The sequence below is a fragment of the Salmo trutta genome, chromosome 34 (genome assembly GCF_901001165.1).
Source record: "Salmo trutta chromosome 34, fSalTru1.1, whole genome shotgun sequence".
Classification (NCBI taxonomy): domain Eukaryota; kingdom Metazoa; phylum Chordata; class Actinopteri; order Salmoniformes; family Salmonidae; genus Salmo; species Salmo trutta.
Window position 1 is genome coordinate 10,473,197 of NC_042990.1, and position 143,790 is coordinate 10,616,986.

General features: G+C 42.1%; 9 protein-coding genes, 1 long non-coding RNA gene and 1 pseudogene across 13 annotated transcripts; 7 read left to right on the forward strand and 4 right to left on the reverse strand.

Moving 5' to 3' along the window:
* The first annotated feature begins 1,260 nt into the window (after positions 1–1,260).
* On the forward strand, positions 1,261–7,501 carry LOC115173541 (zinc finger and BTB domain-containing protein 22). The gene is made up of 4 exons (XM_029731730.1): positions 1,261–1,629; positions 2,371–2,592; positions 2,816–3,706; positions 3,832–7,501. The coding sequence occupies exons 2-4, from the start codon at positions 2,371–2,373 to the stop codon at positions 4,777–4,779; spliced, it is 2,061 nt and encodes a 686-aa protein (XP_029587590.1). The 5' UTR covers positions 1,261–1,629; the 3' UTR covers positions 4,780–7,501.
* Positions 7,502–9,176: 1,675 nt separating this feature from the next.
* On the reverse strand, positions 9,177–21,705 carry LOC115173542 (death domain-associated protein 6). The gene is made up of 11 exons (XM_029731731.1): positions 21,603–21,705; positions 20,633–20,886; positions 19,839–20,222; positions 19,514–19,645; positions 19,231–19,347; positions 18,702–18,933; positions 17,467–17,636; positions 17,084–17,258; positions 16,364–16,934; positions 16,125–16,257; positions 9,177–10,349 (listed from the first exon to the last, which is right to left on the reverse strand). Exons 1-11 carry the CDS (start codon positions 21,688–21,690, stop codon positions 10,290–10,292), a joined length of 2,316 nt encoding a protein of 771 aa, XP_029587591.1. The 5' UTR covers positions 21,691–21,705; the 3' UTR covers positions 9,177–10,289.
* An 881-nt stretch (positions 21,706–22,586) lies between these two features.
* LOC115173543 (tapasin) lies at positions 22,587–27,415 on the reverse strand. Of its 2 annotated transcripts, XR_003871620.1 has the most exons (9): positions 27,238–27,415; positions 26,535–26,729; positions 26,018–26,266; positions 25,436–25,795; positions 24,852–25,175; positions 24,167–24,265; positions 24,001–24,029; positions 23,299–23,688; positions 22,587–23,262 (listed from the first exon to the last, which is right to left on the reverse strand). XR_003871620.1 is itself a non-coding variant. In XM_029731732.1 (8 exons), the coding sequence occupies exons 1-8, from the start codon at positions 27,296–27,298 to the stop codon at positions 23,677–23,679; spliced, it is 1,329 nt and encodes a 442-aa protein (XP_029587592.1). In that variant the 5' UTR covers positions 27,299–27,415; the 3' UTR covers positions 22,587–23,676. The 2 variants fall into 2 exon arrangements, 1 of the variants encoding a protein (XP_029587592.1); XM_029731732.1 differs by having other exon boundaries at positions 22,587–23,688.
* A 104-nt stretch (positions 27,416–27,519) lies between these two features.
* Positions 27,520–36,820, forward strand: LOC115173545 (uncharacterized). Its single transcript, XR_003871621.1, has 2 exons — positions 27,520–27,798; positions 36,301–36,820. It is a non-coding gene; the product is annotated as an uncharacterized LOC115173545 (long non-coding RNA).
* A 4,802-nt stretch (positions 36,821–41,622) lies between these two features.
* On the forward strand, positions 41,623–43,681 carry LOC115173544 (BOLA class I histocompatibility antigen, alpha chain BL3-7-like; annotated as a pseudogene).
* A 22,793-nt stretch (positions 43,682–66,474) lies between these two features.
* Positions 66,475–83,943, forward strand: LOC115173546 (BOLA class I histocompatibility antigen, alpha chain BL3-7). The gene is made up of 8 exons (XM_029731734.1): positions 66,475–66,605; positions 71,800–72,066; positions 80,461–80,739; positions 81,127–81,408; positions 81,643–81,747; positions 82,069–82,086; positions 82,368–82,445; positions 82,570–83,943. The coding sequence occupies exons 1-7, from the start codon at positions 66,548–66,550 to the stop codon at positions 82,415–82,417; spliced, it is 1,059 nt and encodes a 352-aa protein (XP_029587594.1). The 5' UTR covers positions 66,475–66,547; the 3' UTR covers positions 82,418–82,445; positions 82,570–83,943.
* An 8,729-nt stretch (positions 83,944–92,672) lies between these two features.
* On the reverse strand, positions 92,673–95,673 carry LOC115173547 (proteasome subunit beta type-8-like). Its single transcript, XM_029731735.1, has 6 exons — positions 95,396–95,673; positions 94,861–95,002; positions 94,119–94,230; positions 93,564–93,693; positions 93,146–93,350; positions 92,673–92,854 (listed from the first exon to the last, which is right to left on the reverse strand). The coding sequence occupies exons 1-6, from the start codon at positions 95,519–95,521 to the stop codon at positions 92,766–92,768; spliced, it is 804 nt and encodes a 267-aa protein (XP_029587595.1). The 5' UTR covers positions 95,522–95,673; the 3' UTR covers positions 92,673–92,765.
* A 451-nt stretch (positions 95,674–96,124) lies between these two features.
* On the reverse strand, positions 96,125–101,509 carry LOC115173549 (proteasome subunit beta type-7-like). The gene is made up of 8 exons (XM_029731737.1): positions 101,360–101,509; positions 100,921–101,014; positions 98,927–99,024; positions 98,594–98,734; positions 97,258–97,373; positions 97,037–97,095; positions 96,677–96,828; positions 96,125–96,517 (listed from the first exon to the last, which is right to left on the reverse strand). The coding sequence occupies exons 1-8, from the start codon at positions 101,419–101,421 to the stop codon at positions 96,406–96,408; spliced, it is 834 nt and encodes a 277-aa protein (XP_029587597.1). The 5' UTR covers positions 101,422–101,509; the 3' UTR covers positions 96,125–96,405.
* LOC115173551 (proteasome subunit beta type-6-A like protein) lies at positions 101,488–106,575 on the forward strand. Its single transcript, XM_029731742.1, has 6 exons — positions 101,488–101,625; positions 103,995–104,065; positions 104,888–105,019; positions 105,467–105,596; positions 105,695–105,839; positions 106,141–106,575. The coding sequence occupies exons 1-6, from the start codon at positions 101,578–101,580 to the stop codon at positions 106,266–106,268; spliced, it is 654 nt and encodes a 217-aa protein (XP_029587602.1). The 5' UTR covers positions 101,488–101,577; the 3' UTR covers positions 106,269–106,575.
* Positions 106,576–109,204: 2,629 nt separating this feature from the next.
* On the forward strand, positions 109,205–112,941 carry LOC115173550 (proteasome subunit beta type-9). 3 transcript variants are annotated; one of them, XM_029731740.1, is made up of 7 exons: positions 109,205–109,297; positions 109,457–109,596; positions 109,841–109,908; positions 110,032–110,163; positions 110,434–110,563; positions 112,221–112,362; positions 112,498–112,941. In XM_029731740.1, exons 2-7 carry the CDS (start codon positions 109,543–109,545, stop codon positions 112,623–112,625), a joined length of 654 nt encoding a protein of 217 aa, XP_029587600.1. In that variant the 5' UTR covers positions 109,205–109,297; positions 109,457–109,542; the 3' UTR covers positions 112,626–112,941. The 3 variants fall into 3 exon arrangements, with proteins under 3 accessions (XP_029587600.1, XP_029587601.1, XP_029587598.1); XM_029731741.1 differs by having other exon boundaries at positions 109,263–109,297; positions 109,450–109,596; XM_029731738.1 differs by lacking the exon at positions 109,205–109,297 and having other exon boundaries at positions 109,309–109,596.
* An 804-nt stretch (positions 112,942–113,745) lies between these two features.
* Positions 113,746–118,208, forward strand: LOC115173548 (antigen peptide transporter 2-like). The gene is made up of 11 exons (XM_029731736.1): positions 113,746–114,408; positions 114,495–114,609; positions 114,782–114,912; positions 115,195–115,400; positions 115,607–115,804; positions 115,953–116,081; positions 116,375–116,563; positions 116,674–116,847; positions 117,080–117,239; positions 117,347–117,483; positions 117,645–118,208. The coding sequence occupies exons 1-11, from the start codon at positions 113,874–113,876 to the stop codon at positions 117,849–117,851; spliced, it is 2,181 nt and encodes a 726-aa protein (XP_029587596.1). The 5' UTR covers positions 113,746–113,873; the 3' UTR covers positions 117,852–118,208.
* Positions 118,209–143,790: the final 25,582 nt, after the last annotated feature.

Genomic DNA, 143,790 nt, shown 5'->3' on the forward strand with positions numbered 1-143,790 from the left:
GTGAAAGTATTGTTTAGTGTTGTGTTGTGGCTTTGCTGGCATGCATAAACATTTATTGTTTGCCCCACCAAGATTTACATGCTAAAATCTCCCTCGCTAAGGAGAATGGTTATTTGGTCTGATAATGTTGCCTTCCAGATCTGTTGCAGAGGTTAAGCTGATATACAATTTAATCAGAGAGGATGAGGAGAGGCGAAAGCGCTCACTCTCCGCTAAATATGTTCAGAATAAGCCCAATGCGTTTCTATGGGCTTAATATGCAGACCTAAGCTTGCCGCCTGCCTTCCCGCCTAGGGTGGCGATATGAGCATCTCATTATATACACAACAAAAATATAAACGCAACATGTAAAGTGTTGGTCCCATGTTTCACAAGCTGAAATAAAAGATCCTAGAAATGTTCCATTTGCACAAAAAGCTGATTTCTCTCAAATGTTGGGCACAAATTTGTTTACATCCCTGTTAATGAGCATTTCTCCTTTGCCAAGATAATCCATCCACCTGACGGGTTTGGCATCTCAATAAACTGACTAAACAGCATGGTCATTACACAGGTGCACCTTGTACTGGGTACAATAAAAGATCCATCTAAAATGTGCAGTTTTGAAACAACACAATGCTACAGATGTCTCAAATTTTGATGGAGCGTGCAATTGGCATGTTGACTGTAGGAATGTCCACCAGAGCTGTTGGTTTGCTGATGTCAACGTTGTGAACAGAGCGACCCATGGTGGTTATGGTATGGGCAGGCATAAACTATGGACAACAAACATAATTGCATTTTATTGATGGCAATTTGAATGCACAGAGATACCATGACGAGATCCGGAGGCCCATTTTCGTGCCATTCATCTGTCGCCATCACATGTTTCAGCATGATAATGCACGGCCCCATGTCGCAAGGATCTGTACACAATTCCAGGACGCTAAAAATGTCCCAGTTCTTCCATGTCCTGCATAGTCACTAGACATAGAGCATGTTTGGGATTCTCTGGATTGACGTGTACAACAGTGTGTTCTAGTTCCCGCCAATATCCAGCAATTTCGCATAGCCATTGAAGAGGAATGGGATAACGTTCCACAAGCAACAGCCTGATCGAGTCTAGATGTGTCTTGCTGCATGAGGCAAATGGTCACACCAGATACTGACTGGTTTTCTGATCCACGCCTCTACAGTTTTTTTTAAGTATCTGTGACCAACAGATGCGTATCTGTATTCCCAGTCATGTGAAATCTATAGATTAGGGCCTAACGAATTTATTTGACTGATTTCCTTGAACTCAGTAAAGTCTTTGAAATTGTTGCGTTTATATTTTTTGTCCAGTATACATCCGTTTAATTAACTAACCTCTTCTTTGTTTTACCACTTTCACTAAACGCCACAAGAGGTCGAATTAGCTCGGTTGCTATGCTACCTCCAGTGTCTTGTCGGTAGTCGAGACCAACCCTGCTACTTTTTTAGTCGTCTGGCATTTCTTCAAAGGCGGCGCATCATGGGTTGTATGCAAAACATGATAGAAAATAAATCATACCATTGGAAATTTATATGTAAACAACGGAGAGAGGGTAGGTTGTCGGTATAGAGAGTCTGGCTTGACATAATTGTTTCAAAGGTGCACATTCTAAAACGGTAAGTTGTGTTTAGCTTGCTAGCTAGACACATTTTAGCAAGCTAACGTTAGCTAGCTACCAGTAGATAGACATTGAAGGCAGTTTTTAGTTGTAGCTAAATGATGCTCTCATGATTAAAAGCTTGAAAAGTACTATGCTTTGTAATGAGAGAAACTCCAAACACTGCCTTTTCAACGCATGTCCACCGGCGCAGACTGCTTACACACCAGCTTGCTTTGCTACTAGCTAGCTAGATTGGCTACAAATGCTAACTAATTGCATTGCTATCTGTTATTTTGCTATGCATGTGACAAAATAAAGACTACTGCTCATCACGTTTATTAACTGGCAACTGACCGTTTCTTTCTTTGATTTATTGAACCAATCTGTAGGCTGTAACATTTCCCCAACAAAATGTTAATAAATATTTTTGAGTCTCAAGTCTGTCATTCAGAGAAATTTGAGTCAATGCATTATAAGAAAGAATCGGTTGTGATTTGTAAAGCTTAGCTTACATTAAATTAGTTTTGATTGGTTGATTGACCACCTAGGTTAATTTCATATTACTGTTTCGGGAATGTGGTTGAACAATGTTTTGTGGTAGGCATTAATAAGCACTAATAAAGGGTCAATCTCAGGAAAACTGTTGCCTACTTGTAGGTAAATGAAAGGACATACAACATTCATTCACCACTTGATATAACGTGTCCTTTGAATTATTCTGTCTTAAACTTAACTTTCCATCTCTTGAAACACCTAGATGCATTCTCTGTCAATGGGGCAGGGCTGTAGCAGCTCAGGTGCCCCCTCTGGCTCGGTAGTTCAGGTGTTCTTCCCCAGCTCCCGGGCGTCTGTACTGGACAGCCTGAATCGGCAGCGCGAGGAGGGCCAGCTCTGTGACCTCTCCATCCAGGTCCAAGGGAAGGTGTTCAAGGCCCACCGCTGCGTGCTAGCTGCATCCTCACCCTACTTTCACGACCAGGTGTGTGTCTTGTTCTGCTTGCTGGCGAGTTGCAGAGCCAGACTGAACTTAGTTTAACTCTGTAACAGCCTCTGATAGTGTCTCATGTAGATGGTTTTCGTCCAAGGCCTATGGCGCTATGCAACTTGCTGCAGTGAAGTGAGAGCTTACGTCGATAACCTTGATTCTGTGCATTGGGATGTCGCCAGCCATCATTAACTGTCGTTGTCGTCCACCCCCCCAGGTGCTCTTGAAGAACATGTCCACCGTCTCCATCCCTGCCGTCATGGACCCGCTGGCGTTCGAGAGCGTCCTGAGCTGCGCTTACACGGGCCAGCTGCGCATGCTCCGCGAAGACATCGTCAACTACCTCACCGTGGGCAGCGTGCTGCAGATGTGGCACATCGTGGACAAGTGCACAGAGCTCCTCAAAGAGGGGCGGGTGGTGGGTAGCGCATCCCAGGGGATCATTGGGGGAGTGCAGGGGAACCCTGGATGTAGTAGCAGTGAAAGCTCCCTAGGGGCTGGGAGTGCCCAAGCAGGTGGAAGCAACACCCAGGCAGCCCCTCACCCTCCCAGCCGTCCGTCCCTGAGTGAGAGCCAGTCTCCCAGCAGCACCAACTACTTCAGCCCCAGAGACGTCAACTTCGGCGGGGGAGCAGCGGCAGCTGGAGCTGCAGGGCAGGAAGGCGTGAACGCCACTCCCAGCTACTGCACCCCTTCTGGGGCCGAGGAGGCCTTTCTGATCGAAGAGGAGGAGGAAGAAGAGCTCCCGTTCCAGAGGAAGCAAAGGAGCAGCAGGAGGAAACAGACAACCTCTGTCTCGGACCAAGAGGTTGGAGTCAGCGACAGCTTCGGAGTGTCGTCCTACCAAGACGGGGACGCCTCCCCTCTCCAGAAGCGACCCACCTACAGCCAGCCAAGCATCATGCCCCGGAAGCAGTGGGTGGTGGTGAAGACGGAGAGACCCCAGGACGATGACCTGATTGTGGTGTCGGGGGAGGAAGGGCCAGATGAGGAAGAGGAGAGAGAGTTGGAGATGTTGAGGGAGAGGGAGAGGACGTTCAACATATCCAACGTCAGAACTCTGTCTGGAGAGCTGAGGAGCAGAGCGGACCATGAGATGGAGACACAGGTTAGTCAAACCCTTGATGCGAAATGTTTGTCTGTGTATGTGGCTACTTACCATTCTAACTTATCAGAAACTGTCAGTTTCTGTATTTTTGGATCGTTACCAAACTTAATCACTTTTTGTCATAGATGGATTACTGCCAATCTTCTGAAGACTACCTCAAGTTTGACAGTGGTTTGATGGACCAGACTCCCCCACAGCACCTTCATGACAGCGCTGGTCAGAGTGGTGGCAGAGCTGTTTCTGCCCTACTCGGCCAAGTCCAGTCTGCTGCTGCTGCTAGAGCTCAGCTCTTTCCCATAGACATGCAAGGCAACCAGATCCTCATGTACAGCCAATCCTCTTTAGACTCCTCTCCACCCATAGGAATAGGCGGTGGTATGGCTGGGGCACCATTTAAAGGGCCAAACTTAGAGCATGGAGCGGTCCATTTGTCAGCACAGGGGGGTTTGGGCGGTGGCATAGATGGACTGGATGGGGGTGGTGGCGGGGGTTTAGGGAAGGTGTTCATGTGCCACTGTGGAAAGACCTTCACCCACAAGAGCATGCGCGACCGCCATATCAACATGCACCTGGACCTGCGGCCCTTCAACTGCCCCGTCTGCGCCAAGAAGTTCAAAATGAAGCACCACCTGACGGAGCACATGAAGACCCACACGGGGCTCAAGCCCTACGACTGCCACGGCTGCGGCAAGAAGTTCATGTGGCGCGACAGCTACATGCGGCACCGCTCCCACTGTGAGAGACGTGGCGGGGCAGCTGGCAGGAGCGAGGGTGGGGGAGGGTCCGACCGCACTGATGGCGTTTCCCCTCAGCATCTCCCTCATCTCCCCCTCTCGGCCAGCGAGGCCGGTCAAGATGCCGTTGGTGGCAGGACTGGGATCTCTGTCTTGTCGCCACATCATTCCAGTACAGGTAGCAGCAGCAATGCCGTCTCTTGCCTGACCATGGCCAGTGCAGGAGCGCGCTTAGGGGTCAACTCTCCGAGCGTGTTGCAGGGTCAAGGTTCTGTGTTTGGTCTGGGGGTCAGCCAAGGTGGGTGTGAGGTTGGTGATAATGATAGTAGTGTCACTTGACCAAACGGGTGAACACCATTTGAGTGTTTAAGACAAGGGGGCTTTGGAGAGGTATTCCAATGATCTCTGGAAAGTGCCCCTCTTGGAAAATGGCTAGGGGCCATTGTACAGTTCAGTGTACTCTTACATGTCAAGGTTATTCTCTGTATGACTGCTTTGTGGCACATGCTGTGTCTAAGAAAACCAAAAATCAAGAGACAATGACTCAGCAACAACACTTTTGGCAAGATCTAAACTAGAAATAAAGAGTAAAGTTGCTGTTGTAAGTGATGTTCTACAATATTCTAAGCTTTGTTCTGCCAGGGAATGAGTGCATTTCAAGTAAGTGTCTGAAGAAGAGCCTTGCAGTACTGCGGTCTTGTTTCACAGGATGCCCTTCCACACGGGTGATGTGTTCACTGTCCAATTCCAGTGCTATGGTACAGTATTACTGTAAATATATCCTATTATATCACTTACTAATCTGATACCATTATGATAGGTGCAAAACTATACAGTGTATAGTGTGTTTACAAGTCATCCTCATTAATATTGATCGTAGACAACAAAGCATTACAGTCTGACACTTGGGTTACTTACAGATCATTCCTTACTCAAACTGCCAAATTCCAATGCATGCCTTGAGACATTGAGCACTATTAACAGTAGGCTGGCTCAACAAAGCTGTATCCACCAGGATTCTGTATGTTTTTACCAGGGTTTTACCTTCTATGAAGGTTGTGGCTGTGATGTTTTTATTCAGGAGAAAAACTTGTCTGGAGTTAAGAGAAAGACTTGTTGCTTGTAGTCTTTGTGTGCTTATCTGTTAAATCATGTGATAGAATGTCATGATTGCAGCAGTTGAGGAAATTGCATTTGAAGTGAGCTTAAACTAAGTGTATATAATGAAATATTTATGTTTATATTTATCAAATAGGGAATATTGAACTATTTAACACTAATTTATATACTTAATTTGACTGCCTTACTAGAACATACAGTGGGTGTTGGGTCTGAAGATATTGACGCCCTTGATAAAAATGACTGTATAAATGTAAATACTGAGCTATATTGTACGCAAAAGAACATTGGGAAATATTATTTTATACTAATACGATTGCTCAGAGAAAGATTTTGTCTTACAAGTAAGTTTTTCTTCTCAGAAACATAGGGGTAAAATGATTGACACCCCTTTTTTCAATACCTCACCTTGTGAGGATAACTGCACGGAGCCTATTTCTAAAATGTTTTATGAGTTGTTGAACACTTTGGGAGGGATTTTTTAGAACATTCCTCCATACAAAACTCTTCCACATCATTGATATCCTTTGTCTGCGCTTATGGACTGCCCTCTTCAATTGGGTTTCAAATCCGGAGACTGAGAGTTGAGCTTGACCCAGTACCAGGACATTTTAGCCAATAACCTGGTTGCCTCTGCCAGGAGGAGGAAACTTCGCCGCAACTGGATCTTCCAGTGAGACAATAACCCCAAGCACACATCAAAATCCACAAAGAAATGCTTAATTGGCCAGTCAACATTTTGCAATGGCCATCTGTCTCCAGACAGAAAAGGGCAGTCCATAAGCGCAGACTACAGATCTGGAAAGATTCTATATGGAGGAATGGTCTAAGATCCCTCCCAATGTGTTCTCCAATATCATAAAACATGTTTAAAAAGGCTCAATGTCATTATCCTCACAAGGTGAGGTATCAAAAATAGGGGTGTCCATTTTTACCCCTACCTTTTGAGGGGGAAAAAATATTACTAAACAAAATGTATTTCTCTTAGCACTGTATTAGCATATAATATAGCTCAGTATTTGAAATATTTTATACAGTCATTTTTGATCATTATCAAGGTTGTCAATTTCAAACCACACTGTATATAGAGATAAAGTGCTTTTGGTCAATAGTGAGTTTTGTATTGACAGGCTCAATGTACTGACTCCCTCTAATACTCAAGTTGGCTGCTATTTGTGAGATTGAAAAGGAATTCCATGGACTGTTTCAAGACTTTACAGTATGGTTTCAATAGAGGACTGTTCAATAACTTGCCTGGCTTAATTTCATAGCATTTACATCACATAATCAAAGGATTCAACTTCATGTAACACCTTTTCATCTGTTGATCTTAAAGATTGTACTATTGTATGACACTTAACAGCCAGTATCAGTTGTCATCTTTATGGCAGGATAAATACCTTTTTTTCATAAAGGGAAAATTGTGAGGAAAAATGTAGAAAGCTTGTTGCTGCTGTACACTAGGTCTGAAATATGTTGGTTGTAACTTCTGAATAGTGCATATTTTGGGTTACATATAATTTGATATTGAACACATGATTGTTGTTGCACATGCGTGTGGAACCGGAGTTGTTGCCTAACGCTTCGATCACACCTACAGCGTCATTGCGCAGCATTGTCTGGATGTGTGCAACAAAAGTTCAACATTCACCTTCTATAATGTCTGTCAAGCCTTCTACGCATGCCATTTTATGCATACGTTCGATAAATCCAACGTATGCACCACACAGAACGCAATGCAACTGCCATGTTGCAAGGCAAACGCAGTGTTTCATTGGAAATGAATGTACTTCTGGTGTACCAAAACACAATGACGCAGTCGGTGTGAGCGAGGCGCAAGTCTTTCTTAGACATTGTTACTATAGGCCAAGTACATCAATGTGATCTTTACTAATCTGTATCAAAAGGCTAAATAAAATGCCTGGTGTAATTTAGCAAGCTGTGCCTTGTTCTAATGTGTGATCTATGTTACAAAAAAAAACTTTTCTTTAAGGCCTTCAGTTGTCTTTATACAGTCTTGTACTAAACTGGCCCCTCCACAGATTTTATGTTGAACGCTCTACAACAAAGCTTTTAGTGTCCAGCAAGCTTTCTCTGCCCTTAACCTTGTTCTGAACATCTCCAAAACAAAGGTCATGTGGTTCGGTAAGAAGAATGCCTCTCCCCCCACAGGTGTGATTACTACCTCTGAGGGTTTAGAGCTTGAGGTAGTCACCTCATACAAGTACTTGGGAGTATGGCTAGACATTACACTATCCTTCTCCCAGCACATGTCCAAGCTGCAGGCTAAGGTTCAATCTAGACTTGGTTTCCTCTATCGTAATCGCTCCTCTTTCACCCCAGCTGCCAAACTAACCCTGACTCAGATCACCATCCTACCCATGTTAGATTAGGAAGACGTCATTTATAGATCGTCAGGTAAAGGTGCTCCCGAGAGGCTAGATGTTCTTTACCATTTGGCCATCCAATTTTCCACCAAGACTCCTTATAGGACACATCACTGATGCTTATTTATAAAACCCTCAAGTCTCACTCCCCTCAGATACCTACTGCAACCCTCATCCTCCACTTACAGCACCTGTTCTGCCAGTCACATTCTGTTAACCTCTGCAGGATCGGTGTCCCCCTCGGGGGACAGTGGAGCCAACGTAGGCTAATGTGATTAGCATGAGGTTGTAAGTAACAAATTCCCAGGACATAGACATATCTGATATGGGCAGAAAGCTTAAATTATTGTTCATCTAACTGCACTGTCCAATTTACAGTAGCTATTACAGTGAAAGAATACCATGCTATTGTTTGAGGAGAGTGCACAATTATGAACTTGAAAATGTATTAAACCAATTAAAAAACACTTTCTTTGTATTATCTTTTACTAGATATGTGTTATTCTCCTACATTCATTTCACATTTCCACAAACTTCAATGTGTTTCCTTTCAAATGGTATCAAGAATATGCATATCCTTGCTTCAGGTCCTGAGCTACAGGCAGTTTGATTTGGGTGTCATAAACAGCTAGCAACTGCAACGAGATGCAAAAAACCCAAACTGGACAGTTTTATCTCAATCTCTACATTGACTGTCATGGACACGCTTACTGACTCTTGTGGCTGCTTTGCGTGATTTGTTGCCTCCACCTTATCCTTTGTGTTTGTACCAAGTGTTATGTCGCTACCACGTTGTGTTGTCATCTTAGGTCTCTCTTTATGTAGCGTTGTGGTGTCTCAATGTGTGTTTCGTCCTACATTTTTTTATTCACCATCCCCACAGGAGACCTTCTGCCTCTTGGTCGGCTGGCATTGTAAATAAGAATTTCTTCTTAATTGACTTGCCAAGTTAAATAAAAAGTATAAAGTTCATTTCTGTAATGTTTTCGCATTTCCAAATGTACAATTCATGTTTTTCTATGCCTTTACCCACAAAACACCCGTGGAACATTCAGATAGAAATATGGTATGTAGAACAAACACATCTCTGACATGTAGAATTAGTAATCACGTCGGCTTTATTCATGGAATATCTATCTGCAATGTTCAACAACGTTGGGCAACTGAATGTGGCGCTATGTTTGCAAGGACAACTTACCTAATCACTTTAAATGAGTTACCACAAAGCACTTTCATTTATTATCAAAGTTTATTTATTTAAAAGGAAATGTGATCTTTGCTTCTCAGTGTACTAAAAGAAAATGAGATAACATTAAGTGACCATCCCCGTAACCTTCTTGAATTGGTCAAAACAACAGAATCCAATCAAAGTGTCTTAGGGAGGTTTGAAAAAGAATGAGTCTGATTAAATCATTACCACCGTTTGCAGTCTCAAGCAAGAGGCGTCATGAACGTTCCTTTGATGCAAATCAACCTAAACACCTACCTGCTTACTACATGCTGAGATGGACTTCCCCTACAACACCACCCATCAGCATGAACACAGCTATTTCTGCAAAGTCAATGTGAACATTTCTTCGGGGGGGGGGGGGGTTATGCCTGCATAAAGTAGGACACTGCACTACAATTTCACGTTAACGCAAAGCTGTACCTGGCCGTTTACGTCAACGCATCTGCTCAATTGTGTTCGTTTGGCATCTTGAACACAAATGGCCAATCTGCCACGTAGTTGCTCTTGTAACTACTTGGGAGAAATAGTGCAACCTAATGGCCTGAACAACGCTATGTGGACACAGCAAATGATCCACGATTCCACTGACAGTTGGACGTGTAGATCGTGTATTGGCTTTGTATAAAATCTAAGATACAGTACTCCGGTGTTCCGCTGGCTCATCTTCTATTGCCGGCATTCTAGAATACGAACACAGACACCCATTCATTCACCCACCTAAAAGGATTGACAAAAAAAAAATATAAAATCGGGTAAAATAATATCTAATTGAACTCAGTTTTACAGCTAAAATACAAAAATAACCTGACGTGATACTGCTCCCTCCTCACACAATCCAGACGCTGGGCAAAAATTGGCATATAAATACAAAATGTAAACACTGGTGGCAAACTACCACGTCCATTGCCAGTTTCAATTTGTAATGAAAAGTTTGCTCTCTCCCGTCTGAAAATGTGTGCATTTTCAAGAGTTCACATTAGCAGGCACTGGTTTGGAAGTCAAGAGGCAGTAATGGGATGGCCTGGTCCCAGATCTGTTTGTGCAGCATAAACAGACCTGGTTCCAGGCTAGCAATGGGAAGCCTGAACACCCAGTAGGGTTGGGGGCAGAGGTCATTCCGAGTCCGATAGGACGATCACTTCATCCGGGTCACACTGAGTGGCCACGTTGACCTGAAAATGACACAAAGTGGAGATTGGTAAGAGGTTTGTATAGTGTACACAAGTGACTTCGCCACAAAAATGTTTGGTGATATGTCACAGCATTGGAGCTAGAGCATGACACACACACACACACACACTGCATTCAAAGTATTCAGATCCATTGACTTTTTCCACATTTTGTTACGTTACAGCCTTATTCTAAAATTGATTAAATTGTTCCCCCCTAATCGACACACAATACCCCATAATGAAAGAAAAACAAGTTTAGAAATGTTTGCAAATTTATAAAAAGTAAACTGAAATATTACATTTACAAAAGTATTCAGACCCTTTACTCAGTATTTTGAGTAACCTTTTTGAGAACCTATTTTGAGAACCTTTGGCAGCTATTACAGCCTCGAGTCTTCTTGGGTATGATGCTACAAGCTTGGCACACCTGTATTTGGGGAGTTTCTCCCATTCTTCTCTGCAGATTCTCTCAAGCTCTGTTAGGTTGGATGGGGAGAGTCGCTGCACAGCTATTTTCAGGCCTCGCCAGAGATGTTAGATAGGGTTCAAGTCCAGAGAAAATGACTTTACCCCAATCCTCAGCAGTCCAATCCCTGTACCCTTTGCAGAATATCAGTCTATCCCTGATGTTTTTCCTGGAGAGAAGTGGCTTCTTTGCTGCCCTTCTTGACACCAGGCCATCCTCCAAAAGTCTTCGCCTCACTGTGCGTGGAGATGCACTCACACCTGCCTGCTGCCATTCCCGAGCAAGCTCTGTACTGGTGGTGCCCCGATCCCGCAGCTGAATCAACTTTAGGAGACGATCCTGGCGCTTGCTGGACTTTCTTGGGCGCCCTGAAGCCTTCTTCACAACAATTGAACCGCTCTCCTTGAAGTTCTTGATTATCTGATAAATGGTTGATTTAGGTGCAATCTTACTGGCAGCAATATCCATGCCTGTGAAGCTCTTTTTGTGCAAAGCAACGATGACGGCACGTGTTTCCTTGCAGGTAACCATGGTTGACAGAGGAAGAACAATGATTCCAAGCACCACCCTCCTTTTGAAGCTTCCAGTCTGTTATTCAGTACAGGCCGTAAGCACCATGCTTTCTCTGCTGCAGTACCACTTCCATTCTATTTCTGAATATGTCTCCACTAAAAGCAGTAGGAAACCAGGTGCTGTTATTTGTGAAGGTGACATTAAATCTATACTTGAATACCACCCAATAAGGGTCTAACAGACGGGCGTTTAATGTCCTATCACAGCCTAATGATGACACTGATACACATTATTCTGTATGTTACTTTACCTGACCCCTCCCTGTGCCCGCTGAGGCCCAATCCTGTGTATGTTACTTTACCTGACCCTCCCTGTGTATGTTACTTTACCTGACCCTCCCTGTGTCCGCTGAGGCACAATCCTGTGTATGTTACCTGACCCTCCCTGTGTCCGCTGAGGCCCAATCCTGTGTATGTTACTTTACCCTCCCTGTGTCCGCTGAGGCCCAATCCTGTGTATGTTACCTGACCCTCCCTGTGTCCGCTGAGGCCCAATCCTGTGTATGTTACTTTACCTGACCCTCCCTGTGTCCGCTGAGGCCCAATCCTGTGTATGTTACTTCCCTGTAGCTCAGTTGGTAGAGCATGGTGTTTGCAACACCAGGGTTGTGGGTTCGATTCCCACGGGGGGCCAGCACAGAAAAAAAAGTATGATATGTATGAAATTGTATGAAATGTATGCATTCACTACTGTAAGTCGCTCTGGATAAGAGCGTCTGCTAAATGACTAAAATGTAAATGTATTCGAACTCAATCAGCATGACAGAGTGATCTCCAGCCTTGTCCTCGTCAACACTAACACCTGTGTTAACGAGATAACCACTGACATGATGACAGCTGGTCCTTTTGTGGCAGGGCTGAAATGCAGTGGAAATGTTTTTGGGGGATTCAATTCATTTGCACGGCAAAGAGGGACTTTGCAATTAATTGCAATTCATCTGATTACTTTTCATAACATTCTGGAGTATATGCAAATTGCCATCATACAAACTGAGGCAGCAGACTTTGTGAAAATTAATGTGTGTCATTCTCAAAACTTTTGGCCACGGCTGTACTTCTGGAAGGTTCTCCCATCTCCACAGAGGAACTCTGGAGCTCTGTCAGAGTGACCATCGGGTTCTTGGTCACCTCCCTGACCAAGATCCTTCTCCCCTTATCACCCGATTGCTCAGTTTGGCCAGGCGGACAGCTCTAGGAAGAGTCCTGGTGGTTCCAAACTGCTTCCATTTAAGAATGATGGAGGCCACTGTGTTCTTGGGGACCTTAATGCTGCAGAAATCTTTTGGTACCCGTCCCCAGATCTGTGCCTCGACACAATCCTGTTTCGGATGTCTCCGGACAATTCCTTCTACCTTATGGCTTGGTTTTTGCTCTGACATGCCAGTGTTCCCTCTGGAAAAATGTGTAGCAGTGGGGGGAAAAAGTTGGAGGGGGGGTTGAAGGGGTCCTTCCTATAATGTAGAAGGACTGAGGAACTCAGATCTGGTGACTTTTTAAAAAAGGACATTCTACTCCAAAATGAATGAAAATAAGTATGCTGACACCATCTAAAATAGAATTGCCACCTCCAGAAATTCACCCAATAACACATTGGTAAAATGATTAACATATTGGGCCATGTGCAGTATATAGCCTATGCATGGTCCATATTATCAGGTGTGCTATTAGCAATAAACATTATCAACTGTAGCCCAACTGATGCAGCAAAGTAGGCTGAAGCATGGTGTTGCCTACAGGCATTTACCCAACTGGGCTAATCGTTAGCCAGATCTCAAATGTGATCTTTTAACTAGTTATTATCATATTGATTAATTCCATGTCCCAAAAAAAACATGCATAAAACACAGAATATAAAATGTAGGTCTACCTGTTGGGGTAACTTGCCACCTGGGGTAATAAGCCCCCTGCCTGTACTTCTCACAGAAACCACTGTCACTATTTTTTCCCCCTGGTTTCCACTACTCTTGATCAACAAAAATATTTTGTCTCATTACAATTTAAGTAATCCCAAAGAAATAATTGACGTAAATAGGCGTTGTACCCCAAGTCACTCTACAATTGACCGGTGTTACATTTAACCCCACTCTCCCCTATTCACTCACTGAGAATTGCAGAGCGGTAACGTGCTTAACAATGCTTCTGCAAAAAAATAACGGGTTTAAAAGTTCAAGCATATTTAGGAGTTGAGAAATAAATAAAGTAAGAATGGAAAGCCCTCTTTTTAGCAAAAGCCATTAAACAACTTATTTTTGCGATTGCAAGAATTGTTGTGCATTGACTGTCAGAATGCATGTTTCCCTCCCTATAGCACTTATAACATGAATGCGCCACAAGAGGAATATTTAGGTGTGTGTGTGTGTATGTGTATGTGTATGTGTATGTGTATATATATATATATATATATATATATATATATATACATATATATATATATATATATATATACACACACACACACACATATATACACACACATAGCTCAAAAAAAATAAAGGGAACACTTAAACAACACAATGTAACTCCAAGTCAATCACACTTCTGTGAAATCAAACTGTCCACTTAGGAAGCAACACTGATTGACAATACATTTCACATGCTGTTGTGCAAATGGAATAGACAACAGGTGGAAATTATAGGCAATTAGCAAGACACCCCCAATAAAGGAGTGGTTCTGCAGGTGGGGACCACAGACCACTTCTCAGTTCCTATGCTTCCTGGATGATGTTTTGGTCACTTTTGAATGCTGGCGGTGCTTTCACTGAAGTGGTAGCATGACACGGAGTCTACAACCCACACAAGTGGCTCAGGTAGTGCAGCTCATCCAGGATGGCACATCAATGCGAGATGTGGCAAGAAGGTTTGCTGTGTCTGTCAGCGTAGTGTCCAGAGCATGGAGGCACTACCAGGAGACAGGCCAGTACATCAGGAGACGTGGAGGAGGCCGTAGGAGGGCAACAACCCAGCAGCAGGACCGCTACCTCCGCCTTTGTGAAAGGAGGAGCAGGGGAACAATGCCAGAGCCCTGCAAAATGACATCCAGCAGGCCACAAATGTGCATGTGTCTGCTCAAACGGTCAGAAAGACTCCATGAGGGTGGTATGAGGGCCCGACGTCCACAGGTGGGGGTTGTGCTTACAGCCCGACACCGTGCAGGACGTTTGGCATTTGCCAGAGAACACCAAGATTGGCAAATTCGCCACTGGCGCCCTGTGCTCTTCACAGATGAAAGCAGGTTCACACTGAGCACATGTGACAGACGTGACAGAGTCTGGAGACGCCGTGGAGAACGTTCTGCTGCCTGCAACATCCTCCAGCATGACCGGTTTGGCGGTGGGTCAGTCATGGTGTGGGGTGGCATTTCTTTGGGGGGCCGCACAGCCCTCCATGTGCTCACCAGAGGTAGCCTGACTGCCATTAGGTACCGAGATGAGATCCTCAGACCCCTTGTGAGACCATATGCTTGTGTGGTTGGCCCTAGGTTCCTCCTAATGCAAGACAACGCTAGACCTCATGTGGCTTGAGTGTGTCAGCAGTTCCTGCAAGAGGAAGGCATTGATGCTATGGACTGGCCCGCCCGTTCCCCAGACCTGAATCCAATTGAGCACATCTGGGACATCATGTCTCGCTCCATCCACCAACGCCACGTTGCACCACAGACTGTCCAGGAGTTGGCGGATGCTTTAGTCCAGGTCTGGGAGGAGATCCCTCAGGACACCATCCGCAACCTCATCAGGAGCATGCCCAGGCGTTGTAGGGAGGTCATACAGGCACGTGGAGGCCACACACACCACTGAGCCTCATTTTGACTTGTTTTAAGGACATTACATCAAAGTTGGATCAGCCTGTAGTGTGGTTTTCCACTTTAATTTTGAGTGTGACTCCAAATCCAGACCTCCATGGGTTGATAAATTGGATTTCCATTGATTATTTGTGTGATTTTGTTGTCAGCACATTCAACTATGTAAAGAAAAAAGTATTTAATAAGATTATTTCATTCATTCAGATCTAGGATGTGTTATTTTTGTGTTCCCTTTATTTTTTTGAGCAGTGTATATATATATATATATATATAGGTATGTGTGTGTGTGTGTGTATATAAGCTGTTGTACTATGGGGTTGTTTGATTTTCCTATGAATTACTCGTTTTGTTTGCAGAGGAAAAGCACGTGGACTGTTCTAGCATCCTCAAAATGGGCCTCAGCCGAAATATTTGTTCATGTTCAATATTTTTGTTGTTGTGTGGCGGAAATGATTTTGCTGCGGCGCAAGCACCACAGCAAAATGAGTGCAGCGGAAACACTGGACATGCACTGTCAACTGTGGGACCTTATATAGACAGGTGTGTGCCTTTTCAAATCATGTCCAATCAATTGAATTTACCACAGGTGGACTCCAATTAAGTTGTAGAAACATCTCAAGGATGACCAATGGAAACAGGATGCACCGGTGCTCTATTTCAAGTCTCATAGCAAAGGGTCTGAATACTTATGTAAATAGGGTATTTCTATTTAAATTAAACCTGTTTTAGCTTTGTCATTATGGGGTATTGTATGTAGATTGATGGGGGAAAAAATACATTAATCCGTTTTAGAATAAGGCTGTAATGTAACAAAATGTGGAAATAGTCAAGGGGTCTGAATACTTTCCGAATGAACTGTGTGTTTGATATGCTGAGCATACGTGGAAAAAAGGTAGTGTCATGATACTTAAACATCAGCAATCATCATTTACCCTCACCTTGTTTTTCTTGGGAGGTGGGGTGGACTGGGAGCTGGTGACCATCTCCTGGGTGGGAGTGTCTGCCCTGGTGGAGTCCGCCTGCAGGGGGCTACTGGTCACCACATCCATGTCCAGAGGGAGGTCACGGTCACTGCATACGGACAGAGAATTCATTAATTCAAGTCTCCATATTTGAAAATGGATAGGTATCTCCATGGATCCCCCCCCCATCATTAATTTGGGTGCTACAACCTTACCTCCCATTGTGGTGCCTTAGAACCCCGTTGTAAGACTTCCTGGATTTCACCTCTTCTTTCCTCTTTCTCTTCCTGCCTCTGGAGGTGTCTTTGGGACTGGGTGGCCTGGGGCTGCAATTCGCTGACCTCGTCTCAGTGATGACCGTGCAGGAGTCCTCATTCGTCGAAATCAGCACCGGTGACGGTGGCAAAGAGACCTGATTCGCCGCCATGGGGGAGGCTGAGGAGTCCTTCGTTTCCACACTAGTGCTTATGGACACAGCTGAAACGTGATTGGAGGAAACAATGTCCTCCTTTGTCAGGTTGGTATTGGATGATTCGTTCCCCTTGTCTACCTCCATCGCCTCTGATTGGCTGGGGCTGTCTGTGGGGGATTGGTCGACTAAGGAGGAGATCCGTGGGGTGTCACCCTGGGAAATGGGGCTGATTCCGCTCATCACGGAGTCTTTGTCAACCTCGGCGTTCTCGTCTTCCTCTCCTCCATCCTGGTCTCCGTCACTCCCACCATACACCTCGTTCTCACTCTTGTTTGCTGCCTCTACCTCGTTGTCCTCCTCCTCCTCATCATCCTCTGAAGAAAAAAAAGAAAACCCAAATCAGTTGAAACCAGATTTTTTTTATTTGATTTCTCCACGTTGTTGCCAAAACCCAGGATAAACCGGGTTAAAACACTGAATTTGAGAAAGGTGCTGTGTAAATGGAAATGATCATCCTCATCACCTGGCCCTGCTTGTGATTTGCTGGCCTGGATCTCCTCCTCGATGTCTGGATCAGACGACTCGTCGTCTTCATCATCCTCCTCCTCCTCCTCAGCTTGCTCCTCACCCTCACCATCCTCTCCCTTCTTCAGGGGATTGTCATCGGCTGTGGTGGCCTCCAGCGCCGATGACTGACCCTTCCGTTGACACACACAAAAAAGACAGACTGAGTGGTGACAGATATAGTAATTTATGTAAATAAATACCATGTATTTTCAAAGCAGATGTTGAAAAGCGTTGCCTGACTATAACAGGTCAGAATTACAGAACATTTATTTTTTAAATGTAATCTCCAGTCATTTCTAAAATGTAAATTGGTCTCCAACACCTTTCTCCTCCTCCTACCTCTTTCTTCTGCCTCTCTCTCTCTATCCGTTTAGTCCTCTCCTCCTCCTCTGTGTCATCCTGCTTCAGGGCGTATTTGGAGATGACCTGCTCCAGGCTGGAGAGAGCCACCTCCCGGTTAGAGCGCAACTTACGGGCCAACGTGGGGTCCAACAGGGCAGGGTCAGTGGCTGGTAAGGGTGGGCAAAATGAGAAGAAAAAAAAAAGGGGGGGGGGGTGAGAGAGTTAGTGATTTCGTAGTCCATCTTCCTAAATAGTTCCCATACATCCAACCTGATATCCACAAAGCAGCATACTGGTGTCACTCTTTCTGTAATTGTGTGTCAACTACCAAGTTCTCACAGCTTCACACACAATCTCTCTCATTTATGGCTCTCGTCTCTCTGCAGCAGACATATATGGGGTGTGTACACACACACACACACACACAGATAGGAGTAGGGTTGATCCGAGTGTACACATACACACATTATATATACTGGCCCAATGCTCTAACCACTACGCTACCTGCCGCCCTACTGGTGTGCCGCCCTGGGGGTGTGTTCGTCAATTCAATCTTGAGTGTCAGAGTGCCCTCAGGGCGTTCGTAAATTCAGAGCGTTTCGCTCTCGGAGCGTTCAGAGCGCACACTGGACACTCTGGCCGAGGCGTAGGGTTGATCTGAGCGTTCTGACCTCACAATGCCAGTCAAGCACCCACGCTAACTGGCTAACGTTCGCTAGCTTGTTAGCTACTTCCAGACACAAATGAGGGAACAGCTCACTGACCATTTTACTCACCCTAGCAGAGCTGGTTTGGCTGTTTTCATGTTATCCAGAGTGTTGGTGACTGTAACTGTGCTGCTTGCAACAATATAATTACGCGTTTTTGCCGACGTTCGTGAATTCATCAGCTATTCTGCGCTCTGGCACGCTCAGACGAGAGTGCTCAGAAATCTGAGTAGATAGCCAGAGCGAATTTACGAACACACCCATGGTGAGCAATATGTTTGGAAACAACGAATCGCAATAAAATCACAGTATCGAATCGCAATACATATAGAATCATGAGAATCCCAATACATATTTTAAATCGGCACCTAAGTATAGTGATAATATCGTATCGTAAGGTCCCTGGAAATTTCCAGCCCTAGTGTGTTATTCTCTTTATTCTAACACACAGAAAGATAGACATCGCAGACGGAAACACACAGCTCCAACCAGGAATGTAGAGGTGTGTGTATTACGCTCTCTTACCGGGCTTGTAGAGGTCTGTGAGGTGCGAGCCGAAGTTGTAGACCATGTCGAGGTGGCGTCTCTCCTGCAGGCGGTTGCCGGTCTCGCGGAAGGCGTCCTGAGCGATCTGGGTCAGCTGCTTCTTGCTGAGGTTGAGGCCGTGGCGCTCGTTGGCCCGGCGGATATGTTGCAGGATGTCTGTGTAGTCGGGGGGATTCAGCTGGGCCTCGGGACCGTTGATGAAACGCTCAATCTGCGGGTGGGGAGAGCAGGGTGAGGAGGGGTCAGAGTGTACTGTATCGCCATGAGCAAACACCAAGGACAGCCAAATCAATTGCTAGGAACACAAGCATTTCGCTACACCCGCAATAACATCTGCATGTGACCAATAAAATTTGAATGGTTATTGTTTTCATGCATTTATTCTTATTCCTTGATTTTATCTCATACTGGGGTTAGTTTTAAATCTCATTTTCATCCATAGTCTATATAACATAAATAAGCAGTGGTCAAAAAGCATTGAGTTGTCAACAAACAATGTGTTGGTTACCTTTCTGTTGACCTCAGGGTAGCGTGTCCCTTTGTATTGGATCCTCTGCTCGATCACTCTGCCTGTCAGACTGCTGCAGCCCTTCAGCTCACAGAGCTTATCATAGATCTTCATCATCTGAGAGGAGAGAGAGGACTTCAGTGGCTTCTATCTATCAAAGTCATGTACAGTTAACACATTTAGTATGTGGCTCAAGCAGGAATCAAACCCACAGCTCTGGCGTTACAAGCGTCACACTCCAACACCCTGAGCCATTGGAACCAATAAGCCTTGGTGATCTGACCTTGCGTTTGAGCTTGTGCTCCTGGATGTAGCTGGAGTCCTCCTCTTCTAGCTCGTTGACACTCAGCTCCTTCTCCTGCAGCCGCCGGATCTCATCATTGTACATCTTCAGCAGGTTCTCCAGGTACGCAATCTGAGAGAGCGAGATATGAAGATATGCCTGGCACATTGCTCCTTATGATGAACTATCAGATGCAAAACATTACAGTAATCTACACCAAATCAATGCTTTTAAACATTTGGGGTGACCAAGTGCACACTTTGGGCAGAAGAGGAATAAAGCTATAGAGAAGTCATGGACTCTGTCCATTCTTCGTGCTGCTGACCTGTCTCCGGGAAGCCTTCTTCGTCTTCTTCTCTTCCTCCTCCTCGTTCTTCTCTTCCTGCTGCCCCGAGGTAGACGGTAGCTCCTCTGTCTGTGCCTCCTCTTCCCTCTTCTCTTTCATCTCATTCTTCTCCCCGGCGGTAGGCTCCACCTTCACGACAGTCTGCCTCCTCTTGTCCGAGTGCTGTTTGAGGACGGTGCACAGCTCGTTGATGTAGACAAAGGTCTTGGTGCGGCTGGCCTGGGTGCGCGTCAGGCAGCGGCCCAGCGTGTTGCGGAACTCCACCGAGGCTAGGAAGTTCGGCGAGGCCTTGGAGTGCTTGGCGTGCAGGAAGGTCATGACCTCGGGGCAGTCCTGTGTGTGGGTCGAGCAGTACTCTACAAACTGAACAAAGCGAGGGAGGGGAGTGAACGAGGGAGAAGGGTTTAGAAGAATGTTCTTCAATCTTTCCACTGGGGGGGACACAGGGTTGGTGCACTTTTGTTCCTGCTCAATACATGGGTTTAAAGATTAATTATAATCAGGTGTGTTAGTGCTGGGATGCAGCAAAAGCCTGCAAAACTATGGGATTTGAAAAACACTGATTAAGAGTGATGTGGGAAGACCCAAATTCGAAAGGGTCACGCACAAATGCATTATGATTTCCGTGATCTGACATGATCGTGATGGACTAATTGCCTGCAAAGACTCAAAGCCACAGCCATAGTTGTGCTTTCCAGTGTTGCAGCTCCACTGACATATTTGTAATGTGACTGTACCAAACATCTCCACCATCCATCCATGTACCCTCTTACCTCAGTAAATAGCTTCTGGTTCTCTGCTTTAAGAACATGGCTTTCTTTCTTCACTGTGGCAAAAGGAGATTGGGTGATGTGAGTAGGAGCGGGCTGTTGGATTTTTGGGGGTGTACGATGATTTGCTGAGGGTTTAGAGGAGGTGGAGGAAGAGGGTTGAGGCCTCTCCTCTTCCTCATCATCGTCATCAAGGATTACAATGCTGTCCATCACTGCTGCTGAGGCAACCGCCATCAGATAGGGACTATTCTTTCCTGAGGGAAGGCAAAAACAACAGTGTCAAAATGATGCCTTGGGCAAATTCAAAAGTATCATACCACTGTCATACAATGATTACGCCTTTCAAAGTTTTGTTATATTTATGGTCAACCATTTTTACAAAACGAAAATTACACAGTATCAGGCACAAACACCACTGCTACCTATTATCCATTGTAAACTCCACCCTGTCCCTTTTCACCAGCACGATTTAAAACAAATATTATAACAACAAACAGGGTTTATATTTTGTAGGCTTATCTACAACGAAAACAGACACTGACCACCAGTTCAGACAGTAACGTGAGCTAGCATGCTAGGCTAACGTCTGGGACTCTTGCTAACTAGTTAATTACTAAGTCTTTTTTTTTTATTAAACAAGATTTGAGCTGGTCGAAACTTCTGTCAGGAAAAAAAACACATTTACTAGATTGTTTACTGCAAAAACACTCCAAACACCATTGTTGTGTTTGTTGTTTCCTTGTTGGCTGGCTAGCTAGCTAACCTCAGTTAGCAACAAGCTAATGTTAGCTGGTTGCTCAGGAAAGCGCCAATTTCTCCGGGTAAAATGGTAGGGGTATGACAAAGACAACATGTAAACAAATATTTTTACTAGCTTTATGTATGAAATGCAGATGTATATAATATAGCTACTGTCTTAAGACCGTGGTTAGACGGTTAGCTATGGACAAAACAATGATAGTCAACTTACCCGCTTGATACCGAAACGTCTCGCCCCGAAGAGCTCGGGAACATTCAAGCCTACCATTGGTTGTTGGTTGGTTGTCGCTCAGTAACATCGTCGATCATTGGCTATTCACTTTACTCTAGTTTCACATGTCAGGTGTTTTGTCCAAATTGCCTACATTTGCCCGTCAGCTTGTTTAAAGCTGTATATGTCACTTTTTGGTCGACCCGACCAAATTCACATATAAATATGTGTTATGGATCTGTCATTCTTCATTGAAAGCAAGTTTAAGAAGTGCTAGATCTGTTCTATGTGTGCTATTTCTATGCTTCTCGTTCTTACGTTTTTTTAGTCTTTTACTTTCGGTTTTGAACACCAGCTTCAAACAGCTGAAAATACAATATTTTTTGTTATGGTAAATATATTTCACAACGGTTTAAGAATATATGGTAAAATGATTTTCTACATTATACTTGCTTGTTTTATCACATAAACTGAAACTTCAGAATTTTTGCAACCGTGAAATGGCGGAGCGATATCTGCATAGTACGTTTACTTAAACCAATTCGTTATTTTGTTTTTCTGAGACTCGAACGAGAAATATTGATAGTATTAACATAACAAAAATAAAAATAATGTGTCTTTCATTTGGAGTGATTAGTTGAATACAGTTGCGCTCCTTGCAACTGACAATACAACCATATGGTTAAAACTAGGCCAATAACTAAACTCCAGCAGCGACGAGTTTGGGCTGAATACACTTGTCAGTCTATACTTGTAAAAATGTCCATTATTTAATGCCTACCTTGTGACTGTGTTCCTCCTGTGTATCTGCGTGTTTTTATTTTGGTGCTGAAAAAAAAGTGGTGTTTTACGCGACATATGCCAAGGATGCCATTGTTTTAACAGAGAAGGAGCAACCAGTCATTGAACCTGATTATTTTGTTTTGGCTGGGCTATAATGCATTTTTACAATCTATTACAATCATGAAAAGCACAGAAACACAGTAAGCGTTCGATAATATATATTTATAAGAGTATGAAGTGGTAGTGCATAAAGTAACTTCCAACTCCATTGAAAAACAGTGGATACGGTGCAGTTTGACAGACATCACATAAAACGGTACTTTTATCAAAAACGATGGATTACAGCACCCAAGAAAGAACACAATGACACAGGACAAACATGTACAGGGTAGGCATTAAAGAATGTACATTTTTACAAGAATCGACTGACTGAGACTTGATGCACACACTCGTCGCCGCTCAACTCCATTCTAAGTTGTGGAGTTGAGTTTAGTCAGCTAGGTTATGACCAAGGAAAACGTCAAGTAAGTATTCACATCCTTGAGTCAAGTTGTGTGGAAGCAGAAGCACCCCTAATCAAAAGATCCTAGGATTTTCATATGATAAGTACTTCTTATCTACTTATCACATGACCAATAACACAAATTCAACAAAGGGGAAACTGCTTTGAAGATGAAGAAATAGTCCTCATTTATCACAAATAGTCCTCATTTGCTCAAAGTTGTTGCTCATTCCTGGCAAATTCACTAATCTAACAATTTTGAAAAACAAAAAATCACTGTAGCCTATATACCGTCTATACAAGGCAAGATACAATTAAATATAACCCAAAACAAACAAAATGAAAACAATATATAAACACACTTCCAGGGAATTACTAATTCCAATTGAAAGGATTTTGTCTTATATTCACCTTCAGAATCAATAGAAAAGCAAATAATGTCAGGGTTCAATCTTTAATTCCAGGGTCAATTAACCACTAATAACACAACACACAATTATCTATATCCATATCTACATACGCTCATGTGTACAAGTCTCTTGAGTTCTTCTAGAGAGGAATTCACAGTTGTATGACCGTATTTAAATATGTCAATATTTAAATCAGCCACCTATTCAAATATTTTTATCCCCCGACCACTTGTTAGATCATTCATTTTCAACTACTGTCAGAAACTCAATATCTTCTTTCCATGTACCACCTTCCACAAACGGTGCACTTTTATTCCTGAAATTCCAGCTTTGTTAGTTCCATTACACACTCACCTGGGAATCCCAGGTGTTTCCACATTTACTTCACTTTCTGTAATTGAGAGAGGATAAGGATGAGCCCAAAGTGTGTAAACTAACAAAACAGACAATGGGAGAAATCCAAGGGCCTAATTCAAAATTCACTAACACATAACAGATAATGTCATCATATTACATAGTAATCCATAGTAAATACATTTGATTGATTGATAATCCAGGGGCTGGAGTTTTAACTAGAGGGATAACAGCTTGAGATAAAAACACATTTGGGCAAGACAGTGTTAGCTGGGAAATATACACAGATACATAGTAGTTACACTTAACTACAAAATATGTCTGACGACATTTACGAAAGTGCAATTACCTTCTCTTGTGAGTTAGTATCATCGGACCCTATAAAGGCAAGAAAAGGTCAAGCATTAGATTGACACACAAGATCCAAATGAATTCGAAAGATCCAAATTCACACTGTAGCTTTACGGCTTCAACATCTTTTTTTGTGTATCTTAGTTCAAACCGATTGTAGTTACCAGAGGTAAATGTCCAGGAGACGATCTTGATCAAACCATAGAGCCCCAGGGCCACGGCAACCATCGCCATGGAGTCTTCAATGGAGGGACCATTAATACCTGATTGGGATGAAGAGATACAGAGTAAATTTAAGACATACGCAGGATAAGTTGTGTCATGTTAAGTGAAATGTATTTGACTTTTCAGATCAAAGTAATTGCATATCAGAAATTATAACCTGGGCTGTTCAAGCCCTGAATGCTGATTGGCTGACAGCCGTGGTATATCAGTACCGTATACCACGGGTATGACAAAACATTTATTTTTATTGCTCTAATTACGTTGGTAACCAGTTTATATTAGCAATATGGCACATCTGGGGTTTGTGGTATATGGCCAATGTACTACGGCTAAGGGCTGTATCCAGGCACTCTGCATTGTGTCGTGCGTAAGAACAGCCCTTAGCCGTGGTATATTGGCCATACACCACACCCCCTAGGGCCTTGTTGCTTTATTATACTGGTAGGCCTAGAGACACTGCTATATGGACCCATGTATGGAATGTAAAGAACATTGCTTGAGGAAGAAATTGCCCCTAACCACAGATTCCCTTACCCCAATCCTAACCTTTACCTTTACTATGAATCAGTGGACCCAGGGGCAACATCCATCAACTCAATGCAGCTCGATTAAATGAACTCTCACCGATGACATTGAGGGTGACGCTGGCCCGCCGGGTGCCTCCAGGATGGACGGCCACACAGGTGACCTCCCCTCCACGGCCAAGGTCCAGCTTGGCTGAGTCTAACTCCAGACGGGAGGTCTGGCTGTAGGTGTTGTCTGGGCCCTGCCTGTGGCCTGTCACGCTGCCCTGACCCAGGGGCCTGACCTTACCGTCAGGCCCTGTTAACTCCCAGTGGAACTCCAGGGAGAGGGGGAAGAATCCTGACGCCTCGCATTGCACCTTCACCACCTGGCCGGGCATGGAGAGAGGGAGCGGGGAGGGGAAGATGGAGAGGGACGGAGGCTCTGGGAGAGATAGAGGGAGAAATAGGAGTGAGAGAATTATGTAAGAGAGGATGATACACATAAATGGCATGTTTTCTAATGCTATTTAGTAGACCATGACATACCATTATGAGAATGTACTGTATATGGAGTTACAGTAGTTATTTCAGTGAATATACTATACATGTAAATACATAGTGGTTGAGATTCTACAGTTCTAAAACAAAAATTGCAACACTTTAGTATTGGCAGACTAATCAAGTGTATTCATCTATCCTCACCTACAATCTCCAGCTCCACTGCCACCTGAGCCAGGAGATAGGGCAAGTACACCGTGCAGATGTAGGTTCCTGTGTGGCGCACTTGAGCTTCCTGCAGGATCAGTGATGCATTTCCTGTCTCGTGCAGAGCCGTGAAGTCTAGCCCCACTCCCTCTTCCTGGGTCTCGGCAAATCGGTCTGTCTTGCCGTCGTAGGCCAGGACCAGACGGCCATCACCCCTGAACTGGTAGCGCCACTCCACGGCGAAGCCAGAGCCAGAGAGAGGAGAAGAGGCATCCATCCAAAACCCACAGTCTAGAACCACCGGTTCCCCGAGTCTGGAACGGACCAAGGGGGTTCTACTGGACACACTGAGCACCACTGGGAGAGAGAGAGAGGGGTAGCAGAGAGACATTAAACTTTCACACTACTTTATCTGTGACGTTACGTAGTAATAAACATCACCGGATTCTATAGTTCTTCATGGCATATGACAAATTAATTTCAATTACTTTCTTTTTAATATTTTATAAGTCAGTTAAGAACAAATTCTTATTTACAATGACGGCCTACACCAGCCAAATCAATCATAGGGCTCTTTACCAGTGGGTTCCTTGGTTGCCGTGGGAGCACGCATGACACTGGACAGGCCCAGCTGTCCGTCAAGGCCCTGCAAGGCTGCAGAGTACCAGTCAGCTTGCAGGTAGATAGGACTGTGGGCAGAGTCAGTGAGCGGGACTACCCATTGAACGGTGGAGGGCTGGGGCATGAAGGGGTTTATCTCGCACTGTGGTTTATGGACTGAGCCCTCTGGTGGGTGCAGAGAGGAACTGCAGAGGATGGCTGCTGGGTCTGATGAGAGAGAGAGGGAGATTTGTCTATAGAAGTTATCCTTTCAATGAAATAACCTTTATTTTTCTGAAACGCTCTGCCTAAAACGACAACACTCTTGTAGTCTTGTATAATTTAAATTAGAGGCTTGGTGTTAGAGGATGGCGAATTGTTGAGCTGTAACACCAAATTGACTGAGTGCACCTTTAACAGCCACTGGCTTGTCATTCAAATCCGTCATCATTTCGAAAGAGATCGTCCTATATAGTGTATAATGATAAGTACTGACCAGTGACGTAGTAGACTCTATCATGGTTGATGTCTGCAGATGGTCCCTGCTGTGACTTGGTTTCTTCACTCTCTGGGTCTGTATTGATATACAGTAGTGACTTCTCCTGAATCATTGCAGCAGGGAATCCCCCACCTCGACCTGGTTTCTCCTGGACAAACCAGCACTCCAGAACTGGACAGCTTGTCCCATAGACTGGAAGAGAGAAGGATGAGAAAGTTGTGTGAATATGTGAGACCATCAATGTGGATAGGTGAGAAGATGTAAACTACTTTAGATTAGCTTCTTATTAAGAATAGTAATGAAAGGGCAATCAAAATAGCAAAAGATGCTTAGTATTCAGACAGTGGAAACAAAAATAGTGTAAATCTCTATTACTGTAAATCGCTTATTGAACTGTAATACATTTTTTTAATACAATTGCATTCGTATGAATACATAATTGCTGTAAGGCTGTTTATGTGTGCTTGTCATTTCACACAATGATTTAACCAACCAAGTGCAATGCATATACAAGCTACAAAGTAACACTGATCAATACAATATCACAGATCAATACAAATTAAGTAGATACAGAGCAGCAGTTGTTTCAAATTGTATCATATATGAAGTCATGTTCAATATCAATATATTTTGAAAAATCTACACCACAGATGCCGGAGAGTTGAAAGGAAATACAGTAAGAAAAGTCGACCATTTTTACCGTGTATGAAGTAAGTAAAGGCGAGAAACGATAGCTTGTAAATTGTTGAAATATTGGCCATGGTTGTCTTCGACAGTGTTATCGGCTGTTCTGGTGTAGTTTGAAGTAGTTAAAGCATGGAGAAATATGATGTTGTCTTCGGACTTCCCCTGTAACCTGCAGAAACTGCTTTCACTTTCATTTTTCAAAGACATGCGCATAGCTAGACGAGGCATGGATAATGGTAAACCACCGCGGCGTCCAATAAAAGTCAATACACTGATTTTATTAGGCACAAATTGCATAAAAGTGTTGTGAAAAAATAAACTGTTTTACAAACTCAGAGAGCTTCGTGCACAACATGATTTGCCGCGCAAAGAAATACGACGACGTCAACCCATTGCAGAATGCACACTCAACACAAGATGGTGCACCAACACTAACGTTACTTTCAAACGTGCCCCAGAGTGGTCAAGATCACTTGATTTCTTTGAAACTGGAATCTGGGAACATGCACACCATTGGAGTTTATACCTGGCTGGCTGCTTCTGTTCGAAAATTACGAATGTCACATGGATTTCGGTACAGTGGCATGAATTAATACATGATGGGTCATTATTTTATGAAAGAGTTAGCCCCTGCCTGTCTTGTATTTCCAGTCAACTGGTGAAATCTGCTACCTTTTAAATAGAAAATGAAATAGCTTGTTTTTCATTCTTCCTGAATTGGAACGTCACAGAGTTGCCTGATTGTTTGCAGAATGCAGAGAAACAAGATGGCAAGAAGGAAAGGGTAATCTGATCCAAGATTTGTGGTGAGGCAACTCTACTTTGACGTCGAGACGTTGGCGGGTGAAGTTGCCCTAAAACGCTGATCTTGGGTCAGATTTGCATTTTCCCTACTAATGGTTAAGGATTGGAATGGATGAGGGGAAGCTGATCCCATATCTGTTCCTAGAGGAATCTTTACCCCAGAGCGACAGATACCCAAAAGTCAAGTGACTCGTCAGGTGATTTCTCTGAAACAGAAGTGAGGAGAGATACAGTCTACCTATAGATGGCACTGTGGCATTGTTTATCCTTCACTGTAGCCTCTGTTACTGATGGTTTGTCCCTTTTATTGTTCATTTCAGGGACTTTCCATTCACAAACTGAACTTGCTTTGGTTTCTCCCGTCACGCACATACCAGAACACACTGTGGGAGTGGGCAAGAATTCCAGAACACATTTTCATTGTGGAGAGAAAATGTGAAAATATGATCAAAGATGACTTGGTTGGATGTGTAGGCTTGTTACTGTAGTTATGGTCAACGAGTTTTCAGCTCGTATCCACTGGCTCTGTTTTAGTTCTTTCAGTAGCCTAGTCATTGTGAGACAAAACACTTTTTAAATGAAAAGAATGCATAGTCCTACATCCGACTCAGCTGTATGGATATGAACAACCATGTATAGGCTACTAGAACTAGATGATGCTTCAGTGTCGGCCATCTTATGATTGAGGATATATAGACACAAGATGGCTGCATACTGACGCTCTTACTGGAAAGGGCGTGGGACTTACCTCAACACTGTTTGACTCCACTTTCCATTGCATTTCTATACTATATGATTTTCTTGCTGTGTTTTTCAATGTGATGATATTAAACAATTTCCTATCAAATGGAGCTAGATCCAACACAATGTACGTCCTTCAATGGGTCCCATCCAGTATGCCAAATAAAGCTCCATAGACCTTAGCCTGAGATAGCTTTATTGTGTCGTCCTCCCAAACCACAAGCCCTCTGAGAATACTATAGGAAGAATACATTGTTTCTCCTCTTTCACATCAAAGTGATCCTCCTCTCATGTTATTGATTTGAGTCAAGACCATTGTAAGAACTTAACCTACAGCAGCAGATTGCTGGAAGACCTCCCTGTATGTAGGCCTACCACAATACGCTTGCAGGTTACCTAGACTGTCTTAGATGAGAAACAGTTCATTCGGAAAGTATTCAGACCCCTTGACTTTTTCCAAATGTTGTTACGTTACAGCCTTATTTTAAAATGGATGAAAAAAAAAAAAATCCTCATCAATCTACACACAATACCCCATAATGACAAAGGGTAAACTGATTTTTTAAAACATTTTAGCAAATCTATTAAAACTAAAAAACAGAAATACCTTATTTACATATATATGCTATGAGACTCAAAATTGAGCTCAGGTGCATCCTGTTTCCATTGATCATCCTTGAGATGTTTCTACAACTTGATTCGTGTCCAAATTCAATTGGTTAGACATGATTTGTCTATATAAGGTCCACAGTTGACAGTGTATGTCTGAGGCAAAACCAAGCCATGAGGTCAAAGGAATTGTCTGTAGAGCTCTGAGACAGGATTGTGTCGAGGCACAGGTCTGGGGAAAGGTACCACAACATTTCTGCAGCATTGAAGGTCCCCAAGAACACCTTGGCCTCCATCATTCTTAAATGGAAGAAGTTTGGAAACAACAAGACTCTTCCTAGAGCGGGGCGCCCTGCCAAACTGAGCAATATGGGTGTCACGCTCGTCGTAAAGATGGGACCAAGGCGCAGCGGGAATGTGTATGCTCATCTTCCTTTATTATGAAGAAAAACCAAAACAAACACTAAATCAAAACAACGACGAGAAAAACAGTCCTGTGAGACAAACAGCTACACATGGAACAACTACCCACAAATCAATGAAAACACACCCCTCTTAAATAGGACCTTCAATTAGAGGCAACGAGGTACAGCTCCCTCCAATTGAAGGTCACCCAATAAACTACATAGAAATAGATAGACTAGAACAAACATAGAAATAGACTAACATAGAACATACCCCAACAAACCCCGAAACACTCTAAACAAACACCCCCTGCCACGCCCTGACCAAACTATAATAACAAACAACCCCTTTTACTGGTCAGGACGTGACAATGGGGAGAAGGATCTTGGTCAGGGAGGTGACCAAGAACCCGATGGTCACTCTGACAGAGCTCCAGAGTTCATCTGTGGAGATGGGAGAACCTTCCAGAAGGACAACCACCTCTACAGAACTCCACCAATCAAGCTTTTATGGCCACTCCTCAGTAAAAGGCACATGACACACATCTCTGGTCTGATTAAACCAAGATTGAACTCTTTGGCCTGAATGCCAAGCGTCACGTCTGGAGGAAACCTGTCACCATCCCTACGGGGGAAGCATGGTAGTGGTAGCATCATGCCGTGGGAATGTTTTTCAGTGGCAGGGACTGGGAGATTAGTCAGGATCGAGGGAAAGATGAACAGAGTATAGACAGATCCTTGATGAAAACCTGCTCCAGAGCACTCAGGACCTCAGACTGGGGCGAAGGTTCACCTTCTAACAGGACAAAGACCCCTTAGCACACAGCCAAGACAACGCAAGAGTAGCTTCGGGACAAGTCTCTGAATGTCTTTGTGTGGCACAGCCAGAGCCCAGACTTGAACCCGATTGATTTCTGGAGAAACCTGAAAATAGCTGTGCAGCGACGCTCCCCATCCAACCTGACAGAGTTTGTGAGGATTTGCAGAGAAGAATGGGAGAAACTCCCCAAATACAGGGGTGCCAAGCTTGTAGCGTCATACCCAAGAAGAGTCGAGTCTGTAATCGCTGCCAATGGTGCTTCAATAAAGTACTGTTGTAAAGGGTCTAAATACTTATGAAAATGTCATTATGGGGTATTATGGGTAGATTGATGAGGGGAATTTAAAAAAAATCTATTTTATGATAAGGGATTAATGTAACAAAATGTGGAAAAAGTAAACGGGTCTGAATACTTTCCGAATGCACTGTAAATGACTTTATTTTCAATTGTTACAAAGAGACTGATGTGTCTTTTTCCTTTATCCCAATACATCTGATATACAGTGCCTTCAGGAAGTATTCACACCCCTTGACTTTTTCCACATTTTGTTGTGTTACAGACTGAATTTTAAATGGATTAAATTTAGATTTTGTGTCACTGGCCTACACACAATACCCCATAATGTCAAAGTTGAATTAAGTTTTGGAAATTTCTACAAATGAATCAAAGATGAAAAGCTGGAATATCTTTGGTTAATAAGTATTCAACCCCTTAGTTTAAAAAAAAATGGGTTTTTACCCCTTTTTCTCCCCAATTTCGTGGTATCCAATTGGTAGTTACAGTCTTTTCCCATCGCTGCAACTCCCGTACGGACTCGGGAGAGGCGAAGGTCGGGGGCCATGCATCCTTCAAAACACAACCCCCCCAAGCCGCACTGCTTCTTGACACACTGCTCGCTTAACCCAGAAGCCAGCCGCACCAATGTGTTGGAGGAAACACCGTACAGCTGGCGTCCGAAGTCAGCATGCATGCACCCGGCCGCCACTAGGATTCGCTAGAGTGCGATGGGAGAAGGACATCCCAGCCGGCAAAACCCTCCCCTAACCCGGACGACGCTGGGCCAATTGTGTGCCGCCTCATGGGTTTCCCGGTCGGCTGTGACACAGCCTGGGATCGAAACCTGGATCTGTAGTGACGCCTCTAGCACTACAATGCAGTGCCTTAGACCGCTGCGCCACTCGGTAGGCCCAACCCCTTTGTTATGGCACGCCTAAATAAGTTCAGGAAGAAAACTGTTTTTAACAAGTCACATAAATTGCATGTGTAATTATAGTGTCTAACATGATTTTTTAATGACTAACTCATCTCTGTACCCCACACATACAATTATCTGTAAGGTCCCTCAGTCGAGCAGTGAATTTCAAACATAGATTCAACCACAAAGGCCAGGTTTTCCAATGCCTCGCAAAGAAGTGCATCTATTGGTAGATGGGTAAAATAAATAGCAGACATTGAGTATCCCTTTGAGAAGGGTGAAGTTATTAATTACACTTTTGATGGTGAATCAATAGACCCAGTCACTACAAAGATACAGACATCCTTCCTAACTCACTTGCCGGAGAGGAAGGAAACCGCTCAGGGATTTCACCATGAGGCCAATGGTGACTTTAAAACAGTTACAGAGTTTAATGGTTGTGATAGGAGAAAACTGAGGATGGCTCAACAACATTGTAGTTACTCCACAATACTAACCTAAATAACAGAGTGAAAAGTAGGAAGCCTGTACAGACTAAAATATTCCAAAACATGTGTAACCGATGTGAAATGGCTAGTTAGTTAGCGGTGGTGTGCGCTAATAGCATTTCAATCGGTGACGTCACTCGGTCTGAGACTTGAAGTAGGGATTCCCCTTGCTTTGCAAGGGCCGCGGCTTTTGTGGCGCGATGGGTAACGATGCTTCGTGGGGTGTCAGTTGTTGATGTGTGCAAGGGTCCCTGGTTCGAGCCCGGGTTGGGGCGAAGAGAGGGACGGAACCTACACTGTTACACATGCATCCTGTTTGTAATAAGGCACTAACGTAAAACTGCAAAAAATGTGTCAAAGAAATTAACTTTATGTCCTGAATACAATGTGTGGTTGTCTAGCAATGATCAACAACCAATTTTACAGAGCTTTAAGAATTAAAAAAAATATATATTGTACAATCCAGGTGTGCAAAACTCATAGAGACACACCCAGAAAGACTCACAGCTGTAATCGCTGCCAAAGATGATTCTAACAGGTATTGACTCAGGGGTGTGAATGCTTATGTAAATGAGATATTTCTGTATTTCATTTTCAATATATTTGCAAAGATGTCTGAAAACATTTCACCTTGTCATTATTGGGTAGAATTTGTAAAAAAAACAAAAACATATTTAACCCATTTTGAATTCAGGCTGCAACAACAAAATGTGGAATAAGTCAAGGGGTATGAATACTTTCTGAAGTCACTGTATGCCAAATAATGAACTGCCAACACTTTGTGGTGAATTTCAGTGATGGGAAAACTGCAACTACATGAACCTGGTAAAGATCTAGATATGGCTTCTCATTGAGGTGGTGGCCTTTTAGTGTATGTTTCTGCATTAAAGCCATATAAATATCACAGACTTAATTACATTATGACTGTCATCAGACATTCTCTTCTGTTTCAGACCAAATACAGTTTTACATTAGTTGGCTTGTCTGCTTGTCTCAATCTTATGGCTGTCTTTCTGTTTGTCCATATTTGCAAGAGTTGCAACTAAGCCATCCAAGTTAGTGAAAATATCCAGATCCCCTGCTCCAAGGAGAGCACTGTTTTAGACCTAATGGTTGATTGACATTTATATAACTTAGCTTCAATTTTGTAAAAAAATAAATAAAAAGTTCACCTCTGCTGGTTGGTTCCACCTGTATTTTATGCTACTAATGCTTGAGCTAGCTAAATTCTCATCAGCTCAAAAACGATCTACAAGCTAATATCTTGGTGTGAATAGTTTTTCCAGATAATTTGTGTCTGAGGGGAAGATTATCAGAGAGAACAAATCGGGAATTTACGGGCCAACGTCAAAATGAAGGGTTTTTATCCTTCTGGTGCTGGGAATAGACCTTGTAACAACAGTTCATGTAATAACACTGGTTAATGTAATAAAATGTTGAACGATTAACATAATCACTTTTACCACTTTTTCTATTACATTAACCGGTGGTTATTACGTTAACCGGTGAGTAACAACTTTTGGGATGAATAATGTAATAACGTCCACCAAAATATAAAAATCTATGTTTTATGTACTACTTCCCTCAATATGATTCACATACCACCACCCACTGCCAATTACAACACCAACAAACTCATGCACATCCTGTATACTCATACATAGAGACACCCACAAGCACACGTTGAAATGTACACACACACACACACACACACACACACACACACACACACACACACACACACACTCTTTATCTCTCTGTTTCTTTCTCTCTCTTGCTCTCTTTCTGTCTGTCTCTGTCTCTCGCTCTCTCTTTCGCTCTCTCTCTCTTTCTCTGTGTGTGTGTGTGTGGTTATGATCAAAAGACCTTTGGGTTCGGCTAGGTATGAGGGTATGGACATGAGTATGCAAGTGTGAGTGCATGTGTGTGTATGGGTGCCAGTGAATTGTGATTTATTTTATTATAAGAATGTTATTATGACAATTTTATTTTATTATTTTATATTTTATTTCATCACCCCTCCCCCTCTCTCATTTCAATTCAAGGGCTTTATTGGCATGGGGAACATATGCTAACATTGCCAAATCAAGTGAAATAGATAATAAACAAAAGTGAAATAAACAATAAAAAGTACAAAAGGGAAAAGAAATAAACATAAGTATGGGTTGTATTTACAATGGTGTTTGTTCTTCACTGGTTGCCCTTTTCTTGTGGTTGTGGCAAAAGGTCACAAATCTTGCTGCTGTGATGGCACATTGGTATTTCACCCAGTAGTTATGGGAGTTCTCAAAATTGGGTTTGTTTTCAAATTCTTTGTGGATCTGTATAATCTGAGGGAAATATGTGTCTCTAATATGGTCATACATTTGGCATGTTAGGAAGTGCAGCTCAGTTTCTACCTCATTTTGTGGCCAGTGTGCACACAGCCTGTCTTCTCCTGAGAGCCATGTCTGTCTATGGCGACCTTTCTCAATAGCAAGGCTATGCTCACTGAGTCTGTACATAGTCAAAGCTTTCCTTAAGTTTGGGTGAGTCACAGTGGTCAGGTATTCTGCTGCGGTGTACTCTCTGTTTAGGGCCAAATAGCATTCTGGTTTGCTCTGTTTTTTTGTTAATTCTTTCCAATGTGTCAAGTAATTATCTTATTGTTTTCTCATAATTTGGTTGGGTCTAATTGTGTTGCTATCCTGGGGCTCTGTGGGGTCTGTTTGTGTTTGTGAACAGAGACCCAGGACCAGCTTGCTTAGGCAACTCTTCTCCAGGTTCATCTCTCTGTAGGTGATGGCTTTGTTATGGAAGGTTTGGGAATCGCTTCCTTTTAGGTGGTTGTATAATTTAACGACTCTTTTCTGGATTTTGATAATTAGCGGGTATCGGCCTAATTCTGCTCTGCATGCATTATTTGGTGTTTTACGTTGTACACTGAGGATATTTTTGCAGAATTCTGCATGCAGTGTCTCAATTTGGTGTTTGTCCCATTTTGTGAATTCTTGGTTGTTGAGCGGACCCCGGACCTCACAACCTTAAAGGGCAATGGGTTCTATAACTGATTCAAGTATTTTTAGCCAGATCCTAATTGGTATGTCGAATTTTATGTTCCTTTTGATGGCATAGAAGGCCCTTCTTGCCTTGTCTCTCAGCTCATTCACAGCTTTGTTGAAGTTACCTGTGGCGCTGATGTTTAGACCCGGGGTATGTATAGTTGTTTGTGGGCTCTAGGGCAACGGTGTCTAGATGGAATTTGTATTTGTGGTCCTGGTTACTGGACCTTTTTTGGAACACCATTATTCTTTGTCTTACTGAGATTTACTGTCTGGCTGAATCTGTGTAGAAGATCTAGGTGCTGCTGTATGCCCTCCTTGGTTGGTGACAGAAGTGACAGATCATCAGCAAACAGTAGACATTTTACTTCAGATTCTAGTAGGGTGAGGCTGGGTGCTGCAGACTGTTCTAGTGCCCTCGCCAATTCGTTGATATATATGTTGAAGAGAATGGGGCTTAAGCTGCATCCCTGTCTCACCCCACAGCCCTGTGGAAAGAAATGTGTGTGTTCTTTTGCCAATTTTAACCGCACACTTGTTGTTTGTGTACATGGATTTTATAATGTCATTTGTTTTTCCATCAACACCACTTTCCATCAATTTGTATAGCAGACCCTCATGCCAAATTGAGTCAAATGCTTTTTTGAAATCAACAAATAATGAGAAGACTGTGCCTTTGTTTTAGTTTGTTTGTTTGTCAATTAGGGTGTGCAGGGTGAATACGTGGTCTGTCATACGGTAATTTGGTAAAAAGCCAATTTGACATTTGCTCAGTACATTGTTTTCATTGAGGAAATCTCTCGCTCTCTCGCTCTCTCTTGCTCTCTCGCTCTCACTCTCTCTCTCTCTCGCTCTCTCTCTCACTTTCTTTCTCTCGCTCTCTCTCATGCTCTCACGCTGTCTCGCTCTCTCTCTCTCGCTCTCGCTCTCTCTCTCACGCTCTCTCTCCCTCTTACGCGCTCTCTCAAACAAGATCCGAATGAAGATGTGGAGAATGGAGAGAAAAGCACCCACCTCACCGTGGTGTCTGAAGAGTGGACGAAGAACAAGTATCAGTGTGTGGTTCAAGTCACGGCTACCAAGAAGGACTTCATCAAGGTTCTGACTGAGTCTGAGATCCAGACCAACTGGGGAAACACCAACTGATTCAACATACATTATACCCAAGGACCCCTCCTACTCAATGCGCCCAATATTCCTAGTTTCTAAGCATACTCAACTGCATAGTATACCTCCTTTCTGAGAAGAGCATGTTCTTATAGTGACCTGAACTGTTATTGACATTGACAGAGGAATGTAGCTGGGATTCATGTAGATGGAAATGTAACATAGACCACCATGTACGACGCCAAGTAACAGTCTGAATACTCTGTTCTGATGATTACAGGTACAAATGACCCAACTGCCATTGGCTCGGCCCCTATCATTGGAGGGGTGGTAGCTCTCCTCCTATTGGCCATCGTTGCTGTTGTAGGGGTTGTCATTTGGAAGAAGAGCAAGAAAGGTGAGATAGGATTTAATACAAATCATAAGTAGACTACACTTTTCATATAAGGAATAATCAGCTATGATGTACTTCAAGGAATATCTATGATGTACTTTAAGGAATAGTCTATGATGTACTTTAAGGAATAGTCTATGATGTACTTTAAGGAATAGTCTATGATGTACTTTAAGGAATAGTCAGCTATGATGTACTTAGTTGTTTAGAAGCAGTAGTCATAGTACTGGTTTACAAGCAATGGTATTGTACAGTGTAGTTAGTGATGGTAGAAGTGTGATTCATATACAGCGTAACGTTGTCACTTGTGTTGTATGTGATGTATGCAGGTAGGATATGCAGTAGAAATACAGGATTCAGAATACTCTCAAACTGATGTTCTCGTGTAATATTCCACCAAACCAAGCTATCAGAGTCAATAACAACATCCCTTCAGGCTTTATTCAGGCCCAATGTAAGTGCCTACCTTGTTGTTTGCAATTCTGAAGAGATCACTGAAACTGAAAGAAAATACTTTATCTTGTAGTTGTTCATTATTTATTATCTGACTTTTTAAAATATATTGTGTGGGAATGAATCCATTTTAGAATGCGGTTTTATCTATTTTCCTTGTAGCTTCTGATGTTGGTTCCAACTCCTCCCACAACACTGCTCCAAAGGAATGAGGTTTCTCCCTCACTAATCAAACAGGTCAATATCTCTCTGGGTGTCTGTCTTTTTGAAACACCAATGTCAACTCTCTCACCAATCCTTCATTGACATGAATGCATGAGGTACTGTACGTAAGTTTGAGTTACTATTGGATATCTCAAGTGAGGATTTGGCCCTGGTCTTTCCAGTAGACTATGCTGTATTAGTTTGAGTGATCTCCTCCACTGACCTCTGTCTGTCTGTCTTCACTGGGGAGAAGCACATGCAAGAGAAAAAAGACTGAACTCTTCTAGAATTGTGAGTCAAAGTAATGTGCATCCAGCCACAAAAACAAATTTCTCTAAAATGGCACTATCTTGTGATAACTTCTTATGACTAAAAACTGCACAACTAAAATCTACAATGACAGTAACTGGGTCTGATATTGGGGTTATTGGTATTTCAACTAATTTGTGTACTTTATTCACCTAAATCTGTTTCTATTGGTTCATTGACATAGTTTTACTGTGTTTCTGTTTTTGCTTCATTTTTATTTACATTCTGTAAACATTATAAATAGCAGGACGTGTCTTCTCGATGGCGATGTGATAATGTCTCCCACATTTTGAACAGAAATGACAAGTTATATGAAAACTACTGGACAAAGAGTTTTCACGTTTGCTAACATTTAACATTGAAGTTGTTAGATGTTACAAACTAAGTACTAAAGCTATGCTGTAACACTCTGTCAACACCCTGGAATAAGGAATATCACTACTGTCTTAATAAAGACAATATTAATAACTTTGAGCTTTTTGGAGCTTTAGGATTTTATTTCTGCTATACAGGTACACCAATCAAAAAATGGAAATCTGGCAATTGTTAACATCAATGTAATACTAGTGAAAAAACTAAAATGCTGCCACATTTTAATCCCCTCAAAATATATCCCTGGGTTTTTGTGATACATACTCCACAAATAATTTTCTCAGATCTTTACAGTTTTTTAACAGACACATTGGAGGTGGACTGAGTGTCAGTAGGTTTGTGCTATCATGCCAAGGAGTTGGAAAGAGAGCAGAAACCGACTGGATCTTAGGCTACAGTGTCTTCGGAAAGTATTCAGACCACTTTACTTTTTCCCACATTTTGCTACGTTAAAGCCTTATTCTAAATTGGATTAAGAAAATAATAATCCTTAGCATTTTACACACAATACCCCATAATGACAAAACGAAAACTGATTTTTTGAATTTTTTGCAAATGTATTAAAAATGAAAAACAGAACTACTTAATTTACATAAGTATTCAGACCCTTTGCTATGAGACTTGAAATTGTGCTCAGGTGCATCCTGTTTTCATTGGTCATCCTTGAAATGTTTATACACCTTGATTGGAGTCCACCTGTGGTAAATTCAATTGATTGGACATGATTTGGAAAGGCACACACCAGTCTTTATAAGGTCCCACAGTTGACAGTGCATGTCAGAGCAAAAACCAAGCCATGAGGTCGAAGGAATTGTGTCGTGTCACAGATCTGGGTAAGTCCACCAAGACTCTTCCTAGAGCTGGCCACACACCAATCAGGCCTTTATGGTAGAGTGGCCAGATGGAAGCCACTCCTCAGTAAAAAAGGCACATGACAGCCCGCTTGGAGTTTGTCAAAAGGCACCTAAAGACTCTCAGACCATGAGAAACAAGATTCTCTGGTCTGTATATAGCCCCGCTATTGTTATTTACTGCTGCTCTTTAATAATTTGTCATTCTTATCTCTTACTTTTACTGTTGTAGGTATTTTCTTAAAACTGCATTGCTGGTTAAAGGCTTGTAAGTAAGCATTTCACTGTAAAGCTTGTATTCGGTGCATGTGAAAAATACGATTTCATTTCATGAAACCAAGATTCATCTCTTTGGCCTGAATGCCAAGCGTCACATCTGGAGGAAACCTGGCACCATCCCTACGGGGAAGCATGATGGTGGCAGCATCATGCTGTGGGGATGTTTTTCAGTGGTAGGGACTGGGAGACTTGTCAGTATCGAGAGAAAGATGAACGGAGCAAAGTACAGAGAGATCCTTGATGAAAACCTGCTTCAGAGCGCTCAGGACCTCAGACTGGGGTGAAAGTACACCTTCCAACAGGAAAACGACCCTAAGCACACAGCCAAGACAACGCAGGAGTGGCTTCGGGACAAGTCTCGGAATGTGCTTGAGTGGCCCAGCCAGACCCCGACTTGAACCCGATCGAACATCTCTGGAGAGACCTGAAAATAGCTGTGCAGCAACACTCCCCATCCAACGTGACAGAGCTTGAGAAGGATCTGCAGAGAAGAATGGGAGAAACTCCACAAATACAGGTGTGCCAAGCTTGTAGCATCATACCCAAGAAGACTCAAGGCTGTAAATGCTGCCAAAGGTGCTTCAACAAAGTATTGAGTAAAGGGTCTGAATTTTTATTTTATACATTTGAAAAATTTTAAAAACATTGTTTTTGCTTTGTCACTATGGGGTATTGGGTGTAGATTGATTAGGATTATTATTATTTTGTAATCAATTTTAGAATTAGGCTGTAACGTAACAAAATGTGGAAAAAGTCAAGGGGTCTGAATACTTTCCAAATGCACTGTATGTAGGTATTTTTTTTTATATGTTCTGTTATTTCTTTTTCTATATAGAGAGTTTTTAGGTTGAGGATTACAATCATATATGTGTATATACGGTCGATAAAAAAGATTTGTTGCTAACTTACAGCAGCCAAACAGAACATTTACCCTGGTCACATGCTGTATTGCTAAAGAGACAAAATTCACTGGTGTTTGTTAGTGTGAATGGATAGATGTTTCATACTAGACATCACACTTCATTAGATACCTTCCCCATTCATTCTCTGGCACACAGGCTATACAGTAGTCCTCACAGCTCATCTAGTTACTTGACCTTTGACCCCTCAGGCCAGTCACCAACAGGGCTGTTACGGCACAGTTACTGTCATCACTAATCATACGTGTATGAAAAAGAAAACACATATCTACATCTCTCACTATAGTTCACCCATGGGAACAAACATGGCAGACCAGCCAGACCTGTATGTCATAGACAGGATTTGAATGACCAGTTGCCTACTGGAGAAAGACTAGTGAACTGATGTAGGCTGTTAGGCCTATTGTCACATTCTGACCTGTAATAGGGGTTATTTGTATTGTAGTTTGGTCAGGATGTGGCAGGGGGTATTTGTTTTATGTGGTTCGGGGTGGTTGTTTGTTTAGAAGGGTGTTTGATTTATTATTTCCGGGTTTTGGCTTATGTTCTATGTTTTTTGTAGTTCTATGTTCTCTCTAGTTTAGTATTTCTATGTCTAGGTAATTGGGTGTTGGACTCTCAATTGGAGGCAGGTGTTTTTAGTTGCCTTTGATTGAGAGTCCTATATATAGGTATGTGTTTTGTTTGTGTTTTGTGGGAGATTGTTTCTGTGTATAGCTTCAAGCCTTACAGGACTGTTATTCGTCGTTGTTTCTTTTTGTGTACGTGTTTATTTGCCAACTAAATAAAAAAGAAGATGAGTGCACATTTCCCCGCCTGCGTCTTGGTCCGCTTTATCCGATGACAACCGTTACACCTATATATTTCAAACAAGATAATGTTATTTATTATATACTGTATATAACTGTGAACATGATATAATGTTATTTATTCATCATTATCATAATTAAAACATCTCAATAAAGAATCATTTATATTTCAACTTATGTTTCTCAGTTCTCCTTGATGACATTGTTCTTCTTTCATCTCCTATTGGATCATAATTCCACACTGGTGTGTTTTAATTTCACCTGCAGCGTCATACCCAGCAGTCATCTATGGCAACCCATCAGGGACATAACATATAAAACAGTGCATATCAGACAGTATGAAACTCAATATGGCATTATCGACATGAACATGAAAATAATTGAATTCATAAACCCATCTCAATTAGTCCTTATTGTCTTTGCTGAACAACAGAAGTTGTTTCATGTACCGTTCTGTCACTCGTTAAAGATGAATGCATAATGGTTCAACTTTAACAGGTTATGACCCTGATTGCTTGACATGATGGAAAGAATAATTAAAGAAAGAATAGAGTTATGTTGCTAACATCGAATGTCATCGAAACTGATAAAGAAATTATGTCCTTCTTTCTCTTGTTCCTCTGGAGTCCTACAAATGTAGGATCTTAATTTAATCAGTCTTTTGTTGCTGAGAATTTTCCTGCAAACTTGTAGTGTATTTGAGTTTTAAAAAGGCTTTTAATAAAGTTTGTAATTTCCATTTCGAAATGTCAGACTTGATTTGCCCTAACGAAAAATGTATCAACTTCTCCAAAAATGTCCATGAATTATAATCCACATAATAATGCACATTTCCTATTGCTGCAGGATTATTTTCCTGCTGTAGCAAACTGGCTCAAATGAAGATTCTACATTTATATAACTTCCACAAGTCAGAACAAATCAAATGTTGCTAAAACTTAAGTTATTTGAAAATCAGAAAACTACTAGCTCAGTTTTTAGTCTCCAGAATAAGTGACAGTATTTATCTCACTGTAGAGCGAGGATCCGTGTGTGAACGTAAGCCCGGATTTCAATCAATTGCTGATAGTTGTTTTCCAATTATGTCATTAATGACAGAAGACACACAACACAGATATTACATGGTCAATTATTGAATATTCTATTCACATCTCCCCACTCTATGGAATCTGTATAGATTGCAGCTTCAGGTGATACTGACTTCCCAGAGTCCACGGTGGTGGGTTTTCTGGACGACCATCAGTTTGTGTACTTTGACAGCAACAACAAGACACTGGTCCCCACCACTGAGTGGATGCAGGAGAATGCAGGAGAATACTACTGGGAGCTCTACGCTGTGCCACTGATTAACCAATATGAAGGCTTCAAAAAACATATAACGTTCACAAAGAAGCAGTTCAACCAAACCCAATCAAAAAGAAACAGAATGTACATATAAACACGCACACACACCAGCACAGTTACGCACACAAACATATATGCGCACACACACATACACGTGTGCATACACGCACACACACTAATTACCGTACACACAATCCAGAACTTGCACGGCCGTGAGTGGAATGATGAGACTGAACTCAAAGATTATGTCCACCACTATAGATACGATGGTGAGGATTTCATTTGATCGGACATTAACAACATGAGTTGGATAGTCTCCCTACGGTCGGCAGACACCATCAAACAGAAGTGGAACAATGGTCTCCAGTATCTCAAATGGTACTTCACTAAGGAGTGTGTTGACACTTTGAAGAAGTATGTGAACCTCGCCAGCGGCACCTTGACGAGGATCGGTACAGACAGCCACTGATACGCATGGTGTCCCTATTCAATCCAAACCTATAACCAGTTGTTTCTGGCGTGAGGCACAGCAACATCATTCCCCCACTACTGTTTTGAGTTCATAGTTGAATTCTCTTCTTCCCTTTTCTTTCCTCTCACTCCTTCTCTCCAGTCCCCCCCTCTGTGTCTCTGCTCCAGAAGACCCCCTCCTCTCCAGTGACCTGCCGCGCGACAGGTTTCTACCCCAGTGATGTCATGGTGCTCTGGCAGAAAGACGGACAAGATCAGCATGAAGATGTGGCGTAAGGAGAGACTCCTTGATGAAGATGGAACCTTCCAGAAAAGTAATTCGCCTCACAATGGAATCTGAGGATTAATAAAACAACTCAACCTGTGTGGTTGAACACAAAGAAAACATCAAACTGGATCAATCTGTGATATAAATCGTATCTTACAGTATGACAGAGAATGACATTATTTACAATAATATTCACTGTGTGTGTTCATAAACTCAGACGAGCCTCCTGAATCTGGCCCCATCATCATTGGAGTAGTGTTGGCTGTTATCCTCCCAGCCCTCATCAGCATAGCTGGGTTTATTATGTGGAGTTTTGTACTTATGGGACTAGGTGCATTATTTCTCATGCTGTCTCAGTGTGCCATTATGGCATTGAATACATGGAGTTGCAGTAGCCTGGAGTAGCCTGTCTTGGGAACATAGTGTTTGAACCTGGTGCAGGTTGGTGTGAAGCTTAATACAGCGTTTTAACAAGTCTAACTTGTTGGGTCCCTCTCTTTTGTATTAGTCTCTGATGATGATGGTTCCAATCCCTCCATGGCACAGCAGCACCAGATGCAGCATGAGGTCTAGCTACCCCTGTCTGTCTGTTTGTATGTCCGTCTACCCAATTGTATCTGTCTTTATTTGTCTGTCTGTTTCACAGAAGAGAAGCAGAGAAAGGAGCGCTTTCACTGAAGGACAGTGAGGACAGCCGAAAAGTGTAATAACGTGTACCTCATCATCATATACCATAACGTTTCCATGACTGCAGAGTGTTCTACATAACGATGAATCGGATGTATAAAAGGTGACTGTTTACACTTACTACAGTCCATTGTGTGTATATGTCATTTTGTTTGATGCAATGAATGAATGTCTGGATTTCCAACTAGCAGTGAGTAGCTTGCCTTTGGTACAGCATCATGAGACCTGGGCTCAGGCAACAACATAGATGTTTGTGTCATCACCAGGCACGGGTTGGCTCAGTAACAGAGCAGATATGAAGAGAAGGGCACTGTGATGCACTGACTAATGCTCAGAGCCTCACACTCCAAATGCTGAAGCAAACTATCAACATCATATTTGGTTGAACACACATTGGCCTAAGCTACTTTCTTATTAGAGGGTCAAAAGTGCATTTACCAATTAAAATACTTGGTAATACATCATTTTAACAGTCCATACTACAGTGTAATTACACTGTAGCAAGTATTGTAATTAATTGTAATAATTCATAGTTACACTGTAATAACAACATGTAACTAGTGGTAATTGCAGTCTGTAATTACAGGGGTGTAACAATGAATGCTTGTTACCATGCTTGTTACAAATGTTACACAAGTTTCAGATAGCATCCCAGCCCCACCATATTTCAGTCTGTGATAAGTGTTTGAAAAAAAGCCAATTGAAAACTGACCACCGCATTGACACAACTCTGCAACAAAGGGCTCTAGAGTCTGATGCCCAGGCCAAATGGCAAAAACAGGTTCACAAACAGTTTAAATACACTAAATTGTTTGCTAATTTAACGCTGCATTTGACAATGGGTCAATTACTTTAATCATTATATACAGTTGAAGTCAGAAGTTTACACACTTAGGTTGGAGTCATTAAAACTTTTTTTTCAACCACTCCACAAATTTCTTGTTAACAAACTATAGTTTTGGCAAGTCGGTTAGGACATCTACTTTGTGCATGACACAAGTAATTTTTCCAACAATTGTTTACAGACGGATTATTTCACTTCTAATTCTCTGTATCACAATTCCAGTGGGTCAAAAGTTTACATACACTAAGTTGACTGTGCCATTAAACAGCTTGGAAAATTCCAGAAAATGATGTCATGGCTTTAGAAGCTTCTGATAGGCTAATTGACATAATTTGAGTCAATTGGAGGTGTACCGGTGGATGTATTTCAAGGCCTACTTTCAAACTCAGTGCCTCTTTGCGTGACATCATGGGAAAATCAAAAGAAATCAGCCAAGACCTCAGAAAAAAATTGTAGACCTCCACAAGTCTGGTTCATCCTTGGGAGCAATTTCCAAATGCCTGAAGGTACCACGTTCATCTGTACAAACAATAGTATAAACACCATGGGAACACACAGCCGTCATACCACTTATGAAGGAGACGTGTTCTGTCTCCTAGAGATGAACGTACATTGGTGCGAAAAGTGCAAATCAATCCCACAACAACAGCAAAGGACCTTGTGAAGATGCTGGAGGAAACCCGTACAAAGTATCTATATCCACAGTAAAATGAGTCCTATATCGACATAACCTCAAAGACCGCTCAGCAAGGAAGAAACCACTGCTCCAAAACCGCCATAAAAAAGACAGACTACGGTTTGCAACTGCACATGGGGACAAAGATCGTACTTTTTGGAGAAATGTCCTCTGGTCTGATGAAACAAAAACAGAACTGTTTGGCCATAATGACCATTGTTATGTTTGGAGGAAAAAGGGGGAGCCCTGCAAGCCAAAGAACACCATCCCAACCGTGAAGCACGGGGGTGGCAGCATTACAGTGGGGGAAAAAAGTATTTGATCCCCTGCTGATTTTGTACGTTTGCCCACTGACAAAGAAAGGATCCGTTTATAATTTTAATGGTAGGTTTTTTTGAACAGTGAGAGACAGAATAACAACAAAAATATCCAGAAAAACGCATGTCAAAAATGTTATTAATTGATTTGCATTTTAATGCGGGAAATAAGTATTTGACCCCCTCTCAATCAGAAAGATTTCTGGCTCCCAGGTGTTTTTTATACAGGTAACGAGCTGAGATTAGGAGCACACTCTTAAAGGGAGTGCTCCTAACCGCAGCTTGTTACCTGTGAAAAAGACACCTGTCCACAGAAGCAATCAATCAATCAGATTCCAAACTCTCCACCATGGCCAAGACCAAAGAGCTCTCCAAGGATGTCAGGGACAAGATTGTAGACCTACACAAGGCTGGAATGGGCTACAAGACCATCGCCAAGTAACTTGGTGAGAAGGTGACAACATTTGGTGCGATTATTCGCAAATGGAAGAAACACAAAAGAACTGTCAATATCCCTCGGCCTGGGGCTCTTTGCAAGATCTCACCTCGTGGAGTTGCAATGATCATGAGAACGGTGAGGAATCAGCCCAGAACTACACGGGAGGATCTTGTCAATGATCTCAAGGCAGCTGGGACCATAGCCACCAAGAAAACAATTGGTAACACACTACGCCGTGAAGGACTGAAATCCTGCAGCGCCCGCAAGGTCCCCCTGCTCAAGAATATATATACATGCCCGTCTGAAGTTTGCCAATGAACATCTAAATGACTCAGAGCACAACTGGTGAAAGTGTTGTGGTCAGATGAGACCAAAATGGAGCTCTTTGACATCAACTCAACTCGCCGTGTTTGGAGGAGGAGGAATGCTGCCTATGACCCCAAGAACACCATCTCCACCGTCAAACATGGAGGTGGAAACATTATGCTTTGGGGGTGTTTTTCTGCTAAGGGTACAGGACAACTTCACCGCATCAAAGGAACGATGGACGGGGCCATGTACCGTCAAATCTTGGGTGAGAACCTCCTTCCCTCAGCCAGGGCATTGAAAATGGGTCGTGGATGGGTATTCCAGCATGACAATGACCCAAAACACACAGCCAAGACAACAAAGGAGTGGCTCAACAAGTTAATCCTACATCTTATGCAAGGGTATAGTACAAAATGAATAGCATGGCATTTCCGTCTACAGTTGGGTGTCAAAAGTCGTGGCTTAAATTGGTTGTATCATTTACAGTTTAAACTATGTCTAAACAAACCACAGAATTTTGCCGCCATTTCCGGTCGCCGTCGCTGGACGTGATGTAATGTGAAACAGGGAGTTGTAGTTCTTCACAGAAAGCATTGGTTTATTCGAACCATTATACTTCCTAAGCAGTGAAACATTTTGACATTTTTTGTTTAGGAATCACAATCATGACACACCCCTTAAACATACTACATAATGTTCTCACTACAATTGAGGACTCTTACAGTGGTGAACTTAATTTTTTATAAATACGCCTATAGGCTTTTATCTAGGGTTGAATATACTCCTCAGTAAACTTGGGAAACAGCTTGATTGTTCTACTAGAGACTTTTAATGATAAGAATAAGCCCATATTTGATTGATCAGAGGGGTTATGTCCACATGCCAAGCCAACAGGCTCTTGGCAAGAGCTCAAAACGCATCAGTTTTCACTATCTGAAAGCTTGAATCATTACATACAGTAGGTTAGGGTTGAATATACTCATTATACAAGCCAGGCTTCACATAATCATCTACAGCATACATAGGCATTTTCTGATGAATCAATTCTAGTTGCTCCATCGTTCATTCATTTGGATCACCACTACATTTTGGTATTACGACGTCGGATTGTTTTAAATAATGTATGCAAGAAATAGGCTAACAACTGACATTGTTACAGAGTTGTGAACTACAAATATGGCATCATTTGGTAGTTTTCTTCCTAACACTAGCTCGGTTGATCTCCTTTATCAATATCTTCACCAATATCATTCCAATTGACGTGTAACAGGACATGTACAGTGCCTTGCAAAAGTATTCATTCCCTTGGCGTTTTTCCTATTTTTAAATTGATTTTTATTTGGATTTCATGTAATGGACATACACAAAATAGTCCAAATTGGTGAAGTGAAATGCAACAAATGACTTGTTTAAAAAAATGTGAAATTAAAAAAGAATGGAAAAGTGGTGCGTGCATATGTATTCACCCCCTTTATTATGAAGCCCTTAAATAAGATCTGGTGCAACCAATTACCTTCAGAAGTCACATAATTAGTTAAATAAAGTCCAGCTGTGTGCAATCTAAGTGTCACATGATCTGTCACATGATCTCAGTATATACACATCTGTTCTGAAAGGCCCCAGAGTCTGCAACACCACCAAGCAAGGGGCACCACCAAGCAAGCATGAAGACCAAGGAGCTCTCCAAACAGGTCAGGGACAAAGTTGTGGAGAAGTACAGATCAGGGTTGGGTTATAAAAAAATATCATAAACTTTGAACATCCCACAGAGCACCATTAAATCCATTATAAAAAAGGGAAAGAATATGGCACCACAACAAACCTGCCAAGAGAGGGCCGCCCACCAAAACTCACGGACCAGGCAAGGAGGGCATTAATCAGAGAGGCAACAAAGAAACCAAAGATAACCCTGAAGGAGCTGCAAAGCTCCACAGCGGAGATTGGAGTATTTGTCCATTTGACCACCTTAAGCCGTACACTCCACAGAGCTGGGCTTTATAGGAGTGGCCAGAAAAAAGCCATTGCTTAAAGAAAAAAATAAGCAAACACATTTGGTGTTCGCCAAAAGGCATGTGGGAGAAAGTACTCTGGTCAGATGAGACTAAAATTGAGCGTTTTGGACATCAAGGAAAACGCAATGTCTGGCGCAAACCCAACACCTTTCATTACCATCCTCACAGTGAAGCATGGTGGTGGCGGCATCATGCTGTGGGGATGTTTTTCATCAGCAGGGACTGGGAAACTGGTCAGAATTGAAGGAATGATGGATGGAGCTAAATACAGGGAAATTCTTGAGGGAAACCTGTTTCAGTCTTCCAGAGATTTCAGACTGGGACGGAGGTTCACCTTCCAGCAGGACAATGACCCTAAGCATACTGCTAAAGCAACACTCAAGTGGATTAAGGGGAAACATTTTAATGTCTTGGAATGGCCTAGTCAAAGCCCAGACCTCATTCCAATTGAGAATCTGTGGTATGACATAAAGATTGCTGTACACCAGAGGAACCCGTCCAATTTGAAGGAGCTGGAGCAGTTTTGCCTTGAAGAATGGGCAAAAATCCCAGTGGCTAGATGTGCCAAGCTTATAGAGACATACCCCAAGAGACTTGCAGCTGTAATTGCTGCAAAAGGTGGCTCTACAAAGTATTGACTTGGGGGTTTTCTGTTTTTGTCTTATTTCTTGTTCGTTTCACAACAAAAAATCTTTGCACCTTCAAAGTGGTAGGTATGTTGTGTAAATCACATGATACAAACCCCCCAAAAATCTATTTTAATTCCAGGTTGTAAGGCAACAAAATAGGAAAAATGCCTAGGGGTGAATACTTTCGCAAGCCACTATATACAGTACATTTGGAAAGTATTCTGACCCCTGCAATTTGTAAGCTGACTGCAGAAATGTCCACCTGAACAGTTGCCAGAGAATTTTATGATCCTTTCTCTACTATAAGCCGCCTCCAACGTCGTTTCGTTTTAGAGATTTTGGCAGTATGTCCAACCGACCCAACGTGTAACCACGCCAGCCAATGACCTCCACATCCGGCTTCTTCACCTGCCGGATCATTTGTGACCTGCCACCTGGACAGCTGATGAAACTCTGGCTTTACATAATTGAAGAATTTCTGCAAAAACTGTCAGAAACCATCTTATCTGTGTGCTCATCGTTCTCGCCAGGGTCTTGACCTGACTGCAGTTCAGTGTTGTAACCGACTTCAGTGGGCAAATGCTCACCTTCGATGGCCACTGGCACGCTGGAGAAGCATGCGCTTCCGGTCTGAATCCCAGTTTTAACTGTACTGGGCAGATGGCAGACAGCATGTGTGAAGTTGTGTAGGTGAGCGGTTTGCTGATGTCAACGTTGTGAACAGAGTGCCCCATGGTGGAGGTTTAATTTGATTTATTTAACCTTTATTTAACTAGGCAAGTCAGTTAAGAACAAATTCTTATTTACAATGACGGCCTACCAGAAGGCAAAAGGTCTCCTGCGGGGACGGGGGCTGGGATAACAAATGTAACTATAGGAAGAAAACACACATCACGACAAGAGAGAGACACAACACTACATCAAGAGAGACCTAAGACAACAACACAGCATGGCAGCAACACATGACAACACAACATGGTAGCAACACCACATAACAACAACATAGTAGCAACACAACATGGCAGCAGCACAACATGGTAGCAGCACAAAACATGGTAAAAACATTATTGGGCACAAACAACACCTAAAAGGCAAGAAGGTAGAGACAACAATACAGCACCCAAGGCAGCCACAACTGTCAGTAAGAGTGTCCATGATTGAGCCTTTGAATGAATAGATGGAGATAAAACTGTCCAGTTTGAGTGTTTTTTGCAGCTTGTTCCAGTCGCTAGCTGCAGCGAACTGAAAAGAGGAGCGACCCAGGGATGTGTGTGCTTTGGGGACTTATAACAGAATGTGACTGGCAGAACGGGTGTTATATGTGGAGGATGAGGGCTGCAGTAGGTATCTCAGATAGGGGTGAGTGAGGCCTAAGAGGGTTTTATAAATAAGCATCAACCAGTGAGTCTTGTGACGGGTATACAGAGATTACCAGTTTGCAGAGGAGTGTAGAGTGCAGTGATGTGTCCTATAAGGAGCATTGGTGGTAAATCTGATGGCCGAATGGTAAAGAACATCTGACATGGTGGTGGGGTTATGGTATGGGCAGGCATAAGCTACAGATAACGAACGTAATTGCATTTGATTGATGGCAATTTGAATACACAGAGATACCAAGACGAGATCCTGAGGCCCATTGTTGTGCCATTCATCTACCGCCATCACCTCATGTTTCAGCATGATAATGTACGGCACCATGTCACAAGGATCTGTACACAATTACTGGAAGCTGAAAATGTCCCAGTTCTTCCATAGCCTGCATACTCACCAGACACGTCACCTATTGAGCATGTTTGGGATACTCTGGATCGACGTGTACGACAGCATGTTCCAGTTCTCGCCAATAACCAGCAACTTCACACAGCCATTGAAAAATGGGACAACATTCCACTGGCCCCAATCAACAGCCTGATCAAGTCTATGAGAAGAAGATGTCGTGCTGCATGATGCAAATGGACACACCAGATACTGACTGGTTTTCTGATCCACGCCCCTACATTTTTTTAAGGTATCTGTGACCAACAGATGCATATCTGGATTCCCAGTCATGTGAAATCCCAAAATTAGGGCCTAATGAATGTATTTTAATTGACTGATTTCCTTATATGAACTATAACTCAGTTAAATCTTTGAAATTGTTGCATGTTGAATTCATAGTTTTGCTTAGTGTAGTTAGCTGTAGTCATAGTACTGGTATATATTATGGTATTACAGTACTGTATCGGCCATTGGAATCTTGTTAAAGCAGTGTGTCACGCCCTGACCATAGAGAGCCCTTTTATTTCTCTATTTTGGTTAGGTCAGGGTGTGATTTGGGTGGGCATTCTAGTTTTTGTAGTTCTATGTTCCATTCTATGTTTTCTATTTCTTTGTTGTTTGGCCAGTATGGTTCCTAATCAGAGGCAGCTGTCTATCGTTGTCTCTGATTGGGAATCATACTTAGGCAGCCCTTTTTCCCACTTTCAGTTGTGGGATCTTGTTTTTGTACAGCTCAGTTAGCCTGCAGAAGGTGACGTTTGTTTTCCGTTGTTTATTGTTTTGTTTTAGTGTTCTTAGTTAAATAAAGATAATAATGAGCACTTACCATGCTGCACCTCTACTCCTTACGACGATCGTCACACAGTGTGAACCCCCCATCAAAAAGACCCCTACAACTTCATTTTGGATACATGTTTACTGTATAGGGGATGCACTTCTTTCTTGTTTTGGACGTTCTGAATAATTACCATATTGGTATTGTATTGATATTGTATTACTACACTGTAGGAGCTAGAAACACAAGCATTTCACTGTACCTGCGGTAACATCCATTAGTCTGTGTACACAACCAATACACTTCGACATGATTTGTTACATACAGTACATCTCTGATCTTGTCATTATCAGATTTAAAAAAAACTTACTGAGAAGTAAAATTATAATAGTCATCATCATAGTAGTACATTTGAGTATACAGTTGATGTCGGAAGTTTACATACACCTTAGCCAAATACATTTAAATTCCTGACATTTAATCCTAGTAAAAATTCCCTGTCTTAGGTCAGTTAGGATCACCACTTTATTTTAAGAATGTGAAATGTCAGAATAATAGTCGAGAATTATTTATTTCAGCTTTTTTTCTTTCCTCACATTCCTAGTGGGTCGGAAGTTTACATACACTCAATTCGTATTTGGTAGCATTGCCTTTAAATTGTTTAACTTGGGTCAAACGTTTCGGGTAGCCTTCCACAAGCTGCCCTCAATAAGTTGGGTGAATTTTGGCCCATTCCTCCTGACAGAGCTGGTGTAACTGAGTCAGGTTTGTAGGCCTCCTTGCTCGCACACGCTTTTTCAGTTCTGCCCACAAATGTTCTATAGGTTTGAGGTCAGGGCTTTGTGATGGCCACTCCAATACCTTGACTTTGTTGTCCTTAAGTCATTTTGACACAACTTTGGAAGTATGTTTGGGGTCATTGTCCATTTGGAAGACCCATTTGCGACCAAGCTTCAACTTCCTGACTGATGTCTTGAGATGTTGCTTCAATATATCCACATAATTTTCCTCCCTCATGATGCCATCTATTTTGTGAAGTGCACCAGTCCCTCTTGCAGCAAATCACCCCCATAACATGATGCTGCCACCCCCATGCTTCACGGTTGGGATAGTGTTCTTTGGCTTGCAAGCCTCCCCCTTTTTCCTCCAAACATAACGGTGGTCATTATGGCCAAACAGTTCTATTTTTGTTTCATCAGACCAGAGGACATTTCTCCAAAAAGTACGATCTTTGTCCCCATGTGCAGATGCAAACCGTAGTCTGGATTTTTTATGGCGGTTTTGGAGCAGTGGCTTCTTCCTTGCTGAGCGGCCTTTCCGGTTATGTCGATATAGGACTCGTTTTACTGTGGATATAGATACTTTTGTACCTGTTTCCTCCAGCATCTTCACAAGGTCCTTTGCTGTTGTTCTGAGATTGATTTGCAGTTTTCGCACCAAAGTGCGTTCATCTCTAGGAGACAGAACGCGTCTCCTTCCTGAGCGGTATGACGGCTGCGTGGACCCATGGTGTTTATACTTGCGTGCTGTTGTTTGTACAGATGAACGTGGTACCTTCAGGCGTTTGGAAATTGCTCCCAAGGATGAACCAGACTTGTGGAGGTCTACAAATTTCTGTCTGCTGTCTTGGCTGATTCCTTTTGATGTTCCTATGATGTCAAGCAAAGAGGCACTGTATTTGAAGGTAGGCCTTGAAATACATCCACAGGTACACCTCCAATTGACTCAAATTATGTCAATTAGTCTATTAGAAGCTTCTAAAGCCATGACATCATTTAATGTAAATTTCCAAGCTGTTTAAAGGCACAGTCAATGTAAACTTCTGACCCCCTGGAATCGTGATACAGTGAAATAATCTGTCTGTAAACAATTGTTGGAAAAATAACTTGTGTCATGCACAAAGTTCCGACTTCAACAGTATATCATACTTTTATGTTTCTACTTTACAGACATACTGTACATTTTCATTATGCAGTTCTCAAAATCTGTAGTAGACAAATCAGTTTAAATGTCAAATTTATAGGTTTATCAAACATTTAAGTGATCATCAATAAAGAGCAGTCGGATTAAGTAATATTAAAATGTATTTTAACAAAAGAAGACAATCATATCAAAAGTAATGTGAACATTTAATTGTGAAAGGCAATTATTATATATGAACATGTATTGCAATGTGATTTTTTTGAATTTGTAGATTAAATTGATTAAGTTTGGTGAAAAAGTGACAGTATGATTTTGTGTGTTGTACTTAGTGGTAACGGTCGTCGTGAACACAGGACCAAAACGCAGCGGGAATATGAATGCTCATCTTTTTAATATTTAAGAAAAGTGAACACTTATAAAATAAACAAAACAACGACTACACAGTTCCATAAGGCAAAGTAGCTATACAGAAAACATCTACCCACAAAACCCAAAGGAAAAACAGGCTGCCTAAGTATGACTCCCAATCAGCAACAACAATATACAGCTGTTCCTGATTGAGAGCCATACCCGGCCGAAACAAAGAAATCCCAAACATAGAAACACGGACATAGAATGCCCACCCAAATCACACCCTGACCAAACCTAAATAGAGACATAAAAAGGCTCTCTCAGGTCAGGGCGTGACATTAGTCAATTGAAAATATGCTTAGAGTTTTGAAACAAGTGCCTTTTTGATTTTCTGTTTGGAGTTTTGTACAACAGATGTAGGATCTTAATTTGATCACTCTTTTGCTGCTGCTGCGAAGTAGTGTATTTGAAAAAATGTTTCTAAAGTTCGTAATTTCCACGTTAAAATTTCTGACTTGGTTTGTCCTAACGAAAAATGTATCGACCCATACAAAATGTCCATGAAATATAATCCTCATAATAATGTACAAATTACCGCATACTTGTGAAAATGGTTCCAAAATGATTGGGAAAAAAACAGTAGTTTGAGCGATCTTCACTGAACTCTGTCTGTCTGTCTTCACGGGGAGAAGTACAGACAAGAGAAGAAAGATAGTAAACTGTTCTAGAATTTGAGTCAAAGTAATGTGCACCCAGCCACAAAGACACATTTCTCTAAAACCGAACTATCTCATGATAAAGTCTTATATAACTGCACAATTAAACTCTACAATGACAAAAGTCATGCTTTTACAGTAACTGTCACGACTTCCGCCGAAGTCGGCCCCTCTCCTTGTTCGGGCGGCGTTCGGCGGTCAACGTCACCGGCTTTCTAGCCATCGCCGCTCCATTGTTCCATTTGTTTTGTCTGGTTCCCTGCACACCTGGTTTACATTCCCTAATCACACTGCATGTATTTATTCCTCTGTTCCCCTCCATGTCTTTGTGTAATTGTTTTGTTACGTGTTTTGTATTGACGCGCCTAACTGGTTTTCCCCGAGTATATGTTTTACCCGGAGTATGTTTATTGTTGTACATTTTTTGCATTAGTTTGTGACTTTGTCACGCTTTGCGCTTTTGCTTTCGGCTGGGGGATTGTTTACGTCCGTCAGTAGTTTTAGTTCTGCCGAATAAAGTGTGCGCCTGATCACAACTCTCTGCTCTCCTGCACCTGACTTCTACACCAGTAGCGCACACAGCCTGACAGTAACTGGGTCTGATATTGGGGTTATTGTTATTTAAACTAGTTTGAAATTCAAAAACAGATGGGGTTTTAAAGGAGAAAATAAAGTGTAATTTATTAACCTAAATCTGTTTCTATTGGTTTATTAACACTGTCTTGATGTATTTCTGTTTTTGATTCATTCTGATTTACATACTGTAAATAAATATCAGGATGTATCTTTTCTGTTGCGATGTGATGATGTCTCCCACATTTTGAAAAGAGATGACAAGTTATGAAAACAATTCTGGGAAAAAAGTTTTCACTTTTGCTAGATGTTACAAACTAAGTACTAAAGCTATGCTGTAACACTCTGTCAACAACCTGGAATAAGGAATATCACTACTGTCTTAATAAAGACTATATTAATAACTTTGAGCTTTTTGGAGCTTTAGGATTTTATTTCTGCTATACAGGTATACCAATCAAAAAAAAAATCTGGAAATTGTTAACATCAATGTAAAACCAGTGATAAAACTATAATGATGCCTTCTTTTTAAGCAAAAAATATATCCCTGGGTTTTTGTGATACATACTCCATGGTGTCCAGTAATGCTCTGTTACATCATTGTATAGCCGTTTTATTGTTAACAATGCTGTACAAATAATTTTCTCATATCGTTACAGTTTTATAACAGACACATTGGGGGGGGCCTGAGTGCCAGTAGGTTTGTGCTATCATGCCAAAGAGTTGGTAAGAGAGCAGAAACAGTACCCAGGCTATTTAAAAAATATATTTTCTGTGATTTATTTTTCTATGTAACTCTTAGGTTGAGGATTACAATCATAAATGTGTATATATGGTTGATTTACGATCTGATGACAACACACCTCATCAGAGACCGTCCCCTTCATTCTCTGGTACATAGACTATACTGTAGTCCTCACAGCTCATCTAGTTACTTGACCTTTGACCCCTCAGGCCAGTCAACAACAGGGCTGTTAAGACACAGTTACTGTCATCACTAATCAGACATGTAGGAAAAGAAAACACACAACTACAACCCTCATTATAGTTCACCCATGGGAACAAACATGGCAGACCAGCCAGATCTGTATGTCATAGACAGGATTTGAATGAGCAGCTCTCTACTGGAGAAAGACTAGTGAACTGGTGTAGACTATGTAAGCATTAGTGAGGCCTATATATGAGTGGTTCTCAAACCTCTCCCCAGGAACCCCCTATAATTAAATGTATTCATCATTATCACCATTAAAACATCTCAATAATCAATGACATTTACTTGCACTTTCTCTTTCAACTTATGTTTCTCAGTTCTGCCTGGTGCCTGATGACATTGTAATTCTTTCATCTCCTATTGGATCATAATTCCACCATGGTGTGTTTTCATGTCATCTACAGCATCATACCCAGCAGTCACTCATTATTATTTTTTATGTGTGAAATAAACATAACACCATAGCAAACATTTGGTGACTGTATTGGCAAAAAATAGTAATTATACAATATATATAATTAAGTGATCCTATTAAGCTTCTAATGTCATTCAAAATGTAATCTCGCTGAAATATTTTTACACATCCAATTAAAAGAATAAATCAGATCTAATAGGGGAAGCTCATCCTAGATCTATAACTAGGGGAAACTTCACCTGACAGACACCCAAATGTAAAATGACTCGTCAGGTGATTTCTCTGAAACAGAAGTGAGGAGAGATACAGTCTACCTATAGATGGCACTGTGGCATTGTTTATCCTTCACTGTAGCCTCTGCGACGGCTGGTTTTTGACCCTTTTTGTTCATTTCAGGGACTTTCCATTCACAAACTGAACTTGCTTTGGTTTCTCCCGTCACGCACATACCAGAACACACTGTGGGAGTGGGCAAGAATTCCAGAACATGGTTCCATCTGGTAGAGAATGTGTAATTATTGGTGAACAATAAGATGAGACCTGGTTAGTGCTGTAGTTACTTTACAACATGGTCAAAGAGTTTACATCTATTATCTACTGCCACTGTATTTCATTTAGTATATACGTATTTACATAGAGGGAGACAAAAAACCCTTGTTGAATAGCAATATTGTATGTTCATGACAATAACAAACAAATGATATTTATCAATGCAAAGCCTCCCACTCAGCTGTATGGATATGCACAACCATGTATAGGCTACTAGAACTAGATGATGCTTCAGTGTGTCGGCCATCTCATGATTGAGGATAGATAGACACAAGATGGCTGCATACTGGCGCTCTTATTGGAAAGGGTGTGAGACTTAACTCAACACTGTTTGACTCCACCCTCCTCTGTATGTACAAGGTACTTTCCATTGCAGTTCTATGCGCTTTAATTTTATTGATGTGTTTTTCAATGTGATAATATAAAACCATTTCCTATCAGATGGAGCTAGATCCAACACAATGCACCTCCATCAATGGGTCACATAAAGTATGCCAAATAAACCTCCATAGACCTTAGCCTGAGGCCGTGTCTAGACTTGACAGTTCATGCAGATTTAGTATTCTGATCATAGAGTTCTGATCATGGAATTCTGAACGCGTCATGCTTCTACACCTACATTTAAATGTGTCCACAGTGTGTTCGGATTCCCTTTTCCCGCACTATATTCAAATGACAGTATGCATTCTACAAACGGTGGAATAGGCTAAATATGATAATAACACAACAACAACTGATGGCAGGAGCTAACTACTGTAGCTAACTAGCCAGCTAACCTCAGTAGCTAGCCAGCAAGCTAGCAAGCAATGCTAAAGGGATTGCAAATGGGTTAGGATAACTCTAGCCAAACAAAAGTGTTTTTTTTCTAAATATTAGCTTGCTGGCTAGCATTTATGAGGCCAGCTAACACATGCAACTACTGTTTCAATGTGATCTTCGTATTCTGATAGGAGAAGTTGCATGTAAGTGTCAAGTGTAGACACGACCTAAGATAGCTCTATTGTGCAATCCTCCCAAACCACAAGCCCTCTGAGAATACTATAGGAAGAATACATTGTTTCTCCTCTTTCACATCAAAGTGATCCTCCTCCCATGTTATTGATTTGAGTCAAGGCCATTGTAAGAACTTAACCTACAGCAGCAGATTGCTGGAAGACCTCCCTGTATGTAGGCCTACCACAAAACGCTTGCAGGTTATCTAGACTGGCTTGTCTTAGATGAGAAATATATTACTTTATTGTCAATTGTCACAGACTATTTGTATTTTTTCCTTTATCCCAATACGTCTGATATATGCCAAAGAATGACCTGTCAACGCTTTGTAGTACATTTTAGAGCTGGGGACCTACAGTATAACTACATGAACCTGGCAAATATCAAGATATGGCTTCTCATTCACAAGTCTGACCATAATACAGGTCATTCTAAAGAGTGTTAGGTCCTCTCAGTGAGGTGGTGGCCTTTTACTGTATGTTTCTGCATTAAAGCCATATAACTATCATAGACATAATTACGTTATGACTGTCATCAGACATTCTCTTCTGTTTCAGATCAAATACAGTTTTACATTTGTTTGCTTGTCTGTATGTCTGTCCTCATTTGCCTCTGCAACATGTGCTCTGTTTTCATGACAAACTGACACTGAAACCTACGAACTCATATCCGTGCTGGGGGGATGCTGTTTGGGACACTGCTCTGTTTAGATACATGATCTCAGTGTAACAGAAGGAGGAATAGAACAGAGATGAACAACAGTCTCAAACACTAGTGCAGATGACCATGACAATGAATCAGCATACTCTAATCTAGACTTCCATGGGGCATGTGAGGTATTGACATAAATAATAATGAACATTATTGACGTTGGTCATTTATAGGCCTTTAGTTTGTCACTATATTTGAACCTGCATGCACTCTGGAGACACTGTTTTGGGCCTAATGGTTGATTGAAATTCATACAACTTACTTTCAGCTACGTAAAACATTGTATTTTTTTTATCAAGCTTTGCTGGTTGGTTCCACCCAGATTTTTGGCTACTGGTGCTTGAGCTAGCTCAATTGGAATTGGTTAAAAAATTATATACATCTAATATTGTTTTTTTCTGATAATTTGTGCCTGATGCCTCAAGAGGAAAAGATTGGCAGAGAAAACACATCAGGAATTCAGGGGCCAACGTTAAAATGAAGGGTTTTATCCATCTTGTGCTGGGAATAGGCCTTGTAACAACGGTTAATGTAATAACACTGGTTAATGTAATAACTTTTCTATTTGTAATAACTTTTACATTTTTTATGTAATAAAACTGGTTAATTTAATAACTTGCCGGTTAACATAATAAAATGTTGAACAGTTAAGGTAATATTGTTTTCCGCTAAATGTAATAAGTTATTAAATGTAATAAGTTATTAAATGTAATAAGTTATTAAATGTAATAAGTTATTACACTAACCGGTGGTTATTACATTAACCGATGAGGAACAACTTTTGGGATGTATAATGTAATATCATCCATCAAAATACCAAAATCAATGTTTTATGTACTACTTCCCTCAATATGATTCACATACCACCACCCACTGCCAATCACACCACGAACAAACTCATGCGGATCATACAGGAATACTCCTACATAGAGACACCCAAGGACACATTGAAATGTACACACATGCACAGTCATAGGCCCAAGGCTGGGAATTGCCAGAGACCTCATAATACGATATTATCATGATACTTAGGTGCCGATATGATATGCATTAGGATTCTCAAGATTGTTTATGTATTATGATTCGATACTGTGATTTTTTAGCGATTCGATGTTCCAAACATACTACTCATCATGTCTGCTGCAGAGGGACAAGAGAGAGACATGATAATACGAGTTTTGATCAGTAAAAGTGCTGAAGACAAATTGGCTCCCTATTTAAAAAGAAGATGAATGAAAAGCTATGAAGGAAAAATATTGGAGTTTTATAGTGCAGGTACAACAAACTTGCGCAAAAACAAAATTATCCGATATATTGTAAAGAAATATACTATTATCCCGATATGTAACTGTATCATTTTCCCCCCCCATCACTAATAGACTCACAAAAACACACACACAGGCATTCTCTCTCTCTCTCTGTCTTTCTCTTTCTCATACGTCTATCTATCCTCAATCAGAAGATGGCCGACACACTGAAGCATCATCTAGTTCTAGTATCACACACACACACACACACTCTTAATGTCTCTTTCTGTTTCTTTCTTTCATGCTAACAGTGACTGCCTGCCTTTATTCTGCTTCTGACGTCATCACTGAAACAGAAAGAAAATGCTTCATCTTGTAGTTGTTCATCATTTATCTTCTGACTTTGGATATATTGTGTTGGAATGAATCCATTTTAGAATGCGGTTGTGTCTGTTTTCCTTGTAGCTTCTGATGTTGGCTCCAACTCCTCCCACAACACTGCTCCAAAGACAGAAGGTTTCTCCCTCACTAATCAAACAGGTCGATATCTCTCTGGGTGTCTTTGAAACACCAATGTCAACTTTCTCCCCAATCCCCTATTGATGTGATTGCATGTCATGATGCAAGTTTGAGTTATTGGTAGATATCTTAAGTTAGGATTAGGCTTTTCAGTGGAATATATTGTATTAGCTTCAGTCATCTTCTTCACTGACCTCTGTCTGTCAGTCTGTCTGTCTGACTGTCTTCACAGCAGAGAATCACAGACAAGAGAAGAAAGACAGCAAACTCTTCTACAATTTTGAGTCAAAGTAATGTGCACCCAGGCACATAAAGACACATTTCTCTAAAACAGCACTATCTGGTGATAACTTCTTGTAACTAATAACTGCACAACTAAAACTACAATGACAAAAATCTTATTTTTACAGTAACTGGGTCTGAAATTGGGGTTATAGGTATATAAACTAGTTTGAAATACAAAAACAGATGGGTTTTATTTGAAAAATATACAGGAAAAATAGTTTTCACTTTTGCTAACCTGTAACACTGAAGTTGTTACAAACTAAGTACTAAAGCTATGCTGTGGCACAGTGTCAACACCCTGGAATAAGGAGTATCACTACTGTCTTAATAAAGACAACATTAATAACTTCAAGCTTTAGGATTATCTTTCTGCTACACAGGAATACCAATCAGTAAATGGAAACCTGGAAAGTGATTACATCAATGTAAAACTAGTGATACAACTATAATGATGCCATCTTTTTATCCCCAAAAATATATCCCTGGGTTTTTGTGATGCATACTCCATGGTGTCCAGTAATGCTCTGTTACATCAAAGTATAGCTATTTTATTCTTAACAATGCTGTACAAATTATTTTCTCAGATCTTTACAATTTTATAACAGACACATTGGAGGTAGCCTGAGTGCCAGTATGTTTGACTCTCTGATTTCAGAGGGGTTGGGTTAAATGCGGAAGACACATTTCAGTTGAAGGCATTTAGTTGTGCAACTGACTAGATATTCCCTTTCCCTTTTCCTTCCACTTTCTCCTATCATGCCAAGGAGTTGGAAAGAGAGCTGAAACCGACTGCCACTCAGGCTATTTTGGAGGAGGTTATTTATTGTATATATTTTGTGTGATTACAATTTCTATATATAGAATTCTTGGGTGGAGGATTGCAATCATAAATGTGTATATACGGTTTCTTTTCAGAAATAAATGGTTGCTAACTTACTAAATGTGTCTTTGTGCTTCTATTGTTGTCAATGAGCTTTGAGGAGCTTCAATCAGCAGCCAAACAGAACATGCACCCTGGTCACATGATGTAGTGCTGAAGAGACTTAATTCACAAGTGTTTGCTACCGGGAATGGACAGATATTACATACTAGACAACATACCCCTTCATTCTCTGGTACATACTGTAGGCTATACTGTAGTCCTCTCTGCTCTCCTCTCATCTAGTTACTTGACCTTTAACCCCTCAGGGCAGTCACCAACAAGGCTGTTAAGGCACAGTTACTGTCATCACTAATCATACATGTATGAAAAAGAAAACCCATATCTACAACCCTCATCATAGTTCACCCATGGGAACAAACATGGCAGACCAGCCAGATCTGTATATCATAGACAGGATTTGAATGAGCAGCTCTCTACTGGAGAAAGACTAGTGAACTGGTGTAGACTATGTAAGCATTAGTGAGGCCTATATATGAGTGGTTCTCAAACCTCTCCCCAGAAACCCCCTATAATTAAATGTATTCATCATTATCACCATTAAAACATCTCAATAATCAATGACATTTACTTGCACTTTCTATTTCAACTTATGTTTCTCAGTTCTGCCTGGTGCCTGATGACATTATAGTTCTTTCATCTCCTATTGGATCATAATTCCACCATGGTGTGTTTTCATGTCACCTACAGCATCATACCCAGCAGTCACTCATTATTCCATGATGTTTTCTTTTTTTATGTGTGAAATAACATCCATAACACCACAGCAAGCATTTGAACCATAACGACTTTATTGCTAAAACATGTGTTTTGTTATAATGAAGAGATCCTATTCAACTTCTAATGCCATTCAAATATCGCTTAATATGATTTATATATCCATTCAACAGATATAATCAGCTAACTTTTGAATAGAAAATATCTTATTTTTCAGTCTTCCCGAGTCGGAATGTCACAGAATATACTGACTGTTTGCAGAATGCAGAGAAACAAGGTAACAAGAAGGATTCCATGACCTCATACTTTCATCTGATTAACAAGCTATGGCTTCTGCTCTGATGAGCTTACTTCCTGGTGCATGTGCCAAATTCCAGTTCTCTGTTGACAGTAACAACTGACTATGTCAGAGGGAGTCAGTAGAAGTTTACCCCAACCACTGATAGTGTCAGATATTTCTTTCACCACCCATTTTTTATGTTAGGATTGGAAGTAGGGTAATCTGATCCAAGATTTGTGATGAGAGGAAACTCCTACATTGAGCATGACCGAGACGGAGTAGGGTGAAGTTGCCCTAAGACGCTGATCTTGGGTCAGTTTTGCATTTTCCCCACTAATGGTTAAGGATTGGGGGAGAGGAAGCAGATCCTAGATCTGTTCCTAGAGGAATCTTTACCCTGGAGCGACAAAGACACCCAAAAGTCAAGTGACTCGTCAGGTGATTTCTCTGAAACAGAAGTGAGGAGAGATACAGTCTACCTATAGATGGCACTGTGGCATTGTTTATCCTTCACTGTAGCCTATGGTTTGATCCCTTTTATGAATCTTATCAGGGACTTTCCATTCACAGACTGATTAACTAACTGAACATTATTTGGTTATCCCCTCCACATACATACCAGAACACACTGTGGGAGTGTTAAACAATTCCACAACACATTTCCATTGGGGAGAGAAAATGTGAAAATATGATCAAAGATGCCTCGGTTGGACCTGTAGTTAAGATCAAAGCGTTTTCAGCTAGTATCCACTGGCACTGTTTAACATTTGTTCAGTAGCCTAGTCTTTGTGAGACAAAAACACTTTTTAAATGAAAAGAATGTAAGCTAACAAGCAAAGAATGTTTCAACGTAAAGCATCCCACTCAGCAGTTTGATTACGTTAAACCATCCTAGTTTACCAGAACTAGATGATGCTTCAGTGTGTCGGCCATCTTATGATTGAGGATAGACAGACACAAGATGGCTGCATGCTGACGTGCTTACGGGAAAGGGTGTGGGACTTACCTCAACATTATTTAACTCCATCTTCCACTGTATGTAAAAGGTACTTTCCATTGCATTTCTATGCTGTATTATTTTATTGCTGTGTTTTTCAATGTGATAATATAAAAACCATTTCATATCAGATGGAGCTAGATCCAACACAATGCACCTCCATCAATGGGTCACATAAAGTACGCCAAATAAACCTCCATAGACCTTACCCTGAGATAACTCTAAAGTGCCATCCTTCCAAACCACACACAGCCCATTGAGAATACTTTACGCAGGCTATAGGCATAGGTTATTCCTCTTTAGCATCAAAGCATGTTATTGATTTGAGTCAAGACCATTGTAAGAACTAGGCCTACAGCAGTAAGTTGCTGCCAGACCTCCCTGTATTAGGCCTCCCTCAATATGCTTGCAGTATCTAGACTGGCTCGTCTTAAAGGATTTATTGTCCGTTTTTTGTCAATTGTCAGTTAGGACCCCTATTGTTTTCACTATATATTTGACCTCTTGGTGATGTCATTTGGAAAACATAATGTTAACTTTCACTGCTATGTGGACGACACACAGCTGTACATTTCGATGAAACATGGTGAGGCACCAAAATTGCCCTCCCTGGAAGCCTGTGTTTCAGACATAAGGAAGTGGATGGCGACAAATCTTCTACTTTTAAACTCGGACAAAACAGAGATGCTTGTTCTAGGTCCCAAGAAACAAAGAGATCTTCTGTTGAATCTGACAATTAATCTGGATGGTTGTACAGTCGTCTCAAATGAAACTGTGAAGGAACTCGGCCTTACTTTGGACCCTGATCTCTCTTTTGACGAACATATCAAGACTGTTTCAAGGACAGCTTTTTTACATTTACATAACATTGCAAAAATCAGAAACTTTCTGTCCAAAAATTATGCAGAAAAAGTAATCCATGCTTTTGTCACTTCTAGGTTAGACTACTGCAATGCTCTACCTTCCGGCTACCCGGATAAAGCCCTAAATAAACTTCAGTCCTTTCTCTCTCTCTGAGGACCTGAGCCTTAGGACCATGCCTCAGGACTACCTGGTCTGATGACTCCTTGCTGTCCCCAGTCCACCTGGTCGTGCTGCTGCTCCAGTTTCAACTGTTCTGCTTGCGACTATGGAACCCTGACCTGTTCACCGGACGTGCTATCTGTCCCAGACCTGCTGTTTTCAACTCTCTAGAGACAGCAGGAGCGGTAGAGATACTCTGAATGATCGGCTATGAAAAGCCAACTAACATTTACTCCTGAGGTGCTGACCTGTTGCACCCTCTACAACCACTGTGCTTATTATTATTTGACCCTGTTGGTCATCTATGAACATTTGAACATCTTGGCCATGTTCTGTTATAATCTCCACCCGTCACAGCCAGAAGAGGACTGGCCACCCCTCATACCCTGGTTCCTCTCTAGGTTTCTTCCTAGGTTCTGGCCTTTCTAGGGAGTTTTTCCTAGCCACCGTGCTTCTACACCTGCATTGCTTGCTGTTTGGTTTTTTAGGCTGGGTTTCTATACAGCACTTTGTGACATCAGTTGATGTAAGAAGGGCTTCATACATACACTTGATTTGATTTGATACTGAGATTTTCCTTTATCCCAATACATCTGACAGACTGTTTGCCAAAGAAGGACCGGTCAAATTTCAGAGGTGGGGAATTACATCTACAAGAACCTGTCTAAGATCAAGTTGTCTTCCCATTAATAAGTCTAGTCATAAATAATACAGGGTCATTCTAACAAAGGGCTAGGACTTCTTACTGAGTCGATTAGGTGTGTTAGGAGTGATGCTGTTTGGGACACTGTTCTGTTTAGTTACATGGTCTCAGTGTAAGAGATAGAGCACTAACAGAACAGAGATGAAGAAGAGCCTCAAGCTCTAGAGCTGATGACTGGGGCACCTGTGTGGTGCAGTGGTCTAAGGCACTGCATCTCAGTGCAAGAGGTGTCACTGCAGTACCTGGTTTGAATCCAGGTTGCATCACATCTGGCTGTGATTGGGAGTCCCATAGGGTGGCACATAATTGGCCCAGTGTTGCTGGGGTAGGCTGTCAATGTAAATAAGAATTTGTTCATAACTGACTTGCCTAGTTAAATAAAGGTTACATTTTTACTTTTTTAATTACTAACTGAAGTTGAAAACTGATCTGTATCACTCTCTAGAGATTCCATTTCAAGTGGCATTTCAAGGGGCATGTTAAAAGTTTACAGAAATCTTTGATGTCCTATATGCACTGGAATATCGATGATTGCATAACTTCAGTAAAATTACATTGAAAGTATACTGTGTAATCAAAAACATCTGCTATGACAAATAATTTTTTATAAAAAGACAATGAGAAAGAAAGAAAAAAAAGTGTACGTTTTTCATTCATAGACCTTTAGTTTCACACTATATTTGTACCTGAATGCACTCTCTGGAGACATAAATTATCATGAGTTGCAATAAACCATCAAAGTTAGTAGTAAAAATGTCTAGACCCCCAGCCCCAGGCCCACTGAGAACACTATTTTGGTCCTAGTGGTTGACTGACAACACACAACTTACTTTCAGTTTCGTAAATGAACCTTTGCTGCTCAGTTCCAACCGGATTCTAATGATGCTGGAGCTGGTTAAATTATCATTGGCTCAAAAAACGACATACAAGCGCATTATAAATTGGTGCGAAATATACGTCACCACATTCGTTCCTTACGGCTGAAGTAGGTAACCTAGAGAGAGAACCTTCATATAATATATTGGAGACAACTCATCCTTCGGAATTGATTAACGTCAACATGAAGGGTTTTATCTTGCTGGTACTGGGAATAAGCCTTCTTCATACAGCATCTGCTGGTCAGTATAAAGTTATTTTAGATTTTACAAAATATTTTTTTACGTTTATGTAGGTAATTTATTTAAAGCCTAGCGTTATGCTTACATTAATTCTACGGTATTTTGGCAATGAAGTCCTTTATCTACTTCCTCAGAGCCAGATTAGCTCGTAGATATCATTTTTATGTCTGCATGCAGTTTGAAGGAAGTTGCTAAATAGCGTTAGCGCAATGACTGGAAGTCTACGGCAGCAGATAGTCATTGCGCTAACTAACGCTAGTTAGCATTGGCTCGCAAAACTACATCTTAACTTCATTCGTACTGGATGCAGAGACATACTACATCCTAGGTGTATGTTCTTTATCCCGATAAAAAAAATATGATTTATGCAATATGGTCATTAATAAATAAATTATTACATTTCTATAGGAGTTTTGGAATATTCAAAATCACTGTTGGGCCTGCAACAAAAAAAATTTGTTTTATTTTACCTTTATTTAAACTAGGCAAGTCAGTTAAGAACAAAATTCTTATTTACAATGACGTCCTACCCCGGCGAAACCCTCCCCTAACGACGCTAGCCCAATTGTGCGCCGCCCTATGGGACTCCCGATCACGGCCGGTTGTGATACAGCCCGAGATCGAATCAGGATCTGTAGTAACACCTCTAAGCAATGAGATGCAGTGCCTTAGACCACTGCGCCACTCGAGCTTCTTTGTTGAACAGTGTTGAATTTAGTTGTGCATAGCTATATGTTTTTGTAGTCCTATTATAATGCACCGGAATGTACAAACCTGAAGATTTGCTGTCCATTAAGTTACATGACTCTCCCTTTTCAGCCTAGTAATACCTCGATATGACTGTTCCCACACCTAACTGATCAGATAATTGTGGGTTGGTACTCGAGAAAGTTTTCACCCGAATGAAATCACGTTTTACACTAAGTTGTAAGCATATGAGGGGTGCAGTCATTACTTTTTTTAAAACGTTTTTTTAAGTTACAGTATATTCAGTTTCAGTTCTAATATTTTTGTGATGAAGGTGAAGATGAAGGATATTATGAAAGTACATCAATTTGGCCTGCAAAGAAAACAAGTTTGGCATATTATTTTGCTGTAACATCCTCAAGGTGGCAGTATAATACCAGAAATAAAGTTACTCTGCTGTCTCTTATAGAAGCAAGCGTCCCTTTGTCTATCAAATCAAATTTGTCACATGCGCCGAATACAACCTTTGTAGACTTTACCGTGAAACGCGTACTTAAGAGCCCTTTCCCAACGATACAGAGTTAGACTAAAATAATACAAGTTAGATAAGAACATTTGAAGTAATAACACAAGAGGAATGAAATACACAAGAATGAGTCTATATACAGGGAGTACCATTTCAATGTACAGAGAGACAGCTGAGCTGTCTTCATCAGGGTGAAGACAGCTTGTCTGTCGAAACGTTGGATATTACATTTTTGCATCTGAGCTCCTAGATTGTGCAGCTCTCCTTTATTTTTTTACAGTGTTCCACTCCGCTAGCCAGCACCTCGCCTAAATAGGTGTGCGGTTTTTTTCACCTCTAGATATGTACATATAGGCAGGGTAAAGTGTCTAGGCATCAGGATAGATAATAACATTAAGAAAACAGTAGCAGCAGCATATACGGTGAGCATGAAAGTGTGTCAGACATGGGCAGAAAATAGTTTTATTTTGTAGTTTATTTGAAAAATGTTCAAACACTCAAGGTAGTCAAATATAGTTTATATAGTTTCAACTAAAAGGCAACTATTTTCTTTGACATTCAAATACAGGTCTCAGAAAAAAACAACACTATTTGATAGTATTTTGAATACCTCTCAGAAAACCATTTTAATATATGCAAGTTATTTGAAAACAAAAACAAATATTTATTTGATGGCTGACAAATATTTGATGAAGAACCAAAAAACTACAACAGTTAGTTGAATTAGTCTAAATATATGATCATAAGCACGTGGTTTCGAGGGCTCTTGTATATGGATTTGAATATAGCCTATAGCCTACAATTAAATACATGAGGGACATTGAATCACCTCAACATTAGAGTAGACCACTTTTGCAGCTTCAAATGACTAACTAATATATTTTCATAATGAGTGAGACATAAGGTAATACAGTAACAGTTGACATCAAGTTTGTATTCATGTGTACTGTATGCCATTGAAAAGGTTGAAAGCTGCAATTAATTTTATGATACCTGAAAATATTGCAGTAATTCAAAGCCATTTGCAAACATTGCAAACAGCAAGTTGAATGCTTAGCAAAAACAACTTCGAACCTCTGTCCATCTGATGGCAAGTGTTCTTGTTTCAAACATACACTTTAGCATCTGTAAAGGGATAGTTACTCAGAATTCAAGCTAACATGATTTTCCTTTCCTTTCGACACAGCCTAATAGTAATATTTTATTACTGTTAGCATTCTCAATAACACTGAACATTAAACTGTTTTTATGTCTGTGTAATAAAACAAATTACTTTTGAAGCAACATTTTATTAGCATGTTGTTAAATAATACTTTGCTAATTGCATTTTAATTGCATAGCAATGAGCTGCAAGTTTTAGTTAGTACTGTACACAGGAGGAATAGTGACTGTTCCTTATTCTAATAATATAATAATTCCATTATTATGCCATTATAAAGCAATTTCCTATAACGCAAAGTCCTATGTAACAACAATGTTGCTATTAATCAAAGTTACTACAAGTAGTTGAGTATCACAACTTATTTACTTATCTCTACAAAATATCATTGGTTCATTGGTTTCAGGAGAATAGACATTTACAAAATGTTCAGATAGAAATTGTATAGATTAAGTATGACTGTCAGATTGGAATACTATAGAAGATTGTGTGTGGTCTATTCATTATATTTCTATCTTTAACATGCAGTTCCAGATACAGCCCTGCCATTAGTTGAAGAGATTACCTAAAAATGTGTCACTTTGAGAACTTACACAGCAGGTTGGGATAATTAACATAGTAGGTTAGGAGAATTATGATAAGGTTAGAAAAAGGGTTAGGGAAAATTCTCTCCTAACCTGTTAAAAAGTCACTTGTGTTGAAGTAGAGTGTTTTTAAGGAGTCCTATTAGTTGAAGGCATCCAATCAAATAGTTTAAGAAAATAAAGATCTGTATTCAAATCATTATAAAAAGTAGTTGCTTATTCAGATCTGTATTCAAATAGTTTTAAAAAGTAGTCACTTTCTCAGATCTGTATTCAAATAGTTATTTTAAAAAATAGGCATTTTGGGGGGTCTGTATTCAAATTGTTCCCCCGGAACTTTTTTTACTTTCCACAAAACATAGTTTAAACTATAGTGATCCCTGGTCTGGTGTGTGTGTGTGTGTGTGTGTGTGTGCATACAGTATGTAGTGTATCTGCGTGTGTGTGGGTTTGTGTGAAAGTGTTAGTGGGGGGATAGTCTTGTGAGTGTGCATAGAATCAGTACAAAATAGGGTCAATACAGATAGTCCAGGTAAGCATTTGATTAACTATTTAGCAGTCTTATGGCTTGGGGGTAGAAGCTGTCTCAGAGCCTGTTGGTTCGAGAGCGGATGCTCCAGTGCTGCTTGCTGGACTGTAGCCGAGAGAACAGTCTATGGCTTGGGTGGCTGAAGTCTTTTCTGGCCTTCCACTGACATCGCCTGATATAGAGGTCCTGGATGGCAGGGAGTTTGGCCCCGGTGTTGTACTGAGACATTGCCTGATATAAAGGTCCTGGATGGGCTCCCGGGTGGCGCAGCGTTCTAAGGCATCTCAGTGCTAGAGAGGTCACTATAGATCCTGGATCGATCCCAACCGGCTGTGATCGGGAGTCCCATAGAGGGGTGCACAATTGGCTCAGCGCTGTCCTGGTTAGCGGATAAGAACAAATAATAATTTGTTCTTAACCGACTTGCCTAGTTTTTTTATTACATTTATTTAACTAGGCAAGTCAGTTAAGAACAAATTCTTATTTTCAATGACAGCCTAGGAACAGTGGGTTAACTTCCTGTTCAGGGGCAGAATGACAGATTTGTACCTTGTCAGCTCAGGGACTTGAACTTGCAACCTTTCAGTTACTAGTCCAATGCTCTAACCACATAGCTACCCTGCCGCCCCAGTTAAGTCAAGGTTAAATAAATAAAAAATGCCAGGGTAATGTACTGAGACATTGGCCCAGTGATGTACTGATGACCAGTCTTTCAAAGCACTTCATGATTACAGATGTGAGTGCTACAGAATGATACTAATTTAGGCAGGTGACCTTGGAGTTCTTGGGAACAGGGACAGCGGTGGTCAGCTTGTAACATGTTGGGATTACAGACTGGGACAAGGAGAGGTTGAAAATGATCGTGAAGACAGTTGCCAGCTGGTCTGAGCATGCTCTTAGAATGTTCCCTGGTATTCCGTCTGGCCCAGCGGCCTTGCAAGTGTTAACCTGTTTAAAAGACTTATTCACATCAGCCTATAGCTTGCTCAGTGACAACACTGGGGTGCTACTAACATCTTCAGAGAAGAGGCTAAACAGTCAATTCTGCCACCTTTGAGAAACAGAATTGACCATTTACCTTCCTCTGAATATGATGTCAGCTTCACCCCACAGTACTGTGAACATTGACAGGTTTTGACCCTGGATTTCAAAAATCAAGAAAATGTAAATATGTGTTTTTGCAGTTTTCTCCCCTTAATGAAATATAATCCACTAATAGACTTAACATAAAAGTATATTTTGATGCCGTGTTACCTGAGTCTGCACTGAATCAAATAGTATAGATCACTTGGTAGCTCCTATCAGGGGATGAATACAGTATAAGGTCAAATGTAAAGGTGCTAAAAAGTAGTGTCTTATCTTATTTATTAGTCTATCACTGATAGTGCTCTTGGGCGCTGAGTTATTATCAGTGTACTTCTCTGACACATTCATTCCAAACATGAACACACACATTTGGAAGGGATACTATGTTTTCATTATTCACTTGTGTACGTCATAGGTTTATTAATCCACAGAAATATCTGCCTGGGAACATGGCATTGTTCCATTTCAGAATATTGGTCTTGATGTTTAGTGTCTCCATCCTACTATGATTCCAGATAACTCTCCTGATAGAACATTAGTTATTTTTTGGTTCTCCATGTCTGATACACAAAATTAAAAGTATATGTAATTACTGATCTATTTTACTCTGTTGTTGTCCACAGCCATCCACACTCTGAAGAACTTCTATACAGCAGCCTCAGGTGATATTAGCTTCCCAGAGTTCATCATTGTTGGTCTGGTAGACAATACACCATACCTATACTTTGACAGCAACACCAAGACTGCAGTCCCCAAGACTGAGTGGATGAAGAAGAGTGTGGGAGCAGATTACTGGGACAGCATGACTCAGATTGGTATTGGTGCCCATCAAACCTTCAAAGCCAACATTCAAGTAGCAAAGGATCGCTTCAACGAGTCCAAGTCCACAGGTATATGTGCACACAGACAGTCAGACAAACGGTCAATGCTTTTTCTCACACAATGATTTTTTGTGATGTACATACAGTCTACTAGCCAATAGATTTAAAAGAACCCTCGTTGACAAGATGTTCTGCTCTATAATGATTGAGTTAAACCAAACAAACACATACTTTACACACTTCAAAATTAAGTGTTTTATTATGGTGTTACCACGGTAGCAGATAGGTACTATATTACTGTAACATAAAGGTAGTGAGTGAACTCAACCAGGACTGAATGGAGACTGCAGATCAGATAGTTCACAGACATTACTGTGGTTCACAGACGCAGAAAACAAGCTGGACTGCCGCCCAACAGGTGGCATGTATTTATGCGTGTGTTTGTGTATGTGTTATCCACACGGCCCAGCTATATGTTCCCCCTCTGTCCCCCACAGTAGAGCTGTAGTCTCCTCAGCCTCCCTGAGTGTCTCTGATCTGATGGGACTGTAGAGCTGTAGTCTCCTCAGTCTCCCTGAGTGTCTCTGATCTGATGGGACTGTAGAGCTGTAGTCTCCTCAGCCTCCCTGAGTGTCTCTGATCTGATGGGGCTGTAGAGCTGTAGTCTCCTCAGTCTCCCTGAGTGTCTCTGATCTGATGGGACTGTAGAGCTGTAGTCTCCTCAGTCTCCCTGAGTGTCTCTGATCTGATGGGACTGTAGAGCTGTAGTCTCCTCAGTCTCCCTGAGTGTCTCTGATCTGATGGGACAGTAGAGCTGTAGTCTCCTCAGCCTCCCTGAGTGTCTCTGATCTGGTGGGACTGTAGAGCTGTAGTCTCCTCAGCCTCCCTGAGTGTCTCTGATCTGATGGGACTGTAGAGCTGTAGTCTCCTCAGCCTCCCTGAGTGTATCTGATCTGATGGGACTGTAGAGCTGTAGTCTCCTCAGTCTCCCTGAGTGTCTCTGATCTGATGGGACTGTAGAGCTGTAGTCTCCTCAGCCTCCCTGAGTGTCTCTGATCTGATGGGACTGTAGAGCTGTAGTCTCCTCAGTCTCCCTGAGTGTCTCTGATCTGATGGGACTGTAGAGCTGTAGTCTCCTCAGCCTCCCTGAGTGTCTCTGATCTGATGGGACTGTAGAGCTGTAGTCTCCTCAGTCTCCCTGAGTGTCTCTGATCTGATGGGACTGTAGAGCTGTAGTCTCCTCAGTCTCCCTGAGTGTCTCTGATCTGATGGGACTGTAGAGCTGTAGTCTCCTCAGTCTCCCTGAGTGTCTCTGATCTGATGGGACAGTAGAGCTGTAGTCTCCTCAGCCTCCCTGAGTGTCTCTGATCTGGTGGGACTGTAGAGCTGTAGTCTCCTCAGCCTCCCTGAGTGTCTCTGATCTGATGGGACTGTAGAGCTGTAGTCTCCTCAGCCTCCCTGAGTGTATCTGATCTGATGGGACTGTAGAGCTGTAGTCTCCTCAGTCTCCCTGAGTGTCTCTGATCTGATGGGACTGTAGAGCTGTAGTCTCCTCAGTCTCCCTGAGTGTCTCTGATCTGATGGGACTGTAGAGCTGTAGTCTCCTCAGTCTCCCTGAGTGTCTCTGATCTGATGGGACAGTAGAGCTGTAGTCTCCTCAGCCTCCCTGAGTGTCTCTGATCTGGTGGGACTGTAGAGCTGTAGTCTCCTCAGCCTCCCTGAGTGTCTCTGATCTGATGGGACTGTAGAGCTGTAGTCTCCTCAGCCTCCCTGAGTGTATCTGATCTGATGGGACTGTAGAGCTGTAGTCTCCTCAGCCTCCCTGAGTGTCTCTGATCTGATGGGACTGTAGAGCTGTAGTCTCCTCAGCCTCCCTGAGTGTCTCTGATCTGATGGGACTGTAGAGCTGTAGTCTCCTCAGTCTCCCTGAGTGTCTCTGATCTGATGGGACTGTAGAGCTGTAGTCTCCTCAGCCTCCCTGAGTGTCTCTGATCTGATGGGACTGTAGAGCTGTAGTCTCCTCAGCCTCCCTGAGTGTCTCTGATCTGATGGGACTATAGAGCTGTAGTCTCCTCAGCCTCCCTGAGTGTCTATGATCTGATGGGACTGTAGAGCTGTAGTCTCCCTGAGTGTCTCTGATCTGATGGGACTGTAGAGCTGTAGTCTCCTCAGCCTCCCTGAGTGTCTCTGATCTGATGGGACAGTAGAGCTGTAGTCTCCTCAGCCTCCCTGAGTGTCTCTGATCTGATGGGACAGTAGAGCTGTAGTCTCCTCAGCCTTCCTGAGTGTCTCTGATCTGATGGGACAGTAGAGCTGTAGTCTCCTCAGTCTCCCTGAGTGTCTCTGATCTGATGGGACTGTAGAGCTGTAGTCTCCTCAGCCTCCCTGAGTGTCTCTGATCTGATGGGACTGTAGAGAGGAGCAGAGCATGAATGATAGTAATGATGATGGTGATAGTGATGATGATGAAGAGTGTTTGATCTTCTCTGCTCTAATGGACCAAAGCTCCCAGTGACTCCCTGAGGACTCTACGGCTGGAGCTGATCTGTCCTCTATGGGGAACTCTACTAGGACTGACCCCATTTAGTCTACTGGTTGATTGTTTGGTCGCTAGGCTGTTGGTTGACTGAGATTTCTTTAGTGGAGCCGTTGCAAATTGTTTGTTTTTTACACGGTGCACATGCCACCTGTCTGATTGGCTCCTGTCTCAGTAGACTAATCCATTGGGTGATAATGGCACCGTCCATCAAAGACATGCTACTGAAAATGTATATGTTTCTATTATCTAAGAATAATGGTGCAACACTAATATAGTATTATTTTATAACAAATACTCTTTCTCCTGCGTTGGTTTTGGTCGCTGTCCGCGGTTCTGAAACCTAATCTTCAGTGCGTTGTTGAATTGGCTCCTTTCCCTATATGTTGCTCTGTGCATAATAGCGAAGTTAACCAGCGTATTGGTGTTGAGAACAATGCGACGGAGGCAGCAGAGAAGTGAGGAGACGAGGAAACAGCCCTTGGCTTCATTGTGAAAGAAAGTGAGGAGAGAGGAAACCCGTACTTAATTAGGTCTATAATCAACAGCCTAACTGTTAAACGTTCCTGGCTTTATAAATCATCTATATACATCTACAGAAATAAGACAGATCCTGCTTCCGTTGCCTGGTTGAGTGTTTGTTTAATAGCCTGCTGATTCCAAGCCTCGCGCACCTGCAACAAGTCAGATAAATCAATTTCACAAATTCTGATGTTTTTAATATTTGCTATGCTGTAATAAAGTCTACTATATTTTTCATTAGAAAAGACTCTGGTATTACTTAGAATTTATTTAGTGTTGTTTATTCTGTTCCAAACGGGTAGAAAAATGATATTGTAATCTAACAGCACCTGTTTTGTCACACAATAGGCACGCAGCTCTAGATCCTATACCCTCCTTTTTATTTATCTCCTTACTGTTATTATTAAAGTTATTAAGATCATTATAATAATAAGTCATGTCATTATCATTAGTTGAGTAGTAGCCTTGTATAACCAGCATTGAGCTGGAGACTTAAGAGTGCGTCCTGTTTATTCTTAGTACCGTAACTGACTTACTGGCCAATATTTCAATATATAGGCTGCTGTATCAATCCATCAATCATTCGTTCAGGTCATCACACAGACGAGTCATTCATGCGTTGAAATGCAATCAAGCGTTTTAGTTTTAAAACAAAATAAAAAGGGAGCCTTGAATAATTTGCCTAAACAATAAATAAACCACAATCCACGAATGCATGCAGCTGTTTATAGTCTGTGCTATTGTAGTGGTGATTCCCTATGAACAGGCCCTGGCACAGGAGAGAGCTGTGCATAACACGTCCACAAGAATCACCAACCCCAATACGCCCCTGCTGTACATAGTCAGACAGCCCCTGTTTCACACAGTCCACAATTTGAGTCTTTTTTCATTATATATATATATGTCAATTTGTTAAATGTTCTGCGGATATCTTCAGTAAACATTTTCTCAGAGCAGTTGTTCTGGGAGAGAACGTTGTTCTCCACGTCCTTTACAGTCCATCTTCATCTCACGCAGCCCATTCAGCAGGATGTTTATTCAATCATGACGCCACTCTGTCTTTTCACCAATGCTAAGATAATACAGAGCCCAATACTCTGTTCTAATGTCCAGAAATGAAGCGTCAACATATTGGATAGCATTTCCCTATGAAACACCTGGCTCCACTTCCTATTCCACAACGCTACAATTTACAAAACAGTGTTCAACTCGCATCGCGCAGCGCAAGAGTGAAGCGCACATACCAATGTCCTTTGGTGAGCAACGGCGCGGGAGATTTGGCTCCTGGATTCTTCTCGTTTCTCCGGGAAATGTTTGCCACGATCCTTGTTCGTTGTCATAGGCACAGCGCGAGTGATTCCATTAATCCGACATGCTGCAAGCAAAGATCCATCAGTCCAATTTCCAACGAGAGTTAAGTTCTTACTTTTGTAGTGGCCGTTCCCTATGATCAGCCACTGGCACAGGAGAGAGCTGTCCAGAACACGTCCACTAAAATCAACTTTCCAAACGTTACTCTTTTTGGGTGAAGTTCCCATTTATTGCGCATATCAAATATAAGTATCTCTAATACACTCTAATATAATTCCTGTAGAAAAGGTGCAGAGAGATGTGTTTTATCAGCTGTATCTGTGATACGGAAACAACTGGATGTCCTCTCTCCTGTACTAACCCGTCCTGGTCACCTGTTCTAGCTATACACACACACACACACGTGACCAGTGACCCATGACCCCAACATATAGTCCCCTCTAGTGTACAAAACAGGTTAAAATAACCCTTGACAGACAACATACACACAACACATAAACAGGCCAAAACGGCTCCTACAGCTGTAATAAAGGCTTTATATATGTTTTCTATTTTATTCATTAGAACAGACTCTCTGGTACACTTATCATGTATTTAGTGTTGCTTACACTGTTCCACATGGTCAGAAAACATGCTATTGTAATGTAACAGCACCTGTCTGTCATCCATCATACTCACACAGTGCTTTCTCCTGTACACTCCTTTACCTGGATCTCCTGTAGTTTCCACAACTCAGTCAAATGTCTTCCACACATCTGACTTCCCGTTTCGCTCCCGAGCAACCAGTAAACCTTCCCCCGTTTCCAGTTTATTTTTTACGTCCTCCGCGTCCTTTAAGTTGTGTTGCGGTGTTGGGAGTTTGTTATAACCAGTGTGTTGATGTGATTATGATAGGCTGTAGATCAGCCCCTATTGGGCACCTTCATGCGATGCGTACATGTGTCACATAAAGAGAGCGACGGTTGAGGGAACAGGGAATGTTTTTCCTAAACAAAATGAGGGATTTCGGTAGCAACTTCTCAGTCCGAGAAACAAGTTAGAAACTAAACGGCTGTAATTGTGTGGCAGCTTCAGCGCGGACTGCGGCGATAAACGCTTGCTGTGCTGTGGTGCCTGTTCGCTGCAGCAGGGAGGAGAGAGACAACGTGCGCCAGTCACAGGCAGTCGCTGTCATTTTTAACGCAGCGTAGCCCTCTTGAGTCATTTGTTTGTCTTCAGTATTTCATCAAACAGTCTATATATATATATATATATATACGTTTTGATAAAGAACAGACGTCTCTCGGTAGACCAGGATTTTGTTTTGTCAGGGGGCAGCCCTACTCTACACACTCACACACTCAGGATCTGGGGATCACACACACACACACACACACACACACACACACACACACACACACACACACACACACACACACACTGTATAGCTCCAGTAGACTCACATTATTGAGAGATCATCTTCCTCATGTTAGTCTCTCCGTCTCTCTCTCCTGTTGTTCCTGACTGAACAGAGGATCCTCTCTCACTTCCTCTATTTATCTCTGACATCATCACTAGAGGACCGTCTTCATTTATCAGGGTTTTATTCATTGACCCACCTCACTGAAAACTACAGTCTTACACAACATCCATTAGTTAGAATAACACTACTGTACTGAACACAGTGTGTATCTTCAACACAGTAGATAGAACCAAGCCAACATCAGCTGGTGTAGAATAGATCCACACTCTCTGAGTCTCCTCATCATCTCTCTGTCTCTGTGGGGAAGCTGTGACATCATCATCATCACACTGTAGAGGTCTGATCTCTGTTTTATTCCAGTCTGGTTGAACAACTAACACATGATGATAGAGATCCCACTGGCAGACTGAATCTGGAGGACAGATGGAGCTGTTGATTTACTGTGTGTGTGTGTGTGTGTGTGTGTGTGTGTGTGTGTGTGTGTGTGTGTGTGTGTGTTATCCACGCTGCCCAGCTATGTGCTCCCCCTCTGTCCCCCACAGTAGAGCTGTAGTCTCCTCAGTCTCCCTGAGTGTCTCTGATCTGATGGGACTGTAGAGCTGTAGTCTCCTCAGCCTCCCTGAGTGTCTCTGATCTGATGGGACTGTAGAGCTGTAGTCTCCTCAGCCTCCCTGAGTGTCTCTGATCTGATGGGACTGTAGAGCTGTAGTCTCCTCAGTCTCCCTGAGTGTCTCTGATCTGATGGGACAGTAGAGCTGTAGTCTCCTCAGCCTCCCTGAGTGTCTCTGATCTGATGGGACTGTAGAGCTGTAGTCTCCTCAGCCTCCCTGAGTGTCTCTGATCTGATGGGACTGTAGAGCTGTAGTCTCCTCAGCCTCCCTGAGTGTCTCTGATCTGGTGGGACTGTAGAGCTGTAGTCTCCTCAGCCTCCCTGAGTGTCTCTGATCTGATGGGACTGTAGAGCTGTAGTCTCCTCAGTCTCCCTGAGTGTCTCTGATCTGATGGGACTGTAGAGCTGTAGTCTCCTCAGCCTCCCTGAGTGTCTCTGATCTGATGGGACTGTAGAGCTGTAGTCTCCTCAGCCTCCCTGAGTGTCTCTGATCTGATGGGACTGTAGAGCTGTAGTCTCCTCAGCCTCCCTGAGTGTCTCTGATCTGATGGGACTGTAGAGCTGTAGTCTCCTCAGTCTCCCTGAGTCTCTCTGATCTGATGGGACTGTAGAGCTGTAGTCTCCTCAGTCTCCCTGAGTGTCTCTGATCTGATGGGACTGTAGAGCTGTAGTCTCCTTAGTCTCCCTGAGTGTCTCTCTGATCTGATGGGACTGTAGAGCTGTAGTCTCCTCAGTGTCCCTGAGTGTCTCTGATCTGATGGGACTGTAGAGCTGTAGTCTCCTCAGCCTCCCTGAGTGTCTCTGATCTGATGGGACTGTAGAGCTGTAGTCTCCTCAGCCTCCCTGAGTGTCTCTGATCTGATGGGACTGTAGAGCTGTAGTCTCCTCAGTCTCCCTGAGTGTTTCTGAATTGATGGGACTGTAGAGAGAAGCAGAGGAACAGAACATGATGATGATGATGAGGATAGTGATGATGGTGATGTGTTTTTGGTCTTCTCTGCTCTATTGGACCAAAGCTCCCAGTGACTCCCTGTGGACTCTGCTGCTGTAGCTGATCAGGCCTCTCAGGGTGTCTCTGATCAGTGTATAGTTCCTCTCAGGGGAACTATACACTCACCTGTCACCCTCAGGATCTGGGATCATACACACTGTATTGCTCCAGTAGACTCACATTATTGAGATCATCTTCCTCATGTTAGTCTCTCCGTCTCTCTCTCCTGTTGTTCCTGACTGAACAGAGGATCCTCTCTCACTTCCTCTATTTATCTCTGACATCATCACTAGAGGACAGTCTCAGGCGCCACTGCAGCCTGGGGTTCGATCCCAGGCTGTGTCACAACCGGCCGTGACCGGGAGCCCTATAGGACAGCGCACAATTGGCCCAGTGCAAGCTGACTTCCTGTGTCAGTCGAACAGCGTTTCCTCTGACACATTGGTGCGGCTGACATCCGGGGTAAGAAGTAGGCGTGTCATGTTTTCTGAGAGCGCGTGACTCAACCTTTGCCTCTTCCAAGCCCACTGTTGAGGGTCGGCCTGGTTAGTACTGGGACGGGAGACCACCTGGGAATACCAGGTGCCGTAAGCTAAAAAATATATATTTTTAAACTAGTGTTACACAACCCAACATAAGCTGGTGTAGACTAGATACACACACTGTCTCCACATTAAAAGGTCAAATGGGGTGCTTATATTTGTGTAGTGTGAAATGGAAATGTATTTTTTACACTCCCCCTGAGCCAGAGCCGTTGACAGCTACCCGGGAGCAAGTAGGGTTAAGTGTCTTTACTGTAACTTCCTCTGTCTCTGTGGGGAAGGTGTGACTTCATCACACAGTAGGGTTCTGAGCTGGTTCTCTCTGTTTTATTACAGTCTGGTTAAATCCTTTTGTTTTCTGTTTAAATAACTAATAATAAATGATAACGGAGGTCTCACTGTCAGACTGAATCTGGAGAGCAGCCAGAAGAACGCACAGAGTTGATCATTCTCTGTCTCTCTCGCTCTCTTCCACTCTCTTTCTCTCAGGTGTGCACGTTGTCCAGAATATGTATGGATGTGAGTGGGATGATGAGGCTGGAGTCACAGAGGGGTTTGATCAGTATGGATATGATGGAGAGGATTTCTTAGCATTTGACCTGAAGACAAAGACATGGATCGCCCCAAAGCCACAGGCAGTCATCACCAAACTCAAGTGGGACAGTAACATGGCTTGGAAAGAGCAGAAAAAAAACTACCTCACCCAGGAGTGCATTGAGTGGCTGAAGAAGTACGTGGACTATGGGAAGAGCACTCTGATGAGGACAGGTACGGAGACACATGACATGATGTAACTCTGTGATGTTGCAGGATATAATATCACAATGTATTGGATTTAAATCATATAAAATTGTACTTTTGAAGAACAAAATTATTATCTTAATCGTTTTTGTAATTGAATCGTTTTTTTGTCATTAACCTTGTGTCCACAATGCTCTCTGTTATTTTCTCTCCCATGTCTGTCTCTGTCTGTCTGTCTGTCTGTCTGTCTATTCCTCCTCTCTATTTCCTACACTACGTTCTCTCTTTCTCTTCCACCCTCTTCTTTTTAACTCCCTTGTTCTCTTTTTCTGCCACCCGCTGTGTCATTTTCTCTCTATCTCCGTGTGTCTGATTATTCCCTCTATTTATTCCCTCCCCAACCCTTCTCTCCAGTCCCCCCCTCTGTGTCTCTGCTCCAGAAGACCCCCTCCTCTCCAGTGACCTGCCACGCTACAGGTTTCTACCCCAGTGATGTCATGGTGTCCTGGCAGAAAGACGGACAAGATCACCATGAAGATGTAGAGTACGGAGAGACTCTCCCCAACGATGATGGAACCTTCCAGAAAAGCATCCGCCTGACAGTGACGCCTGAGGAGTGGAAGAACAGCAAGTATCAGTGTGTGGTTCAAGTCAAGGGTCTCAAGGAGGACTTCATCAAGGTTCTGACTGACTCGGGTAAGAGGGAGAGATTCAAATATACACTATACCCAACCCTCCTACTGAATGTGCCCAATATTCCTCTTTTCTAAGTTCACTCATCTGCTCAGTAACACTAGCTTTCTGACTGCATGTTCTCCTTGACCTCCTGACCTTTTATTGACATTGACAGAGATGCTGCTTACAGTTAATTTTTGACGAAAATGTACCATCTAGTACTATAGTCTGAATGCTCTGTCCTGATGATTACAGATGCCACCAACATTGTCCCCATCATTGGAGGGGTGGTAGCTCTCCTCCTGCTCATCGTTGCTGCTGTTGTTGGGGTCGTCATTTGGAAGAAGAAGAGCAAGAAAGGTGAGTGAGGAGAGGAAGGCCATTTTTATTATAATTTTTATTTTCCTATGTAGGCTACACTGTCACCTCAGGTATTATCAGCAGTGTTTTAGTTAGTTTAGAAGTAGTTTACAATCAGGTGTTGTAGTTAGTGATGGTAGAGGAATATTGGATTTATTCTGATTCATGTAAATAAAGAGTAATGTTGTATGTGATGTCTGCAGGTAGGATATGCAGTAGGAATACAGGATTCAGAATACTCTCAAACTGATGTTCTCTTGTAATATTCCAGCAAACCAAGCTATCCGAGTCAATAACAACATGTTTATCTCTGTGTTTCAGGCTTTGTTCCGACCAGCAGTAAGTGTTTACCTTCATGTTGTTCTCTATTCTGGAAAGATCACTGATTTGTGTTGTGTTGGGCTGAATGATATCCATTTTAGAGTGAGGCTGTGTCTCTTTTCATTGTAGATTCTGGTGCTGGTTCAAACTTAGATGTTAATTGATGTAGTTACCTAGTTAATATGGAAGGCTGTATTTACTGTGAACCATGAATTAGGAACTTGTGAATTAACCTGAACTCATGGATTATCTTTCAATCAGTATTTTTTTCTAATATTGGGGTTTAATTTCTGTTTTAGCTTCCGACACTGACTCTGACAACTCTGGGAGAGCTGCCCAGATGACTTGAGAGACCTCTGCTCTTCTGTAACATCAGAGTAAGTCACTGAAGGTGTCCTCATATTAATGAGCAAACTGATACAACCATTACCACACTAGTACACAGTCTGACTGTCTGTACTGTGTTTATGTGTGTGTAACCTCTCTTCTTATGTGTTTTAGGAAGGAGCTGAAGAGGAACTTCTCAAGACCATAACACACGTATACTTGCACACACACACACACACACACACACACACAACACAGGAGGTTGGTGCCACCTTAATTGGGTAGAGCGGGTTTGTGGTAATTGCTAGAGCGGAATGGTACCAAATACATCAACATGGTTTGATCTACTCCGTTCCAGCCATTATTATGATCTGTCCTCCCCTCAGCAGCCTCCTGTGACACACACACTGTAAACACAGATCCATACATCAACAAAAAAATCTGCTGTCAAAAATATTATTTGGTGATTTTCATTTTAACAGTTTTACTTTCATTTAATCTATGGTTTGGCTTTTTAAAGTGTTGTAATGTGTTTTGAATTGTTAGATGTTATATTGCTACTGTGTGAGGTTTATCTCGTTCTTACAGATATACTAGAATCAATGGAAAGGATTAGATTGTTGTGAGATGTTAAATTAAGATTTTAACTTAGATTATTCTACAAATAAAACATACATTTGCGTGATTTTCTCTTAACTGAAGCCATCAAAACAACCACATTTAAAAGATATTGCTGTAAACCGGAAAAACAACATTATTTTGTGTAGTGTAGCTGCACATGTGTAGGTTTTAGTGGGATAACAGAGTGATTGTGTGACATGTTCAAACTTTGCTCACTGTCTTGTTTAACTGTATGGCCATAAACCAGACAAGGCCCATCATTCACATGTTCCATTTGTAAATATTTCTCTTTTAATGAAAGTGGCTTTATTGCTCTAGTTTGATACATTTGATTTCTGATATTTTTTGGGGTAGTAGGTTGTGTATAAATAAGTTGGTGATGGGGCAAGTTGAACAATTATTTTATTGCAACTGTTTGTGCTTTGTATGTTATGGATGCTCTATACAGCAATGATCTACCAAATCTAATAGTCCAGAAAACAGCATAGTAAAAGTGATCCATTTAAAAGATACATAATGAAGCAGCGAAACAACAAATTGGAGACCAAATTCATGAGTTCTGTCATAATGTTTTTACACTTTTCAATAAAGTACAAAATTTGAATCAAAGTGTCGTACTGGGCCTTATAATGTTTGCAGTAAGATATTGTGTTTTAAACCGCGAAGGATTTGAAGTGAAACAATATCATTTTGTATATGGGTTTAAGAAGAAGTAATATATATTTTGATGATCTGTATGAAAGATGATGGGGTGGCAGGTAGGCTAGTGTGAGTGTTGGGCAAGTAGCCGACTGTAAAAATCTGTCTGTGCCCTTGAGCAAGACAAGGGCATAGACATTATTGCTTATTGCTTCTGTAAAATGCTCTGGGTAACAGACTAAAATGTCAAATATAAATGTTTGAATAAAATACTTCTTAAAAAAGGGGGATAATCTCTACACAGTTTATTTTGTCCTGAACATTATCATATGATACAGATTAGGATAAATCACAGCTGGTTTTCATTCTCCATTATCTTCTAATCAGGGACTGATTCAGACCTGGAAAACCAGGTAAGTGACCTCTGGCCAATGAATCAGTGATATGTATTGATCAATAAACAGCCAGACAGAAAAGCTGAAGCAGCACATCTGCCTTCTAGGGCTGAAATGAATAGTGCTATAAAAACCTGTTGTACAGAATCCTGCCTGGCAACATGATAATCAGCGTTGGGTTCATTTTAAAACGGGCTACTGTTGAAATGTGAGACTTATGGAATGGTGTTGCTATAAGGGACGCAATTCTCTATAACACTGGGACCTATACTACACTCCCCATGTACCTACTGAATAACACACTGGGACCTATACTACACTCCCCATGTAACTACTGTATAACACACTGGGACCTATACTACACTCCCCATGTACCTACTGAATAACACACTGGGACCTATACTACACTCCCCATGTAACTACTGTATAACACACTGGGACCTATACTACACTCCCCATGTAACTACTGTATAACACACTGGGACCTATACTACACTCCCCATGTAACTACTGAATAACACACTGGGACCTATACTATACTCCCCATGTAACTACTGTATAACACACTGGGACCTATACTACACTCCCCATGTACCTACTGAATAACACACTGGGACCTATACTACACTCCCCATGTAACTACTGTATAACACACTGGGACCTATACTACACTCCCCATGTAACTACTGTATAACACACTGGGACCTATACTACACTCCCCATGTAACTACTGAATAACACACTGGGACCTATACTATACTCCCCATGTAACTACTCTATAACACACTGGGACCTATACTACACTCCCCATGTAACTACTGAATAACACACTGGGACCTATACTATACTCCCCATGTAACTACTGTATAACACACTGGGACCTATACTATACTCCCCATGTAACTACTGAATAACACACTGGGACCTATACTACACTCCCCATGTAACTACTGTATAACACACTGGGACCTATACTACACTCCCCATGTAACTACTGAATAACACACTGGGACCTATACTATACTCCCCATGTAACTACTGTATAACACACTGGGACCTATACTACACTCCCCATGTAACTACTGTATAACACACTGGGACCTATACTACACTCCCCATGTAACTACTGTATAACACACTGGGACCTATACTACACTCCCCATGTAACTACTGAATAACACACTGGGACCTATACTACACTCCCCATGTAACTACTGTATAACACACTGGGACCTATACTACACTCCCCATGTAACTACTGTATAACACACTGGGACCTATACTACACTCCCCATGTAACTACTGTATAACACACTGGGACCTATACTACACTCCCCATGTAACTACTGAATAACACACTGGGACCTATACTACACTCCCCATGTAACTACTGTATAACACACTGGGACCTATACTACACTCCCCATGTAACTACTGAATAACACACTGGGACCTATACTACACTCCCCATGTAACTACTGTATAACACACTGGGACCTATACTACACTCCCCATGTAACTACTGTATAACACACTGGGACCTATACTACACTCCCCATGTAACTACTGTATAACACACTGGGACCTATACTACACTCCCATGTAACTACTGTATAACACACTGGGACCTATACTACACTCCCCATGTAACTACTGTATAACACTGGGACCTATACTACACTCCCCATGTAACTACTGTATAACACACTGGGACCTATACTACACTCCCCATGTAACTACTGTATAACACACTGGGACCTATACTACACTCCTCATGTAACTACTGAATAACACACTGGGACCTATACTACACTCCCCATGTAACTACTGAATAACACACTGGGACCTATACTACACTCCCCATGTACCTACTGAATAACACACTGGGACCTATACTACACTCCCCATGTAATTACTGTATAACACACTGGGACCTATACTACACTCCCCATGTAACTACTGAATAACACACTGGGACCTATACTACACTCCCCATGTAACTACTGAATAACACACTGGGACCTATACTATACTCCCCATGTAACTACTCTATAACACACTGGGACCTATACTACACTCCCCATGTAACTACTGAATAACACACTGGGACCTATACTATACTCCCCATGTAACTACTGTATAACACACTGGGACCTATACTATACTCCCCATGTAACTACTGAATAACACACTGGGACCTATACTACACTCCCCATGTAACTACTGAATAACACACTGGGACCTATACTACACTCCCCATGTAACTACTGAATAACACACTGGGACCTATACTACACTCCCCATGTAACTACTGTATAACACACTGGGACCTATACTACACTCCCCATGTAACTACTGAATAACACACTGGGACCTATACTACACTCCCCATGTAACTACTGTATAACACACTGGGACCTATACTACACTCCCCATGTAACTACTGTATAACACACTGGGACCTATACTACACTCCCCATGTAACTACTGTATAACACACTGGGACCTATACTACACTCCCCATGTAACTACTGAATAACACACTGGGACCAACACTACACTCCCCATGTAACTACTGTATAACACACTGGGACCTATACTACACTCCCCATGTAACTACTGTATAACACACTGGGACCTATACTACACTCCCCATGTAACTACTGTATAACACACTGGGACCTATACTACACTCCCCATGTAACTACTGTATAACACACTGGGACCTATACTACACTCCCCATGTAACTACTGAATAACACACTGGGACCTATACTACACTCCCCATGTAACTACTATATAACACACTGGGACCTATACTACACTCCCCATGTAACTACTGTATAACACACTGGGACCTATACTACACTCCCCATGTAACTACTGTATAACACACTGGGACCTATACTACACTCCCCATGTAACTACTGTATAACACACTGGGACCTATACTACACTCCCCATGTAACTACTGTATAACACACTGGGACCTATACTACACTCCCCATGTAACTACTGTATAACACACTGGGACCTATACTACACTCCCCATGTAACTACTGTATAACACACTGGGACCTATACTACACTCCCCATGTAACTACTGAATAACACACTGGGACCTATACTACACTCCTCATGTAACTACTGTATAACACACTGGGACCTATACTACACTCCCCATGTAACTACTGTATAACACACTGGGACCTATACTACACTCCCCATGTAACTACTGAATAACACACTGGGACCTATACTACACTCCCCATGTAACTACTGTATAACACACTGGGACCTATACTACACTCCCCATGTAACTACTGAATAACACACTGGGACCTATACTACACTCCCCATGTAACTACTGTATAACACACTGGGACCTATACTACACTCCCCATGTAACTACTGTATAACACACTGGGACCTATACTACACTCCCCATGTAACTACTGTATAACACACTGGGACCTATACTACACTCCCCATGTAACTACTGTATAACACACTGGGACCTATACTACACTCCCCATGTAACTACTGAATAACACACTGGGACCTATACTACACTCCCCATGTAACTACTGTATAACACACTGGGACCTATACTACACTCCCCATGTAACTACTGTATAACACACTGGGACCTATACTACACTCCCCATGTAACTACTGTATAACACACTGGGACCTATACTACACTCCCCATGTAACTACTGAATAACACACTGGGACCTATACTACACTCCCCATGTAACTACTGTATAACACACTGGAACCTATACTACACTCCCCATGTAACTACTGTATAACACACTGGGACCTATACTACACTCCCCATGTAACTACTGTATAACACACTGGGACCTATACTACACTCCCCATGTAACTACTGAATAACACACTGGGACCTATACTATACTCCCCATGTAACTACTGTATAACACACTGGGACCTATACTACACTCCCCATGTAACTACTGTATAACACACTGGGACCTATACTACACTCCCCATGTAACTACTGAATAACACACTGGGCCCTATACTATACTCCCCATGTAACTACTGTATAACACACTGGGACCTATACTACACTCCCCATGTAACTACTGTATAACACACTGGAACCTATACTACACTCCCCATGTAACTACTGTATAACACACTGGGACCTATACTGCACTCCCCATGTAACTACTGCACACGCTTCGTATCTACAGTGACTCATTTAAGCTGAGAAAATGTACAGGTTTTATGGCAAATTCATTCCAATAATTTAAGCACCTTAGACCATGTCACAGTAAAACGTCCTCTGATAGCACAAACATTGTGTTTGTAGAATTTAATTTGTACAATTAGTTACAAAACTAGGGTGTAACTTTATTGTATGGTGCCAATCAAAAGATACCTGGGTCCCGGGTAAACAATTATGCTGTAAACAGTCCTTTACTTGGGAAGGAGCTCACTAGAGCTGAGTACCGGCACCTCAAATGTTCTACTGCTTGAACTCCTGTTCCTCCTATTGTAAATAAGCATTTTATTCAAATGTCTTGCATACAGGGCAACAAAATATCTCAAATAAAATTTGATTTGTCACATACGCCAAATACAACAGGTGTAGGTAGACCTTACAAACCCTTAACCAACAATGCAGTTTTAAGAAAATACCTTAAAAAAGTTAAGAGATAAGAAAAACAAATAATTTATTAAAGAGCAGCAGTAAATAACAATAGCTGGGCTATATACAGGGGGTACCAGTACAGAGTCAATGTGCGGAGGCACCGGTGTCGAGGTAATTGAGGTAATATGTACATGTAGGTAGATATTGTTACAATATAATAGGCTTTTATAAATAACATATTCTAGATATTTTGTTGACCTGTATGAAAGATGTTTAAATAAAATGCTTATTAAAATAGTGGATAATCTCTGCACTGTCTATTTTGTCCTGAACATTATCATATGATACAGAGATTACAATAAATCATGTTCTGTCTCTTCACGTGTCTGGAGGTCCACTGCTGCTTTTCCTTACCGCCTTCTAATCAGGGACTGATTCAGACCTGGAATGCCAGTTACAGTTGAAGTCGGGAAGTTTACATACACTTAGGTTGGAGTCATTAATACTTGTTTTTCAGCCACTCCACAAATTTCTTGTTAACAAACTATAGTTTTGGCAAGTCGGTTAGGATATCTACTTTGTGCATGACACAAGTAATTTTTCCAACAATTGTTTACAGACAGATTATTTGACTTATAATTCACTGTATCACAATTCCAGTGGGTCAGAAGTTTACATACCCTAAGTTGACTGTGCCTTTAAACAGTTTGGAAAATTCCAGAAAATTATGTCATGGCTTTAGAAGCTTCTGATAGGCTAATTGACATTATTTGAGTCAATTGGAGTTGTACCTGTGGATGTATTTCAAGGCCTACCTTCAAACTCAGTGCCTCTTTGCTTGACATCATGGGAAAATCAAAAGAAATCAGCCAAGTAGACCTCCACAAGTCTGGTTCATCCTTGGGAGCAATTTCCAAACGCCTGAAGGTTCATCTGTACAAACAATAGTACGCAAGTATAAACACCATGGGACCACGCAGCCGTCATACCGCTCAGGAAGGAGACGCGTTCTGTCTTTAAGAGATGAACGTACTTTGATGCGAAAAGTGCAAATCTATCCCAGAACAACAACAAAGGACCTTGTGAAGATGCTGGAGGAAACAGGTACAAAAGTATCTATAGCCACAGTAAAACGAGTCCTATATCGACATAACCTGAAAGGCCGCTCAGCAAGGAAGAAGCCACTGCTCCAAAACCGCCATAAAAAAGCCAGACTACGGTTTGCAACTGCACATGGGGACAAAGATCGTATTTTTTGGAGAAATGTCCTCTTGTCTGATGAAACAAAAATAGAACTGTTTGGCCATAATGACCATCATTATGTTTGGAGGAAAAAGGGGGAGGCTTGCAACCATCCCAACCGTGAAGCACGGGGGTGGCAGCATCATGTTGTGGGGGTGCTTTGCTGCAGGAGGGACTGGTGCACTTCACAAAATAGATGGCATCATGAGGGAGGAAAATTATGTTGATGTATTGAAGCAACATCTCAAGACAGCAGTCAGGAAGTTAAAGCTTGGTCGCAAATGGGTCTTCCAAATGGACAATGACCCCAAGCATACTTCCAAAGTTGTGGGAAAATGGCTTAAGGACAACAAAGTCAAGGTATTGGAGTGGCCATTACAAAGCCCTGACCTCAATCCTACAGAAGATTTGTGGGCAGAACTGAAAAAGCATGTGCGTGCAAGGAGGCCTACAAACCTGACTCAGTCACACCAGCTCTGTCAGGAGGAATGGGCCAAAATTCACCCAACTTATTGTGGGAAGCTTGTGGAAGGCTACCCGAAACGTTTGACCCAAGTTAAACAATTTAAAGGCAATGCTACCAAATACTAATTGAGTGTATGTAAACTTCTGACCCACTGGGAATGTGATGAAAGAAATAAAAGCTGAAATCATTCTCTCCACTATTATTCTGACATTATATATTCTTAAAATTAAGTGGTGATCCTAACTGACCTAAGACAGGGACTTTTTATTCGGATTAAATGTCAGGAATTGTGAAAAACTGAGTTTAAATGTATTTGGCTAAGGTGTATGTAAACTTCAGACTTCAACTGTAAGTGAACTCTGGCCAATGAATCAATGATATTTATTGATCAATAAACTGCCAAGGAGAACAGAGCAGCTGTAGCAGTACTTCTGTCCTCTTCCATGCTGAAATTGAATAGCCTATCATAGGGTATTCACCAAGACCTGTTGCACAGAATCCTGCCTGGCAACAGTTGACATCAACGTTGGTAGACTTTTATGGAATGTAGTTGCTATAAGGGATGTAATTCATTTTTTTATCATGAAATGTTGGGACCAACAGTATACTCCCCATGTAACGACTGCACACACTATTTCACTATTCATATCCACAGTGACTCGTTTATCAAGCTGAGAAAATGAACATAATATGGGAGAAATAGGCTACTTCTGGTGTTATGGCAAATTCATTCCATTAATTAAAAACTTCCTTTGGTAGCACATTTTGCTTGTAATGTTTGATTTGTACAGTGAACTCCTACACTAAGGTGGACATTTACAGAATGGTGCCAACCAAAAGAAACTGGGCGAACACATCCGACTGGTTTGGGACATGTACTGTACTTGTGTTTCAGGAAACAGTTTGTTACACTTGATAGGATGATAAGGACTTTACTTACTCCTTCAATTGTTGGTTATGAGGTTATGTTATTTGACCCTTTTGTATGCTAAAATATTTGACTTAACCTCTTCAAGTCACAAAGTTGTCAAATCACAATTTATTAACGTGTATTTCACAAGTCTCAACAGACTACAGAGAAAATAAAAAGCCAGGTGTGTATGACTGGCACTGGGAAATAACTGGTCGATTCTCATATACCAGGGTTCCCCAACTGGTGGCCCGAGGGTGATTTTTGGACATAAAATACTTGAAAAACACCAGCAAATCAGCTCCAAGTGATTTTAATTTGGGAAATCTGTTCCAAAATATTCCCACGCATAATATAGATACACTGAGTGTACAAAAATCTAGGAACACCTTCCTAAAAAGAAATCTATTCATCAGGGAATGGACTCTACAAGGTGTCGAAAGCATTCCACAGGGATGCTGGCCCATGTTGACTCCAACGCTTCCCACAGTTGTGTCAAGTTGCCTGGATGTCCTTTGGGTGGTATAGACCTACCTGATACAAACGGGAAACAAGAACAACCCAGCGGCATTGCAGTTGACACAAACAGGTGTGCCTTGCACCTACTACCATACCCCATTCAAAGGCAACTAAATATTTTGTCTTGCCCATTCACCCTATGAATGGCACATACACAATCCATGTCTCAATTGTTTTAAGGCTTAAAAATGATTCTTTAACCTGTCTCCTCCCCTTCATCTACACTGATCCACACTGAAGTGGATTTAACACATGACATCAATAAGTGATCATAGCTTTCACCTGGTCAGTCTATGTCGTGGAAAGAGCAGGCGTTATGATGTTTTCTAAACTCAGTGTATGTGTTCTGAAATGATTATCTTTTAGTGAAATATACAGTATGTCTGGTCAATTTGCGATTTGTAATTATGTTCCGGCCCCCTTAAGAAAAAATCTAGTCATATACTGTACATTCAACTCAGACTGGTAACAGATGCAGCAAGTTGTGCCAAATGTTTTTTTAAACCTTTTTTCTCCCCAATCGGTAGTTACAGTATTGTCCCATCACTGCAACTCCCGTACGGAGCCCGCCACAGGACTCGCTAGAGCGCAATGGGACAAGGCATCCTGTCCGGCCAAACCCTCCCCTAACCCAGATGACGCTGGGCCAATTGTGCACCACCTCATGGGTTTCCCAGTCACAGCCAGCTGCGGCAGAGCCTGGACTCGGAACCAGGATCTCTAGCGGCACAGCTAGCACTGCGATGCAGATGCAGTACCTTAGACCACTGCACCACTCGGGAGGCCCATGACAATTTATTTGACATAAACATTGTTAGGCATGTAAGATCTCCAGGTTAAACAATGGAGGCCAGAGTATACAGTTTGAAAACAATCTTTATTTGGAGCAGTGTTGGGATCAGTTGAGAGAGAACACAGTGTGTCTGTGTGGATGTGGAAACTGATCTGGGATCAGAACATGCCTTTCCTGTAGCGGTGGATCAGCTCTGAAACGTCCTCCTTACACACCTTTATCCAGCCGTCCTCCTGCATGTGGTACACTGGACAAACACACAGACAGTTACACATACATGCATTTAAAATACATCAATTCATTTAAAGGTATTGTTTACATTTTAATTTTCCTATGGCTTCAGCATATAATAAATCCTAACGAGATATGATTATAATTCAATATTTAGTTTTAACCTCTTACATGGAATTCACACCTGGAATTTACACAACAAACACCTATCTGTGATTCACATGGTCACACAAGAAATGACGTAGTCAAGTCAAATCAAATCAAAATAGTCACAGAACGAGTATAGGTTTAGAACAAGGTCACTCACGGTTGACCACTCCTCCGGAGTAGGCGTCTCTGTGTGTGGCGTGGGTGATGCCGCGGCGGCCCAGCTCGTACGCCTCCTCAACCGTCATGTCCTCATGGTAGCCGCTGTCAATCACTCCGTACGCATAGCTGCTACCACAACCAGTAGAGAACATACGACCGGAGAGACGTGTGGCGTTGTCATCCACGTAGTACAAACCAGGGCCCTGGACAGCAAGACACAAATAACTAGAAACTCATCAATAGACGTGACAACATGAAGGCACTCCAATGGTAGTCAAACATGTTGGGTACCATAAGGGTGAAAATGTAGGCGTTCAAATAGACATGCACACTCGCGCACACACGCACATACCCCACACACACATACCACACACACACACCACACACGTACACTCCACTCCTCACCCACCCTGTACCTTATTGTCCCAGCCAACGATCATGCTGCCCATGGAGAGGCCCATGCCCCTGTATCCCAGCATCATGTTACACAGCAGCTTAGAGGCTGCAGACACTGAGATCCTTTGCTTGTTCCTCAGTTTGTACAGCCTGAGACACAAAGAGATGGAGGGTCAGTCACTGTATGAGACTAGGCAGTCAGAGTGCTAACACACTGGTTTACCTCCTGATACATTTTAACACCCCAGATACCTAAAGGGTCAAGGCATTAATATGGCTTAGAAGCAGACCAAGAAGCCTAAGATAGGGAGAGGGGGAGTCTAGATCAGCATTATGGACAAAACGTTAAGTAGATGGTAACCACAAAGTCACTGGGTGATACTGATATGGTTGTGAGGTGATTACTTTATGTCTCATGCATTTGTTATGAGTGTAAGGAAATTGATTGGTAAATGTTCTCTTCATCCAACCCATGCCTATAAACCTGACTTACACAGGCAGGCATTGATGACTGTGATATTAACACCACGTAACTGTATAGTAGGACTCAATCCCAAAGACATGCTCCAACAGACCTGCACTCCTTAGCCAGCAGTCTCTCCCAGTACTGGCAGTCAGCAGCACTGCCGGACATGGTCCCCAGCAGGTAAGGGTTGATCTCTATCACCTTGTTAGCCTCCTTCGACGCTACAGGGAAAGATAAATACATGGCAACGGGGTTAGAGAATGTTTACTTTACGTTTGGTTATAGATCTCTGGGGAACTGAGATACATTCTGCATCTGGCGGTGTGGGACGTGTCTACGACTGCTTCTGGAACAGAAATCTAACGGACCAACTCAAGGCTGATCACATCAACCTTCCCAAGGTAAATCACATCAAAATGGATGATCTTACAATCACCACTTGTAGATTTGGTTTAGTACTCACAATACAGTAGGCAGTTATAGAAGTACCAGTAGTATGTAATAGATCCTTTATAGCTTAGATGTTAGAGCACGGTGCTTGTAACACCAGGATAGTGGGTTCTACTCCCGGGACCACCCATATGTAAAATGTATGCACACATTACTGTAAATCGCTTTGGATAAAAGTGTCTGCTAAATGTCATACATGCAGTATGTATGCTATTACTGGTTTATTACTGTGTATAGGTGTTGTCGGATGAACACAAGTGTATGACAGAAATGAGATACTAATAGCTAGTTTTCTTAGGTTATAAATCTGAACCACATGCAACCAAGACTCTGCGAGGCTGATGGGGTGAAGTGGTTTTGGTTATCAAGGAAAGCTAATCCTTATGGAATGTGATGTTTACCAATGTAGCTGCCAGCTGAGGCCCTGGAGTCCACAGCCACAATGACACCATGGCGGAATGTGAAAGCCAGGGTAGTAGTACCATGGTTCAGATCAATGGACACACCACCTTCACTGCTGCATGACTTGAGGAACCCTGAGGGCTAGCGAGAAAGAGAGCAATATAGAGGAGAACTGAGAAATAGATTGATCCACTCGTTTAAAAATGAGTGAGACAGCAGCTTTAGTGAGCATCTTTTCTGGAGTGTGTGTGCGCACATGTATGGTTGTGCGTACAAATGTGCTTGAGGTGAGTTGTGCTTCTCCATTGAACCATGCGTAATTCTATAGTTCACTTTACATCCTCATCATCACAGAAGAAACAGAAACTACATGCAAATTGAAAGAAGCTTAAAATTGATTTTGGCACATACCCAAGATCACGGTCTCCTTTAACAATCTAATATGAAGACTAATTGGAGCATTGCCATTTTTTTATTGAATATCATGAATACATTTTCCAATATTTCTTATTAAAAAAAGAATAGGATACTCACATCCACTCCAACGGGAACAGAAAATTGCTTATTCGGTCGGTCGATAAAATGCCCTACTCCTGTTCCAATAATCTGCCCACGAAGTTCCGAGTAGGATTTATAACCACTTACATCGAAAAGGGCCATACTGATTCAATCAAATATACGAATGTAGACTCAAATATAACAATATAGGCTATCTCTTCATTAAATGTGAAAGCGAAAATACAGCCTTAGTTTGCTCGGTTGCATCAAGGAAATGTCTTTCCTTACAATGCATACGAAACCGAAAGGGTTTTTAAGGTAACTTCTCATTCGTGATCGTAAAAGTTACCAACACAGTATCTGTAGGCTAATGTGTATTTGACTTTAGCCTAGCCAAGCCTATAGTCATACTGATAAACATGTGTTAATAGTCTTAATATATCACAACAATATACAGTAAATTGAGTGTAAATGTATCTCACATTTGGCCAATCGCAGAGCATTATTTGGGGTATCGTCATCAGTAAATATGGAGACGTACCTGTTAATAGTTTTCATGTGGTAAACATTATGGTGTATTACGTTTCACAATTTGTTCACTATTTGAAACATTTAAAATATCGAAATCCCCTGGAAGGTAGTTGCAGGTATATTCTTCATTGGTGAACCATGGCAAGATTATTAAAAACATACATAAGAATGAAGGTGATGTGAGTACTGTGCTAAAAGGGAAAGCTAAAAGTGAGGGAAAACTCAAACACTTTGTTCATGAAAAAGAATGTAGACTTTTTATTCAATCAATCACTTTACAATATTTCACCCACTAGCCTAGGCCTATTACCTGTTCAAAATGTATCGCTGACTACAGTTCATTCAACTAAGATCTTTATGTCACAATGATTTTATGGCTTTGCATTGTAGTGTCACCTAGTAGTCAAGTCTTGTCATTATCAGGTATCTTGTATTCATTTATTTTATGTCTGAATATTGTGATTAGTCTCTGTGTGACTGTCTCCAGCTTCTCTGTCGTTTCAGAGTGGTCAGGTTCAGGCGGTATCCATCCGCTGGACTGTCTCCTGCACCACCTCCAGCTCCAGAGGGACTATTTTCTCTGTCAAAATAGACGTTGTACCTGTGCCATACTTGTATCTCTTCCGCCTGAATGAGAGAGGGCGAGAGAGAGAGTGAGAGAGAGTGGGAATGAGAGAGAAGAGAGAGAAATGAACCACTGTTTTGACAAACAACAATAATTTTTTCGCAAATATGCTGTCTAGACTAATACTTGAAGCACAATCTGAGGATGGTGACATCATTTACCTCTTGTCTTTGTACTCTGACTCCTGGTACGGCCTGATGTAGTCCACCCCCTGTTTAGTGATGACACAGATATCTATGTTGTTTCCTGAGCCCAGGTCACTCATGATGCCAGAGTGGATGGCATCCCGGACCAGCTCCTTAGCCTCCTCCAACTAGTAGGACACAGGGATTGGGAGTGAGTGAAGGGACTGGGATTGGGGAGGTAAGACTACAATACATCCAGCTTAATGTAAACAAATCTAATGCGTTCTTCATGGCGAGTCCAATGACTTAACTCTTGAGACTTGAACTCTATCGACGCGATAGCATATGAACTAAATGTATGACAACTTCTAGCCTGCCTAAGGAAATGTCACAGACCTCCATATTAGGTTTGAACCTGTCCTCCAGAATCCCCAAAGCAGCCAAGTCACCAGACCCTACACAAAAACACAATTCAAAGTAAAACACGTATGAATCAACTAAATGTAATTATTTATAGATTATTCATGACTAGTCGATTAATCAACTAATAATGGCCCAAACTAAAACAATATATGGGTGGATGCTTATGTATGCTTGACACAGCAGCAGTCACTCACCCATTGCAAGGTATTGCACATTGTCTATGCTCCCATAGGGCCCCACTGTGTAGAGGTGATTACCGGTACAGTCCACCCCTCCTAGGATTAGACTGGCCCCTATCTGGCCCCGGTACCTATGAGAGAATGATGAGATAGATTATTAACAAACAAGAATTGCAGAATGTATTTCAACAGAATGTAATGTTTAAATGGGCAATCTGCGATTGCTACATCAATTTTTGGACTTTTAAATGAATGATATATACCCATTGATTCTTGAAGAATGTAACTTATAAATGCCTCATGAGCTTATTAGTTCAACTGTCGTACCCCTATCAGAACCCAAAATAGAAGCATTTTTTACTCCAATGTTTATAAACAATGTAATTGTAAACAAACACTGAATAGCCTCAAAACATGGGCCTAGATTCAGTCAGTTCAGCTTTAACCAGCGATAACCGAAAACAGCAAAGCATAGCATAGCTTTTGTTTAGGCGATGTCGGAGGTGTAACTGCGTTGGAGCGGTCAAATCCACAAGTGGTTCGCCAGCGTTATACCCATCGCGAACATTGCCATAGGATGCACAGAGTCGCATTAGTAGAAATCCCATGCAGTCATGTTACAAGTTCGAACACCGGAATGTGTGACGTAATCTACACCTCGATTAGGCTGACAGGAATCCTTATTATTTTGTTTCATGATTTTCAATTTGAGCGTCATTATTTCTATAGAGCCTACACTTTCACGTTCTGAACTTGTAACACAAATGGTGTGGCTTTGTGACAATAGCCACACGAGCAGCCGCTCACCGAATCGTCAGCTCCAACGCCGTTAAACCTCTGACATCGCCTGAATAGAAACAATGAAATGCGATTGTTGGTTATCACAGGTTAACAGTGAACTTACTCAATCTAGGCCACGGTAAAAAAATCTAATAATTGACCTCACAGATGGTCAGTCCTTTCATCCAGAGCTTTGTCAATTAATTTGAGAGTGGTTACATTTCTCCAGCCACATCTCTCAGCTGTTTACCAAAGCAGTGGCTGGGTAACCGCTTTGTTGTTTTTTAAACTGCAGATTGCCCCTTAAATGCTCTAACGAAGTGTAGTGTTCAATATTCCAATGCAGCGATTCCCAACTCTGTTCCCCGAGTACCCCCAACAGTACATATTTCTGTTGTGGCCCCGGACAAGCACACCTGACTCCACTTGTCAACTAATCAGCAACCCCTTGACAAGTTAAATTAGGTGTGTTTGTCTGGGGCGTCGACAAAAATGTGTGCTGTTGGGGTTACTCGAGGACCGGAGTTGGGAACCACTGCTTTAATGGAGAGTGGTAAAGATACACACACACCTGAATAGCATGTCCTGCAGTATGTTTACTGCCATCACGACACGTGGGTTCCTGCCGCTGTTCATAGAAAAGATGGTGAGGTTGGAGGAGAGCAGGTCGGTGGTCTTCTCTGTATCCGCTGCAGTTCCTGCACCACAGCAGCTGACAGAGGGAGTAGGCAGGAGAGAGAGGAGAGGAGAACAATGGATGTGCGGGCATGGATATCTCAAATAAAAGGGACAACCTCCATTTTTTCACGACTCTTCCACTTCTCTCCTACACACGACAATCAATTCCATTCTAAACATAAGTCACACATTGACTACCCCTTAAAACAGGTGTAGGCCTACTCACTATATATTGGGGGAGATGTAGTGGATCTTGGCACACATCTTATCAGCCACCACTTCACCGGAGGTGGCCCGCGTGTCTGCTCCCAGTACCACTCCCTCCTGCACAAACAAGGCCCCAAAGAACACTCCATTTAATACACAATTCATTTCAATACATTTTGTCCATCATTATTGTCTTTTTTAAGTCAAATATAGACAGGCAAGGATCATGATAAGGAACAGGGAAGAAAAATGTAAACACAACATGCAACAATTTCAAAGATTGTACTGAGTCACAGTTCATATAAGGAAACCAGTCCATGTAAATAAATTCATTAGGCCCTAATCTATGGATTGCACATGACTGGGAATATAGATATGCATCTGTTGGTCACAGATACTTTAAAGAAAAAGTAGGGGCATGGATCAGAAAACCAGTCAGTATTTGGTGTGACAATAATTTGCCTCATGCAAATTTGCCTCATGCAGCGTCTCCTTCACATAGAGTTGATCAGGCTGTTGATTGTGGCCTGTGGAAGGTTGTCCCACTCTTCTTCAATGGCTGTGCGAAGTTGCTGGATATTGGCGGGAACTGGAACATGCTGTGGTACACGTCGATCCAGAGCATCCCAAACATGCTCAGTGGGTGACATGTCTGTGAGTATGCAGGCCATGGAAGAACTGGGACATTTTCAGCTTCCAGGAATTGTGTACAGATCCTTGCGACATGGGGCTGTGCATTATAATGCTGAAACATGAGCTGGTGGTGGTGGATAAATGGCATGACGATGGGCCTCAGGATCTCGTCACGGTATCTCTGTGCATTCAAATTGCCATCGATAAAATGCAATTGTGTTCGTTGTCCGTAGTTTATGCCTGGCTATACCATAATCCCACCGCCACCCTGGGGCACTCTGTTCACAACGATGACATCAGCAAATCGCTCCCCCACACAACGCCATACACGCTGTTTGCCATCTGCCCGGTACAGTTGAAACCGGGATTCATCTGTGAAAAGCACACTTCTCCAGTGTGCCAGTGGCCATCGAAGGTGAGCATTTGCCCACTGAAGTCGGTTACGACGCCAAACTAATGTCAAGTCAAGACCCTAGTGAGGACGACGAGCACACAGATGAGCTTCCCTGAGATGGCTTCTGACAGTTTGTGCAGAAACTCTTTGGTTGTGCAAACCCACAGTTTCATCAGCTGTCAGGGTTGGCTGGTCTTAGACGATGCCGTAGGTGAAGAAGCTGGATGTGGAGGTCCTGTGCTGACATGGTTACAAGTTGTCTGCGGTTGTGAGGCTGTTTGGACGTACTGACAAATTCTCTAAAATGAGGAGGCTTATGGTAGAGAAATGAATATTAAATTATCTGGCAACAGCTCTGGTGGACATTCCTGCAGTCAGCATGCCAATTGCACGCTCCCTCAAAACTTGAGACCTCTGTGGCATTGTGTTGTGTGACAAAACTGCACATTTTAGAGTGGCCTTTTCTTGTCCCCAGCATAAGGTGCACTGTGTAATGATCATGCTGTTTAATCAGCTTCTTGATATGCCACATCTATCAGGTGGATGAAAATGTTCACTAACCGGGATGTAAAACATTTGTGCAGGAAATTTGAGAGAAATAGTTGTTTTGTGCATATGGAACATTTCTGGGATCTTTTATTTCAGCTCATGAAACATGGGACCAACACTTTACATGTTATATTTTTGTTCAGTACAGTGCTTGACTTGGGCTTGTGCTCACCGGAGCTGAGTACAAGCACCTCAAATGTTCTACTGCTTGAGCTCCTGTTCCTCTTATAGAATATTAGCTCAAAAGTATTGTGTAGCTCCTGCACCTAAATATAAAGAGTACCTATAGTATGTCAGTCCAAATCAAGCACAGGTTCATTATATTATGTTAAATGAACTTAAAATATATGAAATGGGACCAAAATGAAATTTGGCCCACTATATGGATCTTCCACTTATTAGAGATGCCTTCCCATTTCAGTGGACATCACTCTCACCTTGCACACTAGTCCAGCTATGGTGGTCCCAGTCTTCATAGGCTTAAGTGTCTTGGTATGTCCTCCCTCAAGCAGGCCCTCCAGAGCAACATTTCTGTTTGATGAAGATATAGACCAATCAAATACACAATACCAATACAGTGTACCACAAAATCATACAAAGAAAAGCCCTGTCTAATGATGACCAGATCAATAACATTGCAATCAGCTGATTAACACATAGAAGTATGACTTTCATTAAAAGAAAATGCAGAAAGAATCAAATGCAGCCTTTAAAATGATTTAGTCTTGCGGGTCTTTTTATAAAACATATTTTCATAGATTATACGAGTTATTACTTTCACTTTTGATATAGCCTTGGTATGAGAATAGATCAATAATTACGATTTACAAAACAAACTCAATATTATTATCCTTAAAAATAAAAGGGAAATCATACCTGGCGACGTTCTCGAAATTAAATCCCGATGTAGGTATTTCGAGAACATTTGATAGCGCCATACCTGAAAAGGGTTATTTTGCACTCACTTGTAAGATTCTGACTTCCCTACAACCCTTTGCACGTCGCACGAGGTCGCAATATTCTCGATCTGATGTGACCCTACAGTATGTGACTAAGGAACGCAGTTTTATCCCTCTTTTTCATCGGCGTTAATAATGGAAAGACACTTAATGGACTCTCAAATTAAAGGAGTTAGCACAGGCGTAAGTAAATTGTTTTTTATATATATTTTGTATCTGATAATGTTATACATTTTCCTAAATTGAAACAGCGATATACAGTAGCCTACATTTTGGGACCAATTTACCCTCAGGATTTTAGTTTTAGGTTGCCTTGTTGATTTTGTCATTAATTCATCTCGGTACACTAAAGCTGAAATTCATCTAAAACGTTTATACATTTAACTTAATAATAATAATAACTTCATATTTTCTGAAGAACAAAGGGCTGAATTTACTTTCGTTTTCGAGTCATTCATCTGCAACTCAAGCTCAGGGTAGAAATTAACCTACGTACATGCTCCCAAAATCCCAACTACAGCCCATCTATTGATTGTATAGACCAAGGGTGTCAAGCTCATTTTGCTCTGGGGGCCGCGTTCAGTTTTTAACAAGGTCGGGAGGGCTGCACTGAAAATTGGTTATATTTCTATTGGTTATAAAAAAAAAGTCCTCTAGCCATCGAATTTAGCATGCTCCCTGTATGAAAGTGTATGAATGTAAGTCATTTCTACACAGTTTCGATTTGGTTTTAGTCATTTTAAAGTATATTGACTTTTTTAACACAAACCACCCGTATTGGACCCTCTCACCGGCCGGATGTTTAACACCCCTGGTAAAGACCATATTCATAAGGAGGAAAATAACCTTAGATCAGATATAATAAATGTCATAAATATACAGTGAGGGAAAAAAGTATTTGATCCCCTGCTGATTTTGTACGTTTTCCCACTGACAAAGAAATTATCAGTCTATAATTTTAATGGTAGGTTTATTTGAACAGTGAGAGACAGAATAACAACAAAAAAATCCAGAAAAACTCATGTCTAAAATGTTATAAATTGATTTGCATTTTAATGAGGGAAATAAGTATTTGACCCCTCTGCAAAACATGACTTAGTACTTGGTGGCAAAACCCTTGTTGGCAATCACAGAGGTCATGCGTTTCTTGTAGTTGGCCACCAGGTTTGCACACAACTCAGGAGGGATTTTGTCCCACTCCTCTTTGCAGATCTTCTCCAAGTCATGAAGGTTTCGAGGCTGACGTTTGGCTACTCGAACCTTCAGCTCCCTCCACAGATTTTCTATGGGATTAAGGTCTGGAGACTGGCTAGGCCACTCCAGGACCTTAATGTGCTTCTTCTTTGTTGCCTTGGCCGTGTGTTTTGGGTCATTGTCATGCTGGAATACCCATCCACGACCCATTTTCAATGCCCTGGCTGAGGGAAGGAGGTTCTCACCCAAGATTTGACAGTACATGGCCCTGTCCATCGTCCCTTTGATGCGGTGAAGTTGTCCTGTCCCCTTAGCAGAAAAACACCCCCAAAGCATAATGTTTCCACCTCCATGTTTGACGGTGGGGATGGTGTTCTTGGGGTCATAGGCAGCATTCCTCCTCCTCCAAACACGGCGAGTTGAGTTGATGCCAAAGAGCTCCATTTTGGTCTCATCTGACCACAACACTTTCACCCAGTTGTCCTCTGAATCATTCAGATGTTCATTGGCAAACTTCAGACGGGCATGTATATGTGCTTTCTTGAGCAGGGGGACCTTGAGGGCGCTGCAGGATTTCAGTCCTTCATGGTGTAATGTGTTACCAATTGTTTTCTTGGTGATTATGGTCCCAACTGCCTTGAGATCATTGACAAGATCCTCCCGTGTGGTTCTGGGCTGATTCCTCACCGTTCTCATGATCATTGCAACTCCACGAGGTGAGATCTTGCATGGAGCCCCAGGCCGAGGGAGATTGACAGTTCTTTTGTGTTTCTTCCATTTGCGAATAATCACACCAACTGTTGTCACCTTCTCAACAAGCTGCTTGGCGATGGTCTTGTAGCCCATTCCAGCCTTGTGTAAGTCTACAATCTTGTCCCTGACATTCTTGGAGAGCTCTTTGGTCTTGGCCATGGTGGAGAGTTTGGAATCTAATTGATTGATTGCTTCTGTGGACAGGTGTCTTTTATACAGGTAACAAACTGAGATTAGGAGCACTCCCTTTAAGAGTGTGCTCCTAATCTCAGCTCGTTACCTGTATAAAAGACACCTGGGAGCCAGAAATCTTTCTGATTGAGAGGGGGTCAAATACTTATTTCCCTCATTAATATGCAAATCAATTTATAACATTTTTGACATCTGGATTTTTTTGTTGTTATTCTGTCTCTGTGTTCAAAAAACCTACCATTAAAATTATAGACTGATCATTTCTTTGTCAGTGGGCAAACGTACAAAATCAGCAGGGGATCAAATACTTTTTTCCCTCACTGTATGATCATACAAATATATAATTTTTATTATATCTTATATATATCTTACATCTAACTGATTATACATGCTCTGCATTTGATCTCCTACAGACCACCATCTTGGCGGTGACGTTCAATGGAGGGGTTATCATCGGCTCAGATTCCAGGGCGTCCATTGGAGGGTAACATGCTGACCACACCGCTCATGTTACATGCGCGAGCGTTGCAAAATAAATGTACACATACATGTTATTCAATCATTGCATCCAAACTGCTCACGCACGTCAACAAACGTCTGCGTAGCCAGGCGCTAAAATAGAGCTTGGTTCTATTTGTGATGCTTGACCTGCTGCAAGTCCCGCCTCTCCCATCTCCTCATTGGTTTTTAGGAGCATATACCCACGTGGGTGATTGAAAGATGAACTGAGGTCCACACTCCAGTCCAGTCGGTGGTGGTAATGCACCAAGTTGGTTGCCAACCGCCACAAAAAGTCTAATGAAAAAGAAGAAGACTGAAGGAGGAGAGATTACTAGAAACTAACTCAGTTTACCCTTTTATCTGTGGATTAATTGTCGGAGTAGAGGACCTTGTGCATTTAAGGTAAAATAACAACCCGATGTTTATATCCCAGGACAAATGAGCTAACAACAGCAAGCCAGCCATGAATGTTTAATGCTTTTCAAGCTGGCCCCAAATTAATATAGTTGGTTCAGAATTAGTTTTGATATTTCAACCTGATCGTGTCTGGTGCGGATGAACAAAATCAAGACGCACGCGTGCGCCCTGTCTAGTCTGCATGTAAGGAGGATCTTCAACACCTATTAACACCTAGACCCAAGTTAATCATATTGCCCCTCTTTTCCTCAAGACATGTCTTTATGATCAAATACGTCTGTGACACGCAACATATTAAATAAATCAGCCATCATTTATAGCAATATATACATTGGAATGTGTCACCAGGAGTCTATCTAATGTGTCTCTGTCTCCACTTCACTCACAGGAGCTACGTGTCCTCTAAGACCATCAACAAGCTGATCCAGGTCCATGACAGGATATTCTGCTGCATCGCCGGCTCCCTGGCAGACGCTCAGGCCGTCACCAAGGCTGCCAAGTTCCAGATCTCCTTCCACAGGTATAGACCACCCTGTCCCTTTCCCTGTCCCTGGCCTTGTCTGGATCGACATAGCTCATGATGATTGATGTCAAACTAATGAAGCTTGACTGATGTGTGATTGATTTGTATTATTATCAGCAACAGGGAGACCTCCATTTTAGAGGTGGTCTTTGTAGTAATGTGCGGCCTACGTTTACATTTTAGTCATTTAGCAGACACTCTTATCCTGAGCAATTTACAGTACCAATTAGGGTTAAGTGCCATGCTCAAGGGCACATTGACAGATTTATTTTGACCTAGTCAACTCGGGGATCAAACCAGCGACCTTTCGGTTACTGGTCCGAAGCTCTTAACCGCTAGGCTACTGCCTCTTGAACTACAATAGACATAGAAACAAACTGTGGAATAATCCTGATGCTGAATGATGACACCCATGTCTTTTCTGTGTCTGCCCTGTGTGGTAAGTATCCAGATGGAGTCCCCTCCTCTGGTGAAGGCAGCAGCGTCCGTGTTGAAGGAGCTGTGCTACAACAACAAGGAGGAGCTGCAGGCCGGCTTCATCACTGCAGGCTGGGACAGGAAGAAAGGGCCACAGGTGAAGCCCTGGGGCATAACAAACAGTCAAACAGACATATAGAATAGAACACAATAGAATTGAACACACATGATTTCTGACTGTTATCTCACCTGTAGGTTTACACAGTGGCCCTGGGCGGTATGTTACTTAGTCAGCCGTTCACCATCGGAGGATCAGGGAGCACATACATCTACGGTTACGCCGACGCCAAATACAAACCTGACATGAGCAAAGAGGAGTGCCTACAGTTTGCTAAAAATGGTACAAGTTGATTTTCCCTTTAGGCTTCCTTGTTTTATCCGAATGACACTGTTTTTATATAGGATAAAAGATGTCAGATATTGAATAATTTTTTATATTTTTTAATGAAAACATCTTCCAGTGGGACAAGAGAGGGATTGTAGGATGGGTTTGCGATGGGATTATTGGCACTGGAACACAACAGATCTGTTTCCCGAAAATGTGGAAGGATATGGTTCCATACCCATCTCTGCCTGCCATCTGACCTATTTTCCTCTCTTTCCTCCCTCCCCCTTCTTTTTCTCCTGCTCACCCCACCTAGCTCTTGCCCTGGCTATGGGCAGAGACAATGTCAGCGGGGGCGTGGCACACCTGGTAGTGATCACGGAGGAGGGGGTGGAGCATGTTGTCATCCCTGGAGACAAGCTGCCCAAGTTCCACGACGAGTAGTGACACTTCAATCAGCCAATCAGCTGTGACACTCTGTGAGAGGAAATTGGAACCTTCCCCCAACCATTCACTGTTGTTCATACTGTACATGCAGCATTTGGTGTTCATAGGCCTAACTATTCACATCGGTTTTGGGACTGTGGTTAGAAATAAACACTACTGATTTCCTAGAGTACAATGTGAGAATCTTCTCTGCTTCTGCCTATGTGTTTTCTAATCCACACTGTGTTCACTTTGTTTCTGTGCTTTATATATTTTTTTATCTAATGACCTTTGTATGGAATCAATAAAATCAAAGTAAAAAATATATTTACACTGCGTGTAAGTTTGTTTGATTAGAAATGTGTCAATCTGACAGTCCCCACTATAATTGATTAGGCTATTTCTGAGGGAATACGCCCCATTTACTTTGAGGCATCACTAGCAATAGATTAGTACATATGTTCAAATCAAATTTTATTTGTCACATGCGCTGAACAGGTAGTAGACCTTACAGTGAAATGCTTACTTATAAGCCCATAACCAACAATGCAGTTTTAAGAAAAATAAGAGTTAAGAAAATATTTACTAAATAAACAAAAGTAAAAAATATAACAAAATGAGGCTACATGTAACAGTGTAGGTTCCGTCCCTCTCTTCGCCCCAACCTGGGCTCGAACCAGGGACCCTTGCACACATCAACAACTGACACCCACGAAGCATCGTTACCCATCACGCCACAAAAGCCGCGGCCCTTGCAACGCAAGGGGAAACCCTACTTCAAGTCTCAGAGCGAGTGACGTCACTGATTGAAATGCTATTAGCGCGCACCACCGCTAACTAACTAGCCATTTCACATCGGTTACATATATACAGGAGGTGCCAGTCCCGAGTCAATGTACAGGGCTACAGGTTAGTCGAGGTAGTTGAGGTAATATGCACATGTACACTACCATTCAAATGTTTGGGGTCACTTAGAAATGTCCTTGTTTTTGCATTTGTGGGTTCGATTACAGGCTCAAAATTGCCAGAAACAAAGACTTTCTTCTGAAACACATCAGTCTATATTTGTTCTGAGAAATGAAGGCTATTTCATGCGAGAAATTGCCAAGAAATTGAAGATCTAGTACAACGCTGTGTAATACTCCCTTCACAGAACAGTGCAAACTGGCTCTAACCAGAATAGAGTGGGAGGCCCCGGTGCACAACTGAGCAAGAGGACAAGTACATTAGAGTGTCTAGTTTGAGAAACAGACACCTCACAAGTCCTCAACTGGCAGCTTCATTAAATAGTACCCGCAAAACACCAGTCTCAACGTCAACAGTGAAGAGGCGACTCCGGGATTCTGGCCTTCTAGGCAGAGTTGCAAAGAAAAAGCCATATCTCAGACTGACCAATAAAAATAAAAGATTAAGATGGGCAAAAGAACACAGACACTGGACAGAGGAACTCTGCCTAGAAGGCCAGCATCCCTGAGTCACCTCTTCACTGTTGATGTTGAGACTGGTGTTTTGTGGGTACTATTTAATGAAGCTGCCAGTTGAGGACTTGTGAGGCGTATGTTTCTCAAACTAGACACTCTAATGTACTTGTCCTCTTGCTCAGTTGTGCACCGGGGCCTCCCACTCCTCTTTATATTCTAGTTAGAGCCAGTTTGCGCTGTACTGTGAAGGGAGTAATACACAGCGTTGTACGAGATGTTCAGTTTCTTGGCAATTTCTCACATGGAATAGCCTTCATTTCTCAGAACAAGAATAGACTGATGAGTTTCAGAACAAAGTTATTTGTTTGTGGCCATTTTGAGCCTGTAATCGAACCCACAAATGCTGATACTAGTCTAAAGAAGGCCAGTTTTATTGCTTCTTTAATCAGAACAGAACAGTTTTCAGCTGTGCTAACCTAATTGCAAAAGGGTTTTCTAATGATCAATTAGCCTTTTAAAATGATAAACTTGGATTAGCTAACCCAACGTGCCAATAGAACACAGGAGCGATGGTTGCTGATAATGGGCCTCTACACCTATGTAGATATTCCATAAAAAAATCAGCCGCTTCCAGCTACAATAGTCATTTACAACATGAACTATGTCTACACTGCATTTCTGATCAATTTGATGTTTTTTTATGGACAATTTATTTTGCTTTTATTTCAAAAACAAGGACATTTCTAAGTGACCCCAAACTTTCGAACGGTATTGTAGGTAGGGGTAAAGTGAGCCTGATATAACTAATGCGTATTTAAATCTGTGTTTACATGACAGCAACATACAAATCATAAAAATGAGTAAATATTGGTACAACTTAAAACTGTTATATAATGACTGAGAAAGTTATAGGCGCACAAATATGATACCCCAAAACATGTTAACCTCTCACCATTACAATAACGGGAGGTTCTTTTTTAAATATATTTATGCCTCTGTAACTTTCTCACTCATCATTATTTACGATTCATTCAGGACTATCAGTAATCATGGTAGCATCCACATTAATGTAGAAGTGTTTAGAAACATATTCTATTCTTATTTACAATAAAAGTGACTCCAAAATGACACAAAACATTATTTACCATTCCTTTCTATTGGGCACAAAATAATCTGTAACACATCCAAAACAAACACCAAATGCATCCAAACAACAAGTTTGTAGAGTCACAAGCTTGATGTAGTCATTGCGTGCTAGGAATATGGGATCACACTACTTAATTTTAGACTACTCTACTACACATATAACTTAATCTGTCCCAATACTTCTGGTCCCCTAAAATGGGGGGACTATTACAAAAAGTGCTGTAATTTCTAAACGGTTCACCCGATATGGATGAAAATACCTTTACATTTAAACGGACAGTTTACACTTTAACCTCATTGTCATAGTACCATTTCAATTCCAAAGTGTTGGAGTACAGAGCCAAAACAAGAACAAAATATTGTCTCTGACCCCATGCTTTTGGAGCTCTGTATGTTTCTTGGGAAATTATTTCAGCCTCTCACTGACAATCTAACTTTCACTTTCATTTTCTTCGGGAAAATGGTGGACCAGACAGAAAGGTATGACATGACGGCTTCTTTCTCAAATATCTTTAATAGTTGATTCTAAATACAAAATTGTAGTTTAATAGCAATCGTTCGCGTATGTCCTAAATGAGGCGTCGTTTGGTTTTAAATTGCATGTTTTCTTTCTCTTTCCATTTCGCGTTGAGTCAATAGGCCTCTCACACACCGTGCTCACTGAACAGGTATCAACGCGACCAGACACTTATTATCTATCGTGCGCAAAAATAAAGTGCTTCAAGATGTTAGAAGAATCATCAGAGCCAGGGTGGCTATCTGAAGAAGTAAAAACCGGGGTGAGTATGATTTGATGACATTTATGGAGGTGGAATTGATATTAGCCTATAATGTTGGGGTGTTCATTCTGTTTTTGTTTATTTATTTGTAGGAATGTATAAATATAATATATTGCCTTTTCCAAACGTGAGTCAGTCTCAAAGTGAACTTAGCTGTGTTGAGTCATTCAATTGAGTCATTTAATTATGCCCGCAAGACAGTTTGGAAAGCGCTTAATCAAAATTGTGTCTGTTTTCCTTTCAGACCACCATCATTGCTATTGAGTTTGATGGAGGGGTGGTGCTGGGCTCTGACTCTCGTGTGTCTGCTGGGTAAATCGCTGTTCCAAGTCTTTGAAAGCCAATCATTTACTATGAACATTCAATAAGTGATGGTCCTCCCTCAACCCTCCGTTTTCCTCCATCCATCCTCCCTCTTCTCTCCATCTCTCACAGGGAGACTGTGGTGAACCGGGTGATGAACAAGCTCTCTCTCCTCCATGACAAGATCTACTGCGCCCTGTCAGGCTCGGCTGCGGACGCCCAGACCATCGCTGAGATGGTTAACTACCAGCTGGATGTGCACAGGTATTACCCGTGTTAACCGCTGCATGGCTATTTATTGTGGTCGACAGTAGCTCTAGTCCTATGTATAACACATTTAGTTGAGTTAAATGTATGGAAAAGGTTAATAGGCCTTCACTGTGCATTTTCTCATGTTCTCATTTTATTTTTTATTTTTATTTAACCTTTATTTAATTAATTAGGCAATGGGGGATTGCCTTTATACAGTAGATGCAGTTAAAGAATTCTGCTATTAAGCTGTGGCTTATGTGACTTGTGACCTCTTTAACTCAGCATTGAGGTTGGAGAGGATCCTCAAGTTCGTTCAGCTGCCACTCTGGTGAAAAACATCTCGTACAAGTACAAAGAAGAGCTGTCAGCACATCTCATTGTTGCCGGGTGGGACAAGAGAGGAGGGGGACAGGTCAGTCGTTACATAGAAATGCCACATCTATAAACACTAGTCCCATCTGTATTCATTTCTTTATTGTGTACCTTTCGGAACATTGTCTTGCATCTTGAACATTTAAACGGATGCCTGTAGCTCAGAAGAGGTCATTTTTAATTTAATTGAACAATTTTGTAATAGTTTTGAGTGTATGCTTAAATGAACTTTTAGTACAATTAGTAGGGGAGAGCCGGGACAAAAGTAAAACGGGGTGAAAGTAACACACCCATTTTCTTAGATGAGACAGGAGCTAGAATCAGATAGTGAAGTCAGCACGTTCCTAATGCAGAGGATAAGCTCCCTGCAACAAAAAAACTGCCCAGTCCGACTAAGTTATCAACAAAAAGTGGTTTTGAGCGATGTAAGTACACGGACGTGTTTTTCGGTTATAAAGTTGTGTTGAATTTTTTAAGGTTCCAAACACATGTTGTTTTCTTAACCCATTTAGTGACTAAATGACAGCATAGGTTTCAAGTAAAATCCTAGCTAGTCTTGGTTGTTAGCCTGGGAGACGTTACAGGAGATATGGGTGGGATTAATGTAACACAATGTTAGCTGATGACCTGGATTAAAATAAAATAACTTTAAGCACAGGCCATTGTCTCTTCTAGTTCATAATGCTTTTATAATGTTATCAAAATATCAACAAGTGATAATGTTTAAAAATGTGACATGACATCATTAGTATTATGCCTTAATCAAATGACTTGATGGATCAGCTTCTCAAAAAAGCTTTTATCGACAGGTTAGTGGTTAAAAACATATATCTTTATGATTCTGGGGGTCAATTAACTTGTGTCAAGCCATGGTAATGTGATAAGCATGATGAGTTTCTGTTTGTGAAGAGAATAAAAGCGTTTATTCTATCAAGACTCGAGGAGCGCGCCTGATAAGGACAGCTGGAGATAACCTGATTGGTAGGGCTAAGATTTTTTTTATTATAATAAAAAATATATATATATTTCACCTTTATTTTAACCAGGTAGGCCAGTTGGTGATAAACATCTCGTTCTACATTCCCATTGAAGTGAGATGAGAAAATGATGGTTAATATCGCTATTATGTGATCCATTTTAGTCTGCTTAATATTGTAAGGCAAAATATTGTGGTTGCGCAACATTGCGATGTTGATACACGGTTGATTTTCATACATTTAGAACTTGTAGCATTAATTATTCAAATCGACACGAAAATGTATTTATGGCTGATAGTACATTCGTTGAAAGTAACGAGCATTACAAATCAGAAACATGGAGATAAGACAGCTATTGTACACTTCTCGCCAGCTGTAACTTCCGTCCCAAGGCTGTGTTACTCCCGCCCCGCCAGCAGGTACAAAAGTAACGTTGCGGTAGTTCTGTTGCAGGTCTATTTCATTTAAACTAATTTACCCTAGAAATTAAATTACAGTTGCTAATGGTAGAGGACATATATAAGTTGAATTGTCATGAAATATGGTCTCTCTAGCTCTATCGATCTGAGTAATTAGGAAAAGTCCTAAAAGTGTTACTTTCGTCCTGGTTCTCCCCTACATAATCAAACTCACAGTTGTTCACTAGTCTGCATAATATTTTACTTCAGAGTTTGCTAGGTTGCTGTGCTCAAGCATCCCCCTCTCATTGATCCCTCCCAGGTGTACGTGACCCTGAATGGCCTGTTGTCCAGACAACCCTTTGCGGTCGGCGGCTCCGGAAGCGCTTATGTCTATGGGTTTGTTGATGCAGAGTACCGGAAGGCCATGAGCAAAGAGGACTGCCAACAGTTTGTTGTCAACAGTGAGTGACATTGCACTTTTAAAATAATTCTATGTGTTGATATATGACCTAAACAGCATGAATTAGAAGCTATTAAGATGTTGTATAATTTTTTATAATATATTCTCCCTCTCTCTTTCTTCACTCCTCTCTCAGCACTTTCATTGGCCATGAGTCGAGATGGTTCGAGTGGGGGTGTGGCCTACCTTGTCACTATTGATGAAAAGGGTGCAGAGGAGAAATGCATCCTGGGCAACGAGTTGCCCACTTTTTATGATCAGTGAAAACTGAGTTGTGAAAACTGAAACACTCAAGTTGTCTTAGTTATTGAACAGTGAGTGGACATATGGCCGACTTATGAACAAACAGTACTATTCAATCTACACAGGAAATAGAATGTTTGCATATCATGCTGGCACAATGTTAAATATTCTCATCCCCACATCACTACACATACCATTTTTAAATGATTTATAATTGTTAAGCCCTCTGTTGAAGACACTGATTTTATTTTGGGTACCTGGGGACCTCATGCTGGACTGTGTCTTTGGGTGGTTCACAAGTCAATAAACCATCAATCAATTAAACTTTCTTTGGATATTTCTCTGTATGTTTATTTTTTTTCAACACCAAAACAACTATTCAAGAACTATTCTGCAACCATGAAAAGTGTTGGTAATTTTTGTTATTATGATGATGTTTACCGGGATATAAACCATGCACTTGTGAGGCCATGGGAATGTTCGTAGCAAATTGTACTAATTTTAGGTGATGAGTCATCAGTTACCAAGTGGATATGAAGCCAGCAGGTTTCATTTTTTTAGCTCATTGTTGACTTGTGTTCATTAAAGCTAGCCTATGACAGACCTACATTAGCCTACTTAGGTTTTCCTAGTGAGTGGTTCAAGTCAAATAATAGACAATATATCAGCTATATCAATGTGGTTAATGAGGTCACAGACATGGTCACGTATATTTGTGGGCTGTGGGAACAGTTACCTCACATGAACTCCAAAAAGGCGCCAAAGCGGGGAGCGCGAACGACACCACATGCATATACACACGCATACACAAAATGGGTTCTTCGGTTGTCCCCATAGGAGAACCCTTTTTGGTTCCAGGTAGAACTATTTTGGGTTCCATGTAGAACCATCTGTGGAAATGGATCTACCTGGAACCAAAAAGGGTTCTCCTATGGGGAGAGCCCTTTTAGGTTATAGGTATAACCTTTTTTTCCCCGAAGAATGTAGGATAAACCTGTCACCATTAACCACTAGGTTAAGTACACTAGCAGTATTGTCTGTTATTTATTATGTCACAGAATACGAGCTAAATGGAAAGGTGCACAATATTGTGTAGAATATTTCCCTCTGATTCTGATTAGGGCATATGGGAAATTGAAACTGAAACTAAAACGCTGCCTCGGAAAATATCTGAAAACAGTCCATTCAGTGGACAGGATCTTCATGAATTCGGGGACTTGCCATCTCTCACCTTTTAATTAATAGGTTATAGATGAAAAAACCATTTAGATGACAAAAATGATGCTTAGAACGTGCGCGTTCGCTATGGCTGTAGGTCTATGCATTGACATAACCACATTGGCTTTTGGCGCATCTATTTCCAAAACTGGACCAAGAACTTTTGATGCTTTCGGAAATGTGGTGCGTCAATGGGTTGTAGCGGGGATTCGGTTAGTTCTACTACTCGGTTTAACGCTACTCACACTAGGATCGATAAAACCCGTATTCAAGCGCTGGTTAGCGGTGCACTGTTTCCTTGCCCCGGTCTATGAGACTGGGCGACGTATGCTGTATGGAAGTTCACCAGAGCGCGTGTATGGATCTTTGGGTCTGGGGAGTCCAAGTTTGTGGCTATTGTGTACCGTGGCAGCAGCTGCAGCAGCCTTATTTTGGGAGACAACCTTCCCTGACAGCAATGGAGAAAGTAACGGGAAACAGAAGACGCAGAAGGCACGAGTGCTGTTCATGAGAGTCCTGTACTTCTACAGACCTGACACCCTCCTTTTGGTTGGGGCATTTATATTCCTGTCACTGGCTGTCCTCTGTAAGTATTTCATTGTTGTTTTGAAAAAAATAGTATTATATGATGATGATGATGATGATGATGATAGTGGTGGTGTGTGTTTTAAGGTGAGATGTTCATCCCATTCTACACTGGAAAGGTGATTGACATCTTGGGTACCCAGTACAAGTGGAATAACTTTCTCACAGCAATCATCCTCATGGGTCTTTACTCTTTGGGAAGGTAAGTTGATACAACAGTATATACAGTCTCCTGTCAATATCGCACATTCCACATTGTAGGTTGTATTGTTTAAAAATGTTGTTGATTGAAGACACCGACCTCTCTGCTGCAATGTGAACATCAGATTGATTATTCCAACACACCTATAGTTTATGGTGTCTGTTTGTTGCAGCTCTTTCAGTGCAGGCTGTCGTGGAGGCCTCTTCATGTGTGCTATCAACAGCTTCACCTGCAGAATGAAAGTGAAGCTGTTTGGGGCCCTGGTGAAGCAGGAGATCGGCTTCTTTGAGACCATCAAGACAGGTAGAGACACGTTAATAATTCCAAACATCTTATGGTGGTGACCCGAAAGTATGATCAGCGTGCAACCTGTTGTCTTTCTGGATCAAGTGGCAACCTTGTTTGTTTATGATATTACTACTGTAGCTAAAATGCACATTCTATGGAACTTTCTTTGTCATTCAGTGGACTGTCCTCTGATGCGTGGCAGAATATCTCTTGAACAGACCGCCAGTTTGTTCTTCAATGCTCCTTGGTTATTCGACGACGTTACAACAATTTACTTTCACCTCTGAACTGTCGTAGGTGACATCACGTCCCGGCTGTCCACAGACACCACCCTGATGGGCCGGGCGGTGGCCCTGAATGTCAACGTCCTACTGAGGACCCTCATTAAGACCGTGGGTATGCTGTCGCTCATGATGAGCCTGTCCTGGAAGCTCACTCTGCTCATGCTGATGGAGACGCCCATCACCGGCCTGTTGCAAAGCGTCCATGACAACTATTACCAGGTATAGTACAGTCGTTTGTGTCCAGAACAGAAGGTCCGGAAATTATCTATTGGTGCCTGCAGACCCTGAAATGATTAGCTGAAATCGTTATAATTTTTTATTTTTGGTGTGAAAATACAGTACATTAGATGGTGACTGCTAAATGTACTGGGTAACCTTATAAAATATAATCCAGGAAATGTTATTGAGGATTGATTGTTCCTCAGAGGCTCTCTAAGGAGGTTCAGGACTCTATGGCCAGGGCGAACGAGGCAGCGGGGGAAACAGTTGGCGGAATCCGGACCGTACGAAGCTTCAAAACTGAGCAGCATGAGGCTGGTCGTTATAACGACAGGTTGATGGACACCCACAATCTCAAGACCAGGCGGGACACCGTCAGGGCAGTCTACCTGCTCCTGAGAAGAGTGAGTATGCAGGGTGTCACTCCCTGTCCCCCTTATACTCAGAATACTTCAATTATTTTGATTTGATTAGGAATAAGGCAAACTGCCTGTCACCATTTCTTATGATCTTCTGTGCACATACTCATCACTGTGTGTTTATGTGTTACAGCTAACAGCAGTGGTAATGCAGGTGGCCATGTTGTACTATGGCAGACTGTTTATCCAGCGAGGTCAGATGAGCACTGGCAACCTGGTCTCTTTCATCCTCTACCAGTCTGATCTGGCAGACAATATCAGGGTACGCTAATGCTACTTTATCTTTGTGTCTCAGCCCCATCCATCACAGTGAGACTAATGTCTTATCAACAACCGCTAACGTTCCATCGACCATTATGAGTGGAATACATTTTACAAGTTTAATCGCAATGTATTCATTAAGAAAGTACATCATGTAAAAGTTGCTATAGAGACGAGAAAGATCATACAACATAAATACGTAGTAACTGTTGAAAATGTTGATTCCAAACACTAACGTTTTTTGAGTTACGATGATACAATGCTGTATAATAAATCTGCCCTCTGCCCTCTCAGACTTTGATTTACATTTTTGGCGACATGCTGAATTCAGTGGGGGCAGCTGGTAAGGTGTTTGAGTACCTGGACAGAGAGCCCCAGGTCAGCACCAAGGGGACCCTCCAACCAGAGACCTTGACTGGACACGTCCAGTTCCACAACCTCTCCTTCTCCTACCCTACCCGCCAGGAACGCAAAGTACTGCAGGTAAAGCTTGCCTGGGAGGAAGTTAAACACAAATTTTATCATCACCACATTTTTGCATTTCCTTGTGCCATTGCTGAGGTACTGTGTCATTGGCTCTCTGCTTGTGTTAGGGCTTCTCTCTGGAGCTGAGGCCGGGTCAGCTGACTGCTCTGGTGGGGCCATCAGGGGGGGGGAAGAGCACCTGTGTCAGTCTGCTGGAGAGGTTCTACCAGCCTCAGCAGGGAGAGATCCTATTGGACGGACTGCCACTGCAGAGTTACCAGCACCACTACCTACACAGGAAGGTAATGTCGACAGCTACCAGAACCACTACTAACACACCTGCACAGCAAAGTAATACAGCTACTCTTACACAGATATTGGCATTTTTACATCTCTAGAGAGCACAGGCAGATAACTGTAGCATGCCGCATTGGCTACCAACATCATTACCTATTAGAAATCTTTGCAGAAGAATTAACATTGATGGGCTGATTGGTAATAGGTTTTTCCCTGCTTGGGTTTTCCCTCTACCAGATAGCCATGGTAGGCCAGGAGCCTGTTCTGTTCTCTGGGTCCATCAAGGACAACATTGCCTACGGCCTGGCAGACTGCTCTCTGGAGAGGGTACAGGAAGCTGCTCGCAGAGCCAATGCCCACAGCTTCATCAGCCAACTGGAGAAGGGTTACGACACAGGTACACTGGCCCATGATCAATGACAAATAGGAATATTCTATATATCACTGCTGGATGACCACAAGGAGAGACTTGATACATTTACTGTCTGTCTGTCCATCTACTAGATGTAGGAGAGCGGGGAGGTCAGCTGTCCGGCGGTGAGAAGCAACGTATCGCCATCGCCAGAGCTCTGATCAGAGAGCCACAGGTCCTCATCCTGGACGAGGTCACCAGCGCACTGGACACGGAGAGCGAACACATGGTACGGCATCCCTCCTCACATTAACCATATAGCTTTAGCCTTCCATCGTTCATACTCTCAATATGGTTAGTGCTAGTAGTTTCACATACGTACGACCTATGACATTCTCAATAGGGTTAGCGCTAGTTAGCGGTTTCACATATCTGTTATCGCTGTCTCAGGTCCAGGAGGCCCTGGCTAGCTGCCCCTCCCAGACGCTGCTGGTGATCGCTCACAGGCTGAAGACCATTGAGAGGGCGGATCAGATCATTCTGATTGGCCAGGGAACCGTCCTGGAGCAGGGCACTCACCAGGAGTTGATGGACAGGAAGGGGAGCTACTACAAACTAAAAGAGAGACTCTTCACCGAAGACGACGCGCCACATTGACAAAATAAATGCTACTGTTTGAACTGTAAATAGAGATGTCATTTTCTCACTCTGTCTCTGACCGATACTCACTACCTCCCAATATACTGTAAACCACATGTACATCACAAATTTATGTAAATATTGAATATAGTTAGATTGTGGGTTTTTCATAAGAGATGGACACTTCTGTTGGTGACATTTGGCTATCTTGTATGAGGGGTTTTGATTTGATTTTATTGTATTGCATTCTTCCAATTCTTCTATTTCTTAATGTTTGATTAATACATAGAGGGGCAGTGAGTGACCCATGTTCTAAAAGCATTTATTATGTTCTGGAGAAAAAGTCTATTATTACATTTCCTGTACACATCCATACCCATTGTTGTGAATGCTTTTGTCTAAGTGTAGTATCAGTGTGACAGACTTGTCTGCAGCCATTTTTGTGGCGAATTGTAGCCTATGCCATGTTTGCCAGTATTTTTATTGTGCATGAGCTTTTGACTTACTTTTTAGTGTTGTCTGGTCCACGTGTGTGTACATGAGCACATTTGATTCTGGCACGGAATAATTGTTATTTTATCACACAGAGCACTAAGTCTTGGAAAGTCCCTGGAGGCCCGTCCCTTGTTCTTTGCCAATATTTTTGGCAGTCTGCCTGTCACGTCCTGACCATAGAGTGCTCTTATTTTCTATGGTAGAGTAGGTCAGGGCGTGACTGGGGGGTTTATCTAGTTTCTTTTTTCTATGCTGTGTTGTAGTTTCTTTTTTCTATGTTGGGGTTTTTGTATGATTCCCAATTAGAGGCAGCTGGTCATCGTTGTCTCTAATTGGGGATCATATTTAAGTAGTTGTTTTTCCCACCTGTGTTTGTGGGAGATTATTTTGAGTTAGTGCACGTTGCACCTCTGTCGTCACGGCTTGTTATTTGTTTATAGTTTATTATTTGTTTGGCTAAGTTTCACATAATAATAAAGATGTAGAACGATACTCAAGCTGCGCCTTGGTCCGCTTCTACACACAAGCGTGACACTGCCTGTCTGCATTACGGCTAAAGTCACAACAACATGTCAGTACTCCAACACCCCCTACCGGAGAACAATAACACATAGACACAGACCTCAGGAGAGATACTGGCAACCATTTTAATGACCAGCTCTGTGACCAGTACACATCACCATGAAATGGTGGCAGTCGAGTCATACAAATATTGGGCATTTCTTTTTGAGAATCCTTAACACTGATCTGGAAAAAAACACTTTGTCCTACAATGTGTCTTGCAGGGGATTTGAAGTATTCACTTGGTCAGTGTCTTGTGATAGTTTCTGCTCACCTTTACTGTTTGTGCATCTGTAGCACTGGTGCAGACAAACATCATCTAATCATCCAAATCATCAACTTAATCAAAGTAGTGAAAAAAAGTACCAGAGCTTGTTTATTTTGGGTCTCTTGCGATTTGAGCTCAGGACATTTGTGAGATACGTGTCATGTCGCAACATTCATTAACTCAATTATTTTCTCAGTAGAAGAAGTTTGCATTGTCAATTAAACATATACAGGTTATTTTCCTGTCCCTTTAGGTTGGTGACATATCAACAACAATCCACCTACCCACTGCCAACGGATACCAACAAGAAGGGAGGGAGAGCACAAAGGGGAAATATCAGCGGCCATCTCATCTCAAGAACTTCTGGCATCACAAAATGGCCGACAATAACTTGATCTGTCTGGGTGAAGCGCCAATTGTGTAACCACTCCATGCCGAATCAGTTGGCTTGCAATCACACCACGTTACAAGTCCTTTCTGCCTTTGCTTTCACTTTTATTTTAGTACACTTCACCAAGCAAAACAAGCCGACGCCAAACACTGGGTCTTGTGACTGCTATTGAGTCTTTGATACTCAATGCTGCTGTTAAACAAGGACGCTGGCTGACGTATTCTATTTTACAAAAATCTGTACCACTCCATTTAGCATATGTTACTTTACATTGGCCTACCAATGTAATAGCGGTCGTACAATATAAAACAAATTGTAGGACGTACAGTATCCTACGTCTGGCTTGCATTTGACCCGTTTAGTAAGATATATTACGTTCAACAGCTTTAGTATGATATGCTACGTTATGTTAGTAGTTAAGGTTAGGGTTAGGAGTTATGTTAAAGTGGAAGGATTAGCTAACATGTTAAGTAGTTGCAAAGTAGCTAAAAAGTAGTAAGTAGTTGCAAAAGTTGACCGTGATTAGATTTGAACACGCAACCTTTGGGTTGCTCGACGTTTGCATAACACCACCCTCCTTTAGTTTTTGTCTTAAGTAACATAGTGTCCATACCAAACGTAGCATGTCATAGTAATTGAGTGTCCCAACTTTACATTTGCTATGTTATGTCTAGTCAATGTAATGTAACCTAACGTACAGTAACATATCATACAAAATTGAATATTTTGCTCTGAGACCAAGTTGGGACACCTTATCTTAGTTGTAATAAACAATAGGTTGCATTAGATTACATGTCCAAGGCTATTTGGCCCTCTCAGACCCTGCTGGTGATTGCTCATAGGCTGAAGACCATTGAGAGGGCGGATCAGATCATTCTGATTGGCCAGGGAACCGTCCTGGAGCAGGGCACTCACCAGGAATTGATGGAGAGGAAGGGGAGTGTAACGGCTGTCTGTAAGAGGGAACCAAGGTGCAGCAGAGGATGTGCTCATCATTAGAATTTTAATTCAAATAAACAAGAGAACACTACAAAATGAACAAAACGACAGCAAACAGTCCTGTTAGGAAAATACTCAAACAGAAACAATTACCCACAAAACCCAAAGGAAAAACATGCTCCTTATGTGTGACTCCCAATCAGCAGCAATGAGCTTCAGCTGTGCCTGATTGGGAGCCACACACACGGCCCAAAACAAAGAAATACCAAAACATAGAAAAAGGAACATAGAACGCCCACCCAATGTAACACCCTGGCCTAACCAAAATAAAGAACAAAAAACCCCTCTCTATGGCCAGGGCGTTACAGGGAGCTACTACAAACTAAGAGAGAAACTCTTCACGGAAGACGACATGTCACATTGACCAAAACAATGCTACTGTTTGAACTGTAAATAGTGATGTCATTTTCTGACTCTCACTCTGACCAATACTCACTACCTCCCAATATACTGTAAATCACATGCACATGCACATCATGACAGTGACATGTATCAAGCCAAATTGATGTAAATATTGAATATAGTTAGAGATTGGCAGGTAGCCTAGTGGGTAGAGCATTGGGGCCGTTAGCAAAAGGTGTTTGGTTCAAATACCCAACCCAACAAGGTGAAAAAAACTTTCAATGTGAACTTGAGCAATGTACTTAACCCTAATTGCTACTATAAGTTGCTCTGAATAAGAGTGTCTGCCTACTTTTATAAATGTAAGATAGTTTTCTCATCAGTGATGGAAACTTCTGTTGGTGACATTTTTTTTGTATGAGTTGTTTTGATATTAATGTATTGTACTGTATTCTTTCCTTCCCTTTATTTTGAGTGGCCCACACTCTCTATTGTTCTTCTGTGACCCCAGTTGACTGTAAAACCATTTATGGTGCAAAGGTCTATTATGTTACCTATCCAAGAGAAGGAACTATTGTAGTGATGCTGCAATTGTGTAACCACTCACTGCCAAATCTGATGCTATGTATTGGCTATTGAGAGGCTTTGAAGTCACCGGTCGGCAATATTGGCACTACCCAGTAAGAGCAGTCCTCCAACAAATGGCATTTTGCAGTATTTCAATGAAATGTTTTCAAGGACAAAATTACCTAAGTAATGTATTTACTGTAGTGGGGACAGTAACATTAGTAATACCTGAAAATGATACTTTAAGGGAAAGGTTTTTATATATTTGTAAACGCTTCTGGGGGTCGTAGAGTGTTTGTGAGAGTCTCGTCTTTCCATAAAGGGATCATAATAGTTTGTTGTACCTGCAGCAGCCACATTTGCCATAGTTAATTTCAGTAACCAATATAACTGAAAAGGGTTTCCAATGTATGATATTACCGTGATATCATGATATACTGGACCCCCCTTCTAAGAGGAGCCCCAGGACAGAGTTTGGGAAACCCTGCTTCACAGGAATGAATGAAATTCTACAATATTTCAATTAAATGTTTCAAGGACAAAATAACATGTATTTAAGTATTTTTGTTGTAGTGGGGACAGTAACATTAGTAATTCCTAAAAATTATACTTAAAGGAATTTAAAAAAATATATTTTATATTTTCTTATTTTTATGTTAGGCTCACATAATATAATTTAAAAGTATGCATGAAGGCATCTGTAATATAATAAATGTGGCACAAATAAATGCAGACATTAATAAAGACATTAAATCTATAGCTTCCAAAATATTTTTTTTATGATAGTGGGAGAATGGCAAGATGGAGGCACGGTGACGTTAACACATCGCCCCCTATAAGTCATCTAGTGTATATATAAATTATTGGTTGCTCCCCACAGAGGCAGTGGCGGTTCTACTGTAGCTTGTATGGCTCCCCGTGGGGAGACCTAAGGTCAACCTACCTCCGCCCCCCTCCCCATCTTGTACTTCTGAGTGGGCGACCTTCCCAGGCAGTAGCCTGCCTAGCTCACAAACTAGAATCAGCACCCCCACCCCCACCCCGCCAAAAAAAAAACACCATTCTGCACTAACTGTCATTTTTATTCAGACATTTCGAACAACACAAATTAATAATCATAACATTTAAAACTATATAAATATACAAATATATACAAAAATAAGACTCATAAATATCAAAAAGAAGTATCAAAGACAATATAAATACATTTGTGTTGATTTGGTACTTGAGCATCAATACATTACCCATCCCACAACACTGTCAACCAAGAGTCAAGACTAAACCAATTCACCTTGGTGGTGTGCAGACTGGTTTTATATTATTCTTAACGATTTCGTACAAACCAGAAAAAAATGCAACAATATGTGTGGCTCAGTTGGTAGAGCATGGTGTTTGCAACACCAGGGTTGTGGGTTCAATTCCCACGGGGGACCAGTACGGAGCAAAAAAATGTATGAAATGTATGCATTCACTACTGTAAGTCGCTCTGGATAAGAGCGTCTGCTAAATGACTAACATGTAACATGTCTGTGAAACTATATATTCACAGTATTATGAATGAATTGTGGTTTATTTGGTAGCATTTCGTGGTGTGACTGATTTTACTAATTGCATTAGTACTGTACACAGTTAGAGGTGCGCTATTTGATAGATTCCCCGCTCCCCCAGCCTCAGGCTTCCAGTGGGGAGACCTGAGGTCAACCTACCCACGCCCCCCTCCCCATCTCGTACTTCTGAGTGGAAGACCTTCCCAGGCAGTAGCCTGCCTAGCACACAAACTAGAATCAGGGCGCCCACTCCGACAAGGTTAATTGACACACAGTCCCACATGGTGACGTGACGTGCAAATGAGCGATAGAAAACCGATCGCGCAAATGTCACCATTCCAAATTTTCTGGTGCGGGCATCCCGTGCCGCCCTGGGCGGCTGCCCTTGTCGCCTATACCTAAATCCGCCACTGCACAGACGTACAATATCTCAGCACATTGCCCCCACCACCTGATTTCAAATATATGCAAATACATACAGAGAAAAGAGTCGGCCCGAGAATTGAACCCTGTGGCACCCTCATAGAGACTGCCAGAGGTCCGGACAACAGGTCCTCCGATTTGACACACTGAACTCTATCTCAGAAGTAGTTGGTGAACCAGGCGAGGCAGTCATTTGAGAAACCAAGGCTGTTGAGTCTGCCAATAAGAATGTGGTGATTGACAGAGTCAAAAGCCTTGGCCAGGTTGATGAAGACGGCTGCACAGTACTGTCTTTTATCGATGGCGGTTATGATATTGTTTAGGACCTTGAGTGTGGCGGAGGTGCACCCATGACCAGCTCGAGAAAATCTGATTGCATAGTCGAGAAGGTACGGTGGGATTCGAAATGGTCGGTGATCTGTTTGTTAACTTGGCTTTCAAAGACTTTAGAAAGGCAGGGCAGGATGGATATAGGTCTATAACAGTTTGGGTCTAGAGTGTCTCCCCCTTTGAAGAGGGGGATGACCGCGGCAGCGTTCCAATCTTTGGGGATCTCAGACAATACGAAAGAGAGTTTGAACAGGCTAGGATTAGGGGTTGCAACAATTGCGGCGGATAATTTTAGAAAGAGAGGGTCCAGATTGTCTAGCCCAGCTGATTTGTAGGGGGTCCAGATTTTGCAGCTCTTTCAGAACATCAGCTATCTGGATTTGGGTGAAGGAGAAGCAAGGGGGGGCTTGGGGGTGCAGAGCTGTTGGCCGAGGTAGGGGTAGACAGGTGGAAAGCATGGCTAGCCGTAGAAAAATGCTTATTGAAATTATCGATTATCGTAGATTTACCTGTGGTGACAGTGTTTCCGGGCCTCAGTGCAGTGGGCAGCTGGGAGGAGGTGCTCTTATTCTCCATGGAATTTACAGTGTCCCAAAACTTTTTGGAATTTGTGCTACAGGATGCAAATTTCTGTTTGAAAAAGCTAGCCTTTGCTTTCCTAACTGACTGTGTAAATTGGTTTCTAACTTCCCTGAAAAGTTGCATATCGCGGGGGCTATTTGATGCTAATGCAGTACGCCACAGGATGTTTTTGAGCTGGTCAAGGGCAGTAAAGTCTGGAGTGAACCAAGGGCTATATCTGTTCTTAGTTCTACATGCTTATTTAATATGGTGAGGAAAGCACTTTTAAAGAATAACCAGGCATCCTCTACTGTCGGAATGAGGTCAATATCCTTCCAGGATACCCGGGCCAGGTCGATTAGAAAGGCCTGCTCACTGAAGTGTTTTAGGGAGCGTTTGAGGGGTGGTTGTTTGACCGTGGACCCATTACGGATGCAGGCAATGAGGCAGTGATCACTGAGATCCTGGTTGAAGACAGCAGAGGTGTATTTAGAGGGCAGGTTGGTCAGGATGATATCTATGAGGGTGCCCGTGTTTACGGATATAGGGTTGTACCTGGTAGGTTCCTTGATAATTTGTGTGAGATTGAGGGCATCTAGTTTAGATTGTAGGACGGCAGTGGTGTTAAGCATATCCCAGTTTAGGTCACCTAACAGTAAACTCTGAAGATAAATGGGGGGCAGTCAATTCACATACTCTGGGGGAACAGTCACCTGTAAGTCTGAGCTTATTACCTGGTTTATAATGGTTTATAATGGTGGTGGTGTGTGTGTGTGTGTGTGTGTGTGTGTGTGTGTGTGTGTGTGTGTGTGTGTGTGTGTGTGTGTGTGTGTGTGTGTGTGTGTGTGTGTGTGTGTGTGTGTGTGTGTGTGTGTGTGTGCGTGTGTTTGCGTGTGTTACTCTGTCTTTGTTATTTGCAGTGTAACACAAAAGAGAGACTGGTTGGATCAAAGTTTCTCAAGAGGATGTTGGCGACCTGTACCACCGCTTTTACAATGACAAGAAGTGAACATGCCATTTTTGCTCCCCATTTTTGCTCCCATTTTTGCTCCTTCTCATACCACTGAGCTGAACCAAACCATGCTGAGTGTACCAGCCCTGAGCTCCAGACCTCTTGTGCGCCTCCACGGCCCAGTGTGCCCTGTACCTGCTCTGCGCACCCAGTCTCCTATGTGTCTCCCCAGTCTGGTGAGACCGGTTCCAGCTCCCCGTAGGAAGCCTCCAGCAATGATCAACGGTCCGAAGCCTCCAGCGATAATCTAGGGCATGAAGCCTCCAGTGATGATCCATGGCCCGGAGCCTGTAGGGTTAATCCATGGCACGAAGCCTCCAGGGATGATCCATGGCCCGGAGCCTGTAGGGATGATCCATGGCATGAAGCCTCCAGTGATGATCCATGGCCCGGAGCCTGTAGGGATGATCCATGGCACGAAGCCTCCAGTGATAACCCATGCCTGGCTGGATGGTCACTGTAGCCCGGCATGGGCGGAATGCTGGCACAGGGCGAACTGGGCTGTGCTGGGGAATGAGGGCTGCCGTGCGAAGAGCAGGCGCAGGATAAACTGGGATGAGGAGACGCACTGGCGGCCAGATGCGCTGAGCAGGCACACTTCTTCCTGGCTGAGTGCCAACTCTAGCACGGCAACGCTGCGGAACCCGTACCGACCGCACCGGACTGTGCGTGCGGATGGGCGAGATAGTGCGCACTACCCCGTAATGCATTTCTCGCCCATCTGCACGCCCGCTCCGCAGTGCCCGCTCCGCAGTGCCCTTTCCGCCAGCACCATTTCCGCCAGCACCATTTCCTTCGCTGCCTGTATCTCCTCCGGCGGGCGGCGATACTCTCCCGGCCTTGTCCACGGTCCTGCCCAATCCAGGATTTCCTCCCAGGTCCATGACTCCAAGCCATAGTGCTCGGTCCTGCTCCTCCTCCCACGCTGCTTGGTCTTCTTTTGGTGGGTGGTTCTGTCACAGGCGTCGTTTTGAACAGACCAAGGCGCAGCGTGTATAGTGCTCATCTTCGTTTATTTAGAGAGAACACTTGAACAAAATAACCAAACGACAAACAACAGTTCCGTAAGGTACAACGACTATACGGAAACAACCACCCACAAAACCCAAAGGAAAACAGGCTGCCTAAGTATGGCTTCCAATCAGAGACAACGAAAGACACCTGCCTCTGATTGGAAAACATACTCGGCCAAACCTGGAAAACGAAACATAGAAAATGAAAACTGGAACACATTCCCCTTGAAACCAACAAACCCCAAAACACACAAAACAACCCCCCTGCCACGCCCTGACCATTCTACTATGGCAAATTACCCTTTTACCTGGTCAGGACGTGACAGACAATGTGAAAAGAAAATATCTGAGCCAGTACAGGTCAGGTCGGCATGATAGTGTGAAAAGGGTACGTGACACAGGCAAAGCCATACATTTATGAGAACTGATGTTATGGTTCTGATACAGGTTTAAATCAAATTTTATGGTCACATACACATGGTTAGCAGATGTTATTGCGAGTGTCGTGAAATGCTTGTATAATGTACATTTTCTGTAACCTACTAGCATTGTATGTTTATCGCAGATCCTGTCCGGTCCACATTATTTTATGGTATAGGATTAATGTTTCTTATTTTACCACACAGAAAGTCCCTGGAGGCCCGTCCCTTGTTCTTTGTCTATGTTTTTGGCAGTCTGCCTGGCTGCACCACTGCTAAAGCCAGAAGACATCAGTGCTCCACCTCCCCCTACCGGAGAACAATAACCTATCGATATAGACCTTAGGTGATACTGGCAACCATTTTATGACCAGATCTGCGACTAGTACACATCACTATGAAATGGCCGCGGTCGAGTCTCATACAAACATTGAGCATTTCCTTTTGAGAATCCTTAACACTGATCTGGAAAACACTTTGTGCATTTATCTTGCAGGTGTTTTGAAATATTCACTTGGTCAGTGTCTTGTTAGAGTTTCTGCTCACCTTTACTGTTTGTGCATCTGCAGCACTGGTGCAGAAACTCATAATCGAGTCTTCCAAATCATCAACTTAATCAATCAAAGTTTCGATAAGAAGTGCCTGAGTTTATATACAGTATCCTCTCCTCTCCTGCCCCTTTAGGTTGGTGACTCATTAACCACAATGCACCTACCCACTGCCTACAAGGAGGGAGGGAGAGCACAAAGGGGAAATACCAGCAGCCAACTTATCTCAAGACTTTCTAGCATCACAAAATGGCCGACAATAACTTGATCTGTATCTGACATGGGTGAAGCTGCAATTGTGTAACCACTCCATGCCAAATCAGTTGGCTAGCAATCACACCCAATGATACACAGTGCATTCGGAAAGTATTCCGACCCCTTGACTTTTTCCACATTTTGTTACGTTACAGCCTTATTCTAAAATTGATTAAAATGTTTCCCCCCCATCAATCTACACATAACACCCCATAATGACAAAGCACAAACAGGTTTTTAGAAATGTTAGCAAATTTCTAAAAAACATAAATATTACATTTACATAAGTATTCAGACCCTTTACTCAGTACTTTGTTGAAGCACCTTTGGCAGCGATTACATCCTAGAGTCTTCTGGGGTATGACACCTCAAGCTTGGCACACCTGTATTTGGGGAGTTCCTCCCATTTTTCTCTGCAGATCCTCTCAAGCTCTGTCAGGTTGGATGGGGAGCGTCGCTGCACAGTTATTTTCAGGTCTCTCCAGAGATGTTTAATCTGGATGATCGGGCTCTGGCTGGGCCACTCAAGGACATTCAGAGACTTGTTCCGAAGCCACTACTGCGTTGTCATGGCTGTGTGCTTAGGGTCGTTGTCCTGTTGGAAGGTGAAACTTCGCCCCCGTCTGATGTCCTGAGCGATCTGGAGCAGGTTTTCATCAAGGATCTCTCTGTACTTTGCTCTGTTCATCTTTCCCTCGATCCTGTCTACCAGTCCCTGCTGCTGAAAAACATCCCCACAGCATGATGCCGCCACCACAATGCTTCACCGTAGGTATTCAGACCAGAGAATCTTGTTTCTCATGGTCTGAGTCCTTTAGGTGCCTTTTGGCAAACTCCAACGGGGCTGTCATGTGCCTTATACTGAGGAGTGGCTTCCATCTGGCCACTCTACCAGAAAGACCTTATTGGTGGAGTGCTGCAGAGATGGTTGGCCTTCTGGAAGTTTCTCCCATTACCAGAGAGGAACTTTGGCACTCTGTCAGAGTGACCATCAGGTTCTTGGTTACCTCCCTGACCAAGGCCCTTCTCCCCTGATTGCTCAGTTTGGCCGGGCGGCCAGCTCTAGGAAAAATCTTGGTGGTTCAAAACTTCTTCCATTTAAGAATGATGGAGGCCACTGTGTTCTTGTGGACCTTCAATGCTGCAGACATTTTTTGGTACCATTCCCCAGATCTGTGCCTTGACACAATCCCGTCTCAGAGCTCTACGGACAATTCCTTTGAACTCATGGCTTGGTTTTTGCTTTGACATGCACTGTCAACTGTGGGACCTTATATAGACAAGTGTGTGCCTTTCCAAATCATGTCCAATCAATTGAATTTACCACAGGTGGACTCCAATCATGTTGTAGAAACATCTCAAGGATGATCAATGGAAACAGGATGCAACTGAGCTCAATTTCGAGTCTCATAGCAAAGGCTCTGAATACTTAAGTAAATAAGGCAAAAATAAGGCAAAAAATGTATAAAAAACAGTTTTTATTTTGTCATTATGGGGTATTGTGTGTAGATTGATGAGAATTTGTTTTATTTAATCCATTTTAGAATACGGCTGTAACGTAACGTAACAAAATGTGGAAAAAGTCAAGGAGTCTGAATACTTTCCAAATGCACTGTATATACAGTTGTGGCCAAAAGTTTTGAGAATGACACAAATATAAATTTTCACAAAGTCTGCTGCCTCAGTTTGTATGATTGCAATTTGCATATACTCCAGAATGTTATGAAGAGTGATCAGATGAATTGCAATTAATTGCAAAGTCCCTCTTTGCCATGCAAGTGAACTGAATCCCCCAAAAACATTTCCACTGCATTTCAGCCCTGCCACAAAAGGACCAGCTCACATCATGTCAGTGATTCTCTCACAGGTGTGAGTGTTGACGAGGACAAGGCTGGAGATCACTCTGTCATGCTGATTGAGTTCGAATCACAGACTGGAAGCTTCAAAAGCTGACATGGGTGAAGCTGCAATTTTTAAAGAATGGTAACAACACATCCTCCGAGAGCAACTTCTCCCAACCATCCAGGAACAGTTTGGTGATGAACAATGCCTTTTCCAGCCATAAGGCAAAAGTGATAACTAAGTGGCTCGGGGAACAAAACATTCATATTTTGGGTCCATGGCCCGGAAACTCCCCAGACCTTAATCCCATTGAGAACTTGTGGTCAATCCTCAAGAGGCGTGTGGACAAATAAAAACCAACAAATTCTGACAAACTCCAAGCATTGATTATGCAAGAATGGGCTGCCATCAGTCAAGATGTGGCCCAGAAGTTAATTTACAGCATGCCAGGGCGGATTGCAGAGGTCTTGAAAAAGAAGGTCAACACTGCAAATATTGACTCTTTGCATCAACTTCATGTAATTGTCAATAAAAGCCTTTGACACTTATGAAATGCTTGTAATTATACTTCAGTATTCCATAGTAACATCTGACAAAAATATCTAAAGACACTGAAGCAGCAAACTTTGTGAAAATTAATATTTGTGTCATTCTCAAAACTTTTGTCCACGACTGTACATTCTGGATTGCTGATGCTATGTATTGGTTATTGCGAGGCTTTGTAGTCACCATATTGGCACTCCCCAGTAAGAGCAGTCCATAGTAATGGATGGAATTCTACAGTATTTCAGTTCAATGTTTCAAGTACAAAATTACATGTATTTAAGTATTTGTTTAGTTCTAATGGGGACAGTAACATTCGTCATCTTTAAAAATTATACTATAAGGACATTTTTTTATACTTTTTACTTTTATCATTAGCTCAATTAATATAATTTAAAAGTAGCATTAAGTTGTCTGTAATATAATAAATGTGGTAAAAGCTGTATAAACTATAGCTTGCAAAATATTTTTTACAACGATGGGGGAGTGCTAAAATGGAGGCACAGTGGCTTCAACACAGCGCCCCCTAAACTTGATCTAGTGTATATATAAATTATTGATCGCATCATGTTGGAAAGTCCCTTCTGCCTTTGCTTTCACTTTAGTAAACCACTTCACCCAAGGAAAACCATGCCAAGCCCTGGGTCGTGTGACTGCTATTGAGGCTTTGATACACAATATTGCTGTACAACAAGGACACCTTGTCTGATTGTCATAAACAAAAGGCTGCATTAGATTACATTAAACAGACATGCTTTGGTGTTAGATATTTGAGAATAGTCTTAGCAAATGAAGCACAACTTCCTAGCCTCATCATCAGCCTCACCTTAGGTAACCCATGTTAATGGTGAGTCACCATGTTGACTTGACACCGAAGATGATGTCAAACATGCTGATTGTGGTAAACAAACAGCAGAAGTGAACTGCAATGTGAAACTAGAGAAACCAGTTTGCAGACACAGAGGATGTGTCACACACCAAACCAAAATAGGCAGATGATCTAAGATGTCTTTCTGTTTGTTAAAGCTAAAGTGAACTAGATAGTCTAGACTGGACCATTACTGAATTTGTTGTAGCTGCAGCAGCCTCATTTGCCATAGTCTATTTCAGTAAGTAAGATAACTGAAAAGGGTTTCCAATGTATAATATCACCATGATATCACATGATATAGTGGACCTAGTGTGGTATCCAGCTACAGTATTTTGATTGTCCTGATTTCGGACTAAGATACAGTGGTATTGTGCATTATTATGGATTTATACCAGCCGTCTCCTGACCCCACAGAACTTAGTATTACATGGTTGGGGGGTGTCAGGTAAACTCCCATTGTCTTGTTGTGAATCCCCTAGATTACCCTGAGGACAGCACGTTTTACTGGCCCTTATTGGTTCATCATTTTACAAGATGACATGCAGTTTCCTGTCTGTTACAAACATTTTTGAACGTAGTCTACTGGAAAGTCCCTTTGAGTGTTGAATTAAGGATTACAGTAGTTAGGGAGTTGCGCCCCACAGAGGTACAATATCTCAGCACACTGATCCCACCATGTGATTTCAAAGAATTGAAACTCGGATCTGGAATTAGGTTACTAATGTGGGAGACAAGAATAGGAAGGAACTGGCACAATAACAAACTTGAGGACAATCTCAAGGGATAGTCAACTGCTGTTTTGGCTAATAAAAGACGGTGTTGGCTACATGCAAGAATTGTTCCGCTTCAGAAGATTCCTTAGTTGACGGTTTCCTTAATTCCAGGCTCATCAGAACCTGATCCTTCCTTTCTCCCATAGTAACTGATTATGTAATAGTGGTCCAATCATAGAACACCCCATACTAATGCCAGGAGTTAAGAGGAACAAATAGATTATATTTTCTTCTTTCTAGTGGATGAGATTGGATTTAGGCAAACAACCACATTATTGGCAACATTCAGCTACTTTTTTGTGACACTAATTCCGAAACAATCATGGAAAACATTTTATGTTATAGGAAACACATTCAACTTTAAAAAAATGGTATAATATGGTTACACTTAAAAATATGAAAAGGTCAAGTGGGCTCCTGAGTGGCACAGCAGTCTAAGGCACTGCATCTCAGTGCTTGAGGTGTCACTACAGACACTCTGGATCACAACTGGCCGTGATTGGGAGTTCCATAGGGTGGTGCACAATTACCCCAGTGTCGTCCGGTTTTGGCTGGTGTAGGCTGTCATTGTAAATAAGAATTTGTTCTTAACTGACTTGCCTAGTTAAATAAATAAAGGTTACACACAAGGGCTGGTGAGAGGCAGCACAGATGTGGCTATTATTTTAGGTCACACACATCCTGTATGCCGTAATTGCAGACTTCAATTTGGGGTGTTTCTTGATGTCGGCATTCCTTGATATCAGGAAACACCCATTGGTCAGTCCATTGATACCTGCCATTGGTCAGTTCTCACACTGTCCCACACTGCTTGTTTCGAGGAGACTACCGGATTTACGATGTCGAAAAAAACACTTGTTTTAAAGGAATGCTTTATATATGATAGGAATTGCATAATTTGTTTATACTAAGCGTGAATGTCTGTGGATGAAAAACTATGAGCATTTTTTAAAATGTACCGCCATGAAACAGCACTAATAAACTTGACATTTACACTTGTCCAACACCTCAAAATCGTATTGCATAGCCTACAACTCTGTTATGTTTGTCTAACGCTGACACAACTAAACTAAGACTGTGTGTGTATGTGAATTTCTGGCAAAGTGAGAGGCTATAACTCTGGTGTCTTCAGCTATCCTCATCTAGAAACCTAAAAATCTCAAAGCAGGATCTCTACTGTACACACAACACCATATAACGACAAAGCGAAACAGATTTTTAGAAAATGTTGCAAACACAAATACCTTATTTACAGAAGTATTCAGACCCTTCGCTATGAGACTCGAAATTGAGCTCAGTTGCATCCTGTTTCCATTGATCATACTGGAGATGTTTCTACAAATTGATTGGAGTCCACCTGTGGTAAATTCAATTGATTGGACATGATTTGGGAAGGCACACACCTGTCTATATAAGGTCCCACAGTTGACAGTGCATGTCAGAGCAAAAACCAAGCCATGAGGTTAAAGGAATTGTCCGTAGAGCTCAGAGACAGGATTGTGTCGAGGCACATATCTGGGGAATGGTACCAAAGAATTTCTGCAGCATTAAAGGTCCCCAAGAACACAGTGGCCTCCATCATTCTTAAATGGAATCGGGGGAGAAGGGCCTTGGTCAGGTTGGTGACCAAGAACCCGACAGAGCTCCATAGTTCCTCTGTGGAGATGGGAGAACCTTCCAGAAGAACAACCATCTCAGCAGCACTCCACCAATCAGGCCTTTATAGTAGAGTAGTCAGACCGAAGCCACTCCTCAGTAAAAGGTACATGACAGCCCACTTGGAGTTTATGGTAGAGAAATTAACATTCAATTATCTGGCAACAGCTCTGGTGGACATTTCTGCAGTCAGCACGTCAATTGCACGCTCCCTCAATCTGTGGCATTGTGTTGTGTGACAAAACTGCACATTTTAGAGTGGCCTTTAATTGTCCCCCAGCACAAGGTGCACCTGTGTAATGATCATCACATTGGAAAAAGTCCCTTCTGCCTTTGCTTTCACTTACACTTAATAGACTTCACCAAGCAAAGCAAGCCAAGCCCTGGGTCTTGTGACTTCTATTGAAGCTGTTATACACAATATCGCTGTTCAACAAGGACACCTTATCTGATTGTAATAAACAATAGGCTGCATTAGATTACATTACACAGACTTGCTTTGGTGTTAGATATTTGAGAATAGTCTTAGCAAATGAAGCACAACTTCCTAGCCTCATCATCAGCATCACCTTAGGTAACCCATGTTGATGGTGAGTCACCACGGCGACCTGACACAGAAGAGTATATCAAACATGCTGATTGTGGTAAATAAACAGCAGAAGTGAACTGCAATGTGAAACTAGAGAAACCAGTTTGCAGACACAGAGAATGTGTCACACACCAAACCAATCTAAAATAGGCAGATGATCTAAGATGTCTTCCTGTTTGGCCAGAGTTCATGTAAAAATAACACTTACGGTTGTCCTGTGTTAAACTAGAATGGACCATTACTGAATCTGTTGTACCTGCAGCAGCCTCATTTGCCAAAGTCCATTTCATTAAGTAAGATTACTGAAAAGGTTTTACAATTTATGATCAAATGATATAGTGGACCTAGTGTGGTATCCAGCTACAGTATTTTGATTGTCCTGATTTCTGACTAAGATACAGTGGTATTGTGCATTATTATGGAATTATACCAGCCGTCTCCTGACCCCACAGAACTTAGTATTACATGGTTGGGGGGGTGTCAGGTAAACTCCCGTTGTCTTGTTGTGAATCCCCTAGATTACCCTGAGGACAGCACGTTTTACTGGCCCTTATTAATTCATCATTTACAAGATGACATGCAGTTTCCTGTCTGTTACAAACATTTTTGAATGTGGTCTATTGGAAAGTCCCTTTGAGTGTTGAATTAAGGATTACAGTAGTTAGGGAGTTGCGCCCCACAGAGGTACAATATCTCAGCACACTGATCCCACCACGTGATTTCAAAGAATTGAAACTCGGATCTGGAATTAGGTTACTAATCTGGGAGACAAGAATAGGAAGGAACTGGCACAATAACAAACTTGAGGACAATCTCAAGGGATAGTCAACTGCTGTTTCGGCTAATAAAAGACGGTGTTGGCTACATGCAAGAATTGTTCCGCTTCAGAAGATTCCTTAGTTGACGGTTTCCTTAATTCCAGGCTCATCAGAACCTGATCCTTCCTTTCTCCCATAGTAACTGATTATGTAATAGTGGTCCAATCATAGAACACCCCATACTAATGCCAGGTGTTAAGAGGAACAAATAGATTATATTTTCTTCTTTCTAATGGATGAGATTGGATTTAGGCAAACAACCACATTATTGGCAACATTCAGCTACTTTTTTGTGACACTAATTCCGAAACAATCATGGAAAACATTTTATGTTATAGGAAACACATTCAACTTTAAAAAAAATGGTATAATATGGTTACACTTAAAAATATGAAGAGGTCAAGTGGGCTCCCGAGTGGCACAGCAGTCTAAGGCACTGCATCTCAGTGCTTGAGGTGTCACTACAGACACTCTGGATCACAACTGGCCGTGATTGGGAGTCCCATAGGGTGGTGCACAATTACCCCAGTGTCGTCCGGGTAGGCTGTCATTGTAAATAAGAATTTGTTCTTAACTGACTTGCCTAGTTAAATAAATAAAGGTTACACACAAGGGCTTTGTGTTCTGTGGGGAAACCACAGGTGGTGAGAGGCAGCACAGATGTGGCTATTATTTTAGGTCACACACATCCTGTATGCTGTAATTGCAGACTTCAATTTGGGGTGTTTCTTGATGTCGGCATTCCTTGATATCAGGAAACACCCATTGGTCAGTCCATTGATACCTGCCATTGGTCAGTTCTCACACTGTCCCACACTGCTTGTTTCGAGGAGACTACCGGATTTACGATGTCGAAAAAACACTTGTTTTAAAGGAATGCTTTATATATGATAGGAATTGCATCATTTGTTTATACTAAGCGTGAATGTCTGTGGATGCAAAACTATGAGCATTTTAAAAAATGTACCGCCATGAAACAGCACTAATAAACTTGACATTTACACTTGTCCAACACCTCAAAATCGTATTGCATAGCCTACAACTCTGTTATGTTTGTCTAACGCTGACACAACTAAACTAAGACTGTGTGTGTATGTGAATTTCTGGCAAAGTGAGAGGCTATAACTCTCGTGTCTTCAGCTATCCTCATCTAGAAACCTCAAAATCTTAAAGCAGGATCTCTACTGTACACACAACACCATATAATGACAAAGCGAAACAGATTTTTAGAAAATTTTGCAAACAAAAATACCTTATTTACAGAAGTATTCAGACCCTTCGGTATGAGACTCGAAATTGAGCTCAGGTGCATCCTGTTTCCATTGATCATACTGGAGATGTTTCTACAAATTGTTTGGAGTCCACCTGTGGTAAATTCAATTGATTGGACATGATTTGGGAAGGCACACACCTGTCTATATAAGGTCCCACAGTTGACAGTGCATGTCAGAGTAAAAACCAAGCCATGAGGTTAAAGGAATTGTCCGTAGAGCTCAGAGACAGGATTGTGTCGAGGCACATATCTGGGGAATGGTACCAAAGAATTTCTGCAGCATTAAAGGTCCCCAAGAACACAGTGGCCTCCATCATTCTTAAATGGAATCGGGGGAGAAGGGCCTTGGTCAGGTTGGTGACCAAGAACCCGACAGAGCTCCATAGTTCCTCTGTGGAGATGGGAGAACCTTCCAGAAGAACAACCATCTCAGCAGCACTCCACCAATCAGGCCTTTATAGTAGAGTAGTCAGACCGAAGCCACTCCTCAGTAAAAGGTACATGACAGCCCACTTGGAGTTTATGGTAGAGAAAATAACATTCAATTATCTGGCAACAGCTCTGGTGGACATTTCTGCAGTCAGCACGTCAATTGCACGCTCCCTCAATCTGTGGCATTGTGTTGTGTGACAAAACTGCACATTTTAGAGTGGCCTTTAATTGTCCCCCAGCACAAGGTTCACCTGTGTAATGATCATCACGTTGGAATAAGTCCCTTCTGCCTTTGCTTTCACTTTCACTTTAATAGACTTCACCAAGCAAAGCAAGCCAAGCCCTGGGTCTTGTGACTTCTACTGAAGCTGTTATACACAATATCGCTGTTCAACAAGGACACCTTATCTGATTGTAATAAACAATAGGCTGCATTAGATTACATTACACAGACTTGCTTTGGTGTTAGATATTTGAGAATAGTCTTAGCAAATGAAGCACAACTTCCTAGCCTCATCATCAGCATCACCTTAGGTAACCCATGTTGATGGTGAGTCACCACGGCGACCTGACACAGAAGAGTATATCAAACATGCTGATGCTGATAAACAAACAGCAGAAGTGAACTGCAATGTGAAACTAGAGAAACCAGTTTGCAGACACAGAGGATGTGTCACACACCAAACCAATCTAAAATAGGCAGATGATCTAAGATGTCTTCCTGTTTGGCCAGAGTTCATGTAAGAATAACACTTACGGTTGCCCTGTGTTAAACTAGACTGGACCATTACTGAATCTGTTGTACCTGCAGCAGCCTCATTTGCCAAAGTCCATTTCATTAAGTAAGATTACTGAAAAGGTTTTACAATTTATGATCAAATGATATAGTGGACCTAGTGTGGTATCCAGCTACAGTATTTTGATTGTCCTGATTTCTGACTAAGACACAGTGGTATTGTGTATTATTATGGATTTGACACCAGCCTTTTCCCCCTCCTGACCCCACAGAACTTAGTATTACATGGTTGGGGGGTGTCAGGTAAACTCCCATTGTCTTGTTGTGAATCCCCTAGATTACCCTGAGGACAGCACGTTTTACTGGCCCTTATTAATTCATCATTTTACAAGATGACATGCAGTTTCCTGTCTGTTACAAACATTTTTGAATGTGGTCTATTGGAAAGTCCCTTTGAGAGTGTTGAATTAAGGATTACAGTAGTTAGGGAGTTGCGCCCCACAGAGGTACAATATCTCAGCACACTGATCCCACCACGTGATTTCAAAGAATTGAAACTCGGATCTGGAATTAGGTTACTAATCTGGGAGACAAGAATAGGAAGGAACTGGCACAATAACAAACTTGAGGACAATCTCAAGGGATAGTCAACTGCTGTTTTGGCTAATAAAAGACGGTGTTGGCTACATGCAAGAATTGTTCCGCTTCAGAAGATTCCTTAGTTGACGGTTTCCTTACTTCCAGGCTCATCATAACCTGATCCTTCCTTTCTCCCATAGTAACTGATTATGTAATAGTGGTCCAATCATAGAACACCCCAAACTACTGCCAAGAGTTAAGAGGAACAAATAGATGGTCTTTGCTGCTATCTAGTGGATGAGATTGGATTTAGGCAAACAACCACATTATTGGCATTACTCGTCTACCTTTTCGTGACACTAATTCCAAAACAATCATAGAAAACCTATTTTATGTCATAGGAAACACATTTTACTTTTTGAAATGGTTATAATAAGCCTACTCTTAAAAATATGAAGAGGTCAAGGGCTTTGTTGTCTGTGGGGAAAGAGAGGCAGCAGAGATGTGGCTATTTTTTTAGGTCACACACATCCAGTATGCTGTAATTGCAGACCGCAATTTGGGGCGTTTCTTGATGTCGGCATTCCTTGATATCAGGAAACGCCAATTGGTGCTTGCCATTGGTTAGTCTATTGATACCTGGCATTGGTCAGTTTCCGCACTGTCCCACAATGTTTTTTCAAGAAGACTTCCATATTTACAATGTCAAAAAAGCACTAGTTTTATAGGAATGCTTTATATATGATAGGAATTGCATGATTTGTTCATACTAAGTGTGAATGTCTGTGGATGGCACATGATGCAAAACTATTTATCAGAATGAGCATTTAGCATTTTTTACTGCTATGAAACACCTTGTCCAACACCTCAAAATCGTATTGCATAGCCTACAACAAACATATTAGACCGTAAAAATTGTTAATGACACAGTTAACATTACTAATGTTTATTGAATGACCATTTAAAGTTGAAAACATAACAACAGTCTAACACTGACACAAGTAAACTAAATTTAGACTGTGTGTGTATATGGATTTCTGGCATAGTGAGAGGCTATAACTCTGGTGTCTTCAGCTAAGCTAGAAACTTCACAATCTTAAAACACAGCCTGAATTCGTCAGGGCATGGACTCTACAAGGTGTCGAAAACGTTCCACAGGGATGCTGGCCCATGTTGACTCCAACTTCAGACAGTTGTGTAAAGTTGTCTAGATGTCCTTTGGGTGGAGGACCATTCTTGATACACCGGGGAAACTGTTGAGCGTGAAAAACGTAGCAGCGTTGCAGTTCTTGACCCACTCAAACCGGTGCGCCTGGCACCTACTACCATACCCCGTTCAAAGGCACTTAAATGTTTTGTCTTGCCCATTTACCCTCTCAATGGCACACATACACAATACATGTCTGAATTGTCTCAAGTCTTAAAAATCCTTCTTTATCTTGTCTCCTCCCCTTCATCTACACTGATTGAAGTGGATCTAACAGGTGACATCAATAAGGGATCATGGATTTCACCTGGATTCACCTGGTCAGTCTATGTCATGGATTAAAGGAAAATACCAGGAGAGAGAAATAGACCATTGGCATTACAATTTTTTTTATTTAACTAGGCAAGTCAGTTAAGAACAAATTCTTATTTTACAATGACAGCCTACCCCGGCAAAACCCTCCCCTAACCTGGGCGACGCTGGGCCAATTATGCACCGCCCTATGGGACTCCCGATCACAGCCAGTTGTGATACAGCCTTGGACTCAACCAGGGTCTGTAGTGACACCTCTAGCACTGAGATGCAGTACCTTAGACTGCTGTGCCACCCGGGACCCCCAAATGATGTTGATGACGTTATGACTTGAAGTCTGGTGTCTGTTAAGTTTATCTAGTCAAAGTGCAACGAGTGCTACAAAAGCATTTGGGTCAGAGGAACGTAATACATACACACAGTCATAAACCTTAAAAACAGAGAGCCGTACTTGGTTTAACCCAGACCCCACACACACTCCCCAAACCAAGAGTGACCAACCCTGATCCTGGAGAGCTATAGGGTGGGCAAGCTTGGCAGTAGTGTAAAGTACTTAAGTAGTTTTTGGGGGGAATCTGTACTTTACTATATATATTTCTGACAACTTTTACTTTTACTTCACTACATTACTAAATACATTTTCCCTGACACCAAAAGTACTCGTTACATTTTGGATGCTTAGCAGGACAGAAAAATTGTCCAATTCACACACTTATCAAGATAACATCCCTGGTTATCTCTACTGCCTCTGATCTGGAAGACTCATTAAACACAAATGCTTTATTTGTAAATTATGTCTGAGTGTTGGAATGTGCCCCTGGCTTTCCATAAATAAATAAAAAACTAAATTGTGCCTTCTAGTTTGCTTAACATAAAGATTTTTAAATGATTTGAATGTTTACTTTTGATACATAAGTATTTTTGAGCAATTATATTTACTTTTGCTACTTTAGTATATTTAAAACCAAATACTTTTTTACTCAAGTAGTATTTTACTGAGTGACTTTCCCTTTTACGTGAGTCATTTTCTATTACGGTACAGTATTTTTACTTTTACTCAAGTATGACAATTGGGTAGTTTGTCCACCACTGAAGCGTAGTACGTCACATATCAGCATTAAAGCACCTGATACAGCTTATAAAAGTCTTGATGAGAGGTTGATATGTGAATCAGGTGTGTTAGTGCAGGGATACAACAAAAGCCTACACAACGCAATTCACCTCCCATTCACAGAGCGATCCCTCAGTATCAGGAGAATACATACCAACTCTGACATAATTATAAAACAACATATTATACGCTATACAGTACATTGTGAATGAATACCAGTGACATCACAGGGTCATAGGTGATGAACTGGTTTGGAATGCTGCTACAGACTGAACCCTGACCTACTGGGTCACGATTTAATCTCTTATGCTGTGTTTAGAGAACTAATGAGACAAGAGAATGAGAGAAGGAAGAGAAGGAGTAGACTTTCACCCAGGGATTGGTGTCGAAGAGTGTCGGAGGGGAAGTGTAGCTAATGGACTGTAGTGTAGTCCAGGTGTGTGTGTGTGTGTGTGTGTGTGTGTGTGTGTGTCTAGCTGGCAGACTTTAGTTTGACCCAGGGGTTGGAGCTGCGGACCTCATTTGGCAGTTTGTTGGTGAAGATGTGTTTGCAGAGCTCGTCCAATGGCAGCTCAGGGTCAGAGATCGCAAACTGGGACGCATCTTTGATCTCCTTCCTGAACTCTACATGGGTATGGGTTTGTGCATGTGTCAGTGAGGGTGTGTGTACCTTGATCTCCTCTAAAGAAGCCATGTTCGATCTTGTCTCATCGCTGCAACGCCCCAACAAGCTCGGGAGAGGCGAAGGTGGAGTTATGCGTCCTCCGAAACATGACCCGCCAAACTGTGCCAGGTTACCCCGGAAGCCAGGCGCACCAATGTGTTGGAGGAAACACTGTTCAACTGGCGACCGGGGTCAGCCTCCAGGCACCCGGCTCGCCACAGGGAGTCGCTAGAGCGCGATGAGCCAAGTAAAGCCCCCCGGCCAAACCCTCCCTAACCCCGGACGATGCTGGGCCAATTGTGTGCCGTCCTATGGGACTCCCGGCCACGGCCGGTAGTGGCATGGCCCGGGAATGAACCCGGCTCTGTAGTAACACCTCTAGCACTGAAATGCAGTGCCTTAGATTGCTGTGCCACTCAGGAGGCCCCAGGGGTGAAACTTTCACTGGGGACATGACCCCCTCCACATTCTAAAATCACATTTTTGTCCCGCCCAGTTGACCCCCCCACACACATTCTGTGATGGCAAGGTAACTGCTGTTTTGACCTAACAGAAGAAAAAAAAATATTCCGTGCTGAGCTAGTAGTATAACTGATATTTAATGTTACATAATGTTTCAGCCCCTCTCGACTGAAGTTCTGTCTGAAATGAATCTTTAACCTTTAAATTAACTAGCTAGCTAGCTAGTAGCTACCACACAGCCAGTTCAGCTCCAGCCCCTAGCTATCTGCCAGGTAGCAGTATCTAACAGCTGTCGTGTGTATGGAAATGTTTTGTAGCCTTTTTGTCCTGTTTCAACAAAAGTAAAATAACTTGTCTGGATTTCGCCAGTTGTTGTACCATTAGAGCTAGCCAAGAGTTGGCTAACGTTAGTTAGCTAGCTCACTAACTTCAGCTACTATTTTTGCCTCAATCACACTAGACCCGAATCAAATGATGAGACCAGTGGCCAAACGATTGAAGACTTATATTCTGATGTTTTTTTGACAGCGCAATGTGAGTTTTTATTACAGTCAGTATAGCAATGTAATGTTATTGATTTGTCAGTTTCCCTAGTGAATTCCCTACTTTTCACACTGAGACGGTATAAACAGCTCTACAGGCTACACTGCCATGGTGTACAGTCAGTACACAACACTATGCTCATCATGTCTTAGTGGGATCAGATGGTGACAGGTGTCCCAGCAGGGTCAGACAGCCAGGGAAGACCAGTCTACAGAACCCAGGTGAATATTGCAATATATTATAACAATCAGTGAATGGATACAAAGTTCCATATTGAGTTAATAGGTAGGCTACAGTCTGGGATCTGGAAATAATGGTCATGTCAATTATTCAACCGTTGACTCTATTCTTGGATAATATAATGTATAAATGTACACCAAGGTAATTCTTTGTCATGCCTCATCTGAGAAGGATTAGATGACGACAGGAGTGTCAGCAGGGTCAGGCAACCAGGGAAGAGTCTTTGACAGTGCTGAGGTGAACTTTTGCAGAGTCTGTGACTGTGCTGAGGTGAACTTTTGCAGAGTCTGTGACTGTGCTGAGGCGAACTTTTGCAGAGTCCGTGACAGTGCTGAGGTGAACTGTTGCAGAGTCTGTGACAGTGCTGAGGTGAACTTTTGCAGTGTTTGTGACAGCACTGAGGTGAACTTTTGCAGATACAGCACTATTATCTCGGTGCAGAAAACACTTGACAAACCAGAAGATTGAAACTATTTTAAGAGAGCCTACAAACCCCTAAAGTTTATTTCCAAACTGTATCAAGGGTTGATAGAGGCTTTTCCCATTGACACAATACATGTCAAACAAAAATGTGAGGAAGACCGGGGAGACACTATTAATGGATGATGAATGGATACAGGTATGTTTGAATGTGTAACGCCCTGGCCATAGAGGGGTTTTTGTTCTTTATTTTGGTTAGGCCAGGGTGTTACATTGGGTGGGTGTTCTATGTTCCTTTTTCTATGTTTTTATATTTCTTTGTTTTGGGCCATGTGTGGCTCCCAATCAGGCACAGCTGAAGTTCGTTGTTGCTGATTGGGAGTCACAAATAAGGAGCATGTTTTTCCTTTGGGTTTTGTGGGTAATTGTTTCTGTTTAGTGTTTGCACCTGACAGGGCTGTTTGGCTGTCGGTTTTCTTGTTTTGTTTTGTATAGTGTTCTTTCTATTATTAAATGCAATGATGAACACTAACTCCGCTGCACCTTGGTCTACTCTCTCTCACGACAGCCGTTACAGAATTACCCACCAAAAACGGACCAAGCAGCAGCGGAGGAAGGAGAGGCACCAGGAGAAGGAAAGGAATGTGGACTCATGGACTTTGGAGAAAATGGAGAGGATCGTTCAGGATTCCTGGAGATGGGAGGAATTACTGGACGAAGGTGGACCATGGGCTCAAGCTGGGGATTATCGCCGCCTGCAGTGGGAGATCGAGGTAGCGATAGCTGAGAGGCGCTGGTATGAGGAAAGGGAGCGCAGCAGACACGAGAGGCAGCCCCCCCAAAAAATGTGGGGGGGGGGGGGCACACGGGGAGATTGGCGGAGTCAGGCGGTAGACCTGAGCCAACTCCCTGTGCTTACCGGAAGCAGCGTGGTACTGGTAAGACACTGTGTTATGCTATGGAGCGCACGGTGTCCCCAGTGCGCGTTCAAAGCCCGGTGCGCTACATACCAGCCCCCCGCAAGTGCCATGCGAGGGCAGGCATCGAGCCAGGACGGGTTGTGCCAGCTCAGCGCGTCTGGTCTCCAGTGTGCCTTTTCGGGCCAGGGTATCCTGCACCGGCTCTGCGCATTGTGTCTCCAGGGCGCTGGGAGGG

Excerpts from the sequence above, each read along its gene's own strand:
- LOC115173541 (XM_029731730.1), top strand. The coding sequence starts at position 2,371 with ATGCATTCTCTGTCAATGGGGCAGGGCTGTAGCAGCTCAGGTGCCCCC. Across the intron at positions 2,593-2,815 it reads CACCCTACTTTCACGACCAG|GTGCTCTTGAAGAACATGTC; the intron begins GTGTGTGTCTTG and ends CCACCCCCCCAG. Across the intron at positions 3,707-3,831 it reads ACCATGAGATGGAGACACAG|ATGGATTACTGCCAATCTTC; the intron begins GTTAGTCAAACC and ends TTTTTGTCATAG.
- LOC115173548 (XM_029731736.1), top strand. The coding sequence starts at position 113,874 with ATGACAAAAATGATGCTTAGAACGTGCGCGTTCGCTATGGCTGTAGGT. Across the intron at positions 114,610-114,781 it reads GGTCTTTACTCTTTGGGAAG|CTCTTTCAGTGCAGGCTGTC; the intron begins GTAAGTTGATAC and ends TGTTTGTTGCAG. Across the intron at positions 116,848-117,079 it reads ACCACTACCTACACAGGAAG|ATAGCCATGGTAGGCCAGGA; the intron begins GTAATGTCGACA and ends TCCCTCTACCAG.
- LOC115173550 (XM_029731740.1), top strand. The coding sequence starts at position 109,543 with ATGTTAGAAGAATCATCAGAGCCAGGGTGGCTATCTGAAGAAGTAAAA. Across the intron at positions 109,597-109,840 it reads CTGAAGAAGTAAAAACCGGG|ACCACCATCATTGCTATTGA; the intron begins GTGAGTATGATT and ends TTTTCCTTTCAG. Across the intron at positions 112,363-112,497 it reads CCAACAGTTTGTTGTCAACA|CACTTTCATTGGCCATGAGT; the intron begins GTGAGTGACATT and ends CTCCTCTCTCAG.
- LOC115173551 (XM_029731742.1), top strand. The coding sequence starts at position 101,578 with ATGGAAAGACACTTAATGGACTCTCAAATTAAAGGAGTTAGCACAGGC. Across the intron at positions 105,020-105,466 it reads TTCCAGATCTCCTTCCACAG|TATCCAGATGGAGTCCCCTC; the intron begins GTATAGACCACC and ends CTGTGTGGTAAG. Across the intron at positions 105,840-106,140 it reads CCTACAGTTTGCTAAAAATG|CTCTTGCCCTGGCTATGGGC; the intron begins GTACAAGTTGAT and ends CACCCCACCTAG.
- LOC115173547 (XM_029731735.1), bottom strand. The coding sequence starts at position 95,521 with ATGGCCCTTTTCGATGTAAGTGGTTATAAATCCTACTCGGAACTTCGT. Across the intron at positions 93,351-93,563 it reads TCGTTGGCTGGGACAATAAG|GGCCCTGGTTTGTACTACGT; the intron begins GTACAGGGTGGG and ends CTTGCTGTCCAG. Across the intron at positions 92,855-93,145 it reads CTCCGGAGGAGTGGTCAACC|TGTACCACATGCAGGAGGAC; the intron begins GTGAGTGACCTT and ends GTGTTTGTCCAG.
- LOC115173543 (XM_029731732.1), bottom strand. The coding sequence starts at position 27,298 with ATGGCCAATATTTCAACAATTTACAAGCTATCGTTTCTCGCCTTTACT. Across the intron at positions 26,730-27,237 it reads CTTTACTTACTTCATACACG|TCTATGGGACAAGCTGTCCA; the intron begins GTAAAAATGGTC and ends TCTCTCTTCCAG. Across the intron at positions 25,176-25,435 it reads AGTGGAGCTGGAGATTGTAG|AGCCTCCGTCCCTCTCCATC; the intron begins GTGAGGATAGAT and ends TATCTCTCCCAG.
- LOC115173542 (XM_029731731.1), bottom strand. The coding sequence starts at position 21,690 with ATGTTACTGAGCGACAACCAACCAACAACCAATGGTAGGCTTGAATGT. Across the intron at positions 20,887-21,602 it reads GACGTTTCGGTATCAAGCGG|GAAAGAATAGTCCCTATCTG; the intron begins GTAAGTTGACTA and ends GCCTTCCCTCAG. Across the intron at positions 20,223-20,632 it reads ACCAGAAGCTATTTACTGAG|TTTGTAGAGTACTGCTCGAC; the intron begins GTAAGAGGGTAC and ends CGCTTTGTTCAG.
- LOC115173546 (XM_029731734.1), top strand. The coding sequence starts at position 66,548 with ATGAAGGGTTTTATCTTGCTGGTACTGGGAATAAGCCTTCTTCATACA. Across the intron at positions 66,606-71,799 it reads TCTTCATACAGCATCTGCTG|CCATCCACACTCTGAAGAAC; the intron begins GTCAGTATAAAG and ends TGTTGTCCACAG. Across the intron at positions 80,740-81,126 it reads GAGCACTCTGATGAGGACAG|TCCCCCCCTCTGTGTCTCTG; the intron begins GTACGGAGACAC and ends CCTTCTCTCCAG.
- LOC115173549 (XM_029731737.1), bottom strand. The coding sequence starts at position 101,421 with ATGGCGCTATCAAATGTTCTCGAAATACCTACATCGGGATTTAATTTC. Across the intron at positions 98,735-98,926 it reads TACATCTCCCCCAATATATA|CTGCTGTGGTGCAGGAACTG; the intron begins GTGAGTAGGCCT and ends TCCCTCTGTCAG. Across the intron at positions 97,374-98,593 it reads CTGCAGGACATGCTATTCAG|GTACCGGGGCCAGATAGGGG; the intron begins GTGTGTGTGTAT and ends ATTCTCTCATAG.